At 41.3% G+C, this 121,896-nt stretch overlaps 1 long non-coding RNA gene across 1 annotated transcript; it reads left to right on the top strand.

Annotated features, from left to right (window-relative positions):
- Nucleotides 1-13,562: 13,562 nt before the first annotated feature.
- LOC134761998 (uncharacterized) lies at nt 13,563-82,438 on the top strand. The gene is made up of 5 exons (XR_010141432.1): nt 13,563-13,636; nt 14,548-14,705; nt 66,868-67,164; nt 81,828-81,937; nt 82,042-82,438. It is a non-coding gene; the product is annotated as an uncharacterized LOC134761998 (long non-coding RNA).
- The last annotated feature ends 39,458 nt before the right edge of the window (nt 82,439-121,896 follow it).

Here is a 121,896-nt window from a genome sequence, read left to right as displayed (position 1 = left end):
ATATGGGGTCTTGCTATGTTTCCCAGACTGGCCTCCAACTCCTGGGCTCAGGCGATCCTCCCACCTCAGCTTCCCAAAGTGCTGGGATTATAGATGTGAGCCACTGCACCTGGCCCCTCTGATTTTATATAATTTGTTTTCTTTCTGCTGTATTATTTTGTTTTTACAGAAAGCTGAAATCTGCATCCCTACAGCTTCTATATCTTATCCAGGTTCAGTTCCCTGGATTTGTTAGAACAACAGCTCTAATTGATGCTTCTTAGGAAACTGCTCTGTGGGAATGGTTTGTTTCTGTCCCACCCGGCCGCCTCAGCCTCTTGAATCGGGGGATTAGAATCATCTGAAGTTCTGCACACCCTGTGCCCGGGATCTGGCTACGAAGATCAAGGCACTGGGGTCTGGAACCCCTCGGGCCCCTCAGGCACAGCTACCTCTATGGGGTCTGTGTATCAGGGCAGCTTCTGGGTGGTCAGCATCCTCCACGGTGGCTCAGGGCTCCAGAGATACCTGTCCCAAGAGAGAACCAGGCAGAAAGCCAGCCACAGAAGTCACAGGGGGCCACTTCTGGTGCATCTTATCCCTCACAAGCAAGTAGCGAGATTGATCTCTATTCAGGGAGAGGGAAATTAGACTCTGCCTTCTGTGGAAAGAGTGCCAAAGGACTTACAGACAATTTAACAACCATCCCACCTCTTTTGTATCTTTTGCTTTTTATCGCCTCCCATGTCTGGGCATTAGTGTGCCCATGGATGTGGTCCTGTCGCTTCCAACCCACTGGCTGGCCCCCAGTTTCTGGCTTTTCTTCATTTCTGGTTTGACCTGTGCAGCTGTCACTGTCTTGTTTGCCTGTGCTGTGTCTCTTTCCGGGTGAGAAGGATAATTTTTGACTGCAGCATCAATCAGCAGAAGGAATACCATCTTGTGACATTTCCTCTCCTCCCAGCTCAACAGGTGAACGATTGAGTGGGGGTGAATATGAGGGGTAATCCCACAAAAGGCTCTGAAATTACCCAGAAACTCCTGACCCCACAGATTTGGGCCCTGGGCAGATGACCCAGGGGTACAGCTTGACCGAAACGTGTACAGGTGATCTCCTAGCGCCCCCAGCACCACAGGGACAGATACTCCCTCCAGACAGACCCCCTTCCTGTACTTAGAGGAGAGAGCATCTGTCTATAGAACTGACTCATCAGTCTCTGCTTGAGGTGGTGGGGGTATCAAAGATCCAATTTATTTCTTTTTTTATTATTATTATACTTTAAGTTCTAGGGTACATACGCACAACCTGCAGGTTTGTTACATATGCATACATGTGCCATGTTGGTGTGCTGTACCGATTAACTCATCGTTTACATTAGGTATATCTCCTAATGTTATCCCTCCCACCTCCCCCCACTCCACGACAGGCCTGGTGTGTGATGTTCCCCACCCTGTGTCCAAGTGTTCTCATTGTTCAATTCCCACCTGTGAATGAGAACCAACACAAGCACTTATCACTTGCACTGTTGCTGTAAGTGGGCTGAGAGCTAGTCACATAGAGCATATTTAGTGCAAAGAAAGTAATTCACCGAGTCCAGCTCTCCTGTGGTTAGTGGACTTCATACCTAGGCTTGCCTCCTGTAAGCAGAACATAAACAGCGCATTCAAATTAAGAGCTTGTTGAGAACCCACATGGCTGTAACCAAGGCAGCGGCAGCGGCTGTGGCCGCAGCCTCAGAAAGCAAGTGAAGATTCTATTATTTCCCTGGTATTCATAAAAGGGCCACTTTACAACTGATCTCACCATGTGGAGAGATTTCACTGAATTTTAAATTTTAGGGCCGACTTTTACAAACAGACATTAAAACTAATAGCTGTGTGCCTGGTGCTTTGAAAGCAAAAGGTGTATTGAGGCAGGATTTGTGCAAAGCTCGTGGGGAGTCACACCAGAGAAAGAAAATGAATATGCAAATGCAAAAACAAAAATCCTCTCCACGTGGAATGTTATTACAGATCCACATGGAGAAAGGAATCTTTAAAACGACCATTTCTCTTTGTTGCATGGCTCAAGATGGCTTGGAACTGGGAATCCAGGAGGCATTTTCAATGCATTTTCAATGGTCCCTTGTGAAGAGAAGGGGTGGGTGGAGATTGTGCCAAAGCTGTGCTGTACCAGTCTGCCCTGGGTCTAGGGCTGTTTTGGTTTCCTAAATGGACTGTGGGATGAAGAGTGGTTTATTCATTGTCAAACAAAGCCAAGTTTGTGAGCAGCAGACTGATTCCATTCAAAAGGCCAGAGGAGAAGTCAGAACCTACCAGAACTAAATTCACTAGAGACACATGCAAAGGGGTGTATTCAACCCCCAGCCCCACCTTCCCATACACACACTCAGATGTGTGCAACATTGGTATAGCTTGAGCACTGGCTGATTGAGTGTGAGTATAGAAAAGAAAAGACCTAAAGGTTGCAGTGACCCACGGTGTGAAAATCAGCCACAAAACCTCATTGTAGAGCAAGAGACATTAAAAACAAGTGCACTAAACCTGTTTTATTTTCAATAAAAAATTAGGGAATCTCCCCTGCACCACAAAAGCTAATTTCTCAATACTACGAATTGAGGGTTCTTTCCTTTCTTCACTCCTGCCATGTGAGATTGCGAAAGAATTTTAAGGGCATTTTTTCTAACCCATTCTGTTCAAAGCAGGGCAGTTTCCCAGATTTGGGCCCACAATCTAGTGGGGTCTGATATAGGACTGTGGGCCTTAGACCGGGGGGAATACTGAGAATCCATGTGCAGGTGGACCTGTGGCTTTGCTGCCTGATAGATTGGCATTGTGCATGCTACATTTGTCCAGTTCCAGGACTGAGCTTCTGCCTCATCCAGGTCCTCATGGTGGGATGGGAGTATCTCAGCCCATTTGGATGCAGCTCTGAAAACATTCCTGGTCCTTGTCAGTGCCCTCTCCTGAGGAAGGTGACCTTTTTCAGCAAGTGACTGAGGACTGATTCACACCAGTTTCCAAAACTTGCCTTGGTCTGCAGTCTCTCGATGTTATGTGTTACATGACAGGTTGGATTCCCAAGAGCACTGGGTTTAAGACTCCTGATCCTCCATCTCCTTTGCAGCCAAATCTGGTGCTGGGTTCCTCCAGCATCAACCACCTGTTCCTGCCGGTTTATTTTCTTCTCCAGGGAACAAACAAAGATAATCAATGAAAGTTGCAAAGGGGAGTTTTGGCTTATTTTTGCCCCTCTACCTGTCAGAGAATACCTTCTTCTCTGAGAGACATAATTCAAAGGGAAAGTTTGATTCCCATTGCCAGTGCTTGCAGTAAGAGGAGAGAAGGGGCAGCCTCAGCCCTGGCTGGGTTGTTTTGAAGCTCTATATTAAAATTCTTACTGCCACCCTAATAAGATTGATAGTAATCACCATAAAGGCCATCTATCATTAGTTGTCCCGAGGCTGCGATGTAACAGGAGTGAAATTAACTTCAGCTCTCATCTTCCTCCACACTTCCTCTGGGTCCCTGGTGTGAGGTCTGAGCCTCAGGAGTACTTGTAGCATGGTGGGGGTATTCTCATTCCCCACTTCCCAGGAAAACTGTAGGGAGGGCTTGTCTTCCTGTGCCTTCAGCCAAGGAGAAGTTAATCAGGCTAGAAATTGCATCTCTCAGATTTCTGGAAAAACTCATTCAAAGAATGTCTTTACTATGTAGTTAAAGGCTGGGTTGCACTGGTGTTTAGGGTGGGGGAAGAATGACTAGGAGAGGCATGGGAGAATTTTAGGCATTGAAAACACTCTTTGTGATACTACAACGGTGGATTTTTCATGCCATTGTACATTCGTTCGAACCCATACAACATTCACACTAAGAGTCAACTATGATATAAACTCTAGATTTGGGGTGATAATGATGGTTCATCAGTTGCAACAAAAGTACCCTCTGGTGGGGGATGTTAATACTGGGTGAGGCTGTGCACGTGTGGAGGTAAGGGATACAGGGAACTCTCTGTACCTCCTGCTTAATTTTGCTGTGAACCTAAATCTGCTGTTAAAAAAAAAAAAAAAAAGCCTAAAAAGAAGAAGCTGGGTTACCAGTTATTCTTCATGAGCTGGAAGTGGAGGATTCAACTGTTCCCTAGACCGTCTTCTAATCACCTATTTTTCTTGTCACATTACTCATTACCCACTCCGGCTAACACCAATTTTGAAGCCTTTCTGTAGTTCTGCCAGAAATTGTGGCTTTTATAACTGCTGCAGCCTTTTCCTTAAGTAATAGATGATGGACTCTGGCCCCCTTGCAATTTTTCTGTTCTCTTCATGGTTGTGGGTAAATCACTTGGTCCTTCTTTACTACAATTTCAGTAAAGTTTCAGGGAGGCACATGTGTGTTCTCTGTCTGCCATCTTGAACTGAAACATGGAAAGCATTTAGACAAATATTTCTGGGTCCCAACCCCATACCTACTGAATCTAAGTTACCTTGTGTGCTGGCCGGATAAAAAGAAAAAGGTGTGTGTGTGTGTGTGTGTGTGTGTGTGTGTGTGTGTTTTAAATCCCCTGACGACTCTGAAGCAAACCTTCCCTTGAGCAGTGATTGGCCCCTGGGCTGCTGGATCCAGCCCCAGGTCCCAGGCAGATGGGGAATCTGCCCTTTCTCTGCTACCCCAGCCATCCAAACAATTTATATTTTCACTTTGTCCACCATGATATTTCATACTTTTGTGAAACGCCTGGATTTCATACGTTGTCTTTTTCACTTGATCAGTTACATTCATCCTTCATTCTGTCTTTGAAGGAAAACCTTTTTAGCTGCTCTCCTGCCTATAGGCCCTTGCCTAGGATGGGCACTTGATAAAATAACATGAATTATACTAGAATTCAGCTGGGTTATGTGGATTAACATGGTGGAAGAAGGACAATGCTAGCAAATAACTAAAAAGTATAGTAGCTCAAAGAACAACTGTATTTTCTGGGCTAATAAATGATAAGAAATTAAATGTTTCTTAAATTGAAATAGAAAAAAAAGCATGCAATTAATTTCTGTATTTCCATTTTGACCTCAGAAGCCTCCATGTCATCTTTTATTTTCATCTATGTCTTTCAATTTTGTGCAACTCCTTAGGTCATGAAAGAGGTACCGTCCTACATCCTATGATAGCAACCCAGCTGTGTGTTAAGAGACAACCTAAAGAAAAGTTTATGTAGGGTGGGGGCAGGAATGTAAATGCTGTTCACTGGCTAACTGTGTTGAGCTGAATGTACCAGGCTTAGAAGTACAGTCCTATGGATTCCGAGTGTGATGACAAAGAGAAATAGATTCAGATGTCAGTGAAGACAAAGGCATGTTTATTTAGACATATGTTTCAATGTCGTCTCCTGGGGAAAGCTTACTTCATGCCACAGCCGTAGGAAAGGGCTTGGAGGGGTCTCAGGTGAATGAGCCTATATGCTAATTTACTAATTAGCTTCAGGGACTTAAATTTTACTCATCATGAACGCAAAATTTGATGCTTCCCATTGTGTCAGATGCTTTCGCAAATCAAACCCTGCAGACAGGAATAATTTTTCTCTTGGGGAGGAATTTTATAAGCTGTTATATTACCTTCTACATTGCAATGAACCTCTTCTGGATCCATACATTTTGTAACTTAGAATTTTTTTTTTTTTTTGTCATTGCGGTGAAAGACAGATAATCAATTCAATTCAGACATCTACTGAACACTTGCTCTGTTTCCACCTGGAATCTGAGCTCCTGATGCAGGAATTGTCTTACCCATTTTTGCAACTGCAGCACTAGCTACAGTGCCAGATAGATAGTAGGACACCAAGAAATATTTGTTACGTGATTGATGAATCATTGAAGAGCAGAAGGGGAAGCTGGTGAAATCATATACTGCCTTTGTCTCTGTCCATGAGGAACTCACAGTCTACAGCAGGGATCACACAGTGACGTGTCTATAGGGCCAGGAATGTAGAAATGAATGAGTGAAATGAATTGAGTAGAAGAAAAACAAGCTGCCAGAAATATAGTCAATCTTTCTCTATTTTTAAAGATGTGTTGTTATAAGGTCATAACAAAATATGTGTAATAGTAGAGAATATGTTATCAATTTGAAAGTAAAAGTTAAAATAAATGTACTTAGTATGTCTTATAATAAATATATTTTAATACATTTTAATATGCAATTCATTAAAATTTTTATTTACGCTTTATGATTTTTAATTTTGTCATTCATCATGCTTTTGACTAGGATATAGAAACATGACAGTTCCTTTTTATTTTTTTGTCCAGACATGACAATGTCAGGTTTTGTGTTCTATGTAAACCAGAATTCATCCTTAAACCTTTAACAGTCAGTGTGACATTTAGTTTTATGCGGTTTCATAATGAAAACCAGCTGTTCACAAATATAGGCATTTTAATGGGGATAGATTCTTGCACAGTGATTTTCATTGTTAAAGTAACTACTCTCAAGCTATTTGTAAAATTCTGCTTTTCTAACATCATTGTAAAATTTACTTTTCAGTGTAGTACAGTAACCTCCATTTGTAGTTTTTATTCAAATTACATTAAATCAGAGTGTGAATTGAACCCTGTAAGTGCATTCCATAAAGTTTGAAATCCGAGATTTTTTTTTCTTTTGCCATTCAGTCTTCAGATCTACAGTTTTGGAAGTGTTTCATTTGCATTTCAGAAAATTGGTTTGGAGGGAAACTGAGTGGTATGACTTCTTTTAAAATGACATGTGAACAACTTTGTAGGAAGTTAAAATTTCATGGGATGTGTTAATGTCAACCCAAAAGGCTAAACCTGTATTCACGCTTTGCTGGTGAAAGGTGGTGAGATGTTTTTCTTTGTACTGAAGTAACATGCCTATTTTAGCTAAAAATTGATACAAATCTCTTTGTCACCTGGCACAACCAGATCATCTGACCTCCATGTTGTAACACCACGCCACACTTTGAGTCCAATAGGTATAAACTGTCTCTGGTTTTACATCTAGGGGCAGAGAGTGTTCAAGATGTTGCACTTCTTAAAGTTTTATAATAAACTATTATTCCTGAGTGAATGATTTAACAGCTAAATACAATGCCTTTGCATACTATTAACATATTGCAGTTAAGTACAGTAGCAAGTCTAACTCTGACCTTGACCGTACCTTATCTGTAGTTCAATTTACTAATTGGGACCAGTTCACATTAAATTTTCCAAAACTTTTCTCAACACAACACAACATGTCATGTCCTGATACGTGTAGCTGTCACTGGCACCATGTCCAGAGGTTTGGTCATATCAAAACTCAATGGAAAAGATGAAGAAATACAGCTAACTGGCAGCTATCATCTGTGCTTGCCTCAACTGTAATAGAAAATATCATATAACTTATCTATTTTTAAGCAACTTGCCCTGAAAATTCTCAGCTTTATTGTCAGAATTCAGAACAAAAGCAACTGTGGTTAGATTTGTAAATGCTTCTTTCTCTCCCATACCCAGCCACTTCTGTAGATTCTCTCTATAAACTCACCAACTGAAAAGGTTTTAATGCCTGGGCGAAGTTTTCACTTAATATATAACTGTGTTCCCCAGCAGCATTGCTTATTTTACTCACACTATAAATAAACCTCTTGAAATTTTATTTTGTTTTTCATTTCATTAGATTTTTTTGTCATACTTGATTCAGGTGAAACTTACTGTGAATTGCTTTATATTGACTTTCTAAATTATATTCTTTTGACAAACTTTTTTCATACCAAACACTTTTTTTTTTTTTATACTAAACATACAGGACTATTCTTTCATCTAGCAAAGAAGCGAGTTCTTTCCCATTCTGATTAACAGCTTTGGCCTCTTGGTGGATCTTGTTTTATCGACTCTCGGAAACGTGAATGCAAGATAGCTATCATTTTCTTCCTTATTTTAAGAAAAACAATAGGGAAGCCATGGTGGCAAAAGGCAGAAACGCAAGACCTCAACCTTGAGAATGGCAGGGAGTGGTGGAGGCTGGAATACTGGGGTGATGGTGCCTATCTGGGGGCTGCAGCCACTGTTCAGCCCCAGCCAGCTGCGGCCACGGACATGTAGGCTTAGGTCCTGCACATGAACTGCTGTTCGCAATAGTTACAGAGGTCACCCAGGAACAATTTGCAATATAAACAGTTCATCTTACTCTTAAATTTGTTTATATGTGTTAATTATTCATGCTTTTCCCTCCATATATTATCCATGCTTTTGTTTTCTGTATCTTAATGCTTTGACATCTTGGGGTCTTGTTGACTTTGGAGGAACTCTTCCCTCCCCTATCCACGGTTAGTCAATTCCTAGAGAAGGCAAACAACTCACCTATGAGCATATCTTTTGTATGCAAACTAGCCAATTATTTCTTCTTTCTTTCTTTTTTTCTTTTTGAGATGGAGTCTCGCTCTGTTGCCCAGGATGGAGTGCAGTGGCGTGATCTCGGCTCATTGCAACCTCCAACTCCCAGGTTCAAGCGATTCTTCTGCCTCAGCCTCCTGGGTAGTTGGGACCACAGGAGCCCACCACCACACCCAGCTAATTTTGTTGTTGTTGTTGTATTTTTAGTAGAGACGGGTTTCAACATGTTGGTCAGGCTGTTCTTGAACTCCTGACCTTATGATCCACCCACCTTGGCCTCCCAAATTGCTAGTATTACAAGCATGAGCCACCATGCCTGGCCCCAGCCAATTATTTCTAAGACCTCCTGTGCCTGATTCTCACACTCTGAGCCACTATCCCCTGCTCTAATCACCCTGGTGCCAGGCGCCAAAACTGTGGACGGGGGACTCCTATGAGATGTCCCCAGAGCCTGCTGACATGTCAACTAGCCGATCCTAACCTGCTCACACCTTGCCTCCACCATTCCTTCCCATGAAGACCACGATACAGGTTCTTGTCCACATTTTCACCCACTCTCTCTACCTCCTTACTGACCCGGGTGTCCACGTTACCCCCATAGCGTGTCATACCCCTTCTTTTGGGATCTGTGAGTAACAAACTATCTTTTCAATGGCAGCTGTCTCCTGAACTGTCGCCCCCACCATACCTAAATAATACTAAAACTTCAGTTTTGAAATAATAAGAGACTAGCTGTAACATGAAAAGTGGTAAAAATTCTTACATTAGCAACCAGATATAGATCCAACACTCGAATTGTAAATTATTTTATATTCATAAAAATGTTTAATGAGATTTATTTAAACTTTCTAAAGTTTTAACTTTAGCATTTCTTAAGTAATTTTAAATAAATATTTTGATATTGATTAATCATTATTTGTATTTTAGAAGAAAAATAACCTTATGGAAAACATATGAAACAAATGATAGTTAAATTTTTTAACTTTAATTCATGTTTTTAATGAAGATATATTTAAATTTTGTGTGTCTTAAGTAAAACTATATTTTATTTTTAATCTTTTAGATCATTACTATTAACAAAACAAATTGTGTGAATATTGATGATGACAACATAATTAGTGATTTTATTGAAATCAAACCAGCAAAATAAATTTAGATAAATGAATAGAAAATAATTTATGAATTATTTACCTGTATTTCGTTACTACTTCACACATCATTGGTCTACCCAATGCCTACAGCACGCCCAGACATGTGCAACAATAAGAAATTCAGCTGTCATTGGTATTTTGATGATTTGCTGTCAGATACAGACCATAGCTTTATCCATATTTAAAAATTTTGTCATGATGCTGGCATATTTGTTAAAATAGGAAGATAGAACACATGCTCTTTATTAGTTTGATTGACTTATTACTTTTTTTTTTAAGAGGTGGGATCTCACTCTGTCACCCAGGCTGGAATGGAGATGTGAACAGAGCTCCCTGCAGTCTCCAACTCCTGGACTCAAGCAATGCTCCTGCCTCAGCCTCCCAAATAGCTGGGACCCCAAGCACATAACACCATGCTCGGCTAATATTTTTATTTCTGTAGAAATGGGGTCTCACTTTGTTGTCCAGGCTGGTCTCAAACTCCTGGCTTCAAGCAATCCTCCCACCTTGGCCTCCTGAAGCTCTGGAATTACAGGTGTGAGCCACCATGGCTGGCCTAATTTATGACTTTTAAAGGTTCAGGTATATGGTTTATTGGCCTGCCTTGATCTTCCAGCCCAAGCCCCACAGATTTAGGGGCAGGTGGCAGACACACTTCCTTCCTTCCTGTTTCTCAAACTGATAAACCTCCTCTTACCATCTCTTCTAGCATGATGCTTCTTCTCTGAGATCTTCTGATGACCTCTACCTTGGTCATTGAGTCTCAGCTTCAGCGCCACCTCTGTGGGAGGCTCGTCCCTGGTGATCCAGGCCCTATAGCACTACCTTGTTTTATTTTTCTTGTATCTTGTATCATTTCCAGCTATTTCCAAATCTATAACTCTGTATATATTCTGTCTTCTATCTCTAGGCTGTAGACCCTCAACCAATTACATCAGAATCCGATGTAGGGCCCGGCAGCAGTATTTTTCTTAAATCACTTAAAATACTCTGTGATGTGCAGCCGGGCTTGAGAACTCTCACCCTGGGGTTGCACTTCGTGATATGCTCAATAAAAGAAACAGAAACGTTTAGGGAAGGCTTGTTTGCAACAGAAAAAAAAAAAAGTTTAAAATAACTGAAATTTATAGCATCAGGAAAATGGAGATGTAAATTATGGTATATTCATAAAGTATAATATATACTATACATCGTTTAAAATAAATTACTTGGAACTACATAAATCAGCATGAATAAATCCTCCAAGTACATCGAGTAAGAAAAGCAAGTTATAGAAAGATATGTATGGTACAGCCCTATTTATAAAAAAGTGAAAAAGACGTAAAACTGCATGATGTATGAGTATGTACATCTGTAAGAAAATTTAATTTTTGAAAAAGTTTTGGAATGACAAACACCAATTTCAGGAAAGTGGTTATTTCTGGAAAGGGAGATGTACAAGGATTAGGGAAAAAAACCAACAAAAAACCAAACACAGCAACTTTACCTCTTTGCTTTATTTCTTTAAAAAGACGAGAAAGATCTAAAGTGAACGTGGGAACGTGTTGGGTTTAACAGAGCTTACTCTTTCCACTTTTCTGCATCCTTGAAATATTTTGTAACAGAGATGATAAATTTACACCACTTTTCTTGAGGTACTATCAATAGGGGTTAACGATCATTTTTGTCAATCATCTGGTCTTTCCCCGTATTTTTGCAGCAATTATTGTCTTAACTCACTTCTAAGTCTTCTTTAATATCTGAGAATGTAGAGAAAACCTGAGAGCCATCCGGGTTCTTGTCACACTTTAATAAGGAAATTTTGCTCCTGCCCTTTGGATGCTATTGAATCCTACTTAAATTTCCCATTCTCAGAAAAGTCTAAACCATGGTTCTTATCCCTATGCTTATGACTCATCCATTCATTCATTTGCTTACGAATTCAATTAGTATTTCTGAACACACTTTTTTTTTTTTTTTCAGTCTTGCTCTGTCACCCAGGCTGGAGTCCAGCAGTGTGATCACAGCTCACTGTATCACTGTAGCCTCGACCTCCTAGGTCCAGGTCATTCTCCCACCTCAGCCTCCCAAGTAGCTGACACTACAGGCGTGCACCACCACACCCGGCTAATTTTTGTATTTTTTGTAGAGCAGAGGGCTTACTATGTTGCCCAGGCTGATCCTGAACTCCTGAGCTCAAGTGATCTGTCCACCTTGGCCTCCCAAAGCACTGGGATTACAGGCACAAGCCACCATGCCTGGCCCAAACACACTTCTAAAGTGGAGGTGTGGGTAGAATTTTATTCTGAATATACCTTCTCTTACCCTGTTCCTCAGTCTGCCTTCAGATCTCAACTTAAAGTATCATTTTTGTTGTGTTTATGGCATATGTATTTCAGATAACTCGAAGAATTTCACAGCTAGTATATTTTTCATTTTTAGATTCTCACCCACTTCATAAAATGTGATTTAGGCTCGTGAAAGTTCCCCGAGTGTCACTAACCGAACAATCTGAATGGAAAACACAAGGCTTGTGTGAAGTTCCATAAGAATGGATGGTCTTGGAGCCAGCTGGTAGGGCCTTATAATTCCTCCTCTAAGGCCAAAGCTCTGGGGCTCTACTGAATATCCAGAGGGCCTTAGAAATGTGTCATTTATTTATTTTTTTTGAGACAGGATCTCACTCTGTCACCCAGGCTGGGGTGCAGTGGTGCAATCATAGCTCACTACGGCATGAATCTCCTGGGCTCAAGTGAGCCTCCTGCCTCAGCCTTCTGAGTAGCTGGGACTACAGGTGTGAGCCACCAGGCCCGGCTTGTATTTTAGTTTTTTGTGGAGATGGGGTCTTGCTATGTTGTCCAGGCTGGCCTCCAACTCCTGGCCTCAAGCAATCCTCCTGTCTTGCCCTCCCAAAGTAATGGACCCAGGGATGTGTCATGATGTATTACAGATCCTGTTTCTTGAGGCCCCAGATCACGTCTACCCCTCCTGTAGCCCTGGCATTTGTCCTTTCCATTAGTCATCTCTTCACTTAACAGCAACTTTCTGTTTCATGTTGTTGGGGACTTGGTGCCATCCCATTGACTTAAGATACTGGAATTACTGAGTGTTTCTCTTCTCCTATCTTATCAAAGTCTGCTAGGCTTTCAATTACCTGCTAATATCTACCTTTGATATATCCTTTCCTTCCTTCCTTCCTTCCTTCCTTCCTTCCTTCCTTCCTTCATTCCTTCCTTCCTTCATTCCTTCCTTCCTTTCTTTCTCTCTCTCTTTCCTTCTCTTTCTTCTCTCTCTGTCTCTCTCTCTCTCTTTCTCTCTCTTTCTCTGTTTCTTTTGAGACAGGGTCTCACTCTGTTGCCCAGGCTGGAGTGCAGTGGTACCATCTTGGCTCACTGCAGCCTCGATCTCCCGGGCTCGAGCAATCCTCCTGTCTCAGCCTCCCAAGTAGCTGGGATTACAGACACATGCCACCATTCCTAGCTAAGTTTTTCTATTTTTTGTAGAGATGGGGTTTCACCATGTTGCCCAGGCTGGATATTCTTTGCTTTTAAAAATGTAGAGAAAAGCAAAAAAAAAAAAAAAAAAAAAAAGAAGGAAAAGAGGAACATATATATTTTTTAAAAAATCAGTCAGATCCCAGTTTATTTCCCAAATTCTTAATTAAATTCCCCAAGTGAATTTACAAAGGAAACTCCACACAGCACACCACAGAAGCCCTGATAAAGTGTGTTGTCTCCAAAGCTTAGAAAGACATGAGTACAAATCCGATAGAACCTGGGAAACTGCAGTTTTATGCAGGGGGGAGGTGAGGGATGATTCAAGTCAGAGCCTTACTTTTCATTCAAGTGTGAAAGAAACACAACTTTTCAGGATGAAATTGGCTGGAGGGAAATGTCACGCCGGCATGTGCAGTCTGACGGGGGACAGCTGGCTGGAAAGGCGTAAATCAGAAACCAGCCTCACCTCCTTGCTGTGGAAATTGCCACCAGAATGCTTATAAATAGCACTCTCTGTTCCCAGTTCTGTCAGGGGGAGCAGTGGGTATTTTGGTGAAAGCCACCCCTGTCTGCAGCTCAGAAGCAGACTCAATGGTTTCCTTGTGAGAGGTCCAGCTCCCTGGCCTAGAAATGGAGGCCCCACGGGCAGGAGGTACCTGGGACTCCGTCGGGGCTGTGATATTAGGTTCGCCTGGGGAGCGGGGGCCCTTTGGGACCAGAGGGCGAGGCCTTGGGCTGTCATGGCTCAGCGGGCAAATCCTACAGATTTTAGTTGCCCAGCAGAGGTCAGGAAAGTTGACCCAGAGCTCAGGGAAGCCACACTCTCAGCCCAGCCTGTGCATTAGCCCAAGGCTTCTTTAGATCCCTGAACTATTGGTTTCCTGAGTTTGGAGAGTTGGGATGGACAGTCCCAACTAGGTGCTCCTAGCGTCTTCCAAACTACGTTTCGCCTGTGACTATCGAGTTCAACCAAATCCCATAAACATTCTGTTAAGCCCTAGGGAGTCTTTATCTTTATGGGGGCGATACAGAGTTCCCAGATATTTCTGACCCATCGGACCTTGCCATCTCTGATCACAGAGGCTGTGGTTCTGTCCTTCATTTCCCTGTAATGCTAGCGAAATGCACTCCACATAGGTGCCAGTTTCCCGCCTATTAAACGGAGGAGTAATGACTTCACTGGTTTGCATGGGGCCCAGTGAAATGCCTCTGAACCTCTGTTCCAGAAGAGTGCAGCGGAAATTCCAGGGCAGGCTGTGAAAGGAGCTTCCTTCTGTCTTCAGGGGCATTAAGAGACTCCACTTATAGCCACGTTGACTTCAAGCAGAGAGAAGAATTCGCTTCAGGAAAGAGGCGTTCTTCATGGAAACCAAAGAATGTCCTCTGTGCATTGCTCTGGGCAACTCATTGATTAAAATACAACTCAAGCAAATCAAACACAAATAATATTGACTCTAGGACTGATCAAAGTCAGAGATAATCCCAGACAATGCTTGAAGTTGTACAGAAGCGTGTGTGTGTGTTTTCTTTTCTTTTTTTTTTTTTTCATATGACTGCCAAAAGAGGTGGAGAAAGAGAATGCCTGGATCCTTCTAGGGGCTGGTTAGAGGAACTGGAAACACAGGTTCCAGGCCTGGCTCCTTGTGTGAGGCTGCAGCACAGCAGCCCCTTGCCCAAAGGCACTCTGTTCCAAGACCGCCAGTGGATGTCTGGAACTGCAGGTAGTACCGGACCCTTCATATACTGTGTTTTCTCCATATGATAACCAAGGTGGCTACTAAGTGACCAGTGGGTGCATAGTGTAGACAGCTGGATGAAGGAAGAGTTCACATCCCAGGCAGATCAGAGTGGGACAGTGCAGGAATTCATTACTCAGCACAGGGTGCCATTAAAAACTTATGAATTGGCTGGCTGGGCATGGTGGCTCATGCCTGTAATCCCAGCATTTTGGGAGGCTGAGGTGGGCGGATCACGAGGTCAGGAGATCGAGATCATCCTGGCTAACATGGTGAAACCCCGTCTCTACTAAAAATACAAAAAATTAGCTGGGCGTGGTGGTGGGCGCCTGTAGTCCCAGCTACTTGGGAGGCTGAGGCAGGAGAATAGCATGAACCCAGGAGGTGGAGATTGCAGTGAACCAAGATCGCGCCATTGCACTCCAGCCTCTCCAGCCTGGGTGACAGAGAGAGACTCCATCTCAAAAACAAAAACAAAAAAAAAACAAAACATAAAACATATGAATTGACTATTTCTGGAAATTTCCATTTAATACTTTCAGACATGGGGGACTACTGTCATTCCATGTCGAGGAGTCAGTCTCTCATCTGCTATGCGACAGGAGGGAGGGCTTGAATGAGGCAAGGGCACAGGCTTCTCCCAGCATCCGTGGTCTCTGGTTCAAATCCGTCCTTCCCTGGTTTCTTGCTAAAGCCTGCAGAAAGGTGACCCAGGGCCTGGCGTGTCCCCCCCGGAGCACCTCCTCCTGCTTGCGCTTTTTTCCCTCGCACATCCATTTAATCTTAGTTTCGGCAACTGTTGAGCAAAAGCAGCTGTTTCCTTTGCTGACTCTACCTTCTTTGGGCTGTCAACATATGTACTGCTTGCGATGGCTTTGGGGCAAAACGCTTATGTTTGATTAACTCAGATTTAAAACACACCAACCACGGAGGCACTAATTCTGCTGGATTTATCTGTCACGTCAGTAGCTTTCGAAAAATAGCATGGCTCCTAGTTAGAAAGCACGAAGGCTGCATCTGCGGCCGGGCAACCAAGGAAAAGGCAATTTTAGATGGGATTTTCATTTGATAAAACCCAAACTCCAGGTTGTCTCTTTAAGGACCAAGGATCACCCACAAAAGTGCTTTTAAGTTATGTTATTCAAGGAGAAGAACCCATCTATATTCTGGTTCTGACCAATTATGCTTTCACTCAGTTTATCTTCTTAGGTTTTAAATACTTTTCTATAAAAAAAAATCCTTCAAAATGTAGTTTTATGATGAGTCAAGGACTGCTGCTGTGCCTTAAGCTAGAATAAAACCCACAGAATACATTTAAATGAATTACAAAGTGTATTATACTCTGAAAATCAGCATTCAAATGCACATTAATTTTCGCAGCTCTTAAATACTTCGGTTGCTGAGGAACTGCCTCCATTCTATAATTGAAATAGCTCTTCAGATGCAATTTAGTTGCTGATTGGTTTTTAAGTATTTTTAAAAGCTAACAGCTCAGACAGAAAAAGGTGGTATACCCTTGAGTTTTAAATAGGAACAACAGATGTCACCAGGCCACTGGAAGCCACATTTATTTCATCCAGAGAAAGGGTGCTCTGCCCAAAGCTTGGCACACCGTGAACTGTTCAGGAGACCATAAAGCTGGCTGGACATCAAATATAAGATCTTAGTTATGAGGAAGCTGTTATCATTTGAGTGAATGGGCCATGTCTCTTTTTAACTCCTCCACTCACACCTTTTATTCTCTTGCCTTTTGCTAGCCCTGGCTTTTTGTCAGTTTCAAGAAATGCCAAGTAGGAAAGGATGGCAAAACAGAAAAGCAAGTCCACGTTGATAGTCATAAGCAGGTGAAAACCTGCAGGCGTGACTGGGAGAAGTTTAATCCATTCCCCATTTTCCCCAAGAGATGAGTGCTGGCAGCCAGCTATGCGTTTTGTTTTCTAAATGGGAAATGGGCAAACAAAAGAACTAAATCAGATATTGAAATGCTCTGTGGATTAAATTTTTTAAAATATCCTAAGCAGCAAAGAATGTAGCAAGGCAGCTGTCTCCCTGCAAAAACAGGGAGTAACTTCAAGATAAGAAAAATCACTTAGTGAAGAACCAGAAATACCATTTGACCCAGCAATCCCGTTACTGGGTATATACCCAAAGGAATATAAATCATTCTAGTATAAAGATACATGCATGTGTACATTTGTTGCAGCACTATTCACAATAGCAAAGACGTGGAATGAGCCCAAATGCCCATCAACAGTAGAGTGGATAAAGAAAATGTGGTACATATACACCATGGAATACTATGCAGCCATCAAAAGGAATGAGGTCATGTCCTTTGCAGGGACATGGGTGGAGCTGGAGGCCATTATCCTCAGCAAACTAACACAGGAACAGAAAACCAAACACTGCATATTTTCACTCGTAAGTGGGAGCTGAACAATGAGAAGACATGGACACAGGGAAGGGAACAACACACACTGGGGCCTGTTGGGGGGCTGGGGAAGGGAGAGTATCAGGATAAATAGCTAATACATACAGGGCTTAATACCACAGTGATGGGTTGATAGGTGCAGCAAACCACCATGACACACGTTTACCTATGTAACAAACCTGCAAGTCCTGCACCTGTATCCCAGAACTTAAAATGAAATAAAATTAAATATTAAGAAAGAAGGGAGGAAAGAAGGAAGGAAGGAGAAAGAAAGAGAAAAAGGAAAGAAAGAAAGAGAAAATCTAGTGATTCTTTCTCAGCTATGTGCCTCCTTCTTAATATTTTTAAAATTTGTTTTTGGTTTTGCTCATGTGTTTTGAGGCAGGGTCTCACTCTGTCACCCAGGCTGGAGTGCAGTGGTGTGATCACTGCAGCCTTCACCTCCTGGGCTCAAGTGATGCTCCCGCCTCAGTCTCTCAAGTAGCTGGGTCTACAGGCACTCTCCAACACACCCAGCTAATTTTTTCTGCTTTTTGTAGAGATGTTGGCCAGGCTGATCTTAAACTCTGGGCTCAAGGGTTTAAATGAATTACCAAGTGTATTATACTCTGAAAATCAGCATTCAAATGCACATTAATTTGTGCTCCCTCCTCGGCCTTCCAAAATGTTGAGATTACAGGCCTGAGCCACCACCCCAGCTCCTCCTTAATATTAACAGAGCTATTTTGAACTCAGTAATGATGGGAGTAATAGCCTATGTCGACAAAAACATGGCAGATAAAGTTAGCACCATCCCTAAATTTCTCACTAACTGAGGGTCAATGGTCAAGTTACCTAAACTCTCTGTTTCTTAATTTTCTTCCATGACAGTAATATTTCTGATACATTGTTGGCTGAACTGTTGTAGACTTCCCATATACTGTAATAACGCTTGAAAATCACAAATTGCTATGAGAATGTAAAGCAGAATCACTACTAAGGAATTATGAAGAATAAGATTTGGGAGAGGACTCTATTGATCTTACTAGGGGGAAAACCTCCAAAACCTTCGGAATTCTTTGGTGTGTTGTAGCAAATCAGATAATTTGTACACAAGCAAAGATTCATATTCAAAGACAGGTTAATTGTGCCTTGTAAATTCTGCCTCTCTGTTTAGGAGACCATGTAAAGCTTGAGAAGGTAAATTTCAAGTGATAGAAAAAGTCTACTCTTTGAACTTTCATATTAGCTATATATAACATGTCCAGAGAAAAATGGATGGAGACAGAGAAACTGTTGGCTAACAAAAAGAAACGTAATAATAATATCTACCTACCATTTATTGTGCATGTAACCATGTGCCCAGCAATTAGCCACATCCTTTTCATTTATTTTAATGTTTACAAAAACCCTATGGGATAAATATTATAAATATCTCCTTTTTTTAAGTGAGAAAACCGAGCCCTAAGGAAGGCAAGCAATGTACTCAATCTCATACAATGAGTGGCAGCAACGTATATCCTAAAAGACTTTTTTAACCTAAAGAACATTATGCAGAGCTCTACAGATTGCTAACAATTCATTACAAAATACCTCTCACAAAGTTTCACTCACATGAACTATGGTCTCCAGGGGAAGCCATGAGTTGTTAGGAAAATTCCTACAATTGTGGAGAAGGGTAAGGAGAAGAGATTTCAATTAGTTGATGGTTCTTTGTTTGTTTGTTTGTGGTAGGTACTACAATGTCAGGTTTATTTGTCATATGAAAAATAAGTTACACAAAAAAAGTGTCCTAAAAGAAAACTCACTGTGATCTCCTGGAAAGACTCAGAAATGGGTCACCTTCGATGGATGTAGTTATTTAACCTTCTTGGCTGTATCTCTTGGCTATTAAACTGTCCAAATCTGAGTTAAATACCCAAAGAAGTCAGGAGCATCTCTTCCATAACAATCCCAATAGGAGTTTAACTCATTTCCCATTTGCCCTGAGAATGCTTTTGGAACATCATGATGTTCCATTAGGATTAGAGACAAGTTCTGTTTAGAAACAACTCCAAGAACAGTTTTTATATTTTATTTTCACATTGAAAATCATTTAGGTTTGCTTCGGCCTCAAAGAGCGTGTTTATGTAAAATTAAATAAACCCTGGCAGTGAGCTGCACTTATTTTTTTTCCTAAATGGGAAAAGGGTTGAAGAACAGGGCACACTGTAGTCTTAATACCTGGATAGCACTTGGAAAATGAATTTGAAATAATTCTCCCAATATCGAGGCTTGAGCTCCCATTGCAAAATGCCTCCCAATAGGATTGCTTCCTCTTGCCTATTTAAGCAGGGTTTTTGAGCTTAAAAAACAAATAAACAAAAGCAGAGACAAAATGGCAGTGTAAGAGGTATGACGAGGAGGCTGTGGAATCTTTAATAAGCAGTTCTTTTTCCTACTCCCTGCTTCTCTTCCCAGCCTCTGGAAACTACCATCCTCTCTACCTCTATGAAATTCACTTTTTTTTTTTTTTTTTTTTTTGTGACAGAGTCTTGCTCTGTCGCCCAAGCTGGAGTACAGCGGCACAATCTCGACTCACTGCAAACTCCGCCTCCTGGGTTCAAGTGATTCTCATGCCTCAGCCTCCCAAGTAGCTGGGATTACAGGCGCCCGCCACCACACCCAGCTAATTTTTGTATTTTTAGTAGAGATAGGGTTTCGCCATGTTGGCTAGGCTGGTCTCAAACTCCTGTCCTCAAGTGATCTGCCCGTCTCAGCCTCCAAAAGTGCTGGGATTACAGGTGTGAGCCACTGTGCCCAGCGAAATCCGCTTTGTAAGCTCCCACATATGAATAGAACATGAAATATTTTAGTTGGTTAAGGAGCACAAAAATATAGTTAGATAGAAGAAGGTCGAGTAGTCAATAGCATAGTGGAGAAATTACAGCTAACAGTAATCCACTGGATATTGAAAAATAACTAAAAGAGAATCTGTAACTTTGCCAACACAAAGAAAAGATAAATGTTTGAAGTGATAAATATCCAAGTTACCCTGATTTGTTCATGACGCATTGTATACAGGTATCAAAATATCACGTGTACCTCCAAAGTATGTATTACATATCTATTTCTATTTGATAGAAACTATTACATATCAATTTCTAAAAAGGAGTTTTTTCATTTTGTGATTGGAACTCCCAATGATATGTGGTACACACATGTCAGTATTTAAGCAACATGAGCTAAGGTACCCCAGGAAGTCACTGAAAAAAAACTGCAGAAGGGTTTTCTCGGACACCGGACCCAGGCACCCTCTGTTTTGATCTGTCTGTGTTGTCTGCAGCTAACAAGAGAGAAGACTAAAGCAGATGCTGGAATCCAGCGCAACCTCTGGAGCTTCTGCTCATTCATTTCCCGAGCACCACGGATTCAGACAAGGTGGGACCACCTCACAGAGGACACAGGGGAGGCAGAGGCAGGACCGGCCAGCCCCACAGACACAAAGGACAGTGAGGATGCTGAAAACACTGCAGCTAGCACCTGAGTTCAGAGAATCCTGGAAAGTCTATTCTCCATGCATGATAGGGCACGCACGCTTTTGAATAACACAGTTTAAAAGACTTAAAAGCCCAGTGAAGAGCTTTGCTAAAAATAGATCTGTGCAGCAAGGTCGCCAAGCCAGCATGAAGCAGAGACAGGGGAAAAAAAGAGGAAAGAAAAAGGAGGGGCGAAGAGGTGCTGGCACCATGTACTGCCCACGTGAAAGAAGCCTGGAGCCACCTGCTGCTTCATTCAGATGTTCCCAAGGAAGGTGAACTCTCTTCGTTGCACATAGAAAGCACTAGGAGTTTGCTTTCTAGAAATCCAGAAGATTCCTTATATATTCCCCATATTGGTCAGGGGTTCTCAGCCTAGGCTGTACACTAGAACCTCCTAGAGAGTTTTCCAAAATTACCTAGTTCCTGGGCCCCACTCCTAGAGATTCAATTTGGGGCCAACATTGGTTGTTGGTTTGTTAGTTTAATTTCTCAGTTGCATCTAATGCACAGCCAGTGTTGACAAATGCTGCTTGCGTTGACTTGCAGATACCTTTTAAAATTCTGCATTGTCCAGGTGCGGTGGCTCAGTCCTGTAACCTCAGGGATTTGGGAGGCTGAAGTGAGAGGATCACTTGAGCCCAGGAATTTGAGGCTGCAGTGAGGTATGGTGACACCACTGCACTCTAGCCTGGGTTACAGAGTGAAACCCTGTCTCTGAAAAAAAATAAAAAATGCCTTGATTACCTTTTCTTTGTGAGGTATTTTAGGCACTTTTGAAATGTTAACAAAAACATCAAAATCTACCATAATAAGCTAGAACAAAAGGATTCCCCAGAGAAACTCTGACACAGGCTTAAACTGCTTCTGTTTCCTCATTTTTATGGTGTGCATTTTTTTTCACATTTTAACATATTAGAAGTCAGGATGCATCTTATAGTAATATCATTGTTTCATCACCGTGGGCCAGGTAGCCGTCCTAGTAAGGGCTACCCTGACCTGCACATACGCAAACTTGTTTGTCGCCCTCTGTATCTGGTCCTGTGCAAATGCGTTCTGTGCATTGCTGCAACCATATGTGTGGAGTTTAACAGACGCTTAAAATGTCTTTGGGAAGATTGCACAATGATTTGGCTTTAACACGGAAAGTTATTGTGTACAAAGAAAGACACGGAAGCAGAGAAGTGGGGCGCACATTTGGTGTTAGGGAAACAATGACTTGTCATTAAAGGAATGACAGCAATTCCTTATGTTCTTGCAAAGCAGCAATCAAGTGTTTCATGGACTCTAAAAGGACACTTCCACAGGGAGAGGTGGATGCCTGCCTCTGCCTTCTGAGACAATGCAAAAAGATCACCTATCACACCTTTCACACCAGCCAAGCAGGTAAGCACCAACTGCAAAACTCACAGAGAGGCGAACAGTGGCTTGGAAGGGAAGCTGAGACAATAGGGAGAGACTTTTTTGTTTAAAGGAAAGCTGTCTCATGAGTGCTTTTGATGGTACAAATGACAGAACGGTGAAAAAGGCTGTCCATCAATAATGGGGCCAAAAAGTAATATAAGCGTCATTCCCTGAATGCGAAGCAGTTGTAGAAATGCTACAACCAATTTATTTTGCTGATATTTTCTTTTTAAGGTATGAACAAGACTGAGAAATTAAAAATGCATAAATTAAAAGAGCTCTTTTGATAGGTATGACAGAGAACTTCTAAGTAGTAGGAACATGTTGTGCTTGCAGTATTTTTTTCTTAGCAGTGTTATGTACCTTACAATTAATTGGGATGTAAGATTTCTTGAAACCCTAGTATATAAATGCTCTACCAGCCATTTCTTTTCACATTTTAACATATTGGAAGTGGAAGGAGGGTTGTTTTCTGTAAGCTCTAATGTTCTGGTTATTGGAGACAACCAGGAGGATACAGGAGGACTTCATGCTTTCACAGAAGACCAATCTATAACAAATTCACAATGTTGTAAAATACCATAAAAATGAACTAGCATGTTTCCGTGAATAAGTAACTTTACCTCTTCAGACATCACATTCCTTGTATCTAAAATTATAGGGTGAGAAAAATGGTTTCTAAGGACCTATCTGAGTCATAGTTTGAGACAAGGAAAAGATGAAATGGAATCAATGAAGCCAAAATTAAGGATAGACAGACACAACTTTAAAAATGTTTTATTTGAAAGAAACAATCACATTCCACTCCTCCTTTTGCCATCTGCCTGTACTGCCTACTTTCACATCCAGAAACTCATTCATTCATTAATTCGTTCATTCATTCTTGTATTCATTTGTTCATTCATTCATTTGACATGTGCCCAGCATGTGCCAGTCAATGAGGATGAGAGAAGTCAGGTGCATGGGATGGTGCCATCCCTGCCCTCTCAGAAACGAGAGGGGGCAGCAGTAGATTTTATTAAGATTATTTTTGTGGGGACCTGCTGCAGAGCACAGAGCTCTTTCAGATCTGAATCTTGCTTTTAACAGAAATTAGGCTCCTCTTCAAGCAAAGAAATCCCATGGCTCACACTGATGTCTCCTCCTGCTCTCCTGCTCCCAGAATCACAAAGAACTTAGGACAGAGCCAAGGAATCTGGGGAATGCTGCCATGCTGTTTGGTCTTCTTAACGCACACGAGCAGGGTCCAAGAAGGTTTTCCTAGAAAAAGATGATCTGAGATCGGAGCCATTGAGTAGATGTGAAGTTAGAATCGCGAAGAAGAGCTGGAATTCTGGAGTTTCATACCAGCAGTGTAATCGCTCTGACAAATGCACTTTGCTCCCGCTAGCAAGAATGTGTGGTCACCATATTAAATGGGATTATGCTAACAAATTTGTCCTGTCTAGCTCTGTGTTTGAGCAAACAGTCAAACAATGATTTGGTCTTGATTCAGGGAGAGGCTGCAGCTAGGCTTGGTGGCACATTTCGGTGTTAATTGAAACCATTAGCAACAAGGAGGGCAATTTTTATTTAATGGCCTTTAAAAGGGATTCTTTCCCTTCAGCATGGTATTATTTCATTTTTGATGACACCCAAGTCTTTCCCTCTTGTCTGAAGAGACAGAAAGAAGCAATCGTTTTTGTTAGATGGTCTTCCAGTCCATGGGGACACTTCAGCCGGGTATAGCTCTGCTTAGAAAGAAGCCACTGGAGTGAGAGTTTCTCGGCAAGGCTGGCACCCTGTGGGGTTTGACAGTCTCTCAGTTCAGGTGTCTTTTGATTTTTTTTGGTGGGGGACACCGGGGTCCAGAAAAAGGTCCCCAGCTGAATGTGTAGCTATCATTAATATGACTCAATAAGTGAGTTGAAACCAAACAAACCATCTAGACTTTTTTCTGGATAATGACAGATTTACTGAGTTATAGTTTAAGCCCTTCTGCTTTGTCCTCTTATCTATCCTTGCTCTGAAATATTTGCCCTTGATTCAGCAATTATCATTTTTATCTTCCTGGATATTTTATTATATAACATTATCATTACTATTGGAAATGTAATCAACTGTAGAGAGATAGCACACTAATATTTGCTCCTAAAAACATCTTCTAGAACTCCTGGGAAGAAGAGACCAGTAATAGCAGCACAACCTGTATTTGGATATATACAAGTCTCCCTTTAATTTTTTTGTGTTCTCTCATCTCTTGGAAAAAGCAACTAAAGGAGCCAATACAATAGCTGTACAACTTTTGTTAAAAATGATGTCTGTGTGTGTGTGTACTTTCTCCAGTGCATAAATTCATGTGCATACATTCTAAACAGTTTGAAAAGACAGGTCTCAAAGAGGGACCTCTACGTGTTTGAATTTTCTACATTAACCACCTATTTATGAATAATTAAAAATGAACATAAACAAGAGAGGGTAGAGTGCCCAAGCTAATTTTTAGAAAAAGCTTGCCCTTGTTAGTTAGAAAAGAAATAATCACCAGGACAAAGCTTTCTGGGAGACCCGGTCCCATGCAGGGAGGGTCTGAGTCATGAGGACAAGAAACTGCTGACACCCTGTATTAGTCTGTTCTTGAATTGCTATAAAGGAATGCCAGAGACTGGGTCATTTATAAAGAAGAGAGGCTTAATTGGCTCATTGTTCCACAGGCTGTAACAGGAAGCATGATGCTGGCATCTGCTCAGGTTCTGGGGAGGCCTCAGGAAGCTTGCAGTCATAGTGGAAGGAGAGTCTCACATGGCAGGAGCAGGAGCAAGAGAGGCAGGGCAGAGGTGCTGCACTCTTAAACAACCAGATCTCATCATGAGAACTCTCACTATTGTGAGGACAGCATCAAGGGGATGGTGCTAAATCATTCATGAGAAACAGCCCTCATGATCCAATCACCTCTCGCCAGGCCCCACCTCCAACACTGGGGATTACACTTGAACATGAGATTTGGGTGGGGACATGGATCCAAACCATATCACACCCTGAGCCATCGCTCTGGGGTGCTCCATGTAATCATCTTGTCTTACTTAATCTCACCACCAACCCTCTGAGCTAGTACACTCTTCTGTCCATTGTCTAGATGAGGAAGTCAAGATTCAGAGATCCCAACCCAGTTACCCTATGAGTGGGTGCTAGAGTTGGGATGCCTGCATCCTGCCTGGCCACAGAGCCTGAGGCCTGATCATTGGGCAGGGCTGCTTCCCCTGCTGGGCAGTAGTTATGCCAGGGAGAGGAGTGGAATGAACGTTCTTCCTTAGTCCGGACGGATTCCTTTGCACTTTGGAACTCACAGGTTTGTGTGTGTGTGCGTGTGTGTGTGTGTTTGGGGGAGTTGTGAGAAAAAGCCTCATTTGATTGTCTATCCTGAATTGCAAAGTCTGAGAAGTCAGAGAGACCCTGTCTACTTTATGCCCTTTGTCTTAGCTTATGACTTAATTTTGCTCTTTAAGCTAGAGCATGGCGCTGACACAGCCCTGGGGGCAGGTTTGAACCTGTGTGAGATCGTTACATTGGCCCAGTCCTTTTTCTGCTGGCCTGTGTCCCATACACATGTGTTGATCGAAGGAAGTAAGAGTGTGAGGGCTTCCATGTCCCCAGGACAATGTGTTATTACAGGTGAAAAGTCAAAGACTCTTGTAATTGTAGGACAGGCCGGGAATACTGATGAACGATGGGAGAATCATAGTAGAACTCTGAACTTTTGCACTCCAGTTTCAGAAAAGAACTCAAGTCTAAACAGCTCTTTGTAGAAAAAGGCCATTTGCAGCTGACACCTGAGCTTGCTTCTCTGCTACCTGTCTTCTAAAGGAGGTTTAAAAGACTCTCTTCACAGCTTGGTGTTTCAGTCTTCCACTGGACAAGATGGCAGATGTTGTCACTGTGGTGTTTGGCATCTTTGAAGAGAGCTTCTGAAATACAAATTATTTTGTTTATTACCAACCTTAGTTGTGGAAGATGGTGGTCCCCGAAATGCTTGCAATCATAGAATCCTAGGACAGCAGAGCTGAAACAAGCCTTAGAGATTGTCTAGGCAGACCTGCTGCCTTCCTGGACAGCAGGCTCCTTGAGGACATGGCTGTGACTTCTTTGCTGTCTCTCGGGGTTTAGCATAGTGACCGAAGGGGAAACTGAAGCTTAGAGAGGCACAGAACTTGTCCATTAATCAGAGGATGATTCACTGGCAAACAGACCATGGGTAGGTGAATCCAGGGGCCAAAATAAGGAATTACTTTGGAAAACATAAGCTGCAATCAGCTATATGACTGTGTTTCTGCAAAATAGTTTAGAAGGGAAGAGCTGGAAGAAGCCTCAGGGAATTCTCTTTCTCATTATACAGGTGGGGAAACTGAGGCTAAGTGAGGTTAAAAAGGCTCCTGTGCAAGATCACACAACTGACCTGTAATAAAGAGATCTAGTGCTGAAATCCGAATCTTCTTTTAACTAATTTTTATGGTATATTCTATGAAAAAGGCTACCTCTTACACAAGAATAATTTTTTCTTCTCCTGCAGGTTTTATCAGTGAATAAGTTGCCATGAAGGAGTTAGATCGATGGGTTCCTCTACAGTGGAAAAGGGCAGAGAGAGAGAAAGGGAATCCCATACACGACTGCACTGCCATAGGTGTCACTGACTGCCACTTCCTGCTAGAATTCAGTTATTTCTAAGGCTGGTTTTCTCCTGGCCTCTGTCTCTATGTCTTTCTCTCTCACTGTCTCAAGAATTCTACCTCAGTCACTAGTAAAAACAAAAACCCCCACTGTCCATTGGAAAGTTAGCCAGGCTAATGAAGGAGAAATTGACAAAGACCGTGTTTCCACTCAAAAGCACATTGCTTTTCCCCTTTTTGCCCAAGTAGATGTGGCCTGCCAGGGCTCCCTTCCTTCAGCTGGGTGGCTTCTTGGAATCTTGAAAACAACCCAAGAGGTTCTTTAGTGGATGGGCAGAGTGGATGTTGTTGACATTTCTGCAGAACAGAAACATGGTAGCTGCTGTCAAGATCTGACTTGCTGCTGAGGTCGAGTCCTCAGGGAGCGACAGGAATTTGTTCTGAACAAACTGTGGAGCCTATACAACCGAGAAAAGCCTGCATCCTCACTGTGCTGTCTGCAGGCCTGTAGGAAGTGGTGAGCAGAAGTACATTGTTAGTGTTCCTGTCCCGAGGCTCTCCACCCCGGGTGCAGTCAGGTTCTTCACGCCTTCAGCTGTAGCTGTGGCTGAGGTTCAACGGCTTATGTTGTGGCGGGGAAAGATTGAAATCTTGTGAGCAAGATTTAGATCATGCCTCAGCAAAATGACAAGCTAATATGTATCATGAACTTTGGGGTTTATTGTAAATAATCAAAATTCCAAATGCAAACTGCAGTATTTCCAGGGCAGTGAATATGTTCTATAGTTTTGTAATGAACACGTTTGGGTATATGAAGTAAATGTGTATTGTGTGTAAATACTTTATACCATAATAGCTGAGAACAAATTCACTGGGGCTGGACATCCTGGGTTTGAATTCTGTTCAAACCACTTGCTAGCTGTTTTACCTTGGTTAGTTACCCAATTTTCCTAAACCTGTTTATCTGTTAAACATATATAAATAACAATACTTATTGCAATGTTTGTAAGGATTTAATGAGACGATGCTTTTAAAGTAAAGAGTACTTCCTGAGCACTCAATATATTTAAATGTGGCAATAATCTGTAAGAAATTAGGGTCAGTTTTTATATTCTGCAAGTGCTATGTTAAGAAACCAAGCAAAGGTTTAGTTTCTGCTGTTACTAAACTTCTTCTTACTATGTAAGTTAATGCAGTTGACAGGATAAGGCCCAATTCATCGGTTTCAGTGCTTGAGGCTTAAGCTTAACTTTGAGGCTTAAGAATAAGAGATGAGAATAATGTGGTTTGGTGAGGGGCAGGCAGGTTTTGTTGAGATCCAATAAAACCAGTTTCCTCCTTTTGAATAGTAGCAGCCAAGAAGAGCCACCAAGACCACCTATGCTGCCAGACACATCACTCAGAGAGGATGTCCAGATGGCAGGAGAATCCAGCCCCAGGATCGGGATGGAGATTGCAGGGAGGGAGTGGTAGTGATGGACGCCATTATTTCCTCCTATGTCCACTTCATCCAAATAGGCTGCTGTCTTTTGATTCAGAGCCTCCTGTTCAGCCTGCTAACTGTTTTGACCCAAAAGGATGGGTCTGGGCTATTTGCAGATACGGTACCAAAAAAATGGTCAAGGACTCCTGGAATCTTCTATTGACATTTTGTGCCTCAGGGCAGAGGCCTTCAGGTATCTGAATGTAAGCATAGCAGACGTTTCTGTTAAGAAAAAGAAAGCGAGCGTGTGTCAAAAATTCTGATTTTTTCAAATGCAGTTCATCTCTTTGGTCTTATCTGGTTTGCCACGAAGTCGCTTTAAACCTCTTCTCAAATATCTTTCTCTAAATTACATTGTAAAGTGATTTGCTGTGTAAAAGGATAGAGAAAGACCTTTGTAGGAAACAGATTGACTATACATTTATATCAGAGACAAATTTGAGCTGAGATTGCTGCCAGGGGATCATTAGGGCAACTTGCGATAAGAACTGGAAAATTATTTACAAATAAGATATTGATCAGAAGGGTGAATGGACACTTGAATATTTTTGACCCAGGAAAAATGAAAGAAAGCAAACAAACAAAAATAACCAGAAAAGCACAGTAATGCCTGGGGAATGTGTCTTACCGATGGGAGTCCAGACACGAGGCTTTGAATCCTCAGTGGGCACTGACTTGTGACAGCTTCTGTTCTCTTCCTGCTTCTATGCAGTGAAAAGAAGGACGAGGATATGGGAAGAGAATGGAAGGCTGGGTTGACTCCTCCCGGTCTAACCTAAGTGTCATTGCTAAAAGCATCCACAGGGAATTGACCGCTATGGCATTTGCTGACTTAGGGAACATGCAGCAGCTAGTGATCTCTGAAAAACAAAGGAAAATGAGGACATTTAAGAATATCTGTTTAGGGCACTGTCAAGGGTTAAAAGAAATAAAGAACACGGAACAGAAACAGCTATGTCATGTGGAGGACCCGGCACAAAATGAAAATGGGGGCCACATTGTTCAAAAAGCAGAAAAAAAGGTTATTCGTGGGACTAAAATGTAAAGCTTTTTCTTTTCTTTCACAGCCTCTCCCTCTCTCAACTATTCATGGCATTTTAAAATTTTCCATGTTGACTGAAGTAAAGAAAAATTAAAAATTAAAATGATTAGCATGGATTTCAGTGTTTGTCTTTATACTGTGCAATGCCAATTTTAAATACAAATATCATTTAACTTGAATGCAGAATCACCAAAATCACACAATTTCATAACTTACACACCTTGATATTTTTTTTTCCGTAACAGAACAGTGTGAAAAAGAAAACAAATGCAACCTTGATGCCTGGGAACTGGATTTGATGTTCAGAGCTTGGTCTCTACGTTATTGCAAACTGATCTGGCACAGCTAATCCTCATTTTCTCCTGTTAGACATAAACAGTCTCTCAGGACATGGACGCAGACCAGGTCACTGTGCAACCAACAAAACCCCAGACATCCCCTTCTCTTGTTCACTGAGTAACTACTACATGATTATCAGTTCCAGCCTTTTCTTCACTCTAGTCTGGCCTTCCTCTAGATGAGACTGATTGAGTTACCCACTCAGAGAATTGCCCTATTTTCTGATGATACCTACTCTAGGGCAAACCTCTGCCTCCTTAGACTCTCCCCCAAATCACCCAATCAAAGCCCTCATCCTATAATAGGTTCTAACATCCCCTTATGGAGATGTCCCATGGTTCCCATGGTGTGAGTGCTCCCTCACTGCAATGAGTAGTCAACCCAACTTGTTAAACCACAGGTGTGTTCCTGGAGGGTAGCCAGTGGCTACTGTAATGGGCAGTGTTGTTCTGTGTTCAGTGTCTTGTCTAAAGGATCCAAGGAAGATCAGAGCCGTCGCTGTGGCTCCTAGGCGGGAAGAAATGGGGACTGGGATTCTAGAGCAATATTCTGGGAGCTCAACATTGCTACAGTTAGACCTGGAGCTTTATAGGAGAGAAAGTTAAGATTCTAAGGTAAAATTTGATTGAGGAGGACAATGTGGTTTAAGAGCGGAGTGTTGCCCAGTGGTGAATGCTTCAGTTACAACTTAGGGGTGAAGTGAAGAAACCCAGGATGCGTGTGAACACAAAAGGAGAAATGGTAAACCCAGAGAGGGAGACCATTTCTGCCTCATTGACTTCAGACCTGAATGAATCATATTTTCTTTTGGGGGAGATCGTGCCCTGACCTTGCTAGGGTATTAGTCTGGGTTATCTGTGAGCTGGGGACCAAGGTCATTTGATGCCTCCATACCTCTGCACCCCTCTTCCGGCTCCAACTCACAATATTCCTGCAGGAGGAAATTCATCATGAGAAGCAAACCTGGCCCCCTGATGGGTGTTCGTGTTGCATAGGAGCTGAGGGTTTGCAGCCTGCTAAGTCCTGTGCTTCAAGCAGAGGAATTAAGCCCCATCATGCAAGTGCATCCAATTTCCATTGGAAAATTGCTTTGCAGAAAAATGGCATGGAGCCTGCTCTCCTTTTGGCCAGCTGATTCCCTCAGCTTTCAGGCCCTGACTTAGGATGACTGCAGAGAGCACTCAGAAGGTAGAAGGAGAGAGGCTTCGAGTGAAACCTCATTCTGTTTTACAATTCAGAGCTGAAATTGAAGCTGAGAGAGAAGAGCAGGGGACAGACTGGGGAAATGGATTGGATTATTGCATTAACCCACAGAACACTTCAAATGAAAACTTACATAGGGTAATCAATAATTCAGTCTTATCAGTTTGTTATTCTGGGCAGATGACATTTAATAGGCACTCCTTGGGGAGAGGGCATGAAATTTTACCTCTGCTGTGCTTCTTTTTTTGAAGCACACAAATGCCTTTGGCTGTTTATCCATTGTTGTCTGGTGCTTCCCAAGTTCCTTTATCCCTTCTATGTCATGTAAATTTCAGATACCTAAGTGGAGAGTGATATATTCTCTTCTCTGTTCCCATTCAGTCTCTATCCTGCCTCTAAAACCCAGCTTTAAATCTCCTTTGTCTAAGACATTTTAGCTAATTTAACTATACCTGACCAGTCACTCCTTTTTGTCCCTAGATATTGCTTTCATAATTTGTATTGTATTTGTTTTATGTTTTTCAATGTGTTTTCTTTCTCTGAAGCTACTCTTTTTTAAAAAATCATTTTTTTTCTGGCATTTCTTGCTAGATTTTAAAGTATCTGAGGTTAAAGATGGTGTCTTTCATTTGTCGTTGCAACGTTCTTCCAACTGCTGCAACCATGTCTCCCACTCCTCATTCTTGCAGACTGACATAGACTAACCACAGCCTGAGGGCCAAATATGGCCCTCCACCTGTTTTTATAAATAAAGTTTTACTGGAACACAGTCATGCTCATTACTTTCTGTGTTGTTTCAGGCTGTTTTTTTGCTGCAATGGCCGAGTAACAGCTATGATCACCTGACCCACAAAGCCTGAAATTTACTCTCTGGCTGTTTATAGGAAAAAAAAGTTGTGAGCTCTAGTGCAGATTTATGCCCCCAGTCTTCTATACTTACCGCAGAATTAGAATGAAGAGAGAACATTAGGGTGTCAGAGGGGAAGGAGTATCCATGTTAAGCAGGCATGGTTTTCTGGGGGTTTTTTATTGAGCAATTTATTTATTTATTTATTTATGTATCTCAATAGTTTTGGGGGAACAGGTGGTATTTGGTTACATGAATAAGTTCTTTAGTGGTTATTTCTGAGATTTTGGTGTGCCCATCACTTGAGCAGTGTACATTGTACCCACTATGTAGTCTTTTATCCCTCACCCCCTCCCACCCTATCCCCTGAGGCCCCAAAGTCCATTGTATCATTCTTATGCCTTTGCATCCTCATAGCTTAGCCCCCACTTATGAATGAGAACATACCTTCCATTCCTGAGTTATTTCCCTTAGAATAATGGTCTCCAATTCCATCCAGGTTGCTACGAGTGCCGTTATTTTGTTCTGTTTTATGGGTGAGTAGTATTCCATGGTGTGTGTGTGTGTGTGTGTGTGTGTGTGTGTGTGTGTATCATGTTCTCTTTATCCACTCATTGATTGATGGGCATTTGGTCTGGTTTCAAATTTTTGCAATTGTGAATTGTGCTGCTATAAACATGTGTGGGCAAGTATCTTTTTTGTATAATGACTTCTTTTTCTCTGGGTAGATACCCAGTAGTGGGATTGCTGGATTGAATGGTAGTTCTACTTTTCATTTTTTAAGAAATCTCCACACTGTTTTCCACAGGGTTGTACTAGTTTGCATTTGCACCAGCAGTGTAAAAGTGTTCCCTTTTCACCACATCCACACCAACATCTATTATTTGTTTTATTGTGGACATTCTTGCAGGAGTAAGGTGGTAACGCATTGTGGTTTTGATTTGCATTTCTCTAATAATCAGTGATGTTGAGCATTTTTTTCATATATTTGTTGGCCATTTGTATACTTTTGAGAATTGTCTATTCATGTCCTTAGCCCACTTTTTGATGGGATTGTTTGTTTTTTTCTTGCTGATTTATTTGAGTTCTTTGTAGCTTCTGGATGTTAATCTTTTGTTGGATGCATAGTTTGCAAAGATTTTCTCCACCTCTGTAGGTTGTCTGTTTACTCTGCTGACTTCTTTTGCTGTGCAGAAGCTTTTTAGTTAATTAAGTCCAATGTATTTATCTTAGTATTTGTTTCATTTGCTTTTGGGCTCTTGGTCATGAAGTCTTCGCCTAAGCCAGTGTCTAGAAGGTTATTTCTGATGTTATCTTCTAGAATCTTTATGGTTTTAGGTCTCAGATTTAGGTCTTTGAACAATCTTGAGTTGAATTTTATGTGAGATAAGAGATGAGGATCCAGTTTTATTCTTCCATGTGTGGCTTGCCAATTATCCCAGCACCATTTGTTGAATAGGGTGTCCTTTCCCCACTTTATGTTTTTGTTTGCTTTGTTATGGACCAGTTGGCTGTAAGTATTTGGCTTTATTTCTGGGTTCTCTATTCTGTTCCATTGGCTTATGTGCCTATTTTTATACCAGTACCATGCTGTTTTGGTGACTGTGGCCTTATACTATAGTTTGAAATCAGGTAATGTGATGCCTCCAGATTTGTTCTTTTTGCTTAGTCTTGCTTTGGCTATTCGGGCCCTTTTTTGGTTCTATATGAATTTTAGGATTGTTTTTTCTACTTCTGTGAAGAATGATGGGGCATTTTGTTGGGAATTGCATTGAATAATAGATTGCTTTTAGCAGTATGTTCATTTTTACAATATTGATTCTATCCATACATGTTCATGGGATGTGTTTCCATTTGTTTGTGTCATGTATGACTTCTTTCACCAGTGTTTTGTAGTTTTCTTTGTAGAGGTCTTTCACCTCCTTGGTTAGGTGCATTCCTAAGGGTTTTTTTCCCCCCGCCCCCCCGCAGTTATTGTGAAAGGGGTTGCAATAGCTGTGCTACTGATTTGTGTACATTAATTTTGTATCCTGAAACTTTGCTGAATTCATTTACCAGTTTTAGGAGCTTTTGGATGAGCTTTTAGAATTTTCTTGGTATACGATCATATCATCAGTGAACAGCAACAGTTTGACTTCCTGTTTGCTGATTTGGAAGCTTAATTCTTTTTCTTGGAGCAGACGTGGGTTTGAATCCTGTCTGACTTTGTCACTCCCTGGAGAATTTTCTGAATCCCTTGGAATCTTAAATTTCCTCATGTTTAAAATGGGAACAATAATATCAACTTAGCAGAGCTGTTAAGATCATTACCTGAAATAAGCTGTTAACAGTTTACAGCATAGTGTTGGATGGATTAAGTCATCACAATAAAATAAATGCCATAATAATAATGACAAGGACCATCATCATTACCAAATTTTAGCCACTGTGTCAAAGAAAACGTCACATAGAATGTGTTTCATTATTACTCTGCAGCCCCAAAGAAAGGGGAAAATGTTGGTATTGGGGAACTCTCCATGAAAATCATTCCCGGAGCCTCCTGACCCTCCTTCCTTCACTTCTCTTCAGAATCCTCATCTTCACCAATGCCAGGGGGCATTGTCTACCATTCTTAGGCACTAAGATCCAGTATTTATATGCAGTAAAGGTCACTGGCAGCTGTCTAATCTCACATTATTCAATTTGGTTCTGTGGCCTTAATGAACGCCATCTGGGGTTTCTTTGTTGCACGCATCTTTTCCTGCAGAATGGTAGTTGGAGAAGTGCCTGCTTTCACTCCCATTTCTGACCCAGGAAAGTAAAAGTAGGCATGTGTGTTTTCCACATCCACTGGATTTTGTTTGTTTGTTTTGTATTTTTTTAAATCCTTTTCTGAATATCCACTGTCAAATGAAGGCAGATATTGGAATTAGGCTCACCAAGTCAGTGAGTGTTAGTTTTTTTGAGTTTAGCAATTGGTCTGCCATCTTTTTCTTGAATTCTGTGGAGAATCCAACGGTAATAAAGCATGGGATCAAAGTGGCACAGCATGGGTTTTTAGGTTGTTAAACTGTTCAAGGGGGCAGCATAGAACAGTGCAAGGAACAGATGTTGACTCCTGTGCCTACCTGGTTCTGCTGGTGGTGAGTGGCTTCTTGCAGAGCTCGGGGAAATATCCTGAGGGTACTTCTGAGGATCTTAGTTGCAATAAGTCAGGGGTCAAATAGTGATGTCCTCCATGGTTGCCAAAGCAGAAAGGGGGTGAATCTTTTTCCAAATTGAGGAGCTCTTGAGCTCTTGTTTCCTTCTAACTCTAAGACCTCAATGTTTTCCAACATAGGTGCTATGTCCTAGTCCTTATTACATACTCAAAGTGTCTAAAGCAACCTTATCAAAATAGGTATTCAGCAAAATATTTAATAATCAAATTCATGATAGTGAGATCCCTGTATTTATCTATAGCTATCTGAAATTAAAATGTAAAAAGCCTAGCAAACATATTTATTTTCTACCTTAGTGTGATTATGAGAGGATAATAAATATTTGAGAAGAGTTTTGAGGATTTCAGAGGAAAAAAAATGCATCATATACTTTGAGCTGTTATCCCTTTGACTCCAGAGAGTGTGTACTTTGCAGTAGCCTCAGATCCCTGTGGTTTGGTGTCTTGTTTGTATACTTGGTTTCTTGTTTGTACACTTTTTTTAGTATCTTGCTGTATTTCTTCCTCTTTCTCTGCCACATTCTATAACTTCACCTTCACATCCACGTCACAAGTCACTTTTGACTAGAGATTGAGGATGACAGTGATATGTTTAATTTTATAATGCACCTCTGTGTTCCGAGAGGTGCAGGAAAACAAGTCTCCAGCCACTTTTACAGTTTAGACATTACACTGTGTTTTTTCTCCCTCAGGGGAAGCACTTGAATCTGCCAAATTATAATTATTATAAATATTACTTCATGCCTATAAGATTAGATTGTAAACTTATGGATGTCAGGGGCCATGCGTTTGTATTCTCTCGATTAGTAAGCACAGTATAGAGTATTTAATCCACTATCAATAAATATCAGTTGAATGATGTTAAGGACTGAATTGTGTCCCCCGTGTGTCCCCCTGTCAAACACATGTTGAAGCACCACTCCCCTATGTGCCTATATTCAGAGAAATGGACTAAGGTTAAAGGAAGTCACAACAATGTGTAATCTGATAGGATTAGTGTCCCAATAAGAACAGACACAATATCTCTCTCTCTCCACACACACAGAGCAGGCCATATAAAGATACAATGAGAAGGTGGCCTTCTGCAAACCGAAGAAAGAGACCTCATCAGAAACCAACCCTTCTGCCAACTTGGTCTTAGACTTTCCAGCCTCCAGAACTGTGAGAAAGTAAATGCCTGTTGCTTAAGCCACCCAGTGTGTGGTATTTGTTACAGCAGCTTAAGGAGACGAAAGCAATTGGTTTACTAATTAACTGATAAGTAAATATTTTAGGTTTATTTTATTGTGGATAAAGTTATTCTAAATGCAATGGTAGGTTAAGTTAGTATTTTCTAAGAAAGCCATGAAGCCTCAAGGGTTATAAAATTTGACAGATTTGGCCAAATTTCATATACAGCAAAAGATAAATAATATTATTTCAAAACTTGGAACTTTTTTGGAAGTTTGGAAATTCTGGGAAAAAAAAGATAATCTAATAGAAAGCTGGACATAGAACATAAACAAGGAATTAACAAAATTAAAATACAAATGACTTATAAGCATGTGAAAAGATGTTACATTTCATGAATAGACACAACTAATATAAGATAATATATGTATTTTTAACAGATTTTTAGTAACAGTTTTAATTTATAGGACAATTGAGAAGATAGCGCAGTTCTCACACTTCCCATGCCCAGTCTGCTCTGTGATTAACATATTACATCAGATTAGTGGACCGATACTGATGCTCCATTGCCTTAGTCTGCTCAGGCTGCTATAATAAAATACTATGCCCTGAGTGGCCTATAAACAGCAACTATTTATTTTTCACAGCTCTGGAGGCTAGGGTCCAGGGGAATGGCCCTGACAATTCAATGTCTGCTGAGGGTTCACTTCCTTGGTCACAGATGGAGCCTTCTTGCTGCATCCTCACATGATGAAAGGAGCGAGGGAGCTCACTGGAGTCACTTTTGTAAGGGCACTAATTCCATTTATGAGTGTACTAGTCTGTTTTCATGCTGCTGATAAAGACATGCCCAAGACTGGGTAATTTATAAGGAAAAAGAAGTTTAATGGACTCACAGTTCCACGCGGCTGGGGAGGCCTCACAATCATGGTGGAAGGTGAAAGGTACCTCTTACATGGAGGCAGACAAGAGAGAACTTGTGCAAGGAAACTCCTCCTTATAAAACCATCAGATCTCGTGAAACTTATTCACTGTCATGAGAACAGCATTGAGAAAGACCCACTCTCCTGATTCAATTACTTCCCTCAGGTTCCATCCCATGACATGTGGGAACTGTGGGAGCTATATACAATTCAAGATGAGATTTGAGTGGGACACAGCCAGACCATATCAATGAGGGCTCTGCTCCCACGACCTAACCACATCCCAGAGGCCCCACCTCCTAACACCATCCCCTTAGGGGTGAGAATATCAACATATTAATTTGGGGGTGGGACACAGACATTCAGACTCTAGCAATAATTTATTAATTTAAGTCTTGTTTATTTAGAATATGTATTTCTATGATTCATGAACTTCAAAAAAAAATGACAATCTCCAATGACAGCAGAATAGGAACTGTTATATATAGTTGGTTATATGGTTATTCATTGATATAACTTCCTTGGAGAGCAATTTGACAGAACTATGAAAGCATAAGCATGTGTGTCTTTAACACAGGAATTCCACTTGTAGGAATTTTTCTTACAACCATACCCACCCAAGTGCACAAAGACATTCTTATAGGAGAGGTCTCTTTGGCAAAATTTACAACAACAGCAACAAAAACAATGAGCCACCTAAATGTCCTTCATACCATATGCACACAGAGGAAGGTGTATTTCTTAAAATCTGTATAGATCTTATTTATATGGAGACCTATATATGATACATAAATGTATTTTTAGATTTCTATGTAGTAACATAATGTGACATTCACAACCTGTTAAGTGAGGAAAGCAAGTGAAGCAAGTTGCTAAACAAGTACATTTCTTTTCTTTTCTTTTCTTTCTTTTTTTTTTTTTTTTTGTGACAGAGTCTTGCTCTGTGGCCCAGGCTGGAGTGCAGTGGTGCAATCACGGCTCACTGCAATCTCTGCCTCCCAGGTTCAAGTGATTCTCGTGCTTTGGCCTCTCAAGTAGCTGGGATTAAAGGTGTGCACCACCATGCCCAGCTAATTTTTGTATTTTTTTCAGTAGAGCCAGGATTTTATCATGTTGACCAGGCTGGTCTTGAACTCTTGGCCTCAAGTGATCCACCTGCCTCGACCTCCTAAAATGCTGGGTTTACAGGCATGAGCCACCACACCTTGCCTGACAAAGGTCCTTCATGTGGGTTGGACAAAGTTACCTATGTGGGTGTAGATGTAGTGTTGCTGTAAGGTGACCTATTTTTTCCTTATTATGTGACAGCACCCAAGCCATGGGGCTCGTGAGGATAATGAGGTTGGGGCAAACAGTCTAACCTTGCATCAGGGACACATTAAAAACAAAGACAGGAACATAGTACAAAGGGAAGTACAGTTTTACATATAGAACATGGGTAAGAGACACACAAATACTGCAATACCTAGGCACTCTCTCTTGGAAAAGCCCTGAAGTTTGCCTGTGGAAGGATCGCAGCTCCTGCCTTACTATGAGACCATGAAGGGGGTTATGTGAGATGGAGGGAAGGATGGACACATGGTGTGGACAGGTGTGGCCCAGACATGGTGCACTGAGGTAGCCAGCTGTCCTTTGAGGTGGTTGTGGGTGCATTTTGTGGATTCCTAGGCTGTTCTGTGCAGCTGCGTTTGGCTAGTGTTTTTCAGATGAAATCACACATAAGAAAACAGAAAATTCCTGTTACATTTAGATTGTTCCCCTAATATCTCAATCCCATTAGAACAAATTTGCATTTTCAAAAACAAGTATAGCAGAACGGACTATGTTTCAATATGGTTCTATATACCTGGGGCAGGGGCAAGTCTAACTCCAAAATCTGTGAATGTTGACTCCATTCATCCACTTCTCTCCATCTCCTGATACTTGGGGTGTGCTGTGACTGGAATCTGAAGCTGGAAGGTTTGTAGGTCTCCCTCTGGCAGCCAGGTCCTTTCAGCAAGGATTCACCACAGTACAGGGCCAGGTGCCCAAGGAATGCACCTCTAGCAATCACTGTGGTTGGGCAAGGTAGGAGGGATAGGGCAAGGGCAGGGCAGGAGTGCTTCTGCTGGGGGTGCTTTGCACCAGGGAGTGTCTAAAAACCCTGGGTCAATTCCCACCTGGCTGGAGGGGAAGCTGTCGGGATCCTTTCTTGGACCTGCTCTTGTAGATCTACTTGGAGCACTGCCCTGATAAGCATCACAGGGGCTTCTGAGTGTTAACCGAAGCCCTATTACTTAGTGACAAATGCATGCCCCAGGGCTGCAGAAAAGCAAGTGATTGGTTATAACAGTGGTTGCAGATTTTTATAGCCTAGGCAAGGTAAATGCTTCAACCCAAAGGTTATCACCTCATCCAAGAAGAAACATATACTGCAAATGTTGCAGAAGATTCTCCAGCCTCCAAATCAAAGGATCCCTTTTAACAATTTGTTTAAAAGCCCAAGCCAGTAATCCGCCCCTCAATACCAGTGTTAGAGTCTCCCATCAGGGGCCACTTGCCCCTTCCCTCAGGATGCCATCCCTTTCTGCCTGGACCAGGGCAACTTATTAAGTGGGCTACTTAAGTCCATTTTGTCTCCCTAAAGTTCATTTTCAGCAGGGGCAGCCAATGTGAGCTCCTAAAAACAGGAGTCTAACTGTGGTCTTCCCTTTAGCAGTTTCCTGTTGTTCTGGAATTACACCCCAAGTGACTCCTGAATGGGGTCTCCCAGGCACCAAACAGTCTGGACACTACCTCCTTCCATTGTTATCTCTTGCTACCTTGTTCCCTTCCCCACTGAGCTTCCAGGCACACGGATGGCTCTTCTGACACTTAAGCACCACACACTTTCCCCGTCTTTGCCTAAGCCCTCTCCCGGGTGCCCTTCCTGAGTCCTTTGCTGGCTGAGCTGCCATCCATAATAACTTAAATCACACCTCCTCCGAGAGGCCCTCTGGGACCACCACCCTCTATTAAGAATGGCATTCTTCCTTATCGTCTGTCACCACCCTCCTTCCAAATGGAAGTTCTACCATGATTGTGAAGCCTCCCCAGTCATGTGGAACTGCGAGTCTATTAAACTTCTTTTTCCTTGTAATTACCCAGTCTTGGGCATGTCTTTATCAGCAGCATGAAAGCAGAGACCTCATTGCTTTGCGGACTGCTGCATCCCCAGCATGAAGCCCAGAGCCCAGCACATGGCAGGTGCTTAGCAAATGGCCATGAAGTCAATGAATAAACAAGAACAACGGGGAGGAGGCACTCTAAATGTTCACAATGGTTAACTTGGAAAGGGAGCATCTTTGGCTTTTTACTTGAGATACCCCTATATTGCTTAATTTGCAACAAGAATATGCAGCTTCTGTAATTCAGAGAAAAAGCATGCGTTAATTGTTAAACGTGATGAAATTGTATGCAGGAGGGTAGTATATGGTGCATCCATGCAAGTCCTGACTAGTTGGTGCCCTTCACCTTGAGTTTCCCATCTCTGACTCCCCAGGAGTATTGGGGTATCCACTGGGAAACAGAAAATTATGATGGCAAGTCTTGCTGAAATGTGAATGGCACTTGCCATACAATTTGTGGCGGGCGGGGGGGTTGTTTCTTTGGACATACAGTCTTGATATTTTTGGGTACAAGATGTTAACCCTAAGTTGGTGTAAGATGCCCGTCCTGGGAAGGAGACAGCAGGAGCAGGACACTGTACCACAACCAAAGAGGCAATCCCCAGTAGGAGTGACTCCAGGCAACCAGTGGAGAGAAAAGGGGCAAAGCAGGAAAGAAATTATTGGCCCCATATTCCCTACCCTACTCGTTCATGAGCCCTTGAGGGTGGCTGGTCCTGAGTCTTGCCAGATTGGGTCAGTGCTGCCGCCCTCTCTGGGGACTGGCTTGGTCCCAGGAACAGAGGCAGATCCAAGAACATCCAGCATGCTGGCAGATGAAACAAGAGATAGAAGAGACAGAGGGTCGTGGGCACAGGGCCTTCTCATTCAAAGCAGATGCTGACGTTTTCTTAGAGTAGCCAAAACATTACACAGATATCTTTTCCTCTTTGAATGCAAAATCATGCTGAATTTGGGAGATGCTGGCCCACAGAACCTAAATATAGCTTCTTGACACACTGAAATTGATTTGCGATGGTAACTTGCTGTGATAAATAATTGAAAACAATGTATCTCAACCTGCTTTGATGGAAGTCATCATCTTAGGGAAGCCTGAATATTTGTACAGCTGTTAATATTCATTTTTTCTTGGATCGGGGAAATTTTATTTGTATGTTATGTTTATCTTAGTTCAGTAAACATGAATTGATAAATTATTTTTTTCAGATGTGCTGCTTTTTCTATTAAATAATAGTAATAGCAAACATAATTAACATTTATTGAGGACTTTCTTCAGACTCTGTGCTGAGTGCTGCATGAATTATCTCTCTAACCCTCACAATTACTCAATGAGGTAAAAAGTACTCTTTTTTTCTCATGTTTCAGTGGGGAAACTGAGACCAAGAAAGAGAAAGTAACTTACTCAGCTTGTTTCGAAGCTTGTTAATAGCATGGGAGGTTTCAGTCCTAGAAAATCAGATTCTGACTCCTGAATGCTTAATCCCTGGGCTCCACTTCCCTGTAAACCTGAACTTTTCAAACTTAATTGAAGGGAGGAGTGCTACATATGCTTATTTCAATCCCAATTCAAGGCGACTCTGACTTTTTATCTGGATTTCTGGATTTTTTTCCATGAAATACAAACTGCTTTGAAATGTGCTAATCATATACAAAAGGTCCTTATTGACTTATAACTCAGCTGATTTGTGGCTTTTCTCTTGGTCTAACTCATGTGTTGTTTAATTAATAATTATTATAAAGTAATGGGAATCTTGATAAAAATGTCTAACAGATATAAAAGTGAAATATTACCTTCACTCTCATCCCTGTTTTAGGAAATTTAGCAATTTCTTACCTGACCTTCCAGAAATACATGATTTCTTTATACACTTATACATTAATGAACATATAAACACACTTTGAAAATACAACACAGACTTCTATGACAGATCGTGTTCTACAACTTGCCTTTCTTATTAAAAACATACACATAACCTTTGATTCATCAACTAAACATATGCAGATATATATGCAAAAAATCAATTGTTCAATTCATTGACTCAAATAGCAAAAGACTTGAAACCACTCAAATGTTCAACTGCAGATCAGTCTAATTAATTATGATATACATAAAATGGGTTATCAAGCAGCAAAGTGTATGCACTAAAATGGAAAGATCCCTTTTGTTGTTTCTTATCGTTTATTTAAATTTTCGAAGTCAGGTAGTGGAAAATATACATGTCTTCTACTATTACCTCTTGCCAAAAAAGACTTGCCTAACACCTATAGCTTTGAGGGTTACTGCTAGAAATTTTGTCTCTCAAGCAACAACTCGGAACATTTCCTTTGCAAACCACAAAACAAAAGCCTCTCCAGGTGCCCATAATATGCAAAGTGCTTATTTTTCTATGCTCTTCTATGGAGAGGAAAGAAAGGGGGCAACAATAGGAAGGTATTTTCTTGTTCTGTCTCTAGTTCCTTTTCCAGGGCCTTTCCTGCTATCCCAGAACATAAACTAAAAATACAATAAAACAGAATACAACAATAAAGACGCCCAAACAAAATCAGCTCTAAAAAGCTTCCTAAATTATTCAGCAAGTGAGTATCTACTCAAAGTTTTGAGGGGGGCTATCTGATTTCATTTCTATAAACTTGGTACTTTAGGGAGATTTTAAGAGTGTGATACTATTCTTGCAGTCTCCTTAGCAGAACAGGCTAACTCTTAGCCTTGGTGGCCCCTTTGTCACCTCCCCATCCCAGGACTGTGGCTGCTTCCTCTGCCTGTTCTCTGATGTAGTATCTTACACCTTTGTCCTGAAGTGCCACCTCTGGCCACAGCTTGACAACTGTTGATTCAGTTATTACAGATGAAAGGGAGAAGCATTTGATCACACTTGTGGTTTATTATTTAAATTGATCTCCTTAAAGTGTTATTCTTGTTCATGTATTAATAACACTGGAGTCAGGATTATATTTAAAATACTTCAAAGCTGTTTCAAGGCAGGGCACCATTGGCTCATCAGCAGGGTCCTGGAAGCTCCCAGCTGCAGTGGGTGTTAACCCTTTAGTTGCTGGATGGTGGAAAGTTCTGAAAGGTCCAGAGGATGATAGGTGGGATCATCCTATCAGGTGACCAGGATATCTGGGAGAGGGACCATGGGATTGGGAAGTGTTTTAATATTGTAACTGCCATCGCAGCTGTACTGATAGGTAGTCTTGATGATGCAATGGGTAAAAAGAACATGTCCAGAAACGAACAATGCCAATAATTGGAGAATTCAAAATATTAAATTCAGTAAACCTTTGTTGCATGGCAGACCCTGTGCTGAACATAGAATTATTGCAATGACTAAGACCCACACCATCCCAACCGTCTTGAAACTTGTGAGCTAGATAGGAAGACAATGTTATCTTGAAAAGGAGGATTTTATTTCACTAGGAATACTTAACCTGAAAGCATGAAAGTTCAAAGAAGATTTTTTATTTATTATTTAGGGATGGGGTCTGGGCTCAAGCGATCCCCTCCAGCCTCCTGAGTTGCTGGGACTGGAGGTGCACTGCTACACCTGGATAAGTTTTAAAACAATTTTTTTTTGTTGAGATGGGGGTCTCACTGTATGACCCAGGCTGGTCTTGAACTCCTGGCCTCACGAGATCCCCGCACCCTGGCTTCCTAAAGTGCTGAGATTACAGGTATGAGCCACCACACTTGCCCCGAAGAGGAAGTTTTTAATTGCAAGATGTGCTATGAAAAGACCAGCTGTTACTCGTGGCAATTAAAGAAATAAACCTCCTTAAGAGAAATGGCTATTAATCACAAGGAAACATTGTTTTTTATGCTGTGAATATGATTAGGGCCTGGCACAGACCTTAGGGGAAGTCTCTAAAAATGAGGCGGTTACCCCCATATCTAGGGCAGATGGACATGTTCAACTCCAGGCAGCGGGGAGTCCCCATCACCAGCCTGTCTGCAAGACGCCCACAGGTTCCTGTGATTCTGTTCACTCTGTCCTGTAGGAGGAACTCAACTGGTCATTTTTGTGTAATGCAAGCATGGTATTGGAGGAATTTTTATAAAAACCATGAACAAAACTGAATACTTCTTTTCTAAAAACAGATTCTGTGACTGAAGATGAGTTCAATCACAGGATTCTCTCAACCGGGCTCTGAAGGGCCTTGCTCTGAATTCTGGGCTCTTAAGCACCAGTCAGTGATGACTCTGGCAGCTTTTCTAGGCCCGAGTGTGGAACTTTCTTGATCTTGTGTGGAATGGTTATTGACTATAGATAGCATCTATCTATTGAAGAAACAGGCCATGTTGCAGAGAAAATATCAGGCCATCTTCCTCCTTGTATCTGTTCCCCGTGTGCCATTTTGTGAAAACTGCTTGTATTGTGGAAACAAACCCATTTTGGCTCCTTTTGGCTCTCTGCAGACAGTCCGTGGAAAAGCCAAGTTGAATCCCACTCTACCTTATGAATCATTCTCCCATCTGCCAGCTGAATCCTGGCTGAGGCCACTTTGTTTTAGGAGAAGGAGGTGCAGAGTGAAAAGGAAACATGTTGATTCTCCCAGCTCAGGACATTTGTAGTATAATTAGAAACATAATGTTTTGACTTGAAAGCTGATCACATCTGATATGGGTGTCAGCAAAACAGAATAAATATTTTTTTATCTTTTTGGTGTAATTTAATAGAATAAGAGCTTTGATGGGGATGACACCACTCCAAGTGCTGTTAATATGAAATTGCTTCCCTGCTCCCTGGATCCTTTAAGAAATGTGGATGTGAAATCAGTGTAGACATGTCTACAGCTGAATAGTAAAGAAGAATTAAAAAACATGCTTCATATCTGGGTCACTTTAAAGTAAATATAAGACACTGATGGTTATTCCTGTGTCTCACAGATAAGAAGAGGATACAGAATGTAGCTTGAGTAGGATCCTGGGAATGATATACATTTGGGGACTTTATTATTTCAGAAACATATACCCTTCTTCCCACAAAAAACACTGATTTTAATCAAAACATGATGTGTGTGATCATATAAAACTTTATGGTGTCTTCTTTTAGCGTTGCAGTACTTGGATTTTATGAGAACAACAGTAAATATGATAATTCAGGGCTCTGATAGACGGGCAGAAGATAGAGACCTTAAACTCAGCGCAGTCTGCGTGGTAGAACTGATGGTGCCACGTGATCTTGACCTTGTAATGGCCATCCTTGCGGTCCTCGCGTGACAGGGATCTGCACATAGCCTGTTTTCAAAAAATATGTGTTGAGTGAGTGAATGTGTGAGCAAACAAGGAGAAAATGAATAATCCTTGGCACTTTGGAGAAAGAGGATCTGGGCTTTGTGGGTTTGTTTGGTGTCATTTTCTTACGATCTCAAGATTCAAAGATCCAAGTGTTTCAGATGAGAAACCCTGAAGGGAAGTGTTAGTTTTCTCTTCTGCACAATAGGCAATAATCATTGTAGCCGCGTCCAGCAACGTGATGTATGAGCATGCGGTTCTCCAGGGTGGTCTTCAGCAGGGCTCAGCGGGGCTCCTGCTTCAGGCCTCCAGTTGGATCAAGATGGCAACCAGGCAGGGCTCTCCTCTGGAGGCGTGGGGTCCTCTTCCAAGCTTACGTGGTTGCAGCAGGATTCAGTTACCTGTGGCTGTGGGACTGAGGTCCCTGTCTCCCCGCTGGCTGTCAGCCTGGGGCTGCTGTGTGCCCCCATCCGCTGCCCACATCCCTTCCCACAGAGCTTCTCCATCTTTTAACTAACAGTGATGCTTGGAGTCCTTTTCACCATAAAAGGTTCATGTGATCATATCGGGTCCATCTGATCATGTTTAAGTCAACTGACTTGGGACTTTAATTTCATCTGCAAAACCCTTTCACAGCAGTAGTAGAGCAGCCTTTGATTAAATAACCAGGGCAAGAGGAGGTTCACTTTTAGAATTCTGCCTGTCAGTAGAGACCATTAATCAGCCATGCAGGATGCGAATGCAGTAGTTGTAGGGGCTGCAGTGACCTGTCAGAAGCCTGCTGAAGGGCCTTCAAATTAAAAAGCATATTGACCACCATGCCAGCTGCAGAACTTGGGTCTATGGGCTGGTTCTGCTGCAGGCTTTAGGCTTGGCACTCCTGGTCTCGGTTAGCCCTTCCATTGCTAGTGGAGTTAATCTGCTGCTTTGAGATGATTTATCAATGCCACACTGCTGAGGTGGTCTCATCTTGCCAGAATCCAGGCCTTCTGGCTTGTGGTTCTGGGGTATTTTCACAGTGCTTGAGTTGATTAGAAATTGTTTCATTATGTGACCTTCTTCATTGCTTTGTGTTCTCATCCCATATTTATATTAATACTGGGCATGGTGACTGCAATGCCCCAGGCTAGCTCCTCCTTTGAGTACAAATGAGATTCCACCTATGTTAAGATTAAAATCCTGCTGCTCTGAGTTTCTACGGCTCTGCTGAGGAAATTCAGCAGAGCTTCATGTTCCTCTCCCTAGATCTGATAATTCTCAGTGTCCGTGCCTGACTCAGTCCTGGACATTTTCATCACTTGCTAGAGGAGAAGGAGCTCAGGTGTGAACTCCAAGGCCAAATTCACCCCCAGTGGCCTGTCTGCTTCCTGTCCCTGCATGGATACTCATGATGCCATGGAAGGGATGGCTCAGCAGCTGCTTTGAGGACAGGGAGCAGGAAACAGCACTGAGAAGCCACGGTCTTTGTCCCAAGTCTGTTCATAGATCAGATACCAAGAAGGGCAGTGTGTGGCCCTTTCATTTTCTTGCTCTACTCTTCCTTGGAGATTTTACCTACTGCCTTGGTTTCAACTACAAACAAAGACTACACATCTTTGCTACCTGAGTTTCCAGGAAAAAAAAATCTTTTTTAGAACTGAAGCTTTATATCTCCAGGTTTTTACTGGAAATTGCCACGGATTTATTTTCACTGCTGAACTCAACATGTCAAGACTGACTTCATCATCTCTCTCCAAACTGGCTCAGTCTCTTGGCGTTCCCATTTTTTCAAGAAGCTTCACATTTCCCCCAGTAATTCTAGTGTATAACCTGGGATATAATTCTGACTCCTTTTTTTTTTTTTTTTTTTAAAACCAACCAGTTGCTGTGTTAGTTTGCTTGGACGACTGGAGCAAAATACCACAGACGAGGTGACTTATGAATGAAAACCTCACAGTTCTGAAGACCAGAAGTCCTAGATCTGGTGTTGGCAGGGTTGGCTCCTTTGGAGGCTGTGGCGGAGAATATGTCCTATCAATCTTTGGTATACTTCGGCTTGTGGAAGCATCACTCCAACCTCTGCCTTCACCATGGCTGTTGTTGGAAGGTTCCCGATGCATACTTACAGTAAATTATTCCTCTGGACTGAGGTCTAGCTTGGCTGCTTTGTGGCTGGTGTTGGCAGTTATGATTATTAGAACTGCTTTGGCACGGATCCCAAAGGCTCCAGGGATAGGATTGTTTGGAAGACACAGTGATGACATCTCTGTTTGGGTAAAATGATCCCAGAGCCACACATCCACTATCCCAGCATTCCTAAAACCAAAAGCACTTGGATAGCATCATAATAGTGACGTCCACGCCCCCAGGCCTCAGCTGCCCCCAAACACTGGTGCTTACAGAGGTCGAAGTGACTGTTGGTCCTGATTATGTCTGGCACAATCCCACTGGACTTTATTCTGGTCAGGGTTCAGCAAACCACGCTAGAAAAATCCCAGAATGCTTGGCCTTAACTGTGAAGTTGATGGGATGCAGATCTATTTTCCTTTCCCCGCTGTTCTTAGCAATTGTCGAATCTCAGCAGGTGGTCTGATTCCAGTCAAGGGTCACAAGAGAAAAAAGATGTTTGTGATCTCATAGGCATACTTCAGTGGCACCAAGTTACTTCCAATTAAAAAAAAACACAAAAAAACGTGTTAACAGTCTAGTTAACTAGAAGTCAAATTTCCCCAAGTTTTAACTCTCTAAAACGTGGTCCCAAACCTAAATTCAAGAAATAAAGCTCCTACAGTGAAGTCGTTACACTTTGTCCATTGTCCATTAGTCTCTCACAGAGGACTGTCAACTCTAATTTACAACAAATTCTTAACAAACTAGGTCTTCTACCCATAAGAGATTACCAGCGGAACCTAGAAAGGAATAGAGCATTCTCTCTGAGCATTCTCTCTCCTCTAGAAAGAGGAAACAAACTGTGCAGACACAAACTGTGGGAAATACAAATACATATTTGTAATAATGACATACCATGTAACGTATATGTATGTAATTAAGAAAGCTGTTTTTTAAGACGCTTTCTTTTTTCTTTTCCTTTTTTTTTTTTTTTTTTTTTTTGAGACAGGGCCTCACTCTGTTGCCATGGCTGGAGTGCAGTGGTACGATCTCGGCTCACCACAGCCTTGACCTCCTGGGCTCAGGTGCTCCTCACACCTCAGCCTCCTGAGTAGCTGGAACCACAGGGTTCTGCCACCATGCCCGGCTAATTTTGGTAGTTTTGTTTTTGTAGAGATGGGGTTTTGCCGTATTTCCTGGACTAGAAGATGCTTTCTTTTCAAGAGTTCATTGTGTTTCATATTAAGTTCATTGTGTTTATCCTTCTATAAAAACATATATATATTTTCTTATGCTTATTATTTGCCCTTCTGTGGTAATAATTTTTATTCATGGGGATTAAAAAATACTACTTCTACTTGCCTAGAAATAGAAATACCATGTCCACAGGTAGGAACGAAATGCAATAATATGGTAATTAAAGTAGTATCCAATAAAATTTTCAGTGTATTGGTACATTACATGAATTATTTAAGTTTGTTAACGATTTACTAAGTAGGTATTGCCTGTTTTAATATTAAACACCCTTATCATTATAGGGTGTAAGACATACTGAATATGATTTCAAATGTACTTCTAATTTTTTAGAGGTTATCTCCCTCAGCATAGATGACTTTGTAGTTTTCCTCAAGCACACAACTTCTATACAATTTTTAAGGTTGTAAGTTTGAATCAATGACCTGCTCTTATATGGAAAATTTCATTATGTATAACATTTTATTTTCCAAAAAACCAAATGAAGTGTCACCAGGTATATTCTTATTATTTATTTTTCCTTTAAACTACTTCATATTTACGCACTGGTTCTAAGACTTTGCACTATCCGTGATTTTTCTCCATTCCATTTTTTTCTTGGTTAGGAACAAAACCATCAATAACTGTAGATGAAAACTGTTTGCAGTAGCATGCTGAGATAATCTGGTTGGAAGGCTTTGATTGATTTGTGTCTAAAGACAAATGCAAACGGCATCAATTGCATCTCTGCTTTCTCCAGAGCCAGTTCCCAGTGCTCATTAGAGAGTCTGGCTTTCCTTCTGGCACCTGTTGTTTCACAGGACTTTATAAGCTGTCTGCTTCTAATAAATGAAGTTATACTTCTGCAGGACGGTTCCCATAAGCAATCAAGGAAACACCATCTCAAAGTCTCTAAGTCTGGGCACCATGAGAGCCACTGTCCTGGCCCCAACATGAAATGATGGAGGTTGACTCGTTTTTTACTGGTCTAAAGGTCCAGAGAATCTCCCTAAAAGGCAAATGCAGAACATTAGAACTCTGGAAATAGCAGCTTGTAATTGAAAACTGTTATTGCTGATAGTGTGACTTTACTAAAATGTAGCTTTCTGATGATGCCTTGACTTCCAGAATCTTAGGGTGAGGATAAAAGGAGGATTTGCTTGGATTCCATAAGTCAAGTTTTTCCCATGCTATGGTCACTTTTTGTTACAAGATTTGCCTGTCCTCATGGAAACACATTAACCCTACAAAGCTTAAAATTCTCACTTAATCTTTGTTTCATTATGTTCATGAATAACGTGCTGTGATGCTGTGAAAATCCAGAGAACTCAGCAAGCAACCCTCTAACAACGGACTTGGCTGTCTATCTGTGTGTGAGCCAGTGCATGTGTATGCACTGGCGTGTGCAAGCATGTGTGTGCGTGCGTGTGTGTTTAAAGGCACCAAACAGTAATCAAATGTCATGGAAAAGGAGTTGAAATTCTGAACGCATCTAGATTACTCTTCAGGACTCATTTTAAGCTTCAAGATGGAAAGAAACTCTTCAATGCTTAGTAAAATAAACTTCAAGGGTCTTGATTCAGAGATCATTTTATTGTTGGAAGGTACATCTACAGTGAGTTACTTTTGGGCCAACCCTGGCATAAAGTGTAAATTTAGCCATGAGTGTGTGGCCTTCCAGCACACTTCTCTTTCCCGGCTCCCTCCCTGCCCATAGGGCTGCTCTCCTCCCTCCTCGCCTCTCAGGCACCAGTGTTCTCTTCACTTTTTCCTCCTGTTGAACCCTGTCAACACCTCCCAGAAGAAGTAAGGAGAGAGTGCCTGATTTTTTTTTTCTCATTAAAAAAAAAAGCTTTATTTCAATAGTTTTTGGGGTACGGGTGGGTTTTGATTACATGGATAAGTTCTTTCATAGTGGCTTCTTAGATTTGGTACACCTATCACCTGAGCAGTGTACACTTTTATCCCTCACCTCCATCCATCTCTTCCCCAACTGAGTCCACAGAGTCCATTATGTTATTCTTGTGCCTTTGTGTCCTGATATGGTTTGGCTGTGACCCCACCCAAATCTCATCTTGAATTGTAGCTCCCATAATTGCCACATGTCATGGGAGGGACCCGGTGGGAGGTAATTGAATCATGGGGGCAGGTCTTTCCCATGCTGATCTGATAATGAGTAAGTCTCATGAGATATGATTTTATAAAAGGCAGTTCCTCTGCACAAGCTCTCTCTTGCCTGCCATCATGTAAGATATGACTTTGCTCCTCCTTTTCCTTCCACCATGATTGTGAGACCTTCTCAGCCATGTGAAAGTGTGAGTCAATGAAGCCTCTTTCCTGTATAAATTACCCAGTCTCAGGTATGTCTTTACTGGCAGCATGAGAACAGACTAATACATGTCCTCATAACTTAGCTCCTACTTGTAACTGAGATGATACGACATTTATTTTTCCATTCCTGAGTTTCTTTACTTACAATAATCGCCTCCAGCTCCAACCAAGTTGCTATAAGAGACATGATTTCATTGCTTTATATGAATGAGTAGTATTCCATGGTGTATATGTACCACATTTTCTTTGCCCACTTGTTGGTTGATGGGGCCTGGTTATGAAGAAATGTCAATTACTAATGAGCATTTAAAGCATCACTCCCCTCATTTCTATAGCTCTAATTTCTTGGGGCCCAAAACTTCAACCTAAGAAATAAAGGATTCTTTCTGGAAATTTGGATAATAACCAAGGATTATCTGATTGATTTCTTTTAATAATCCAGGTAGATTTTTGTTGAGACCACTAGTCATGTTTACTAATGTAATGTGGGTCCCTGGAACTATGGTGAGGTTGACTTTGGAAGTAAAGAACAATCTTGGCTTTAGATATTGGGGTGCTTCAACATATTTTCTTTTCAAGATTTGCAGACTTTTACTGCCTCTGTAACCGAAATCGCAAACTTAGCCAATATTATGGACTGAATGTTTGTGTTCCCCCAAAATTCTTATGTGGACTCCCTAACCTGCAATGTGATGTATTTAGAGATAGGGCCTTTGGGAGGTGATTAAGTTTAAATGAGGTCATGAGGATGGGGCTCCCAAGATGGGATAAATGTCCTTAGAAAATAAAGAACAAGGAAGAGGAAAAGAAGCAGCTGGAAGAGGAGAAGGAAGAGGAGAAGAAGGCAGGGAGGGGACACCAGAACTCTCTCTCTTAACTGTGTGAGGACACAGCAAGAAGGTGGCCATCTGCAAACCAGGAAGAGAGCCCTCATCAGGAACTGAGCCAGCTAACAGCTTGACCTTGGACTTCCAGCTTCCCAACTGTGAGAAATAAATGTCTGTTGTTTAAGCCACCCAGTCTATGGCATTCTGTTACAGCAGCCTGAGCTGACTAACACGGCCAACATATCTGTTACCTTGGTTCTAAACAGACTACCCGAAGGGTACAAGAGATGATACTCTCGGCGAATTTGAGGAACATTGGCAAAATGTTTGGTCATGATTGATAATTAAGATGTAATTATGTATAACAGAAATGGTAATGTACCTTACAAATAAGAATAACTGAAAAGAGCATTTTCAAAAATTGTAGTAAAATATTTGGAACATACAATTTACCATTGCCATCATTTTTAGCTGTACAATTCAGTAGTATTAAATATATTCACAATGTTATGCAACCATCCATCTTCATTACTATTTTCATCTTGTTAAACAGAAACTCTATGCCTATTAAACAATTAATTCCCATTTCCTCTCCCATCAGCCCCTGGCAGCCACCATTCTACTTTCTGTCTGTGAATTTGGGGACCTCATGTGACTGGAACCACACAGTACATCTTTTTGTAATGAGCTTATCTCACTCAGCATCCTGTCTTCAGAGTTTATCCATGTTGCATTAATAGCGAGTATCAGAATTTCCTTCCTTTCTCAGGCTGAATAATATTCCATTGTATAGATAGGCCACATTTTGTTTATCCACTCATCTATCAATGGACACTGGGTTTCTTCTACCTTTTGGCTATTGTGAATAATGGTGCTATGGACATGGGTTCATAAATATCTTTTTGAGACTCTACTTTCAATTCTTTTGAGTATAAACCCAGAAATAAAATTGTTGGATCATATGGCAATTCTAGTTTTAATTTTTGAGGAGCAATCAGTGTTGTATTTATTTTTATTTTTCCATAAGTTGTTGGGGTACAGGTGGTATTTGGTTACATGAGTAAGTTCTTTAGTGGTGATTTGTGAGATTTTGGTGCACCCATCACTCGAGCAGTACACACTGCACCACATTGGTAGTCTTTTATCCCTCACCCCCTCACTCTTCCCCCCAAGTCCCCAAAGTCCATCGTCTCATTCTTATGCCTTTTCATCTGCATAGCTTAACTCCCACATATCAGTGAGAACATATGATGTTTGGTTTTCCATTCCTGAGTTGCATCACTTACAACATTAGTCTCCAGTCTTATCCAGGTCACTGCAAATGCTGTTAATTCATTCCTTTTTATGGCTGTGTAGTATGGCTGTTATATATATATATATATATATATATATATATATATATCTCACAGTTTCTTTATCCACTGATTGGTTGATGGGCATTTGGGTTGGTTCCATGATCTTGCAGTTGTGAATTGCAGTTGGGCATTTGGGATGTTGACACGATCTTGCAATTGTGAATCATGCTGCTATAAACATGCATGTGCAAGTATCTTTTTCGAATAATGACTTCTTTTCCTCTGGGTAAATACCCAGTAGCGGGGTTCCTGGATCAAATGGTAGTTCTACTTTTAGTTCTTTAAGGAATCTCCACAATGTTTTCCATAGTGGCTGTGCTAGTTTACATTCCCACCAGCAATGTAGAAGTGTTCTCTGTTCACTGCAACCACACCAACATCTACTGTTTTTTGATTTTTTGATTATGGCCATCCTTGCAGGAGTAAGGTGGTATCTCATTGTGGTTTTCGTTTGCATTTCCCTGATCATTAGTGATGTTGAGCATTTTTTCATGTTTTTGGCCATTCGTATATCTTCTTTTGAGAATTGTCTATTCATGTCCTTTGTCCATTTTTTGATGGAATTGTTTGTTTTTTTCTTAAGTTGTTTGAGTTTGTTGTAGATTCTGGATATAAGTCCTTTGTCAGATGTATAGATTGTGAAGATTTTCTCCCACTCTGTGGGTTGTCTGTTTACTCTGCTGACTGTTCCTTTTGCCGTGCAAAAGCTCTTTAGTTTAATTAGGTCCCAGCTATTTATCTTTGTTTTTATTGCATTTGCTTTTGGGTTCTTGGTCATGAAATTCTTGCCTAAGCCAATGTCTAGAAGGGTTTTTCCAGCGTTATCTTCTAGAATTTTTATAGTTTCAGGTCTTAGGTTTAAGTCCTTAATCCATCTTGAGTTGATTTTTGTATGGGAGATGAGGATCCAGTTTCATTCTCCTACATGGGGCTAGCAAATTACCCCAGCACCATTTGTTGAAAAGGGTGTCCTTTCCCCACTTTATGTTTTTGTTTGCTTTGTTGAAGATCAGTTGGCTGTATTTGGGTTTATTCCTGGGTTCTCTATTCTGTTCCACTGGTCTCTGTTCCTATTTTGAAAGCAGTACCACGCTGTTTTGGTGACTATGGCCTTACAGTATAGTTTGAAGTCAGGCAGTATGATGATACCTCCAGATTTGTTCTTTTTGCTTAGTGTTGCTTTGGCTATATAGGCTCTTTTTTGGTTCCATATGAATTTTAGAATTGTTTTTTTCTAATTCTGTGAAGAATGATCATGGTATTCTAATGGGCTTTGTATTGAATTTGTTGATTGTTTTTGGCAGTATAGTCATTTTCACAATATTGATTCTACTCATCCATGAGCATGGGTTGTGTTTCCATTTGTTTGTGTCATTTATTATTTCTTTCAGCAGTGTTTTGTAGCTTTCCGTGTAGAGGTATTTTGACTCCTTTGTTAGGTATATTCCTAAGTGATTGATTTATTTATTTTTGCAGCGATTGTAAAAGGGGTTGAGTTCTTCATTTGATTCTCTGCTTGGTCACGGTTGCTGTATAGAAGAGTTACTAATTTGTGTACATTAATCTTATATCCAAAAACTTTGCTGAATTCTTTCATCAGTTCTAGGAACTTTCTAGAGGAGTGTTTAGGGTTTTCAATGTAAATGATCATATCGTTAGCAAACAGTGACAGTTTGACTTTCTCTTTACCGGTAAACCAGTATTTTAAATACTCTGTTAAACCAAAGACTGCAGCATTGCAGATACATTTGTCTGTGGGGCACCTGTGTGGCACATCCTGATTGCTGGGAACAATCGTTATACTTGTCTGCATTCCAATGGCAGGAGCCGAAAGAGAGATCAGAAACATTGGCTGTAATAAAAAGCACCAAGTACCATAGAATCATCAAGGAATAAAGTTGGGATGGAATGTCAAGAATTTTTTCAGCCTTCATCCTTATGTGGTTTACATAACATTGTTATCCGTTTTATAGGTTGACAACTGTCCTGAAGTCACACAACTAGAAAATAATGGGCGAGGATTTAAACCTGGATGTCTTGGTTTTTGACCATAGCCTTTTTTTAATGACACATTGATCTCAGAGTTTTAGAGGTGGAGGATACTGATTTCATGATCAGTTAAGCTAGTAGTTTTCAAACTTCTTTGTGATGGGGATATCTTTTGTTCAAATAAAAATGTAAACAGAAATACCACAAATAAATCACTCAAAATGAAACACGGCATTTGTACTCTTCCTGTCCACTTCTCCGTCACGGCCTCTGAAGGGAGATCTGCAAATCCCTAGGGAGCAGTTGGAAACCCATGGCTCAATATCTTCAATGGGCAATGAGGGAGCTGAGGTTCTTGGTAGACAAGACGGATGGGCTTGGGGATGGGTGTCATTTTTCCAAGGCTGCCAAAATATCTTGGGCAAACTTGATCTAGAACACACATTTCCAAAGATTCTCCCTAACCCAATAACTTAAGCAGCCTTCTCCCACATATAATGTTTCTAAGACAAAGTCATCTTTGCTTTTATTGAAACCCTAAAGAAAGGAAAATGCTACCCACTAGGCTACTAATTGATATTTATAAAGTAAAAACTCTACCCATATAATCTGTTTTCACACAACTGCAAATTTTTGTAATAAACAGAGAAGGCATTACATTTTCTTAGAGGTTTTTTTTTTAAGTTTAGAAGAAAATATTTTGGACTTAATAATTTTTATTGTTCACATTTAAGAGAGAGGAGAAGGAGGGTGGGAGAGTGGGAACCAGGAAGGAAAAGCAGAAAAAGAAACAGAAGCCATGGAAAATACATTTCCTTTGTATTATTATTATTATTATACTTTAAGTTTTAGGGTACATGTGCACAATGTGCAGGTTAGTTACATATGTATACATGTGCCATGCTGGTGTGCTGCACCGATTAACTCATCATTTAGCATTAGGTATATCTCCTAATGCTATCCCTCCCCCCTCCCCCCTCCCCCCCCACCCCACAACAGTCCCCAAAGTGTGATGTTCCCCTTCCTGTGTCCATGTGTTCTCATTGTTCAATTCCCATCTATGAGTGAGAACATGTGGTGTTTCGTTTTTTGTCCTTGTGATAGTTTACTGAGAATGATGATTTCCAATTTCATCCATGTCCCTATAAAGGACATGAACTCATCATTTTTTATGGCCGCATAGTATTCCATGGTGTATATGTGCCACATTTTCTTAATCCAGTCTATCATTGTTGGACATTTGGGTTGGTTCCAAGTCTTTGCTATTGTGAATAGTGCCGCAATAAACATACGTGTGCATGTGTCTTTATAGCAGCATGATTTATAGTCTTTTGGGTATATACCCAGTAATGGGACGGCTGGGTCAAATGGTATTTCTAGTTCTAGATCCCTGAAGAGTAGACACACTGACTTCCACAATGGTTGAACTAGTTTACAGTCCCACCAACAGTGTAAAAGTGTTCCTATTTCTCCACATCCTCTCCAGCACCTGTTGATTGACAAATGGGATCTAATTAAACTAAAGAGCTTCTGCACAGTGAAAGAAACTACCAGCAGAGTGAACAGGCAACCTACAAAATGGGAGGAAATTTTCACAACCTACTCATCTGACAAAGGGCTAATATCCAGAATCTACAATGAACTCAAACAAATTTACAAGAAAAAAACAAACAACCCCATCAAAAAGTGGGTGAAGGATATGAACAGACACTTCTCAAAAGAAGACATCTATGCAGCCAAAAGACACATGAAAAAATGCTCATCATCACTGGCCATCAGAGAAATGCAAATCAAAACCACAATGAGATACCATCTCACACCAGTTAGAATGGCAATCATTAAAATACATTTCCATAACTCCTAGTGTCGTGGCTGCAAATGGGCAGACTCAAGCTCTCTGATGCTGCAGTGTGAAATCTGAGAGAGGACATGGGGTCTGAATTTCTCAACATGCAACTTATCAGCCTCTCAGATCTTATTGTTACAGGAAAGGGGTCCCAATCCAGACCCCAAGAGAAGGTTCTTGGATCTCATTCAAGGAAGAATTCAGGGTGAGCCCACAGTACAAAGCAAAAGCAAGTTTATTAAGAAAGCAAAGAGGTGAAGGGACAGCTACTCCATAGACAGAGTAGGACGTTCCTGAAAGTAAGAGGAGCACATCCACCCTAGGTACAATGCTGGTATATATGGGGAGATGTGTTCTGCTGCAAGGGTTTGTGATAAAGGATTGATTTTCTTAATTAATATATTTTGTAAGAATCGATATTATTATATTTAAAGCAAAATTAGGAATGCTTTTGTTTTCCAGATATTGGGATATCGGGACACTCCCAAGTCTGGGTCTGTTTAGTAAACATTATTAATTTGTTCCCTTGACTTCAAACATCTGTAGAGGCTAGGAAGGCTGTACTTTCTGATAATGCAGCCCAGGAAGCAAGTCCCAGCCTCATTTTCCAGCCCCACTCAAAAGGGAGTCACTCTGGTTCAAATGCCTCTGACATTATGTCTTTGGCTGGAGATCCAAGATTTGATGACTTCATTTGACGGCTCCCCTTCAAGGTTCTTCCTTCCATGGGAATCAGGGGTTTGTTAACCCTTTTGGAAAGAGTTCATTTTCCCATTAGTTTTGTCCGTGTTGATTTGCTCAGTCATGGTCATTCTTCAAGACAAAATGATTTCTGGCAACTCTCAGAAATCTACTGGGATCATGAATTTCTTCTGAAACTCCAGTACATTTATGTACATCAAAACTCATAAGTCTCTGTAACTTTCCCTTTAGGAGAAACTCAAGCATTCTCTTCAATTAAAAATAAAAATTTAAATACTGCCCCTGAAAATGTAAGATTAGGGTGCGGGCAGTATTCTTTCTGTGTGATGCTTAGTTACCAGGGGGAGGTAATAAGCCCTTTCTACTGTCACCTTTTGCTCCTTGCTCCTCCTCCAGGGTGAACAACATGAACAATAAAAAGGTTCTCATTGCTAATAATCTCATCCATCAGCTTGCACCTGTATATGCAGGTTAGAGCTTAAGGTGGGATGTTAGGTTGAAGAAGTGATCTTTCTCTTTCTCTGAGGGCTTTTATTGCCTTTCACTTTTTAAGTGGGTGAAAGGTTTTCAGTCCTGTAGGAATCTTTTTGAGCTTGCTTCTTTGTTTGTTCCTCTCCATTCTCCTGAGGTGGGCCAGGGAAGAGGTGATTGAGAGCAGGATCTTAATGAAGAAGAGAATCATTCTAATTCTTCAAACTCTTTAGTCTCAGCCTAAGAAACAAGACATTGCTGCGTTCTTTGAAGATGTTTAAAGCCTTTCCTATAGTGATTGCAGGTCTTTGTGGGCAGAAGCAATGGTGTTTACAAGTAACATCTGGGCTGCAAAATACTGCATGTGACAGAACAGGGAGGTTCTTAGTCTTTCTTTATTGGCTCTCACACTGGGACTTTTTTTTTTTTTTTTGAGACAGAGTCTTTCTCTGTTGCTCAGGGTGGAGTGCAGTGGCACAATCTTGGCTCACTGCAACCTCCGCCTCCCGGGTTCAAGCAATTCTCCTGCATCAGTCTCCCAAGTAGCTGGAATTACAGGCATCTGCCACCACACCCGGCTAATTTTTGTATTTTTAGTAGAGATGGGGTTTCACCATGTTGCCCACACTGGTCTCAAACTCCTGACCTCAAGTGATCCGCCCATGTCAGCATCCCAAAGTGTTGGGATTACAGGCGTGAGCCACTGTGCCTGACCCCTGTGACTTTTTTTTTTTTTTGACAGTCTCGCTCTGTCGCCCAGGTTGGGGTGCAGTGGTGCAGTCGCAGCTCGCAGCAACCTCTGCCACCCAGGTTCAAGCAATTCTCCTACCTCAGCCTCCCAAGTAGATGGAATTACAGGCATGTGCCACCACACCCAGCTGATTTTTGTATTTTTAGTAGAGAAGGGGTTTCATCATGTTGGCCAGGCTGGTCTTGAACTCCTGACCGCAAGTGATCTGCCCATGTCAGCTCCCGAAAGTGCTGGGATTACAGGAGTGAGCCATGGTGCCCAGCCCCTGTGATTTTTAACTCAGCTTTTACTGAATGGCATAGGAAAAAACAAACCATTTAACAAACAGCAAGTGCCTGGTCTGAGCTAGGTGGGCTTGTGTTGGCTGCTGGGGGAACAGTGGCAAACAACACAAACTTAGAATTTGACTTTGCATAGCTTATGTCTATTAGGGAAATAGATGTTAAAAGTAATTTCATGGGATGTTAGGGACAATTTAGGATAAGAGGAAGATTTTGGAAGTGAGTGATCTTCGACCTCTGTGAACCATACATGGTATTCAGAAATACTTTTAAAAATCTAAAGTACAAAAACATCAAATGGTTGATGCAACAATGCAGATGAGAAGGAATCCAGGTGGGAGCTGGGGCTGATCACCGGTTCTAATCTTCCTAAATTAAACACGATGTAAGAACACATGTTGGGATCAGGGAAAAATCACCATGGCAATGTGTGATGCCAAAGGATGTGCTTGAAAGAAACCATGCTGCTCTCCTGAAAGAGAAGTGGTTAATACTACAGGTGCTTTGAGAGTTCTCCTTGAAAACATGCCTACTTAGAAATTAAATGTGTTTAGGAGTTCCCATACTTCAAATAGGTAAGGTAGTTCAGTGCTGTTATTCTATCACAACCCAGCTAACGGTGAGGTGAAATGATTTTGTTCTTTTTTAAAGAAAGAAATCGACCAGGCACGGTGGCTCACGCCTGTAATCCCAGCACTTTGGGAGGCCGAGGCAGGTGGATCATGAGGTCAGGAGATCGAGACCATCCTGGCTAACACGGTGAAACCCTGTCTCTACTAAAAATACAAAAACATTAGCCAGACATGGTGGCGGGCACCTGTAGTCCCAGCTACTTGGGAGGCTGAGGCAGGAGAATGGCGTGAACCCGGGAGGTGGAGCTTGCAGTGAGCCAAGATCGTGCCACTGCACTCCAGCCTGGGCGACAGAGCAAGACTCTGTCTCAAAAAGAAAAAAAAAAGAAAGAAAGAAATCATGCCTTATAGAACTTTACAATGAGAAAACATCTCAGAGATGATCTGTTTCCATTTCTCTCTGAGTGTATCCAACTCTGCTATGCTGTTTCCCTCCACAACCTGTGCTTGATAATAAGATTTCTAATACAAATAATAACAGTACCTAACATGTAAATAGTGCTCTATGTGCCAGGCACTGGGCTGAGCACCTTACATGTCTTATCTTAGCAAATATGCACAAGAAGTCTCTTTTTTATCTTTGTGTTATGGATAAAGTATCAGTTGCAAAGAGTTTCACACCCGCAGGGAAGTGATAGGTGGGCATTTGCCTGATTCCAGAGTCTGATCCACATGACTACCTGATATGTTCTCTCATCTAACTAATTTAATTTTAGTTTTTTTGTTAAACAGTTTCAACAAACGTGATGGGAATTTAACAGAGAGGGGCAACATAGGAATGAAGCTCAATAGGATTATAATACAACTGAGCCCAAAAGGTTGGTTCCAAATTCACCAATAAAGAAGATGGGGCTGGGCGCAGTGGCTCATGCCTGCAATCGCCGCACTTTGGGAGGCTGAGGTGAGCAGATCACTTGAGGTCAGGAGTTTGAGACCAGCCTGGCCAATATGGCAAAACCTCGTCTCTACTAAAAACACAAAAATTAGCCAGGCGTGGTGGTGTGTGCCTGTAATCCCAGCTACTTGGGAGCCTGAGACATGAGAATCGCGTGAACCCAGGAGGCGGAGGTTGCAGTGAGCCGAGATAGCACCACTACACTCCAGCCTGGGCAATAGAGTGAGATTCCGTCTCAAAAAAAAAAAAAAAAAAAAAAAAAAAACCATGGATGAAACATGACAGTCTGACCAGGCACCTCCTGCACTGGCTCCCAGAATGGAGTCTTTACATTTAGCCATAGCTGTAAATGTGTCATTTTACCCCTGGCTGATGAAAGCTTGAGAAAGGGAAAGGAGACTCTCAGAACAGGTGCCTGGAAGAGGAAATAAAAGGGGTCAGAATCACCAATGTCTGCAAGAGGCTTGAGAGTTGGGTGAGAGAGACTTTTAGATGGATCTTGTGTTACATTTAGAGAGGAGGAATCAGGAAGGAACATAATATAACAGTAACAACATGACTAGCTTGGTTTCATCAAGGAGTTTTAAAGATAAGAAATTGTCCTTGTCTTTCGATTTCATTTTAATCTCTGAAAGAGATAATCATGCTGGTACGGCTCATCTCAGTGTGTAATTGGAAAGAAGTCCTGCTGGAGGTCAGTGAAAGAGCTGTTATGGAATGAAATGTGTCACCTGACTCCTCTATGGTCATACGTTGAAGCCCTAACCTCCAGTACCCTAAGATGTGACTATTTGGAAATAGTGTATTTACAGAGGTAATTAGGTTAAAATGAGATTGTTAGGGTGGACTCTAATCCAAAATGACTGGTGTCCTTATGAGAACAGGACATATGGGCACAGACACCTCGAGAGGGAAGACAGCATGAAGATACAGGGAGAAGACAGCCATCCACAAGCCAATGAGAGATGCTTCAGAAGGAACCGACCTTGTTAACACCTTCATCTTGGACTTCCATCCTCCACAATTGTGAGACTATAAACGTCAGCTGTTTAAGCCACCCTGTCTGTAGCACTTTGTTAGGGCAGCCCTGGCCAACTAATACTAATACAACTAATTCTCAGCTTTTTTCCCTTGAATCCTTATTCATGTTTGTTAATCTGCAGCTGAGCTGTCCAATGCGGTAGCCATCAATTACACTATGTAAATTTAAGTTGATTAGTGTTAAGTAAAATTAGAAATTCAGTTGCACTAGTTATATTGGATAGACTCAGTAGCCCCATGTGGCTAATGGCTACTCCACCAGACAGCACAGATTTAGAACATTCCCATCTTCACAGAAAGTAGTACTATCGGATAATGTCACTTAAGGCTAGATTTGATTTACTCTTACAGTGTAACTCAAAGAGGAAGAAGATGCAGAGGCTAGAACCAAATTGAATATGGAGTAAAATTTTAAGAAATGGACTGGGAGGATTATGTGCTAGGTATAGTTTAGCTTACTCCAACAAAAGGAATTGCAAGAAGAGGAGAAAGAGAGAATATGTGCGTGTGTGTGTGTGTGTGTGCACGTGTGTAAGGGGGCTATTCCTTTATGAAGTTGCATGTTACCTTGAAATAAACTTTTTTAAATTGTTTTTTTAGAAACAGGGTCTTGCTCTGTCACTCAGGCCAAAGTTCAGTGGCGCAGTCAGAGCTCCCTGAAGCCTTGAACTCTCGGGCTCAAGTGATCCTTCCACCTCAGCTGCCCAAGTCACAGGGACCACAGGCATGTGCCACCGTGCCCAATTTGAACTGACTTTCTAAGCCTCCATGTCTCTCAGCTCCTGTTCCTGATTATCCATCCTCAAGGTCCTAATTAAATTCTTAGTGTGATTCATTATTTCAGGCGAGTCAATTCCTGCGAATATATTGCAAGGATTTCAACTACATCCCTTAAATATGCAACTAAATCCTAAATTCTAATAACAGGGGAACAGCTGAACCTCCATTTTAAATGAAGAGTGAAAAAATGGATTTGAAAGGGTCAGTGAATTCCCACACAGTGGTTTCCTGGGATAATGCATGTGTGTTCACGCTCTTACGTGAATTCTGGGTCAGGAGGGCAGAAATATTAACCAAATTAGAACAAAATTTGAAGAGTGAATAGAGGGGAAGGAGAGAGTTTCAGGTGGGAATTGTACTGGTGGATTAATTATCTTAGAAAACTCATAACATTTAAGTGAATTTCCTGAAGACTGAAAAAAAGGGAACTTCTCTGTGAGTTCCCAGAAAGGGATTTGAATGAACCTGAGGCTAATATGTGAAGAGGACCCATCTATTACTAAAAATATGCAATAAATTTAACAATTCAAAAAGAACAAGAGAGGCACATGAAAAATGAACACAAGGAATTAACATAAAGAAGTAAGCATGGCTTCTCCCTGATTTGTTAAGCGACCAGGTTGTCTTCTTCCTTAAGAAGAATTTTACCTAGTGACAGGTTAGTGCAATACATAGGTTGGATATGGCCTGTGTGGAAGTGGGAATGTATGGAGGGATTTCAGAAAGGAAGGAGTTCTCCTCACTCACACAATGGGCTCAGCCTACTCTGCATAGGTTTGCAATAGAAGGAGTTCTCAGCGTGTTCAGACTTTGTCCCTCCTAAGATCTTTCTAGCCTTTCCTAACCAGCACCTAATGGCATAGGCCACTGGTTCTAAAATACCAGTGTGTTGATAAATGTTTAATAAGCAGTTCTAGGGGGCAGAAGGACAAGAAGCCTTGATTTGTAGCATTTGCCAATTTCCATTGTGTACATATTCTCACCCTGGCTGACTTCAACTGCCAACATGAGTTCACTGAACACAGCGCTGGGAAGCATATTCCAAAGCCAATTCTCTAGTACTGACTGAGTGTCTTGAAATTTGATTCAGTTCTGACACTGACTTCCTGGAGTTCATGCAAACCCCACAAGTTAAGGGCAGAGTTCTTCACAAGGCTGTCCCCACTTCAGAAGGCAGACGTACATTTCAGATATCCCCAAACCACCTGCACTTCTGCTCAGCTGACTACAAATGTGGAACTTTTCATTCCTTCCCAGGTTTGATAATTTATGAGAATGACTTGCAGAACTGAGGAAAATGCTATACTGATGACTGCTATTTTACTATAGAGAGCAAAAATCAACAGCCAGGTAAACAGGTACAGAGCCCAAAGTCAAGGAAGATCCCAAGCACAGAAGCTTCTGCTCTCATGCAGTTGAAGTGTGCTGCTCTCTCTCTATATATAATGTTCACCAGTCAGAAAGCTCCCCTGGTCTTTGGTATCCAGAGTTTTTATATGGGATGTCATTATATAGGCATGATTGATTACATCATTGGCCATTTGATTAAATACAATTTCCAGTTCCTCTCCCCTCACCAGAAGTCATAGGTCTGGCTGAAAGTTCCAACCCTCCAATCACATTTGAGGTCTTTCTGTTTTGCCCCCCACAACTCTCCTACCCCCATATGCTGCCTTGCCCCCCAACCATGTAAGAGCCCACCAGGAGTCACCTTATTAGCATAAACTCAGGTACGGTCTAAAGGTGCTTATTATGAATAACAAAAGACATGCCTGTCACTCAGGAAATTCCAAGGGTTTTTGAAGCTGTGTGTCAGGAACCACGTTAAAGGCCAGATGTATCCTTATTCTATCCCTGTAACAGTGTACACTGTTTGCCCTTGGGAGCTGGTGTGAGTCGGCTCCAGCATGTGCACTTGACTTTGGATTCTCCTGGAAAGGTTTCAAAAACACTGATTTCTGGGTCTCACCCTCAGAGGGTCTGCCTTAATTAGTATGGGGTGCAACCTGGGCCTCACAGTTTTAAAGGCTTGCAGAATATTCCAATGTGCAGCAGATGTGCAGATCTGTACTGCCCTTCCCTTCCCTAGAGCCAAGAAGATGGGCCTCTCTCCACAGTCCCTAGGGTATAAACCCAAAAGATGAAGAAGCGGAATTAACCTTTTTGGTCTTCTGGGAGATAAGGCAGAGTTTAGCGGGATACCCCCAGCACTATTTGGGAACAGCCATCCTGTTCTCCCTATTGCTGTTTCAAGGAGACCAGGCTTGGCCTGTTTACATAATTGTTTTAGTTGGGTATCTCCATGATTCCTTCTTCCAGGTTCTTCAAATATCTACCTATGTGTCACTTATCAATACAACTTCCCTGGTCACCCTTATTTATCTCCATCACATTTGTCACCATGTGACATATTTCTCACACACACACACACACACACACACACACTCTGTCTCTCTCTCTCTCTCTCTCTCTCTCTCTGTTTAAATAGAAAGTGCCTGGAATATGAATAGCAGTGTTCATCAGTGCCTGAGAGAGCAGTGTTATTGCTGTCATTATCATTATCATTTGTATTCTGAAGAATAAGAACCTAGGCTTCCTGGGAGTCAGTTAAGATCTGATTGACATGAGACTTCTGAGTTTGTCATTCTAAGTCAATGGAGCCAATTAAGTCAATAAAGTCAGTTCTCAGGAGGCTTAAAGCATTTGCAAAAGTATGTTACATTCTACAAGACTTTAGCTGGCTTAGTGGGAAGGATACGGTTTTGGAAATGTGATACTAGAAGAGAATTCCTCAGGCACCATTTATGTGTTCCCCTATAATCCTTCTCTGGGAGGAGAGAGAAGAGTATGTAGAACTGTTTAATTAATTGAGCTAGAAGTTCAAAATTCTTCATCCTAATTAAGAACTCTGAAAACTAGAAGAGTTTAAAGATTGATAATGCTTGCATCTCTCTGAGAAGATAATCAGTTATTGTATTAGTCCATTACTGTTGCTATAGCAGAATATCACAGACTGGGTAATTTATAAAGAAAATAAATTTATTTCTTTCAGTTCTGAAGGCTGGGAAGTCCAAGGTCAGGCAGCACATTCTGGTGAGGGCTTCAGGCTGCATCATAACATGGCAGAAGGCATCACGGGGCAATAGGTCGTGCAGGAGAGGGAGTCAAACTGTCTTTTATAACAGACTCACTCTGGTGACAACTAACCCAGTCCTGTGATAACCCATTAATCCATGAATAGATTAATCTATTACCCACTTCTTAAAGGCCCTACCACTTCATATTGTTACATTGGGCATTAAGTTTCAACATGACTTTGAGAGGGGACAAACATTCAAACCGTAGCCGTTACGCTTCCCAAATAACGATCCAGGGATGATTCTGAAAATTCTACTGCAGATGTGTTGTTACCATTCATTCATCCATCCATTCATTCATGAATGCCTGCGTCTGTTCAACCAAGGCCTAAAGATGACCTACAAAGACTTTGCCCTCTACTAAGCACTGGTGAGTGAGACCGTGCATTCATGGAGCTTACCATCTAGAAGAGAGCTAGGCATTAGACAAGTAAAGACTTGAAGTATTTAATTAAAAATGTAATTATGCACAAGGAAGAAAGATGGGGTTTTGTAGGATTGCAATTAAGTGACATAACCTAACCTTGGGTTAGGGAAGTTTTGCTGAAAAAGTGACATGGTAAGCTGAAATTTGAAAGATGAGTGGAAGTTGGCATTGATTATGGTCTTCCAAAAATTATTAAGCTCGATTATCTAGCTGATGGATAAAAATGTATGTTGTGCATAATAGCACAAAATTTAAGCATGTCCACTACAGAAGGGACAAAGAACACATTTTATTATATTTGTCATTCTGTGAAGCTAGAAGAAAAGAATTGAGTTGAATAATATTTACCCACTGAACAGATACAGTCATCCCTCAGTATCAGTGGAGAATTGGTTCCAGGACTCCTGTGGACACTAAAATCTGTGGTTGCTCAAATCCCTGAAATAAAATGGTGTGTAGAAAATGCATGTAACTTATGCACATCCTCCTGCACATTTTAAATTATCTCTAGATTACTTACAGTACCTGATACAATGTAAATGCTATAGATATGTTGTTATACTGTATTTTATTTGGGTTATTGTTTTATTGTTGTTTTTATTGTTTTTGTGTTTTTGAATATTTTCCACCTACAGTTGGTTGAATCCATGAATGTGGAACCCATGGACACTGAGGGTCAACTGAACACACAGATGATCCCTGACTAATAATGGTTCAACTAAGATTTTTTGACTTTATGATAGTGTGAAAAAGATATGTATTTAGTAGAAAGCATACTTAAAATTTTGAATTTTGATCTTTTTTCAGGGTAGTGGTATGTAGCTGTAGTGGTATGTGCTCTCTCTCAATGCTGAGCTGCAGCTCCCAGTCAGCCACTGGATCATGAGGGTAAAATACAGATACTTGACATCTTCTTAAAGAACATCATGCCTGCTAAGCCATCCAGTTTGGATGCCCCAGTGCCTTCCACCAGCCATTCGCAAAGCCTCCTTAGAAGAGAGAGATTGACGACCCTGTAGCTGCAGTATCCCATCATCCTGCATTTTAGTTCAATGCTTCAAACGTTCTTCAGGCCCAGTGTGCTTTCAGCTGTGTATGTTAATGGTGAGTACCCAGGTGATCATATTTTTTCAGTTTCACTACAGCGTTTAATAAATAACATGAAATATTCAATACTTTATTATAAAAATAGGCATTATGTTGGATGATTTTGCTGAAGTGTAGGCTAATGCAAATGTTCCAAGTACATTTAAGGTAAGTTAGGTTAAGCTATGATATTTGATAGGTTAGGCGTATTAAGTGCATTTTCAAGTGATGATATTTTCAACTTCAAATGGGTTTATTCGGACATAGCCTGTCTTTGTCCATTTGTATTGCTATAAACTAATATCTGACGCTGGGCAATTTATAAAGAATAGAGGTTTATTTTGGCTCATGGCTCTGCAGTATGTACAGGAAGCATGGCACCAGCATCTGCTCCTGGTGAAGCCTCAGGAAGCTTCCAATTATAGCAGAAGGTAAACAGGGAGCCAGCATATCACATGGCTAGAGAGGGAGCCAGAGAGGGAAGAGGAGGTGCCAGGCTCTTTTTAACAGTCAGCTCTCACATTAACTAACACAGTGAGAACTTACTCATTAGCATGAGGATGCCACTGAGAGGTGAAGCTGTCTAGGATTCTGGGTTGGATGGGGACTTGGAGAACTTTTGTGTCTAGCTAAAGGATTGTAAATGCACCAATCAGCGCTCTGTGTCTAGCTAAAGGATTGTAAACATACCAATCAGCACTCTATAAAATGGACCAATCGGCACTCTGTAAAATGGACCAATCAGCAGGATGTGGGCAGGGCCAAATAAGAGAATAAAGGCTGGCCACCTGAGCCAGCAGGGACAACACACTGGGGTCCCATTCCATGCTGTGGAAGCTTTGTTCTTTTGCTCTTCACAATAAATCTTGCTGCTGCTCACTCTTTGGGTCCGCACCACCTTTAAGAGCTGTAACACTCACTGTGAAGGTCTGCGGCTTCAATCCTGAAGTCAGCAAGACCACGAACCCACCGGGAGGAGTAAACCACTCCAGACGCCACCTTTAAGAGCTGTAACACTGGCTGTGAAGGTCTGCGGCTTCACTCCTGAAGTCAGCCAGAGCGAGACCACGAACCCACCGGAAGGAAGAAACTCCGGACACATCTGAACATCTGAAGGAACAAACTCCGGACACACCATCTTTAAGAACTGTAATACTCACCGCGAGGGTCTGCAGCTTCATTCTTGAAGTTAGCGAGACCAAGAACCCACCGGAAGGAAACAATCCCGGACACAGCACCATGAGGGATCCACCTATGACAGAAACATCTCTTACCAGGTCCCACCTCCAACATTGGGAATCACATTTCAACATGAGATTTGGAGAGGACAAACTATCCAAACCATCTCGAAGTCCCATGGTGAGTGGAGGAACATCTGAACTGAGACTTGCTATGGAATTCAAATAGGTTTCCACATTTTTACCTGAAAGAGGTATTAAAATAGAAATGTTACTGGCAATTTTGATTTTTTAAAAATTACATGGATGTCTTTATTATCTTTAATTGATAGTTCAGCGGTAGTTTCTTTGTTGATACAAATTTAGGATATAGTGTGTCTCTCAAATTTTGGAAAAATACACAAGAAAAAGCAGCATAGACATGAGACAGGAAAAGACAATTTTCTCTCAGTAACCTCAGACACAGGCGAGGTATGGCAAAGGATACTATAATGGGCTTGAAAGTTTCACGATTCAATAGAGTTTCACCTAATAAAGCATGATTTGATCTGAACACTACAGGGGCTGGGGTAGAGAAGAGCACCAGGCAGACCCAGCATAAGAGGGAAGAGAAAGACTCTTCAGCGTGAAGAGCCTGAGGGTGCAAAGTATGCTTTTGTAGCAATGGTCAGTGCATGGCTCTGTCTATTACAAATCTATTTTAATGTTCATAGATTCTGCATTTTTAAAAAAGAAAAATACGCTGGTTGCTCAGACACAAGTGAACAAAGATGCAGATCAGCTATTTAATCTAAGTAGGTTGACACACGGCAGGTGAGATTTAATTTTGACAATTTCTACTTTGCAAACTATTGTTGCAAGGGAGTGAAGAAGAGGAAAAATGGAGAAAGCACTTCACGGATGAAAGGGGATGCAGTCAGAGTCTATAAAAGGGGTCCCAGAGCCATGGAGCTACCTTCTGTAAAAATGCTTCACGACTGGGTGCGGTGGCTCATTCCTGCAATCCCAGCACTTTGGGAGGCTGAGGCGGGTGGATCACGAGGTCAAGAGATCGAGACCATCCTGGCCAACATGGTGAAACCCGATCTCTACTAAAAATACAAAAATTAGCCAGGTGTGGTGGTGGGCACCTATAGTCCCAGCTACTCAGGAGTCTGAGGCAGGAGAATCACTTGAACCTGGGAGGTGGAGGTTGCAGTGAGCCGAGACTGCACCACTGCACTGAAGCCTGGTGACACAGCAAGACTCTGTCTCAAAAAAAAAAAAAAAAAAAAACCTTCACAATGGAGGAAGCACTGGGATAGCTGAGGAATGCATGAGAGACAACTATTGTTTCTCAACAGTAGCAAAGAGAAAAATATTGAGTTTAGAGTGTAAGCATCTGTAGAAGATCAAGCAAGGGAATAAATGCAATGGCATCATTCAACTTTAGGAACTCTGAGGATATTTGACCAATTTCTGATTTTTTTTTTTTTTTGAGACAGAGTCTCACTCTGTTGCCCAGGCTGGGGTGCAATGGTGCAATCTTGCCTCACTGCAACCTCTGCTTCCCGGGTTCAAGCAATTCACCTGCCTCAGCCTCCAGAGTAGCTGGGATTACAGGCATGCACCACCACACTCAGCTAATTTTTGTTGTTGTTGTATTTTCAGTAGAGATGGGGTTTCACCATATTGGCCAGGCTGGTATTGAACTCCTCACCTCAGGTGATCCACCCACCTCAGCCTCCCAAAGGGCTAACATTACAGGTGTGAGCCACCAAGCCCAGCCCCATTTGATTTTATAAGCAAAATTATATCTAGTTCTAAATTATTCCAGACTAATGGGTATTTACCATATCCTTGCATGCCAGCATATAAAATGTGCTTAGCGAGACAGAAAGTGGTTAATAATTCTTCCAACCTTGATGCAAAGATGGTGAGGACAGGGTTAAGAATAACTAACATTTATATGGGACTTACCATGTGCCAGGCATGGTTTTGAGTGTTTTATGTGAATTTACTTACACCATATTCTTTTCTTTTTTTTTTTTTTTTTGACAGTGTCTCACTCTGTTGCCCAGGCTGGAGTGCAATGGCTTGATCATGGCTCACTGCAGCCTTCACCTTTGGGGCTCAAACAATCCTCCTCGCTCAGCCTCCCACATAGCTGGGACCACAGGCATGCACCACCACACTTGGTTAATTTTTAATTTGTTTTGTAGAGACAAGGTCTCACTTTGTTGCCCAGGCTGGTCTTGAACGTCTGAGCTCAAGCCATTCTCCCATCTCAGCCTCCTGAAGTGCTCGGATTACAGGTGTGAGCCACTGCACAGCCACCACTTTCTAATATTAAAAGGGATGGTTTGCGATTTTCCCTATTTTATGTTTGCCCAAATTGATAAATTAAAAGGCTATCTTTTCCTCAAGGTCAGAGAGCCTAGTGGCAGAGCTAGGATAAGCCTGAGCAATCTGGCTCGAGTTTAATTCTTTTTTTTTTTTTTGAGATAGAGTCTTGCTCTTGTTTCCCAGGCTGGGGTGCAGTGGCGTGATCCTGGCTCACTGCAACCTCCACCTCCCGGGTTCAAGCAATTCTCGTGGCTCAGCTTCCCAAGTAGCTGGGACTATAGGTGCCCGTCACCATGCCTGGCTAACTTTTTGTATTTTTAGTAGAGATGGGTTTTCACCATGTTGGCCAGGCTGGTCTCGAACTCCTGGCATCAGATAATCTGCCTGCCACGGCCTCCTAAGGTACTGGGATTACAGGCATGAGCCACCACGGCTGGCCCAGAGTCCAATTCTTAACCATCATGCCATGTTGTCTCCTTCTGATACAGCAGAGCCCATTCTTCCATATTGGTAACATTTTCCTTAGAATATCAATGGACAGGTCTATCTGAACAGTGACTCAAGTGCAAAAACTGGAGCTTCTTCCACACTTTAACACATTACAATGCCAGTGAAAATAGGCATCTATTCCTGTACCCTTAAGTATCTCACATGTCTTTATAGAATTGGGTTGACAACTTGGAACCATTCTAAATTCTGAACATTCTAGAACATTCCAATTCTGCATTATGTGTCATCCAGCAGATGAGGAAAGAAAATCAAAAGCTTTAGGATGATAAATTCCTTTATTATCTTGTCCCTTCACTTCTATCTTCTGACCTAACTTCTAGGAACAACTCTCCTCTTGTACTGTACGCAATAGTTCTACTTAAAGACTGTTCCGTGAAGGGAACAAGCTCTCATGACTCTCCATGCCTTCACCAATGTGCTAATTGCTGAACAAATTCACTAGTTTTTTTGGAGAATATAAATTACTGTGGTCAGTAATCAAAAGCCAATGGACAGTGTTTATCTTAAGTGGCTGTATTACCAATCATGCTTTATTTTTATTCTCCTTCCTTCCTTCCATAGGGGAGGAAAGACTTTTTCTCTCTCCTATTAAGTTCTGTGGCTGGTCCTGAGAATTAAATAGACAAAAGACAGGTTAATAGGAGGAAAAGCATACAGATGTTATTTGATACTAATGTGTTTATGTGTATATGGGGCCTTTCATATGTAAGAAATTAGAATTCAAAGAGGTGAAAAGGCCCAAGAACCTATATATCATTCGACAGATAATAATAAATTGTGGAAACATGGACAGTCAAGGGGAAAGGGGTTTGGGGAGGCAAACCATGGGACAGTGACTAAGAAATACATAGGGAAAATTAATGGAAGGCAAATACAATTTTAGTAGGCTTGTTTGTATGGATTCATCTCAGCTTCGACTCCCCATCTCTGACAACAAAAATTCTCTCCTCTTTTTGGCACCTGGAGGGTACTTTTCTTACAGAAAATTTATGCCCCACTTTTATATACATAGAAAGTGGGGAGACAGCTCTTCCTGGATCTGCTATTTCTCAATCATCTTCAGCTCAAAATAATCTTCCTGGATCTGCTGTTTCTTGATCATCTACAGCTCAAAATAATCAATATCACAAAATAATATATTTTGGGGTGGCATACTATGATCCCTTTCACGTGTTTTCTTCTCATCTTTTTCTGCCTTTCTTTCATCTTTTTCTCTTTTTTCTATTTTTTGTAGCCTCTGGTTGTTTTTACATCACATTTTAACTAAATAAAACTGCTTCTTCTTATTGTTTTTGCAGCAAGTATTCATCACATTTATAACTAAATAAGACAATAAAATGATTTCCATTTTGAAGAAGAAAGTGCTTCAGAATACACACAATGATACCTTAAAACTGAACCACAATTTCTACCTGTTTCTCTTCCAATTGTTTGTTGAGGTTTCTGATGAGAATTGCTGGGTTGGCTTGGCAGAGAGACAGATCCTCAAGCATCTATTTCTGTTTTCTGCTTCTGTTTTGGCTCGAATTCTGGGTCTACCAGTAGTCTAAATGACCTCCACTTCCTCACTTTGACTCTACATATGTCTGACTGGCTGTGTTTGAGCCTGCCATACAAACAGAGGTGTGCAGTTCTCTTTAAACACCGTTGTTCCATATATTTTCTTTCATATGATATTGAGTTAGACTCAGCAACCACCCCAATTATTCTGCCAGTTTTTCTTTATTATGCTTGACAACTACTTGGTGAGAGAATGGATTTTTCTTTGTGAAGTCAGCACACAGCCGCTGGTTGATTCTCTGAGAGAACAAGATATTTCATGAGTAACTGGATAAATGGGCCAACCTGACGGGACAGCAGGCCCTTGCCACCAACAATGCAAGAGAGCCCCTGTCAAGAGACCATGGCATTCCTCCCGTTTGGGAACTGATGACAGGATGGCTACAGTAAGCTGCAGCCAGATATTCTGCTAAGGAAACAAACAAGCAGAGAGAAGAATATTTTGTATGCTTCCCATGTGTTCAGCTCTATCAGGCAGTCTCTCACACTTTATCTAATACCTCTTCTCTGCTCTTCTTTTTAAGATTTGAAGACATAAAATTATTTAAGACATAAAATTATCTTAAATTTTTACATGCAGAAAATTTATATATAAGGAACTAAAAAAAATTAATCTGTTTAAAAGTTATACAGTGAGCAAGTGAGAAGCCAGATTTCAAAGAGAAACCAAACCTCTTGGAAACTTTGAAGGCCGACAGCATGGAGGTGGTTTGAGTGGACCCCAAACAGATGTGAACTGCCTCCTGACACTGGCACAGTAAATGACTGGTTGTGGTGTACTGAGATAAACACTTTTAATTATTTTAAATATGAAGTAAAATCTAGAAAAAAATGTCCAGCAGAAAAAAAAAAAAAAAAAAAAAAAAAACAGCTCTTCTGGTTGTCATGGAGATAAGCCACTTAGCACTGCAAAGCCTTCCATGGGGAAGCAACGGCAATGGAGATTTCCAACTCCCAAGAACCGCATTCAAGGAGAGTTTTGACTTCCACTTGTCTTCCGAGGTCTGTTGTCTCTGAAAAAAAAATTTCTTGGGGAGGTAGATATTTACATTCATTTCCTGGGATAGAAAATCTGAGTAGCACATGCATATCCACAGAGCTTTGTTTCAGGACCCATAATGGAAACAAGTTTCCATCTCCTGTGAGATGTGTACATAGTGTGTGTGTGTGTGTGTTTGTGTGTGTGTATGTGTGTGTGTTAGAGAGAGAGAGCACCAATGAGCTCTCTAGAAACCATCGGAAGTGCCAGCTTGTAGAAATAAACATAAAACCCAGGCAAAGGACGAAAGAGAAAAAATTAGTTTGTCTCTAAAAGGAAACAGCCTTTAGATAGGAATGCATTTCAATCAGAAGAAACATGAAACTCTCATTTGTGGCTATACCATCTGCCCCACTTGTGAGGCACTGGCTAATTGTTGAGACACTGCTATTGAAAATTGTGCAGGTTCACAGACTCTTAGGCAGCTGCTGTTTAGGGAAGTGTGGGGGCTGAGGCCTGCCCTGGACTTCCGTTCTGGGAACTGGGGCTTCTCAGGAGAGTGGGCTTAGGGTAGCTGCAGCATGGAGGGTCCACAAATTTCAGAAAATAGTGCCAGAGTGAAGTTACACTGGAGAAGGAGAGGTGGTCATACTACGGCATTCATTGCAAGGATGGAGACAAGGAGGTGAAGGCAGGCAGAGGCCCAGGTGCCAACTAATAGAGACAAGAGTACAGAGAAAACATGAGGGAGGTTGGATAGAAGACAGAGTGGCTGAGGTTCCCTGCTGTGCTGAAGTTTTCAACGCAGTGCCTAAGCCTTAGCCCTTGGGTGGTGGGGAACAAGTCAAGCACACCAGGGGAATTAGAGAACACCCACGCCTCCTTCTCTAGATGTAGAGGCAGGGAGTCAGGGAGGGCAGATGGTTCATGTGGTTGCACACAGGAAATGAGAGAATGGAAACCACAAGTCGAGGGGCTTGCTGTCTTCTTGTCTGTTTGGATAAAAATATCTACTGACTCAGTAGACAGTTTTCAACCTACCTTCAAGGCTCCCTGCTATTGTTTTTTATTTCATTTTTTAATTTAAATTAGTTGATGATAGAAAAAGGCGGGTGATTTAAGCAGATCATATACTTCCTTTAAGTCAAGGAACCATCATTGACACACCTAGCATTGTTGCATGCGTGTTCGTTGAAAATTCATCCATGAACTAACCATCATGATTAGGTAGTGGTGATGGACAACTAAAATGATGGTAACTAAGTTAATGTACACTCCATATGTTATGCATTTCCAATGTTTTTGATAAAGTAAGGAAATGGATAAGAGGGATACATTTTCAAGTTTGATAATGAAATAGATGTGCAGAAATGACAGTGGGACATATGTGGTTTTCAGAAGGAAAACGTTCTTGAAAAAAGAGCTTCTACATGATGGTCAAATGACAGGAAAGAAGCTACATGCAGATGAGAAGAACTAGCACAAAAGGGAGTGTGAGAAGATGGGATGGTGGAAGCAGAGGTTGCATCAAACACTTGGAAGAGATCTTCTTATGAATATGACTATATCCATCAGTGCTTTCTCCTTCTTCTCCTGAAGAAGCAAGCAGACAAACAAAAAACTAGAAGAATAGCTAAGTCCTGCAAATTCAACTGTCCATGAAATTTAGAAATCAGATGATATGCTGACTTCAAAACACCTGTAGGGATTTTCAAAAGCTCCAAATAAGGCAGAAGCAGATGGGAGGAAGAGCAGTAGGGAAGAGTAGGAAAAATCAGAAGCTCGGAGAGTAATGAGTGGAATCATAAGAAGGAAAATTCAGGAAGATCCATAAAAATGCAAGTATTGATTGTCAGGTAGTGCAAGAGCTATATTTCTTATTTGCAACAGTGGATATCTTGTGCCAGGACAAGGAAAGCTGGTGGCAGAAGTCACAATGGCCCCAGAAATGGAAATCCAGTCTCACACAGAAGAGCAATGTTCACAGTGAGCAGTCTGTTAATGTGGCAGTGAAGGAATAAGCCCTTTGCTGTGACGCCAGGACTGCCCTGCTTTGTCTCTGCCTGTAGGACTAGTCTGCCAACAGCTGGGTCATAAAAAAACCAAGTTTTCAATGACAAACAGTAAGAAAATTTATTATGAATAAATATGTGGAAAAGATCTGCAAAGCTTTCCAACTGATACGGATTATTCTCCTAAAAACAGTGCCACTGAGCAAAGATGAACTGCGACCAAACATTTTGCCATGATTTTAAGGAGCATAATGAAGCAATTGCTTCTAAGAAGGAATGCCACAAAGTGGAAATATAATAATTCCAGGAGAATGCTGAGAGACAACTGCAGGTTATAAGACAGCAGTGAGGAGAACTCAGAAAATAAATAGAAGAAAAAGCAAAACCATCATAGAAACGAAAAGGAAATCCAGTGGTCACGAGAGAATCGACGGTGTGATAAAAAGACAAACGGTCCTGAAGGATAGAAATGAGAAAAATAAAATAAAGTAATATAGTGACACATAGTGAAAAAGCCCAAGAAAGAAAATGATAGATGTAAAATAAATGCCACTGGAATTTTCTTTTCTTCTCTTTCTTTCTTTCTTTCTTTCTTTCTTTCTTTCTTTCTTTCTTTCTTTCTTTCTTTCTTTCTTTTCTTTCTTTCTTTCTTTCTTTCTTTCTCTCTTTCTCTCTCTCTCTTTCTTTCTCTCTTTTTCTCTTTCTCTCTTTCTTCTTTCCTTCCTTCCTTTCTTTCTTTCTTTTTTTTGAGACACAGTCTGTCTCTGTCACCCAGGCTGGAGTGCAGTGGCGCCATCTCAGCTCACTACAACCTCTGCCCCTTGGGTTCAAGTGATTCTCCTGACTCTGCCTCCTAAGTAACTTGGATTACAGGTACATGCCACCACACCTGGCTAATTTTTGTATTTTTAGTAGAGATGGGGTTTCGCCATGTTGACTAGGCTGGTCTCAAACTCCTGACTTCAAGTGATCCACCCTCCTTAGCCTCCCAAAGTGCTGGATTACAGGTGTGAGTCACTGCCCCCAGCCAGAATTTTCAAAGATGAATGAAATAGAACAAATAGGCAAGGCATAAATTAAATAAAATGAAACAAATCTGCATGTTGAACAGACATACTATGGAGCCAGAAAATACTCACCGCAAATTGTCAGCATCAAAATATAATTTTGTGAAATTGTTGAACTAGAAAAATGAAAGGAGACATCTTTGGGAAGCCAGGTAAAAATACTGTCACTAAAACAAGGGAACAAATAGGGCTGGCTTTAGATGTTTCCAGAGCAACATGTAGACCGAGAAACAATGCTTATAAGACATAGATGAAAATAAATTGTGGACCAAGGATTTTCATGAGGCCAAGCTCTCCTTATAGTATAACCAATGCCAAAAAAGAGTTTTGATCTGCAAACCTCAGATTATATTTTTCCTATAAGCCCATGTTGGGGTAACTGCTGAAGAATGAGGTTTCTTCAACTAAGAGATGACTGAGAAACTGAGAAAAGTATAGCAAAAGACTAATAGTACTGCATGAATATGTTCAACTGTACAAATAAGACAGAAATGGTGGGGGATCAGTGAGGCAGGATAAAATACAAATAGTATATGCCCAAACAAGGTATAAACGCTATGAGTGATAAACGTAGGAGAGGAAGAGGGAAAGAGTATGAGTAGATAGGTTTGCTAATTGCTTCATCTATAAAGCTAGATATAAAAGGTATCATTTAAAATTCACAAACCAGGAAACAGAAGCAGTAGCATATTTCATACTACATAGTTAAGTACCAAGAAAGGTAATATTATTAAATGAAATTGGGTCATGGAGAGTAGGGAGGAGGAGATAATAGCTATGAACTAAAGAGAGTGCTGGTGATAATGCATAAATTTGCAATTATAAGGGTAACCAACCATTAAACAAAAATATTTTTTAACTCTGTGATGAAAGTACTATTAATGGAGTGCATAGTAAAAGACCTTTAAGATATCATGAACACATAAACGTAAAAGGTAGAACTAAAGCTTGACATATCTATCACATTAACAAGTTAAATGAGTTTAACTTATCTATTAATACAAACGGATTTCAGGTTGGATCAAAACCAAACACAACTCGATGCTAAATGAAAGCAGCATTCCTAAAACAGAGCTTCAAAAATCATGGAAATAAAAGTATATAAATATAAAATAACACATAGAGATACGCTAGTCAAATGCAATTGAAAAGAGAATGATCACAAACTTTCATATCAGACAGCATGGAGTTCAGGCCAGAACAAGACGGACAAGGGCACTTTGTAATGCCAACTTGTGTGAGTCATAATGAAAACACATTAGCCCTGCACTAAATATAAAATAACAGCCACAGTCATGAAGCAGGGATTAAAGGAGACACAAGAAATTGAAGCGAACTGGTAGAAGGAAATCTTAATTTATCTGTGTCAGTCATGACAGATCAAGTACAAAAGAAAATATGGATACAGTAGTTCTAAATAACATTACATGATTGATCAATGTGTATCTAACATTCTGTCCTGAAGACACTGAATAAACCCTTTCAAAGTGTCCCCAGTGCTCTCAGTACACATTGTATATCCACATACAGTATACATTGGGTCACAAAGATATCCTAAATAATGCCCCCAAACTACAAAGAGTACAGGCAGTTTTCTCTGATCACAATGCAGTAAGACTAGTAGTTAATGAAATTGGATAACTAAAAGTTCTTTCAACCTTTAAAATATATATATATTTAAAATATTTATATTTATATTTAAAATATTTATATTTATATTTAAAATATATATATTTTTTAATATTTTAAAACTCTATCTCCTAATCAGTGACATGCTAAAAAAAAAAGCCCCATATTTTGAGTAATTATTGGATAAAAGGAGAAATACAAATGAAAACTGGAAAATGTCTAGCTACACACCCCCCAATGTGGTTGCCATGAGCCATGTGTGGCTTTTTTTTTTTTTTTTTTTGACGGAGTCTCACTCTGTCGCCAGGCTGGAGTGCAGTGGCGCAATCTCAGCTCACTGCAACCTCCGCCTCCCAGGTTCAAGCAATTCTCCTGCCTCAGCCTCCCGAGTAGCTGGGACTACAGGTGCGCACCACCATGCCCAGCTAATTTCCATATTTTTAGTAGAGGCGGGGTTTCACCATGTTGGCCAGGATGGTCTCGATCTCTTGATTTTGTGATCTGCCTGCCTTGGCCTCCCAAAGTGCTGCGATTCCAGGCATGAGCCACCATGCTTGGCCCGTGTGTGGCTATTTAAAATTAAATTTAAAAGTTAAATTAAAAATTAAGTTCCTCAACTCACAAATACCAGCCGCATTTCAAGTTCTCAATACCCACAGATGGCCAATGACATTTCCCTTATCCCAGAAAGTTCTACTGCATAGCACTGATCTAGAACATGACTAGAATAAAAACACGACAGGGGAGGATGTATCCAGCACAGCTAAAGCCGTGCACAATAACCTCCTCATAACAGTAACAAGAACATATGTCAAAAAATGAGGGAAAACAAACACATTTCTATCTTATCCAAAATGTTAGAAAAAGAACTACGACACAAGCCTTGAATGAAGATAAAAGCAGAATTTAATGAGTTAGAAGACAAAGAAACAGTAGCCCTAATAAATAAATCTATAAACGTTTATGAGAAAAACATATAAGCTGAAAAACCTACTTTTTGCAAAGGGTAAACATACAATATAAAATAAAAAAAAGAAATGGAAAAGGGAATATAACCAAAATAACAGAGATGATTAAATGAATGAGACTACTTCCCTGAAATCTCTGGAAATGATTTGAAAACCTGGAGGAAATAAATAATATTGCAGGAAAAATTTTAAAGTAATTATATTAATACCTAAATGTTATGAAATTTAAGAAAACCAACCTATCAACAAATCTCACTTATGAATAGTGATTCCAAAATCCTAAATAAATGTTAACAAACAGAATTTAGCAACACATTAAAAGAACTATAATCAAGTAGAGCTAAGGCTAGAATTTCAAAGCTGATTCAGTATTAGGAAATCTATATAATTTGTCATCTTAATAGAAAAATCACATCATTATCTACATAGTCTCTCAAAGGCATTTAAAAAATTTCAATAATGTTCTTGATGAAAATAATAAAGTAGAAATACATGAACACTTCAATATAATACTTTATATAATAAATATAAAACTTCTTTAATATAATAAAATATTGGTATCTCAATTCAAAAGCCAGTACTAGAGACATTTCTATTAAATGTCAGGATGAAATCAGGAATGCCCACTAATGCCATTATTATTTAATATTTCACTGTAGAATTATATATAAAATTTGATGAAAAAATTGAGATTTAAAAGTGAAACAGAAAATGTAAAACCATTACTATCTGCAGATGACAATAAAACTAAATATTTGGAAAACTGAAGTCAACTCATTGATCAATTTTAAAAACTATAAGAGAATATACTAAAGGAATAAGGTATAAAATTATTACGCAGAAATCAATAGCTTTCATATATATTAACAGTAGCCCGTTAGAAGATATAATGGAAGCAAAGACCCCATTTACAACAGCAACCCAGAGATAAAATACATGGGAATAAACTCAACACAACATGTGCAAGATTCAGATGAAAAGCATTAAAATGACAAACATCTGCTCTCAGACCCAACAGTTACACTTCTGGCCATTTATCACATAGATGTCCAGGCACATATTGAAAAGATATATTTTGAGATTATTAGTTACAGCACTGTCTGTAATTGCAGACAGGAAATAATCTATTAATAAAGAACTAGTTCATAAAATATGGTATATGATTTACCCAAGTAATGGGCTATCACACAGCTGTAAACCAGAATAAGAGAACTTTCTTTAGGTTAATACGGGAAGCTCTCCAACCTATAGTGTTATTTAAAAAAGCAAGAGGTGGAATAGTGTGAACAGAGTTTCCCTTTTTTGTGTTAAAAAGGAAAAAAATACGGATATTTATTTACTTTTATTTGTGTGCCTTCCTACTCTGAAAGGATACATAAAAAATTCATGACAATGGTAACGTGTAGATGAGTAGCAGGCATCTGAAAGAGCCTTTTCACTGTATTCCTTTAAATACATTTTTAATTTTTTAAACTATGTGAATTACCTATTCAAAAATAAATATAAAATATTTAGGAGAAATACACAAAGAGTTTAGAGAATGGTGCATGGCAGCCTAACCTAGGTTGTTTTTTAAAAAAACAAACAAACAAAAAAACATTATTTTTTAACTCAGAATTGGGAGGCAGACCATGCATATTACAGGGTGGAGGCATTTAGAAGTCTGTTGATCTTTGACCCAAGATCCCGTGCAAAGCTTTTTTCGTTTCGTTTTGTTTTGTTTTCTGAGACAGAGTCTCCCTCTGTTGCTCAGGCTGGAGTGCAGTGGCGCAATCTCGGCTCACTGCAACTTCCGCCTCCCGGGTTCAAGCAATTCTCCTGCCTTAGCCTCCTGAGTAGGTAGGACTACAGTCGCGTGCCACCACACCCGGCTAATTTTCTGTATTTTTAGTAGAGACTGGGTTTCACCGTGTTAGCCAGAATGGTCTCAATCTACTGACCTCGTGATCCGCCTGCTTCAGCCTCCCAAAGTGCTGGGATTACAGGCCTGAGCCACTGTGCCCGGCCTCTTTGTTTTTTTGTTTGTTTTTTTTCTGGAACCTGGCTTTAGGTGAAAAACACTTGCTCTAATTTTCTGGCTTGCTGCAGTCAGCAGAATGCTTCAACAAATGTCCTGGACAGTTGCTGGGTATCCCCATAGAACAGGCTGAGTTTTCCAAGACGTCCCATTAGTTCTTGCTGCCCGCAGAGGCATTCAGAGACAGCAACACTGAATATGGAAAGACAAACCCAATAGCACTGGTATCAGCTATTTTTCTTGTAAAATACCGTATTTTGATGTGACGTTATTGAACCTTCATGTTTAATGACTTCTGCAACACACCTCTATCCGGCTAAGCCATCTGTATTTGGGCAAATATGCCCACTTTTCTGTTTACTCTGCATACATTATCTTTACTTAAGGTTTAGGGAGAGATATATCTATTTGGACATCTGTTCTTAACTGATTATAGGCAGAGTGAGCAAGTTTCGTCCTTGTGCCTGCATCTGCTGGGAAATGATAAGAGCCCAACATACGTTAGAAACAACAATCGCAGACAAAGAGTACAACTTGTTTTTGAAGGTATGTAAACCTGAAGTTTAAGAGGCTGGGAGTTGCTGCCTTTGTTCCCTCCCATCTTGAGTATTAGTTCTATTTAAAATAACAAATATTCTAACGTGTGCCAGGACAGAGTCGCTTTTTTGCTTTGGAAAGGAAAGTGCACAGCTTGTGTGAACATTCACCGGCTACCCTGGCCCTGCACCCTGCCCCGGCTCCTAAGGCGGATGCCCACGTTACCTCTGCTGTTGCTTTAGAAGGCTGCTGCCACCTATGGGCGTCTGTCAGCATCTGCACAGGTGCGATGTCTCCGAGTCGGGACACATAGGGAGAATACAGGGCACAGAAGGGGAGCGTATGGAAGTCAGGGGACAAACAGCACGAGAGCCATCCTCTAAGCCTGCGACCCAGCTCTTTCCGATGAACCTTTGGGTAAAATAAGATGATCCACTTCAACAGACCCACGGTGGGAAAAGGAGAAACCCCCCAAAAAAATCACAACCCTGCATATCCGTTAGACTCCTGGGGCTCTAACCGTACTGACTTTTCAAATGAGAACATTTAAACACCACCTTGTACTTGCCAGCACAGGTCCTGTCTGTCTGTAAGTATATTCCATGATAATATTACAACAAAGAATATATGATTTTTAAATTAGTTCTTTTTTTTCTTTTTTTTTTTTTTTTTTTTTTAATTCAGACAGAGACTCACTCTGTCACCCAGGCTGGAGTGCAGTAGTATGATCTCGGCTTACTGCAACCTCTGCCTCCTGGGTTCAAGCGATTCTCGTGCCTCAGTCTCCCGAGTAGCTGGGATTACAGGCGCACGTCTGTGTCCAGATAATTTTTGTGTTTTTAGTAGTGACAGGGTTTCACCATGTTGGCCAGGCTGGTCTCAAACTCCTGGCCTCAAGTGATCTGCCCACCTTGGCCTCCCAAAGTGCTGGGATTACAGGCGTAAGCCACGGTGCCCAGCCTGAATTAGTTCTTAAAAAGTATTTATTTCACTTGCTTATATCCTGTAAATCCTAGAATCACAAACTCTATTAAGTGTTGGGGACTTTATAAAGCAAACAAGCCCACACTTTAACCCCAAGAACCTATTTTAAGATATCCTGGACAAGGAGCCCTCCAGCCTGTGTGTAATGGCTAACTGATGTGTCAACTTAACTGGCCCATGGGTTGCCCAGATAGCTGGTCAAACATTATTCTAGGTGTGTCTGTTTTGGGATTTAAATCAATAGACAGAGTAAAGCCAATTGCCTTCCTAATATGGGTGGGCCTCATCTAGTCCACTGAAGGCCTGAATAGAACAAAAAGGTTTACCTTTCCCCTATTAAAGGAGTTCCTCCTGCTTGATAGCCTTCTGACTGGGATATGGGTTTTTTTCTTCCCTTCAGACTCAAACTGAAACACTGGCCCTTCCTGAGTCTCAAGCCTGCTGGCCTTTGGGCTGGAACTAAACCCTCAGCTCTCATGTGTCTCCAACCTGCCCACTCTCCCTAGTGATCTTGGGACTTCCCAGACTTTATAATCATGTGAGCCGATTCCTTATAATTAAATCTCTTTGTGTATTTACACACATCCTATAGGCTCTGTTCTCTGGAGAACCGAGCTAATATGCTGTGTTAAAGCATTTTCAGAGATAAGGAACTCATGTGCTAAGTGAGTCCAAGGCCAAGCAGTTAGCCCATCAGAGAACCAAGAGCTGGACTCGGAAATTTTGTCTTCTCATGGCCTTCCCTGTATTCATCCCTCCATCCTTCTACTCCTCCCTTTATTCAGCAAGCATTTGTTACCTAGAGCTAACAATTGAGCTACTTTACAATTTGCTTAAAATAAATATTTTGCAATGACTTTCTTGCCTGCAATCCCAATCATGCTCAGCATTTCAGTAGCACACAATACAGTTGTGCCCTCCTTCCCAAACAGCACCCCCTGCTGGTTTTCCTCCTGCTTAATCAAGGGTCCTCTCAGTTCTCTTTGCTGGGTCTTCCTCAGGTACGTGACATAAATGTCACGGGGTAACAGGCTCCAGCCTGGCCACCTTCTCTTCTCTACCTGCACCTTCCCATTAGGTGCACTCATCCTGTCTCGTGGCTTTAAATGCCTTCCATATGTTGAGTCCCAGACTTACATTTCTGACCCTAAACTTACCTCAGTGCTCCAGATTTGCATATTCAACTGTCTACTGTGTAGATATTGACTGAGTGACTTAAATTTAACACAATCCAAACAGAGCTCTTGATTTTCTCTGTTTATCCCCAAGCTGTGCTTGACCACCTTGGGGACGTGTCATCAGGCCCTCCTGAGGCTGTGTCATGGGCGTGCCCTTAACCTCAGCAAAATAAACTCTCTAAATTGGTTGAGACCTGTTTTGGTTGAGACCTGTCCCAATTGTTCTAATTGTTCTAACTGTTCCCAATTGTTCTAATTGTTCTAACTGTTCTAATTGGTTGAGACCTGTCCCAGATATTTCAGGTTTACATCCCCTGCACTTCATCCACATTGGCTTAGCTCATTCCTGCCCGTCTATTCCCTCTACTTAAAATGGTCTTGTACTACCTCCTTTCATGTCTGACGTCTAGTCATTCAGGCCTCAGTTTTGCTATTATTCCACAGAGAATCCCTCCCTGACCTTGTCCCTGTCACTGTCATTGATGTTTATTTCCTTCCTAGCCCTTTGCACATTCTGAAATGGTTTCCACTTTTATCTGTTTGTATCTCTGCCACCTGACACACACACTAGAATGTAAGTTCATCCTGTTCTCAATTATTTTATAAAACCAATAGATGCTCAATAATGTTCACTGAATGGGAAACAAATGAATCCATCTCAGAAGGTATTGGGAAACACTAAAACACTACTTTTCAGTGTCCCCAGAGGCAGATAGCAAAAGAAGCAGGGTCTAGTGCCATGTCCCCAATGAACTCTGCCTCTCACCAAGCCCTCCTTCAGTCTTCCATTTTTTTTTAGGAACCTCCTGCTTTGGCCCTGGCATTGCCACTGTATTGGCCTTAATGTTTGTCCCATGATTAAAGAAAGAAATTTGCCTTTAAACAGCACAGATTCTCCTTTGCAGTTAAGTTAGGGTTGAACACTGTCAACATAGCAGCATTTCACTCCAAGGGACGATATGTACCAAATTGGATCACATGGCTGGTGTGGTTTGTTGGTGACCCAAGCCACGTTCATGTTTTAAATGAACTTGTGAAAGCATCCGAGCCTCTAAATGAAATCAGCACACACTTGCAGCTTCCATTGCCTTCAGCTTTGTTCCTCTAAAACCATAACGTCACACTTGTTTTTTTTTTTTTTCGGATCCAGAAATCTTGCTGCTTCTCCTTGTTTTGATGTGTGTCGTTAATGTGCACTGTGAAGTGACTATTGTCTTCTGCTCCATTTGTGGAAATTGTAGATCTTTTAGATATCATATGAGCACTGGAAAGAGAGACTTAAAATGCACCTTTGTCATTTCTGAACATGTTGTCTTATGTACGCAAACTTTGGTTTCCTCTCCGGTGACGAAGTGTGGATTATAACATCTTCCCCCTACATTTTAAAGGATCAAGTGAAATCACACATGGAAATGCATTTTGGAATCTGTGAAGTCAGATGTCAATTGTTTATTGTTGTAATTTTACTTATAGTAAGACATTTAAAAAATGACATCGTGGTATGGTTGCGAGGTCACTGGACCAGGAAACAGAAACCTTATGCCTGGCGTTGGTCTTCAAACCGCACTGAGACACAGGGTCTTGACCTTGAAAATGAGGAACTAGATGAAATCATCCTGCGTGTCTAGAAAACTCTAATATGTAAAAGCTTTGCCGTTATAAGTAGGGTTTCAGGTATTAAAATGAGGAAACAGTGTCTTCTTTCTTTTTCAAATCTCTATACACTTTATCTATAGGAAAAATGACATTCCATTAAATTGCATAGAAATAAATTGCTCAGTAATTTCATACTTACTATTGCATATTTTTTAGCACCCACCATCTGCCAGGCACACTCATAATAATTCAAGCTTTTATTCTATATGACTTTGAAAGCAGATTTACTTTACATTATCTCGTGTGATTTTCTGAAATGCCTTCAATGGAGGGTAGGACTGAGATTACTAGGCCCACTTTACAGAAAGAGAAGTGGAAGGTAAGAGAAATTAAAGGAGCTGCCCAGTTTCACAGATCTAGTAAGTGGGCATCCAGGTTTGGTCCCAGTGATCTTGGACTTAGCAAAAGTGGTATTTTTTCAACTTTGATGGATAGATTCCTGACATGGTCTCTGTCCTTAAGATGGGAATCTTCGAAGACAGCTCTTAAAATTTGGCAGATACACCTCCTGTAAAGGAACAAGGTTACAAAGTCACAACCTTTAGATGTACCAAGAAAATGTAGTTTCTTTCTCTTATGAAGCTGCTCTATGAGTTTCTGCCTACTAGAGAGGAGAAAAAATGAATATACAACACGATTTTTCTCATTTGGCATGATTCACGGATTTAAACAAAGTCTACAGGTGTAACTCAGCCATTTGGGGCTACTTTCTCATTCTTTCCATTCTATCCCTCCTATTTGGCCTGAGATATTGTCTGGGACCTGGAAGAAGGTGGAGTGGGGAAGAAAGCCCTTGCCCTCGTGTGGCCTTTGGGTGTGTGCTGGGTTTTGTCTTCCGAATTGGCCCATGTTCCATTCTGGGGTATCCTGATGGGTCTACTGTTGATGTCTGCAGTTGGTAAAGTGGTGAGCTATCATTTTTCCATTCAGGCAGAGCTGGGGGCCCTTCCCTGCTGAGGGTACCTCTTTCAACTCTCACTGGCCCTCCAGACTCCTTTCAACTTGCCTCTGTTCTCTTCATCTTGCATTCAGGGCCTGCCATACATATCCAATCTCATCTAAATCCATCACATGCCTCAACTTCTTGAAGCCCTGCATGCCACGAGATTCATCGTCCCTGGCTACAGCCCATTAGAGGGCACTTAACCCACCCATGTAGCCTGTGACCAGATATTCTCTCTCTCTCTCTCTCTCTCTCTCTCTCTCTCTCTATCTCTCTCCTCTCTCTTCTCTCTGTCTCACTCCCCTCAAGAAATTGAGCAAAGGACACAGAAACAGGTCAGGAGATTGAGCTGAAAGATCCTTTATCAGGACTGGTACCTTGGCAAGTTGAAGCCATATGCACACTTAAGTTACATGGAAGCAGAGAAATCCTGAGTAGTAATAACAATGATGGCCACTGTTTATTGAGTATTCATCATGGCAGGTGCTATGTGAAGTGTTTAACATGTGTTAATTTTTATAACCGCCATCAAGATATATGTCTGTCTGTCCATCTATCTATCATCTAAATAAAGAAAGAAAATTACTGTGACCACCCAACAGATGAGGAACTAAGAGTTTAAAAAGTTTTAAAACTTGTCCAAGGTCATGCAGCTAAGATACTAGAATAAAAACCCAGGAAGTATAATCTCACAGCTATTTACTCTGTGGCTGGATTGTAGAGAGGATAATGGAGCAAAATCTACACAGGGATGGAGGCTATATGGTCTTAGACAGACAGATGGTGGACAAACTGACTGATAGACACATCTAGATTGACTAAGAGGTTAGCTGCTTAGCCCCAAGAGATTTTCAGTATTCCATATCTTTGCATGTCCTTTTTCCCTCAGTGTCTGAATACATTCAATACTCCTTCTATGCTCTGCCTCCCTTTCCCATCTCCACACTTGCTTAAATAGCTCAAGAGAGTTTCTCTTTCTTGCAACCAGTAGCACTTTGGAGAAAAGATCCTCCAACTAGACACCCTGTCCCTAGTATTCTGGTTCTTCTCCTACTTTTCCTGTATACCAACCTTCACTTTCAGCCAAAATGGTCTATTTGCTGTGCCCTAATTACCTCTAGAAATTTTCCCATCTGAGGCTTGGTAGCCTCTTTTCTATCATTCCCAACTCTATAGATCTACCTGCTATTCCCACTCCACTTTCTCCATGAAGCAGGCATGCTCCTCAATCCCTCAACTCCACAGCACCATATTTTCAGCCCCCTGGAGCACCGGTTCTACATCTATCATATTACATGTTCTCCTTTCATATTTGTCTTATTCCCCATGGGCTCCATAGTCTTTGCCTGCACCCATGTGGTATTGTGTCCACTGGAGGAGCTCGGTCAGTATTTGTGGAATCTCCGGGAAGGAGTGGCGCTTTAAAGTTTAAAGCTGGAGAAACGTACATGCTCAATTCAGCAAACCCCCATCAAGTGCCTGGTATGAGCCAGCAGGGACCACGTTACTATAGCCATGAAAAGAATGCCGTCTTTAATTACAGAGGAGACAAATAGAGACTCTGTGAGCTATGAAGAAGAGGGCTGGGAGGGCCATAGGTAGAGGATCAGGTGACTGCAGGTGACGGGGATTAAATCTGCCCACGAGGTGGCATCCAGGAAGGTTTTCCAGAGGAGATCACATTTGGGCTTGCCTTAAAAAAATGGGACAGGTGTTCTCTAGGCTGAGATGTGGAGGAATAGGGATGGACAAGACAGACACAGAACAAAAATGAAGGTGCAAAAGCACATGATGTGTTTGTAAAACTGTCAGAAAACCAGTGTGTCTGTACATGTGGGTATGTATGCATGATGTGTGTGTCTGTGTGTGTCTGTATGTGTGTAGTGTGTGCATGTGTTTGTGTATTGGAAGGTTTGGGTGAAGAACAATATAGTGGGGAAAATGGGAAATTGGATCTGAAATGAGAAGGCGTCAAGTTGTGGACAACATCACATTTAATATTAAATACTTTAAACAATTTGGTAGGCAGAGGGAGCTAAGTAAAGGCTTTGAAGCAGCCAAGCAATGCGATCAGGCTTGTGTTTTAGAAGATAACTATGGATGCATGGTAGAGCATTCAAGAAGGTGAGCACTCTACCCACTGATAACCATCTGCCAAGCATTTACACCTGCGTCTATCCCTACACCTTCATCCATATTCATATCTATATCCATATCTATCTATGAATCTATCAACCTAATATCCTCCAATGGTTTTCAACTGGGGGCAATTTTATCCCCCAGAGACATTTTATAATTATCTATCTGGAGACATTTTTAGTTGTCACAACTTGGGATGCTACTAAATGTCCAACAACACACAGGACAGCCCCTGACAACAAGGAATTACTTGGCCCCAAATGCCAATGGTGCCAAGACTGAGAAACCCTGACCTGCCTGCCTGTAGAAACCTGCTCAGGTGTCAACTCTAACTTGATCTAAATCGACTAAGCAAATCCTTCAAAGAGAAACCAGTTCCCTTTCTATTCGTCTCTCTCTTTCAAGATCCTCAAAACTTAACTAGGTCAAAAGCAGTATGAATGTAGTTCAGTTTTGTTTTTATGCTGCTGAGTTTAAGCCAAGAGTGGCCTGGTATTCGTCTTCTTGTTTGACATAAACATTCTTTCTAAGAGCATTAAGTCTGTAGAGCTGGTTTCATAAATGGATGGGTTTCTAGATGTGATAATAATTGCTAACATTTAGCGACTACTCACTATTTCCATGCACTTTCTTCTTATTATCTCCATTTTCCAGTGGAGGAAGCTGATGCAGAGAGTGATTTACTTAGAGACTCACGGTCAACTAGCACATTTAATAATTGATGGAGCTGTACCTGAAATGTAGGTCAGTTCGGCCACTGAGTCTGGCTCCTAACCATCGTGCTGTGTTGGTCTTTAATGCACTGTACTAGTTTCATTATAATTTCCTTCTATGGTGTTGGTCTGATGAGCCTAATCCTTTTTTGACTTGAAAATGCAAGGGTGGCTGAAAGGGGGAGAGGGGTGCACAGCTGTGCTGCGTCAGGCAGAACCTTTTGCAAGTAAAATGAAAACAGTTTTGCAACAACTGCAGGAAAAAGAGATTATAAACTGACAAAAGTGTCTGGATCACTCAAGTACACTGATTTATGACTAGTACTATGTCCCTTTGAGAAAGAATACTATATGATGATTCATATTTGGCATAAAAGATGTTGCCTCTAGCTGAGGAAGCTGGCAGGTTCTCTCCTGCCTTCTTATATAAATATTTAAGAGCCATGCATCATCATTTATTAGATTTTCTGAAAACTGCAGGTGTGAGCCTCTTTCCAGAATACTGGCTTTCTAAGTAGGCCTTATCAGATCATCTATAACTTACATCTTTAAAAAAGAATTGGGTTTTTTAGGCCACTTGAAGATTTCAGAGCCACTTCTGGGAAGCACTGCTCTCTGTGGGATTGCAACGCACTTGCTGCTGGGCATGGTTTGCTCCATGTAGCTGCTGATACTGAAGGTCTCTCCCAGTGTCTGATGTGGGATGTGCCTCACCTCTTGCTGCAGGGACAAAATCAAGCTGAACTTTACTAGTTCAACTAGTTCCGCACTCTGGAGCATAACCCCAGAACTGGGCATGCCATAAAGAAAGAGATGAGCTGGGTGCTCTTTGAGACTGTCTCAAAAAAACAAACAAACAAACAAACAAAACTTGAATTAAATAAATGTGTCTGCTTTCCCTTGTTAATCTGTCTTTTGTTATAGGAGTCTCAGCCATCATCCTTGCAATGGGTGAGGAAATCATTCTTTTTTCCCCTACCCTGATAGTCTCCATGGCTACATTTCCTTCCTTCCTTCCTTCCTTCCTTCCTTCCTTCCTCTCTTTCTCTCTCTCTCTCTCTCGAGACGGAGTTTTGCTCTTGTCACCAGGCTAGAATGTGGTGGTGTGATCTTGGCTCACTGCAACCTCTGCCTACCAAGTTCAAACAATTCTCCTGCTCCAGCCTCCCGAGTAGCTGAGATTGCAGGTGCATGCTACCATGCCTGGCTAATTTTTGTATTTTTAGTACAGACGGGGTTTCACCATGTTAGCTAGGCTGGTCTCGAACTCCTGACCTCAGGTGATCCATGTGCCTCGGCCTCCTGAAGTGCTGGGATTACAGGCGTGAGCCACCATTAATTCAAGTTTTATGTGACACTTTATATGGAGCTTTCAAGAATGAGGACACAGAGAAACACAACTGTGTAAATGTTATGCTAAGTCTGATGAAGAAGTGGATCCTTATGGAGAAACATGATTGGACCAAGAGGATGGGATCTAATGGGAATAAACTGGAGGGACCTTAGCAAGGCCCATTTGTTCAGATTCTATCCTATGTCCCTGTGTCCCATAGGGCACCTCTGGAATAAGGACTCATTCCAGGCCTATTTCAGGGAAGGTCAGCTAGGTTATTAGGCCTGCTTCAGGAGACATGGCATGAGGGAAATTCTCTCCAATTTTTATGGTCAGCTTTTGCAATTTTCCCAAGGTGCATAATTTGGGGTAGCATGTCCTGAACCCCACTGTCAGCCAGAAGAGAGGGACTCCTGGGTGGAAAGTGTTAAAATCAGCCTGGATTTGTCTTCTTGGGGACCATCGGAAATAGTCACATTTTGACTTTGAAGGAGAGAGAATGACCCCAGAAAGTGATCCCCCAGGAACTCAGGCCGTCTTTGTAAATGTTATTGACTGGACCGCTAGGCAGAAATGGAACTGTGATAAGGATTGAAACAAAGCTGTCAGTTTGCATATGGGGGAGTCTGGAGGAGCTGGAGAGGTTGATACAATCTGGAGAAAAGATCAAAATAAGGAACTGAAAATAAATATTTAAGATTCCATATCACTATGTATTCAACTTTTTGAAGACTACAGAAGTGAGATTCATCAATTTCTCTTTCCCTTAAAAAAAAAAAAGGGGCAAAACCTAACCTCCCAATCCTGGCAAGGGGAAAGAGACACCCCTGTAGTCCAAGGAAAACCGGTTCACCTTATTGCTATTTCCTGGAAGCAGCCTGATCCACCAGGGAGGGACCAAAGAGAGGCTTTTATTTAAAATTAATGGTTGAGGTCACCTCTTAAAAGCCTGTCATTTACATGAACAAAGGAGCAATTGCTTCCTGACAGCAGTGATGGGAAAATGGAAACATTGGCATTGATGTTTTACCCACAAACCTCCACTCATCTACTTACTCCATTTTATCCCTTGACCTGTCTTTTTAATCATTTCAACTCCTTTCTGCCAAGAATTACTGCTTTCTCTAACACAGGCAGTGACCTTACTGCCTGGCGATTTCAAGGACCCCTTTGACAAGAGGAGGTCACTTACGATTGTCCGTTCATCCTTTCAGGAATAAATCATGTGGGTTCTTCCCCATTGCATGTGGACTCATAGGAGAACGGAGACGTAAGGCAAAAGGTTGGGTTGCTCACTGTCCAGAGGAGGGAAACCTGCAGTTCCCACTGCACCACTTGAAGGACATTGTCCAGGAACCCAGTGGTCCAGCTATCACCATACTTAGGTGCAAGTGTAATTGTCATGTCATGCTAAAGACTGTGTTGTCCTGAATACGCTAAGGACCATCTTGGCTATAGACACGCCATCACTACAGAGTATTCCTTTGCTTTGTTTTATTTGAGGGGAGAGGGGATGTTCTTGTTGCCCCATTTGTTCCAAAGTGAGTCTGTAGCTTCTCTCTGACTCTCTTGGAACTTCCTTAACCCACAGAAGAAGTCTGTGTCTCTCCCTAGAATTAGAAAACTACAACACAAATTGAGGCCTTCCTGGACTGAAATCTCCAAAAAGAAATCCTCTCTTTGGCCCTTCCCCATGGATTTTGTTTACCCTAATTTTCTTCCAAGATGTATATGGTGATGCTTCAGAAGCAATATAGTGCAATGGCTAAGAGTGTGAAGACTGTGGCCAGACTGAAGGGTCTGTGTCATATCCCACACTTGCCAGTGTTGGGGAGAAAAGACTTTTCACCCATCACAAGATTCGTGGCTGACACCCTGATATCATTTGGAGGTTTGTCCCATCCAAATATCATATTGAAATATGATCCCCAACGTTGGAGGTGGGACCTGGTGGGAGGTGTTTGGGTCACAGGAGCGGATCTTTCATGAATGGCTTGGTGCCCTCCCCATGGTAATAAGTGAGTTCTTATTCTATTAGTTTACATAGAGCTGGTTGTTTAAAAGGGTCTGGCACTTTATCCTCTCTCTCTTGCACCCAATCTTGCCATGTGACATGCTGGCTCCCCCTTGGCCTTCTGCCATGATTGGAAACTAACTGAGGCCTTACCAGAAGCAGATGCTGGCACCATGCTTCCTGTATATCTTGCAGAACTGTGAGCCGAATAAACCTCTTTTCTATAGAAATGATTCAGTCACAGGTATTCTTTTATAGCAACACAAAATGGACTAATACAGACCCCTATAACAAAAGACAGATTAATGAGGGAAAAGCATACAAATGTATGTAATATAAGTTTCATGTAACATAAGATCCTTCAGAAATGAAGATGCAAAGAAGCAGGAGAGACATGTATATTTTCTGCTAAGTCTGATGAAGAAGTGAATAGTTATGGGGAAACATTATTGAACAAGGGGGGTGTGATCTAATGGTAACAAACTGTGGGGACTTAGGCCAGTTTGTTCAGATTCTCCTATGTGTCTCTGTGTGACATTCCTTCCTTCTGGGTATAGGGGAAAACATCTGTCACATAAGGAACATTAGGAGAGAAGGGAGGAAGAAGGTCAGAGACTGATCTTCCTCAGATACATGACCTGCTGTAGGAAAGGAGGGCAAGAGAAAGGTCAGAGAGACCTTCCTACTTCTGCTTTCTCAAATGCCAAGGTGTCATATTTTGGGGTAACATGTCCTCAACCCCATCAATAGTGAGTCTTTGAGAAAATGTAAGCCTTGGTTTTCTTATCTGTAAACTGGGAATAATACTTTTAACATACTAGTGTTTAAAGACTGTAGTAGCCAATGGACTCAGCACAGGACCTGGGATATAATAAATACTCAATGAATACTAGCTTTATCAGTATTATTGCTTCTTACTATTGCTATTAATAGCATGTGCTCTATGGAATTCAAGTCAGACCAGTTACCAATGCCATTCTACCTGGCAAAATGCCTAACCACCAGTGCCTTTCCAAGGAAAATATTTAATGAAGAACCTTAACATGGAAGAAAGGGTGAGAACGAAAGAAGGAGAGGACAGGAAGAACTTGGTGAACACTCCTGGCAAGGCAGGAACTTGCAAATCAAAGAATCTGTCAACCATTGTGACTCCTCGCTACCCTTTGAGGGCCTATCTGGGAGCATTCCTGGAGGCCTAGTTAAAGCCTAATAATAGGAGAGAGTCTGGGATGCTTAAAGGATGGAGGAACGAGTAGGCTGAAGTGGGTAGAGTCAGGGGTGGGCTGTAAACCTGGAGAGACAGGCAGGGCAGAACCAGGCTGAAGTCTTAGTCATGTTACTTACTTTTTATTCTAAGAGCAAGAAAGCCAACAGAGAGTTTTAAGCAAGCAAATTTTAAGACCAAATTTGTATTTTGAAGACTATTTTTCTCTTTTTCTTTTCTTTTTTGAGACAGACTTTTGATCTGTCATCCAGGCTGGAGTACAGTGGTGCAATCAATCCCAGCTCACTACAACCTCTACCTCCCAGGCTCAAGCCGTCTTCCCACCTCAGCCTCCCAAGTAGCTGGGACCACAGGTGTTTGCCACCATGCCTGGCAAATTTTTGTATTTTTTGTAGAGACAGGGTTTTGCTGTGTTGCCCAGGCTGGTCTCCTAACGCCTGTCTTCAAGTGATCCACCCACCTTGGCCTCCCAAAGTGCTGGGATTACAGGTGTGAGCCACCACATCTGGCCTGAAAAGACTCCTCTTAGTCTTAAGCATAGATTGGATGGAACCAGAGTAAAGGAAGGTGATAGATGAATTGGAAGATTATTGTAGCAGTCTAGGCAAGAAATGTACTAGCTGCGAGTATGGTTGGAATGGAGAAAATGGAAAGAGCTGGATATACTTGAGAAGTAATTTGGGGAAAAAATCAGGAGGATATATTTATGAATTAGTAGAGGAAGGGGTTGAAGAAGAGAGTGGTATCAACTGTGACTCCTAGTTGTGACCAGAGAGATTGGGTGGTTGGTGGGGACATTTGAGCTACTTTTGAGATATAAAAAGTAGTTAACTAGACCACTGGGTATGCAAATCTGGAGCTCAAGGGAAAGATTGGGCTGAATTTGGAAGTGATGAGATGGTAATAAAAATGTTCTCAAAGTTGGAGAAAAGTGCAGAGGTAGCTGAAAAGGATGAGACATTAAAAATGTTTATTTTAAGATCAAAAATTCTTGAGTACATACAAAAGTTAATGAAAATTAAAAAAGAACAATGGAATATGCAGGAGGAAGAAGGAATAATAATTATGAAAATATTCTATCAATTTGTTTTTAATCAATTTTTTATTTTTCATATTTCCAAAAATTATTCAAAATAACATAATATTTCTATATGAAACACAAAAGCAGTAGTAATTAATTTTTGAAATATTTAATATTAGTAACAGAAGATTATAATACATTAAGGTATCTGAAACTAGTGGATCTGTCAGGTTGATTGAAATTAACAAATCCCTTGAACAGGGCCAAATCTAGCCTAGCACCTGATTTTGTAAATAAGACTACTGGAAAACAGATATGCCCATTTATTTACATATTGTCTATGACTGCTTTCCACTACAATGGCAGAGTTGAACAGAGATTGTATGGTCTGCAAAACCTAAAATATTTACTATCTTCCTCCACTTTGGCATAAAGATTATTTTAAGTTGCAGACAATGAGAACAAGCAGACACCAAAAAAAAGCCCTCTGCCTTGTCCATTTACCTGAAAGCAGGACATAAATTTCCCTTTGAGATGGTATCCCCACTCCTCTTTCCCATATCAGGAAGAGGAGAATGAATCTTACTACTGGAGAGAGCACTGAGATAAGTATACACAAACAAAATCTTAATAAACAATTATTATCTTCCATTAGTTTCCCCCATATATTTACCTTCCCACAAATTATCCTGGAAGCTCAAAACTCCTGTTCCTTTGTAACTGTCATGTCTGCACAAATTACAGCCCTTTGTTAGAGTGGTATATAAGCCTCCAGGTCTCACTGCCTCTTTGGGGTTTCGCTTGATTTCTGTGAGGCCTTCCATATGCACATAAAATAACTCTTTTCCTCCTGTTAATCTGTCTTTTGCAAGTTTACTTTTTAGGACCCCAGTTACTAAACCTAAGAGGGTAGAGAAAAAGTTTTCCACCCCCTGCAATAATAAGCATGTAACATACAAGTAAACTGCAAAAAATAGATGTGAGATCAGAAGGGAAAAATTCAGAGTTGGAATCAGAGGCAGGGAGGGGAACTGACATCAGCCTGTCTGTCTTTGTCCAAATCATATCCTTACCATGTCCTTATTCATTTCTTCATTGAGAAGATCCTTCTTTTCCAGATTTTTCTGGTATTGCTTTGAAAACACAAAAATCACTTCTGGGAAGCTTGGGTTTTTATATTTATAAATATTCACTTAATTTCCACAAATACGACGTTTTTCACTGGGGAGGGGGGCATGCCTGTTGGAAAAGATTGTAATGCAGGGCCTTGCACATTTTGTCCTGTCCATTTTTCTTATTAGCTTGAAATAACTTTATTTTTTTTCTTTGGAATATCCTTTCCTTTCTGCTTTCCTCATTGTAATACATAAGACAAACAGAAGTTCTTACCCAATAGAGTCCTATAGAAGCATTTGTGAGAAAAGGAGAGATTTCAGTAATGTGTGGCCTGTGCAAGATTCTCACTGAATTGGACTTTGCTAAATAGGAAGCTTATATGAGAGATTTCCTTGTTAGGTTTTCTCCTTACTATCACTACCCAGAGCATACTTTTTAGATATATTTGCAATATTAATTGAGTACCTACTGTAAACCTTGCATTTTACATAATTTGTGTAAATTAATCCTCACTATAACCTAGCAAATATACCTTATTGACCCATTTTATAGATGAGCAATGAGGTTTACGGAGTGAATTTCCCACATTCATAGAACTGAAATTTGAACTTTGTTCTAGTTGAATTACAAAGTTTGCCCTCTTTCCAATATATCCTCCTGTCATGTTCTTGGGTAAGATGTGTTTTCCTGCTAGTTAATTCTGTATCAACATTTGAACATATAGCCAAGGGCACAAAGAGAGTTTTTAGGATTTCCAGTGGAGTTCTTTGTAAAAACACTGTTCTTTTTTTTTTTTTTTTTTTTTTTTTTTGACAGAGTCTTGCTCTGTCGCCCAGGCTGGAGTGTGAAGGCATGATCTTGGCTCACTGCAACGTCCACCTCCTGGGTTTAAGCATTTCTCGAGCCTCAGCCTCCTGAGTAGCTTGGATTATAGGCACTCGCCATCACACCTGGGTAATTTTTTGTTTTGTTTTCTTTTGTTTTTGAGACGGAGTCTCGCTCTGTCGCCCAGGCTGGAGTGCAGTGGTGCAATCTCGGCTCACTGCAAGCTCTGCCTCCCGGGTTCACACCATTCTCCCGCCTCAGCCTCCTGAGTAGCTGGGACTACAGGCGCCTGCCACCACGCCCGGCTGTTTTTTGTATTTTTAGTAGAGACGGGGTTTCACCACGTTAGCCAGGATGGTCTCCATCTCCTGACTTTGTGATTCGCCTGCCTCAGCCTCCCAAAGTGCTGGGATTACAGGCGTGAGCCAGCATGACTGGCCAATTTTTGTATTTTTAGTAGAGACAAGGTTTCACCATGTTGGCCAGGCTGGTCTTAAATTCCTGACCTCAAGTGAGCCACCCCCCTCGGCCTCCCAAAGTGCTGGGATTACAGGCATGAGCCATTGCATCTGGCCAAAAACACTGTTCTTTTACATTTATTTTTTACATCTATTGAGATTTTTACAAGTTGATTTTACAAATGTGCAACCAATCTCTTTGCTGCTTTCTCTGTTCTGATTTTCTTGTAGCTGAGCCCTATATCCTAGAGTCTTCTCTTTTCAACACTAAAACAAAAATATTAAGAGTTTGCCCAATATAATCCATAATTAGCTGAGATAGCTACTGTTGAAACTGCTTACTGCCCACCTTTACCCAGAACCAAATTGGGAAAAGCATTTCCTTTTCAAGGAGATCCATAAATTATGAAGAAATATATTGCTAAGTTTCTTATTTAGCAGTTTTGTAAATTATAATTAATAATATTGTCTAACAATAATATTTTGGTAACAATGGTTTACACAACACTAGATATCTTTGCAAAATCTATGGAGATGTTCTTTAAGACTTTATTATGAGAATCGGTAAGTGTGATGAATTCATTACTGCCTCATCTTTTTGCCCGTCCTGTATTTAAAACACTGCAGCTTATGATGTAGAATATTAAAATCTATTATGAATACATGATTAATATGTAAAGAAAAACTGTAACAGCTGTGTGCTGTTTTATTGTTATGATTGTCTTTCCAATGTGACATTAATAAAATTGATGCCATAATACAGCCCCGCAAATTGGTTGTTACTGGTAATGAGGGAATAATTTGAAATAGTTTCTGGCAAAACTAAAGATGGCTATTTATTTGAGACTTGATTAATTAATAATTGTTCATTAACTATTGCTAAATGCCTCATGTGTTGTCTTTGCCTCTTGGCCAAAAGATACTGGTGTTTTCTTTTGGTGCCCATGCTAATTGTTAATTATTGCTCTGGGAGCTGGAATTTGACTGAGAAACAAAAGTTTGCTAGCAACTTGCTTTCCTGAAGTCCATGGAGGAAGGAAAAAAAAAAAAAAAAAAAACCTCCAGACCCTTGAGTCTCACTTCTAAGCCTGAGCTTTATGCCTAAAATTTGCAGCCCTGAGGGTAAGGTTTGGAAAGCTACAGGAAAACCCCACAAGACAATCATTCATAGCTGAAACTTTGGGGACCATTTTTGCAAACTGAGTCCTAAATCAACTGAGGTCATTTAAACTGAATGCACTACCAGCCTGTTTCAATGTGGAATTTCAGCAAGGTGTGGTTAATATCCCCTTAACTGGCTTTGTTGTGATTTAACATTTTGACTACTGGGACCTAATTGGACCTTAGGTCTTAGCAGTTCTGAACAAAGAGTGACGTTTTCAAATAATTTGGGAAAATACGTTAACTTCCTTAACTTTTTTATTGTTTGTGAGTAGGACCAAGGAAGACTACATCTCTATGAAAAAGCACACACATCCTTCCAATTTATTGCTTGACAGTTCACATAAGTTTAGACATTTGCATGGTTGATGGTAGATGATAGAATGCCTTGAAAGTTTTTTCCACGGTGCAAAGTTTGTATAATTCGTTTTACATTTCATTGCAATAGCCAGTGTTTCCATTGGCTGCAATTTTTTAAGGCTAGACACGCACAACTTCTGATAGCAACAGGAGGCAGCCAAATGCCCAGGCAGACGGGTGGGTCCCCAGCGAAACCCCACCTTCAAGCCAAAAAACAGCCTGAAGGCTGGAAGACCAGACTGCTGGTCCTGGATGAAACCCACGACCCAGTGTGAGAACTTCTGTTCCTGTTTGCCCCTACTTTCCTGGTTGATTCTTTCTGAATAATGCCTTTTAACCAATCAAATGTTACCTTTTCCAATACTATCTGCAGCCTGCCCCCTCCCCTATTCTGAGGCCATAAAACCCCAGACTCACCACACTGGGGGGACTTTCCTGCCTTCAGGTAGGGGGATCATCCCCATGTCTCCTCTCCATGGAAGGCTGTTTCATCACTCAATAAAACTCCCTGCCTTGCTCACTCTTCACTTGTCATGTATCCTCATTCTTCTTGGATGCTGGACAAGAGCTCGGGAGCTACCAAGTGCAGGTACCCAGAAAGGCTGTCACACTTGCCTTTTGCCCTCACTGGCAGAGAGCAACCACCCCACACAGTGGGGCCAGGAGCCAGCTGAGCTGCTCACATGCTGCTGTCCATCAGGCTGTGGATAGAGGAACTAAAAGAGCTAATTAGCACACACACACCCCCTCTCGGGCTTCAGGGTCACAGGCACCATCTCAAGGTGACATGCCTGGTCTGGTCACAGGCCCTGTATGGAGCTTGCTCCTGTGTTGGTGCTTGGAGTGGCCGGCCAGATCCCAAACTTGCTTGCTCACATGCTCCCTCCTGCAAGGGGCTGAGTGCAGCAGGCCAAGTAGATGGGATGGCCCTGCTGCGAGTCCAGCAAAGGGGCTGAGAAAAAACCTGTGTCACTTGTATAAAGCTCTTTAAATTTAATGAATATCATTCTTACACATGTCATTAAAAAATTAACACTAAGCACTTTGTGGCCACTTCAGTGAGTTCTCTGGCATTCTTTTGATGGAGTGACTTTCTAGTTAAGATAGAATTACACCTCCCTAATATGGGAAGGAAACACAAGGAGCATTTGTTTAATTCTTTGATTCAGGGCTAGATTCAGGTTAATTGAACAGTGAGTTGTCTATGCTATTCTGAAAAGTTTCCAGGAATGAATACTTCATCTCTTGGTAGCCTGTTCCAGTGTTGAATCAGAAAGTTCTTTACCAATGTCTTATTTGACTTCTTGCTGCACCAAAAGCTTTGCTCTCTGTGGATATTGAGAATGGTTCGGAAACAATCTATTTATAATAATATTTCAGATTCTTAATGATAGCTATTAAATTTCTCTTCAACTTTCTTCCCACCAAGCTAATTAACCCAATTCTTTTAAGACCTCACGTGGCTGTTAGCCTCACGTGGTTTCTTTCTAAGACCTCACGTGGCTGTTAGCAGCCATGCGTCATTTACATAACAATTCTCAGTTCTAGTGCTCAAATTATTTCAAGGATACTTGCTGGGTATTTGGCCATGAGGCATTTGAAAAGGTCTCAAGGAATTCCAACAGGAGTATTCTATTGTAGTGAATTTATAAATCCTATTATCCACCAGGTGCTGAGCTCTGCCAAGGACCACCTTATACCAGCTGAAGTTGTCAGGCTCTTATATTTTATGGTAGATAGTTCTTCCCTTCATGGAGTTTAAAGTATTGTGGAGGAGTGTACATCCCCAGGAAATGAAATCATTTCAGCCAAATTCACTAGACTGTCATCATTAATGTTGGTTGCTGTCCCTACAGCAGCTTTCTTTCAAAGTTGATTTATCAAGAAGAGTCCATAGGTTGAGAAAAGGGACAAAATAATTCATATCAGGAGGGCCTGAAGGAGTAGGAAGTCAAACGGCAATGAAGAAACCCAAAAAGGGCTCCCCACCTGGGTCTAGTGTCTGTCCACGACAGAGACTAAAGTCCAAGCCTCTGTCTCCTGGAGTTCAAGACCAGCCTGGGCAACATGGTGAAACTCCTGACCTCAAGTGATCCATCCGCCTCAGCCTTAAACACCACAATTAAAATTGGTTTTCAGACCAGGTAAAATAGATCCAACATATGCTATCTATAATAAATGTACTTTAAAATATAAAGACATCTATAGGTTAAAAGTATGGAAAAGATATATCAAGCAAATAGTAATCTTAAGAAAGAGGGAATTGTTATGTTAATATCAAACATCATAGACTTAAAGACAAGGAATATTACCAAGACCATATAAATTATATTTTATAATGATAAAATAATTAATAAATCAAGGAGTTATAATAATCTCAATTTTGCATGCACTAAATAGCAAAGCTTTCAAATATATAAACACTGATGTAGATGAAAGTAAAAATAGATGAATATATTTTACCTTTTCTCTCTTTAGATATCCACCAAACCTGATTTATAAGAGCTTTTAACCTATAACTTTGTAAGAAAGTTATGAACTATTTGTCTGTTATAAATATTTCTAATTTGTTACTTGTCATTTCATTTTGTATAGGCGTTATATAGTCATTACGAACTTTTTCCTTTATGGTTCTTGGCTTAGTATTATGCTTAGAACATATTATTTTTAGCTGGATATTAGATGCAAAATTTCCATTGCATTTTTGTTTCCTTACAACAGTTTTTAAATTTCATTTAATTTTTCCTCTTAAATATTTATATTTTGGGAATGTAAGTACTACTAAATCCCATGTAATTTTTAATTTTCAATTTTTAAGCATTTTGAAATATTTTCTTTCAGAATAAAGTGTAGAATAGTAATCTGCTTTTTCCTAATCATTAATTTCTGCAACATTGTTGGAAATTGGTCTTTTTCCAGTTTTCTTTGCAAGTTTAGACTCAATAACTCTTTCCTCTCTCCCTCCTGCCTTCCCTATGGAACACTTACTGAACAGCTATTCCAAATCATGTAGTATGCTTGAAACTGCTATTCCATACCATGTAATATGCTTGAAACTGGGGATTAAAACAACAACAACAACAACAAAAACAAGGTGTGTGAAAACCAAATACATTGTTTTTGAGCCCATGGTCTTTTGAAAAGTAGAGGAACAAATAGTAGATGTCTGAACATCTAAAGCACTGTGTTATCAAAGATGAGGGAGTGACAGCCTCTGCCTGGGAGCGGTTGTAGGTAACATTTGATCTGCTCATAAAGAACAAGGAATGGGGAAGCTCACAGCAGTCCCAGGAACAGTTCAGCACCGAGGGAGCCACTGTGCAGATGAGGGGCCAAGTGGGGCTGAAATCCAGCGCCAGTGCTTCCTACCAAGCCAGGTGGCCTGGCACTGGCTGTATCCTGCTGGGGAAAGGGGCCTTTGATTTACGCAAAAGCTCTACATACACCACTGACAGCCCTAGAAGAGTCTAAGTCCAAGGATTTGGCATTCAGCGTGACAGCGGAGGCAGATGGAGAGTTCCAGTGAAGCTTAAGCATGGACCCTGTAGACAGCCGTGCCTGGAGAGGTGCTTTCACAGTCTCTTAAAACATCTTAGAGATTTCAGACTCTATCCTGTGGAATCAATTTTTCATGTTGGAACAGTAGGCCTACCCTGCATGATCAGTACCGCATTTTAGAAAACATGCCCTTGGCAGCAGCGTGGAGGGTAGTCAGCAAGAGAATGGAAGAAGAGACTGAGATTAGAGGTGCTGGGGTTAGTGAGAGGTTGTGAGTAGTCAAGGCTAGAGATGCTGAAGATTCAAATTTGTATGGATGGTGGGGAAGGCCACGCGTTGAGAGATATTTCTCAGGCTGAATAAGCAGAACTTAAATCCCCACAAAGATAAGGCCTAGAGAGAAATCAAATATTTTCCCTCGTGCACCCAATCTCTAAGCCTTCAGAAAGGACCTCATTTTAATTTGAGGTTTCTGTTTAGAGAAGGCTGGGTGTGGTGGCCCATGCCTGTTCTCTCAGCACTTTGGGAGGCTGAGGTGGGAGGATTGCTTAAGGCCAGGGGATCAAAACTAGCCTGGGCAACATAGCAAGACCCCATCTATTAAAAAAAAAAAGATAAGCTTAGACTCTCTGGGCAACATAGCGAGACCCCATCTATACCAAAAAAAAAAAAAAAAAAAAAATCTCAGACTCTGCATCTATACAAAAAAAAAAAAAAAAGATAAGCTCAGACACCCAAGTGTCCCAAGGCACTACATTTCCTGCTTACCTGTGAAATATATAATGAGTTCCAAAGTCTGTCGAGCTTAGAAACATAACCAGATCCACACCTGACCTTTTAGGACTTTACAATCTCATGAAAGATTTAAAAAAAAAAAAAAAAAAAAGCTTACATTTTTCTAGTAATATTTTGTAGCCCAGAAAATCATTCCATTCTGCAGTAATGATCTCTCCTAGGTGCTTAGTCCTCATGGACTGGAGAGCTAATTTCAGTGTGGTCTGAAAACATTCCTCTCTTACACTTCAGCCTTCCTTCCCTGTACCTAGCATACTGACCTCATAATCTAAGGCTTTCATTTATTCACCACACAATGTCTTTGCCCTCTTGCCATCTGTAATTTATGCCTAACACGCTCTGCTGCCTGGCATTATTTAATTCTGCTTTAAAAAATGACAAGAATTTTGTGAACCAGTTGGTAGGAATCACCCCATTAAAAATATTGTTATGCATAATGGCGTTTAAAAAAAATTCCCAGCAGTGAATTTCAGTTTTGTAAGATAATGCTTGTTTTAGCACTACCCTGCTGGTGGTTACAGTTATCATTAATATTATGAAGTAAAGATAACAGGAGCCCTAGGGAAAGAATGACCTCCCAAGAGAATGTTAGAGATTCTAATCCAGATTTGAATTACCCATCTGGGCAAACAAAAGGAAGCAGCAACTTAAATGTGTCAGGGTAGAACCTGATCAGAATCTCTGAAATGCCCAGTCTACCCTGGGCTACAATTGACCTCTCTTTCCTTTAATATCATTTTCTTTGGCAGGTGGCAAATTGGTAATTAAAATATTGAGAATATCCTAAAAAGTGCACAGAAATGGTATCTTTTTTTTTTCCCCCTCTTGAAGATCTTGCAACCAATACTCTTAATTTTCATTTCCTGACTACAGTGTGTTTCTTAGAGATTTCTTCTTGTTTTGGATCCATTACTGATGAACTAAGTGCGATGCTTTGGGGGGTGTTAAAAACCTTGTTTTGCCATTTTACCAGAATTGTTTTTCTCGTTCCTTCTCTTTTGGGTAGGCTATGCCATAGGGAAAGTCTAGGGCTCGAGGCTGCTGTTCAGATTCTTTTGTCCCATGGAGTGTTCCCTTGTAGTACTCTCCCCCTTTTCCTAGGGATGTGGGTTCCTGAGAGCTGAGCTGTAGTGATTGTTATCTCTCTTCTGGACCCAGCCACCCAGCAGTTCTTCCAGGCTCCCGGCTTGTACTGGGGGTTGTCTGCACAGAGTCCTGTGATGTGAACCGTCTGCAGGTCTCTCAACTGTGGATACCAGCACAGTATTTGGGGTGTGTCTCGGGTCCTACAGGAGCAATCTGCTTCCTTCAAGAGGGCCTGTGGATTCTCTCTACTTTCCTGGCTTTTTCCTACAGTAGTTCTGGAGCAACAGTTCACGATGCGAGTCTCTGCACACTGCTCTGTCTGTCTGCATGGCAGCTGGAATCCAATCCTGCCTCCTGTCTGCCATGAGCCTAAAAAATATAAGTCTCAAGCTTTAAAACCAAAAGGGGTAATTTCTATGTTTATCCAAAAAAACTGTCTATTGGGCTATTGGGTCAGTTTCAAGGTGAAGTTAGGCCCAGAGACACAGATATAGGGAGAAGGCCAGGTGAGGACGTGGGGAGAAGACAGCCATCTGCAGAACAAGGGCAGAGGCCTGGGGTGGACTCTACCCCACAGCCTTGGAAGGAACCAGCCCTGCCAATACCTCCATCTTAAACTTTCAGCTTCCAGAACTGGGAGACAATAACCGTCTCTTGTTTAAGTCACCCAGTGTGTGATGCTTTGTGACGGACAGCCCTGGCACTTGAATAAGCTGCCAGGGAACAGGAACTCCCATTGTGGAATTCACAGAAGTGAGAAATAAATATTTGTGTGATCCATTATACGTTTTCGGTTTGTTTGTCACAGAAACCAGTTTTATCTCACCTAACAGGTGGGAAGAGAACACTAAATATCACCATCAACGTCATACACTTGTTTATGTCCCAGTCTTCCCCAAGAAGCCAAAGTCCTTTGGCCTGTCCTGTCGGGATTTCCCTGAAGGTTGGTGTGAAAGGAAGGCGTGGTGTGGAGTCTGGCGTGAGGGCAGGCAGGAGGGGTCAGGGAGGGACAGGGACATGAGGGAGCCCCGAGGTCAACAGCACAGAGCACGGCTGGCGCCCCTTTCAGAATACCAGCCTGGGCTCCACAAGCTTCATTGCTGGGAAGAAATGCTTTGGCCAGGACCTTAAACTCTTCAGCATTTACAAAGTGTTCATTTACACCCATTGTTTCATCAAAAGTTTAGAGCTACCCTGAGAGACAGGCAAAGTCAGGAAGTTGTCAAATTCAGTCCAGAGGCCTTTGGTGGGGGCCGAGCAAGGAGCCTATGCAGGGGCGGGAAAGGTGCGTGGCCGGAGCAGAGCCCTGGAGCCTGTGTGGGGCCTGAAGGGGTCCAGATGGTGGGGTCCATGTGGGATATCGGCACTGGGCAGAGGAAGAAGGGGTCTGCAAGTGTCAGAGCCGGAGGGAAGAGGGGATTTGTGTAGAAGGAAGCCCAGGGCAGGGTGCGTGTGCTCCAGAGGGTGAAGGTCACCCAGGCTAGGGAGGTGCCCACAGCTCTTGCAGCTCAGGAAACCTGCTACAGATGGGGGCAGTGACCAAATGGGTAAACATGTTAAGGATGATGGAAGCCAGGTTTTTTTCTTACCAAAGAAGGGAATGACAAATTTGGGGAAGGAAGGAAGGAAGGGAGGGAGGGAAGAAGAAGGGAGGGAGGAAGGAAAGGAAAGAAAAAGAAAAGAAAGAGAAAAAGAGAGAAAGAGAGAGAGAGAGAGGGAGGGAGGGAGGGAGGGAGAAGACGAGAAAGATGGACCCTGTGGTGCAGGTTGGATTTGGAGGCTTTGGCGTGAACATACGGTTTTCAATGTACTGTATGGAGACAGCTGTAGAAATAAATATGGGTGCCAATGTGAGTATGTGTGTGCAACAGGCCTACCCAGTGCCCTGATACTGTTTCTAAATTTCGTCATCTACTAACAGGGCCCAAGTTTCTTTGACAAATTGCTGATTCCTGCTCTGGGACTAAAAAAGCACAAAATGAGTCTGGAATATCTTCCTTCTTGTGCAAAAAGTAATAAGAATTCACAGAATGATTGGGACAAGTCAAAAGGACATGGTGGCTATCTCCACAGGGCTTCCACATGACCAAATCTCAGACAATGAGAATATTAAAATAAATATTTTATTGAGTAAAATGAGAAACTATGAGTTTATAGTGATATAGGTAAATGAATAACTTAGAAGGCTGATAAGGTGCAAGCTATTTACCTAGTCTCAAAATATCTTCCCACTAAATACCTATTAATTATAAAGGAAAAATGTCATTAGATTGAAGGATCAGGGAGAAATCACCTTGACCATGTGACGGAAATTAACTTCTGTAATAAGTCCATCCAAACTGCACACCACCTGTATGTAACGTTGCTGCCTATCTACTCACGAGGCAATACCAGCAAAAACAGCCTGAGAGCTATTCTATAAAATAACAGGCCTTTGATCCGCAAAGATTTTGAGATCAGGAAAGTCGAGAGAAGACCTAGAAACTGTCCCAGATTGCAGGGAATGCATGACATGACCATTACAATGACATGACAACTGAGGGCAGTCTGTGATCCGGAATAAGCTCCTTTTGCTGAAAAGGACGCTAATGAAAGAGCTGGTGAAACACGAATGCACAAACACTAACTTCCTGACTTTGGTGACTGTGTTGTTGATTTTGTCCTTGTTTGTAGGAAATGCACACTGAAGTTTTCAGGGGATGAAGCACTAGATCTGCATCATGTTGGAAACTCTCTCAGCGGTTCAAGAAAAGCTCTTTGTACCGGAGTTGCAACTTTAAGTTTGAGATTGTTTCAGTATGAAACAAATTTTGAGTTATCAGACCCATTTTACAGGGTCCCAGGGTGCTTAATTAACCAGCCAGTATGTGAGACAGCCAGGCCAAGTTTCTTGTTTAATTGACTTTTTAAAATTTAATTAATTAATTAGAGACAGGGTCTCACTCTGTTGCACAGGCTGGAGTGCTGCGGTGCAATCACAGCTCACTGCAGCCTCGAACTCCTGGGCTCATGTGATCCACCCTCAGCCTCCCAAAATGCTGGGATTCCAACCATGAGCCACTGTGCCTGATCGCATTAACTTTAATAACACAACATTGTCACAATATTAGAGTGGTGCAAAGAAAGTAATTTTATCAGGAGACAGACAAACCTATGTCTAAAACTCCACTCTGTTTAGTAGCTTTATGCCCTGACCACACGCTTCATCTTTCTCACCTGTAGTTATCTAAGGACACATTCAGTGCTAACGTTCTATGACTCTATACTGGGAAAAATCAGTGATAACCAACCAATAATTTTGGCATAGAAGTTTGGGGAAACATTTTTGCTTTCATTACATTTCCTCCCAGGTCCATAAAACAGAGAAGCTGTTATATTACAGAGCACTGTATCTCCTTTTATCGAAAGCTAAGAGTGGTCTGAGGGTGGAGTTGGGAATGACGGCTTAAATTATTCATCATGACAGAAATAATTATCTTCATACATGAGGCAGAAACCCAAATGCCTTTTAGGAAGCCAACTTGAGGAATGTTCCCCAGTGATAGAGAAAGTAATAAGATGGGGCCCAGGCCCTATTCACAAGCTTTGATTTTTCAACACTTGCAAAGTGCCCTGTGCTGACAAATGTCTGATTAACAAAATTAAGAAGAGATTTGGCTGCAGTCTTAATCCCTCTCCTGGGCCTTTCTGTTTCTGGATTTCTAGGTTGATTATCTTTTCAGGTCAGACTGTTCTCCCTCTGTCTCATTCTTTATCATTTGTGGTCGAGTCAATATGAAGGTTTTCTGCCACGAGAGGCCTAGGGCAGAATAACTATCTCCTTCGCAAGAGGTTCTGCTTCACCAACAATTACACCCCATTATGTCTCAGAAAGGCTGTTGAATCTTGTCACCTTTCCCTTCAAAAGTTCATATGTTTCTTCAAAACAGAGATATAAGCTATTGTATGAAAAAAGTGGCAAGAATGTTTTCATTCAAACCTGGATATGACTTATGTAGACCCTAGGGGTCTTTTTGTTGCTGTTTGAGTTCACTGGTGTATATTTTGGAGGTTGGGGTGATGAGGGTGGATAGGGAGTATCTTGGGGAACAATGGGTCTGTATGTACACAAAGCCATGGTTATGATATTGAAACTCTAGAGATAGTTATGATTATTAGTGTTATTATTGTTGTTATTTCATATTTGAGGACGATGAAACTCAGATTCTGATGTCTTCCACTAAAAGTCAGACAGCTAGTAGAATTAAAACTTAAACGTGGATTTTTCAACTCAAAAATGCCAACCACTGATTTGAGCATTTACTAAGAATTGAATTGGTTTATTAAGTATAAACATTGGACTGTAAATGACTTGGCTAGTAACTCTGACAAGCAATGAATCATACAAACCATCATTATCAAGGTTAGTTAAAGACTTAATAATATTTTAAAGTTAAATAATTTATTATTAAAATATATATTATTATATAAGATTACTATATATCATTAAATACTATATATTATATATGTGTTTTAATTATCTTCTTTCCAGTTAATCCAGTTGAACAAAAATACATTTACCTTTCTGATCAGCAGGGAAAACATCTGGCATAGCCCCAAATGATATTTTGGCTTTGACAGGTTCTAAAGAAAGGAGAAAAGAGTAAAACAGTGAACAATTACATACATTATAAAAATTTCCTTTAAAAAAAGCTTTATAACAAATAAAGATGAAAATGTAAAAAAAAATAAACTATTAGAGATTTGGGGACATTAAATAGAACCAAAGACAAAGCAAAGCAAAAATGGGTGATGTCCTTGTTTTTAGCTTAACATTTAAAAAGATATGTATATTAATACTCAGGCCAAAAAGAAGGGAAAAATCAGGCAGGACCTGAATGTGTGGGTTGATGGGGAGTGGGAGGTCTCTCTTGAGGGAACCTGTTCACAATGTTGCATTCATTTTTTTGGCTCTGCATTGTGGCCCCGGGGAACTTCTCACCATCCTGGGCTTTGATTTTTCCACTGCAAAGTGAGGAGTTGAACTAAAGTCTCGCAAAGGTCCCTAGAGCTTAATGTTCTACAGCAAGGGTGTCCCTACTTTTGGCTTTCCTGGGCCACACTGGAAGAAGAATTGTCTTGGGTCACACATAAAATACACTGACACTAACGATAGTTGGTGAGCTAAAAAGCAAAACCACCAGAAAATCTCAGCATGTTTTAAGAAAGTTTAGGAATTTGAATTGGGCTGCATTCAAAGCTGTCCTGCACAGCATGTGTCCTGCATGCTGCGGGTTGGACAAGCTTGTTCTAGAGCTCTGTGGTTTTATAATTGAATAAAGTAAATTTCATGAAAAACTAGAAAGTGAAAATTCATGACAGAAAAGATCGATTGTTTCCACATCTCCAATAGACAAAAATAATGAAAACAACGGCCACAAATCACTGCACGCCAGGCCTAGCTCTGAGTGGTTTATATCTTTTAAGACAGCAGTCCCCAACCTTTCTGGCACCAGGGACCAGTTTCATGAAAGGTAATATTTCCACGGATCAGGATAGGGGGATGGTTTTGGGATGAAACTGTTTCACCTCAGATCATCAGGCAATAGATTCTCATAAGGAGCATGCAACTGAAATCCCTGGCACGCACGGTTCACAATAGGGTTTGCGCTCCTATGACAATCTAATGCCAGCGCTAATCTGACAGGAGGTGCAGCTCAGGAGGTAATGCTCGCTCACCAGCCTCTCACCTCCTACTGTGTGGCCCTGTTCCTAACAGGCCACGGACCAGTACCAGTCCATGGCATGGGGATCGGGGACCCCTGTTTTACTGCATTCCTTCTGTATAAGCATCTTTACGAGGCTGGCACTAAGAAGTCATTTCCAGCTTTCAGAGGAGAAGGTTTGACACAGGTCACAGAGCATGCCTAAGATCCTGTCACTGGTGAGGGCCTGGGTGGACTCAATTCTAAGGCCAAGCAAATTTCCTTCAAAGGTAAAAGGCAAACTGGAAGGTGTTAGAGGAGACTTGAAGAATTGGATACCGAAAACAGTTTAAGAGAAAGTGGTAGGTTTAGGCATCAGGAGACCTATTATAATTATGGCAAATTAATTAATTTGCCTTGTACTGAATCCACATCTCTCATAAGATCTCTCACCTCAGTGCCTTGGTTTAGTAGTAATAATGAGAACAACAACAAACGCCAACAGTAATAGCAGCTGACATACATTGAGCACTAACTGTATGCAACAATATGCAAAGAACTGTTAAACATTCACCTCAGCTGAGCGCAGTGGCTCGTTCCTATAATCCCAGCACTTTGGCAGGCAGAAGTGGGTGGATCATCTGAGGTCAGGAGTTCAAGACCAGCCTGGCCAACACGGTGAAACCCTGTCGCTATGAAAAATACAAAAATTAGCCAGGCATGGTGCCATGCACCTGTAATCTTAGCTACTTGGGAGGCTGAGGCAGGAGAATCACTTGAACCTGGGATGTGGAGGTTGCAGTGAGCCGAGATGATGCCACTGCACTCCAGCCTGGGCAGCAGAGCAAGACCCTTTCTCAACAACAACAACAAACTAAGAAAACATTTATCTCATGGAGACCTTGCAAAACACCAGCAGATATACTTTGCTTCCTGTTTTGTGGATAAATAAGTTGCAGTTTGAAGAGTTAAAATCATTTCCTCCAGGTGACATACAGTAAGTGGTAGAGATGCAAATTGATGAGGATTCTGTTGGATTCTGAAGGCATGTGTTCCTTTCTCTCTCCCCACTGCCTCAGATGCCATTTTAATGCCTTCACACTGCACTGGCACCATCAGTGGCAGCCAGCTACTGTCTAGAGTGTTCAATGAACAGAAACATCCTATTGCCAAACCATGTTAGAAAAAATGAGAGCTAGAAAAAAGATGCAAATGAAAACATCAACTATCATAAATTGACCTTGTAGCATGGATCTCAACCAAACCTGGAATATAAGAATCCCCATGGAACTTGATTAAAACAGAAGCAAAACTGAAAGTGCACATGGCTGAGACTCTCCCCAGAATGCAGACATTATCTATTTATCTTCAAGGAGAATATCCCAGCACTATTTGTTAAAAATCGATTCTTGTACCTTCATCAAAAATCAACTGACCATAAATATAAGAGATTACTTCTGGACTTTCAATATTATTTCATTGTCTACATGTCTGTCCTTATGCCAGAACAATACTGATTACTGTAGTTTGTTGTTAAGTTTTGATATTGTGAAGTGTGTGTGTCTTCTTGGGCATGTATAATTTGGAAAAGCTTTGCTAGAATTCTTGTACATAGCCAAGGGGTGAGAACCACTGGTCCCAGAAGGCTTTGTTCGGGTGACATCACTAAGGAGATAGGAGATAAGTTTCAGAATAAGCATTGTTTATTTCTGGAAGTGACTCTGGACTCACGAAGAACCTGAGCTTTCCAATATGTCTCCAGTGCTGCTGCTTCAGTGACCAGGATAATAACAGCGTTTAACTTCAAAGAAGTGGCTTTCTTTGGGCAACAGTCCTCTATTTATTGCTGTTAATGTCAAAGTTTCCATTAAAACATAAAGCTTTTCAAAGTCTAGGTCATAAGGTCTTGGAGTAAGAGGCTTATTGCAAACAATAATATTTGCATGTATGTGCAAATTCTGGGAGAGGATCTAAAATTTTTATAAGACTCTCAAAGGGGTTCATGATGCAAAGCAAGAAGCCAAATCCTCTGGATAAATCTGCTCTTTGCAAACCCTATCAGAAGAATCCGAATCCTAACCCAGATGATGGTGGACACTTCCAAGTGACTTGCCGACGACTGTTTCTTTGGCTTCTTCAGAAGGGGGGAGTTAGTTGTTCCTCTTGGGGAGAAGTGAACACTGACTGCCAATGATACTGAACACCAGGGGTTCCATCTAGGGCCTGTTGCTCACGGCACAGAAAGGCAATCACTGACATGAATATTTCCAGGAAAGAAAGGCTTTGTTCGGGTGACATCACTAAGGAGATAGGAGATAAGTTTCAAATCCATCTTCCCAACCAGTCAAAACTGGGGTTTGTCTAGCAAGGAAGGAATGTAGCTATGCGTGGGAATACAGAGATTAGGGAGGATAAGGAGGAGGAGTCGGCCAGCAGGAAGCAGTTGGTCGATTAGGCAGTCATGGTGGATGAGGGATCTGGCAACTCATTGTCTGGATGTGATTATTTGGTAAGTTTCAGTTCCTTGATGCTATCTGGGAGGCCTGAAAGAACTCAGATAAGGGCCAGGCTTGGTGGCTCACGCCTGTAATCCCAGCACTTCGGGAGGCTGAGACAGGTGGATATCCTGAGGTCAGGAGTTTGAGACCAGCCTGGCCAACATGATGAAACCCCATCTCTACTAAAAATGCAAAAACTAGCAGAGTGTGGTGGCACATGCCTGTAATCCTAGCTACTTGGGAGGCTGAGGCATGAGAATCACTTGAACCCTGGAGGTGGAAGTTGTAGTGAACAGAGATTGCACCACTGCACTTCAGCCTGAGTGACAGAGTGAGACTCCATTAAAAAAAAAAAAAAAAAGAACCCAGAGAAGACAAATGTAAGTTTCAACCTTTAATTTTAAGGGGGTGAATTTCTGTGTTTATTCAAAAAATCTGCAAACATCAGTTCTATAGGGAAATTGGGCTGGTATCACCAACAACCCTGAGAAACTGCACACTGTGTATGTACCTATATTCTGATCATCTGGGAGAGGACAGAGCTCTGGAAGTTTCTTCCCATTCCCAAGTTCTGTGTCCAGCAGCGACCCTGGAGATTTTCAGAAAAGGAAATAGTATATGTAATAGGCTTATTTTCCAGTGAAAACCTTATATCTGCCATCCTTGCCACCCAAGGCGATCCATCCACTCTCCCAGATGCTTCCAGATTTCCTAATTTATGAAATTCTTCTAACACTGCATTTATGTGATGCTGGGTAGTCAATTTTAACTGCATACAATCCAGTCGAAAGCTCCTATCATATGATGGTAATCATCTAGATGTTTGATCTAGTGGGCTCTATCTTTCTTCCCAGCTTTTCTCATGTCCCTTCTTCAGGAGGCAAAGATTCTTCTCTTGACAACTCCTGTGTTCTCATGAATATTACAGAAACGTTCTTGGTCCTGTCATTTGACAAAGAAACATAAATATTTAGATATTGTGCAGAAGTGCTTGACTGGAAGTATAGACAAATTATCAGGTTTGGGATGTCATAGTTTATTCATCCAGGAAAAAAATAGAGACAAAATGACTCCATGGTAGACAGTGTGAAGTGGAAAAGGGTATTTAGGTGGGATTCTTCAGCAGATTGCGTGCTGCCAACCTTGCCTTTTTGGATTGTTGAGAAAACAGTCGTATAGAGAAACCATAGATTTCAATGGTGAAGAGGAAGAGAATACAAAAATTGTTATACTTATATGTCCAGCACATTGTATAAGATATGGATTTCTTCTTTGTTTCCTGGGGCCAGGACCCAACTGTCTCTTCCAAACTCGTGAACTTTTTTTTTTTTTTTTGAGATGGAGTCTTGCTCTGTTGCCCAGGCTGGAGTGCAGTGGCACAATCTCGGTTCACTGCTAGCTCCACCTCCCGGGTTCATGCCATTCTCCTGCCTCAGCCTCCTGAGTAGCTGGGACTACAGGAGCCCGCCACCACGCCTGGCTAATTTTTTTTTGAGGGGGGCTGTATTTTTTAGCCAGGATGGTCTCGATCTCCTGACCTCGTGATCTGCCTGCCTCAGACTCCCAAAGTGCTGGGATTACAGGCGTGAGCCACGGCACCCGGCCAAAACTCATGAACTCTAAAAGCAACCATGTATTAATGAGGCCAGTATGAGATGGGAGTAGGCACTTCATCTTCATCTCATCAAATAAGCAACACATCATTGACTCCATAAGATCTGCAGCTTGATTGAAGCTTCCATGGCAGTGACCCAGATATTCTGGTTCATAAAAATACCAAATCCTTTAATGAAACACACAGAATTAAGTTAATATGATTTATGTCACCCGTCACTCAGGGGGCTGATGCTTCATAGTGATCTTGATTAAAGGAAGATTATGAAATAGATGCAACCTCCCTCATTTGCATTTAGTTCAAAGAAAGTGGCCCAAATGGAACTAAATAGGCATTTAAGCACAAGGAAAAGATTTTTTTTTTTTAAATTAGGCATGAAAATGAAACAACGTGCCAATAATTTGCACAACATTATTTTTGGACTAGAAAGTGAATTAGGCATGAAAAAAGTTCCAAACTGATTATGTTAATTATGTTTCATCTGAACAAGGAAATTTAATAATCTCCATCCCCCAATATACATCAATCTCAAATTTGGTACTTTAAGCTATTTCCATCTTAGAGTGTTGAGTGGTGCATATTTTAAACACATGTGGTTTCTTTTTTGATTCAAAGGAAGAAAAAAGTTAGAAACTAGTATGTAATATTCTATGACATTTGTTTCATTATCTTCATATTACAGGTAAAAATATTGAAGCTCAGTGGGTCCAATCTTAATAGTAGGAAGAAGTAAAGCAGAAATTTAAATTCACACCTATCTGTTTCTATAGCTCATTATTTTCTACCGCATCATGTTGCCTTCTCTTCTTTCCTTTATATCTGGAGCAGACTATTTCGCATGACTAATATACCCTTCAAATCCAGAAATGGTACCTGTAACAGAAAACACTCATCTAGCTAATACTGTATACATCACTTCCTTAGACATGATTATAGGTTTACTAATATCTCTTTCTATAAAACAGTGGTATCTGCTTCCCTTGGACTGAACTAGGCATTGTTTTCACGTGATTTCATAATTTCATATGATCAGTGAGAGCCAGCATTGGTGAGTATGTAAAAATTACAGTGGGCTGGATGCAGTGGCTCATTCCTGTAATCCCAGCACTTTGGAATGTTGGGAGGATCACTTGAGCCCAGGAGTTTGAGACCAACCTGGGAAACATAATGAGATCTTGTCTCTACAAAACACAAAAATTTAGCCAGTGTGTGGCAGGCAGGCGCCTGTGGTCCCAGCTACTCAGGAGGCTGAGGCAGGAGGATGGCTTAAGCCCAGGAGGTCAAGGCTGTAGTGAGCCATGATCACGCCACTGCATTCCAGCAACAAAGCGAGACCCTGTCTCAAAAAACAAAAAAGTACAGTACATTAGGTGACAATTGCTGACATGAACAGGTGCCTGGCTGGTGGCAAAAAACTGACAGGTCTCTGCGCATTTATTTACCTAACCGCTTTTAAGATGTATGCAAAACAGCTGATGTAAGAACAAAGAAATGTTAAGAGAAAATGCTAAGAAAATAGTAGAGCAAAGCTCAAACAGATAACTAGATCAAAATGAGATGCTATGGTGAGGAAGAGGAACCAACACTGTAGAAGAAAGAAAAGAACGATTGGTTGTAAGAACAAATCATAAAAAGGTTGCAGGTGCCACTAGTCAACAAACTGTAATCACAATGGAACAGCAAATCATAAGAAATAAAATTGACTTGCTATGAAATTAGGTATTATTCTTATACTATGCCTACCTCTTATTCCAGCCGCTACAAATATGTTTTTTCCTGTTCAAAAAAAAAAACCCCGTTTCCTCAAAATAAATGTAATGCTTTTCAATGATTATCATGTTTCAGGGACAGACATTTGTCACAATCATCTTGTATCTTCCAAACCTCTATTTATTTACAAACATTTATATATGTCCTTTTGGCAGCTTAGTAATTGGACTTGTTAAAGTATTTTATCTAGGAAAGATAATATTGCTAATGGTGTGTGTAATGAATAAATATACAAATGCTAATATCAGGTTAATGATAATTAAGCTCTGCTGTAATGATGCATGTGGTGATGAACTCTGCTAGTAATGTAATGAATTCATTCTCAAAGCACAGTGTTCCTGAGAGCAATTCACAACTGAGATCTGGATGGTTCAGTGCGGTATCCCTGGAGTCGAGATTGGTGTTTGGCACAAAGAAGGTGCTCAGTGATTGTTTGTTGAATGAATGAAGAAATAAGAAAAAAAGAGAAGTGATAAAGTCTAACATTGTAACCTATAATTTTAGAAGAAAAGAAAGCAGGAACACAAACCAGCTTCAGTATCAATATGCATTTTTACTACTTGGACAATCAAACAACTGCTAACTTCAAGAGCAGGATAAGCACTGAGAACGTTAGAGAAGCCCACTCGGGGAGACCACTGTGTACACGCTAATTTCAATGTTAGAAGAAGAGCCTCGGTAACCGGTGGAGCACCTATCCTAGATGCAAAGGATTGCATCTCAACAGTTTGCTCGTAATTCTTCCAAGGTTTGTCAAAACTGCAAATAGCTTTACATGGAATGATATTTTGGTAATAATCACTGGAAAAATGATTATGAGATATAAATCAATAATATGTACAACTTACAAATGTACCCAAATTAAAGATCTTTTATAGCAATGAAATCTAGGTCCAATAATGTAATAGCAGACACTTCAAATGAAGAGGTTTTACCAAGAAAAGAGGAGTTGCTTTAAATGATTTAATAGCAATCTCAAAAGGCTTCTGAAATTTCAATATGAAATTAATGTTAACCGATATTTTACTACACACCTACAAACAGATACTAATGGATAAATATTGTGTTTCATCTATTTTATTTTATTTATTTAGTTTTCCAAGACAGAGTCACTCTGTCGCCCAGGCTGGAATGCAATGGCGTGACCTTGGCTCACTGCAACCTCTGCCTACCAGGTTCAAGCAATTCTCCTGCCTCAGCTTCCCAAGTAGCTGGGATTACAGGGATACACCACCAGGTCCGGCTAATTTTTGTATTTTTAGTAGAGACGGGGTTTCACCATGTTGGCCAGGATGATCTCAAACTCCTGGTCTCGTGATCCACCTGCCCCAGCTTCCCAAAGTGCTGGGATTACAGGCTTGAGCCACCACGCCCAGCCTATTCAGTAAATTCTTTCAAGCTTTATAGACCTATCTGGGCTGGGTTTGTCAACATCTTGTTCTTTTAGTCAGCAGTATATTCATGAGAAGAAGAACTCAGCATCTTTTTTACTCCACTGGTGGCTATTTTAAAGTGAGAGTCTTTCAATCTACTCTAAGGGAAGAAGGATTCCACAAAGGTGTCTTTAAAACATACTATGCCCCTTATCAAAAGAGACAGGAAAAGTCCTGCCTCTCCTCTCTAAAGTTGTTCTGGGCTGCCTCAACACGTAAACCCGGTCTCTACAGCAGCACCCTGTGCGTGATGGAAACTTTGATTGGCAGAAAGGAGCTGTAAGTGCTGAAGATTAATCAAAATAAGACTTTTCTGCAGGGAATACGGGTTTGTAATAAAACATTCGGTGTTGCCTAGCATTTCGACGATTAGCTGCGCAACATGAAAGGGTTTTTTTTCTTTTTTAATGAGTAAACCCTACAAAGCACACAATGTCTAAAAATCTCCATGTGGTAAAAGACACAAGCTCAAACCAGTGAGGGACTCAGAAACTGTGGGTCCTCTTTTGGACAGAGCCCTGACTTCGGGTGAATTGATTTTTCTCTGCAGTGGTATAATGGTGGGCAAGAGGTTAATACTTTACCTCTCAAAGCCTCATTTTTTTTTTAAAGTAATCAAATGAAAATATTTGAGTTGCTGCTCTCTAAATATCTCTCCCACCTCTAAGTTGCTCCTCCCATCTGTGTGGACTGAAGCACACAGCCAAGCCAAACCATTGAGTTTGGTGCCTCTGCAAGCATTGGTAATCTGCACATTTCAGATTATTCCACTGATGAGGGAAGAGCAGGGTGAGGTCAACTTTCCATGTGAATTCCTTATTCCTTCTGTTGGTAAGTACCTCGGATGAGTCCTACACAAGCCAGCTCTGGCAAAGCAGTTATTTAAGTGACATCAGCTAATGCGCAAGCAGCCCATGAGAATGAATACTCAGAAACCTACGACAGGGCACGCAGGGGCCCCAAGAGCTCGGGGGCCTGTCGTAGGTCATGCCTCCTGTGTTGCCACGGTCCCCTCCTGCCACCCGGAGGAAGAAAGAGGAGGGAAGAGGCCCAGAGAGCAAACACAAGCTGGGGCTTGTGTTTCTACAGAGCGTTCTTTTTGGCAAGCGGTCCTGCTGGGATTGATTCAGACTCTCGGAGGAAATTGATGAATGGTTCCGTGGAGAGAATGGAATCTAAAGAAACAGTTTTTCTTGCCTTCCCTTGTACCTTGGGAGTGAGGGTTGAATTACCTTTCTGACTTGATTTACTGCCGCTGAGAAACTGGTTAAAGGGCCCTCTGTCTAAATGGTTTATTTGATGTCCTTATAGCTGGAGAAGGACCATGAGGAGGCAGGCAGAGCTACAGATGCATTTTTGTCTCACTAAAGTGCACGTATTTCATTAAGGATGATGTGGTATGGTGTCCATTTGCTGGTAAAGACACCCTGTCTTGTCTGTCAAAGCCTACAGCGTTCTCTGTGGCTGGCCCATCGATATTTTATACGTGACACATAGACCCCCCCCCCCTTTCTAATTACGTTCTTCAAGAAAAAACTCACACACCCAACCCATAACATTACGGGAATATTCCCTGCCTGCTCTGAAAGGCAGAGGGCTCACAGCCCTATTTTTTTTAGCGGATCATAGCTTAGGCCGGCACCACCTGTCACGGTGTGGGAGACAAACTGCCTGCATTCTGGTCGCGGTCTCTGGCTGCCGTGCACAGCAGGTGTCAGAGGCAGCACCCAAGGCTCACATCCACCAGAATCGTCACAGGCGGAAAGCTGGATCTGGAGTGGAAAGATCCGGTTTCCACCGTGAACTCTGCTGTCAGGAAACCACGTCCTCTTCTCTCTTCGTTTCCATATCCAGGGATGACGATATTATTATGGAGGTAACAGATTTTCTAGGAAGATTAAAAGAGAAATTATATCTGAAAACCATGTATAAACTGAAAACATGCAGTTAAGAGCTATTTTTATTATTTTATTTCTGTGATCCTCATTTAGCACTCTGATGGTTAATGAGGTACTGTACTCATCATGTTATTTATTAACGTCTTTTGTATTTTATGATGCTTTGACATCTTGGGGCCTTGTGAACCTGGGAAGGAATGGCCCCCTGAGGTTAGCGAATTTCTAGGGATACTAAGGCTTGCAGATGAGTGCGCCCATGACATGCAAACCAACCAATCCTGTCCATGCCCCACCCTCCTCCTTTTATCCGGTTCCTGCAGTCTGCGATACTGTTCTCCTGCCCTACATCACCCCAGGACCAGGCATTTGACAAGGGGGAACCACCCCAGCACCCTCGAGCCTGCAGAAATCGCTTGAACTACCCAGACAGCCCCAGGTCTGCGCAGCTCCCTCACCTTACCTCCTGTGACACCCAGTAAAGGCTTCCCCCCGGCTCTTCCCTCCTTCTGCCCAGCTCCCAGCTGGCCCTGCTGCTTCCCCACATGGCCCTGCATGGCGTGCCCTCCCCGTTTCCAGGGGTGGTGTGAGAGTTTAAACGCTTCCTGTCTTAACAGTCATTTCTGTGTCTGTGCAGGTCTTATCATACCTGATTAAAACAAATCCCAGGTGTGTGTGTGTGTGTGTGAGAGAGAGAGATTTTTTAGTGACAGAATCTTGCTCTGTTGCCCAGGCTGGAGTGCAGTGATGTCATCATGGCAAATTGCAGCCTCCATCTCCTGGGCTCAAGTAATCCTCCCACCTCAGCCTTCCAAGTAGTTGGGACCATAGGCACTCACGCCCACGCCTGGCTAATTTTTTATTTCTTGTAGAGACGGAGTCTCCCTGTGTTGCCCAGGCTGGTCTTGAACTCCTGGACTCAAACGGTCCTCCCACCTTAGCCTCCCAAAGTGCTGGGATTACAGGTGTGAGCAACCATGCCTTGCCCCAGGTAAAATTTTAAGGCAGGTACCCATATGAATACAGCATTTCTGAAATGAACAAATCCATGGAACAGAAAAGGCAATGACCTGTGTGTTTGGTGAGGCTGCTTCATCTCTGGGTGGCAGGGTTGGAGTGGGTGCAGCTGGGGCTTACTGGATAAGCTGCCCCTTGGAATCGCGAGCAGGTGCCAGGTGCCTGAGCTCCTCCTCAGGGCAGGCAGGGCAGCTCTTGTTGGTGTGGGATTTCTTTAATTGCCACCACCCGCTCCTGCTGTGCCACAAGGGTTTAATGCTCGGCCAGACTGAGAACTATTGGTATGAATCACCTGTAAAGTTTGCTCCAGCTTTAAAATATTATTTTACTAAGTAAACCCTGGGGGATCATTTTGTGGGCCAAAGATATTTGAGGTAGATGAATTAGATATAGAAAGATCCAAAATATTAGATCGCATAGGCTACTCCCTCTTGATCTAAAAAAAAAAAAAAAATACATTTCCCATCTTTTAAAATGAAGTAGAAGTGGGGGCAAGGTTTTCCCCCACATTTGAGCTGATTAGAAAACTGTTGTGCCCATTCAGTAAGGATGATGACACGTGATCATGTGGCCTTCTGGGTTTTCCTTTTGGCCTTGAGCTGTTTGATAGAAGGAACAGCTTTGTGATATATAATTCAGTGTCTTGTATCTGGCCCCGGAGGCTGCTGAGCTAGTTTATATAATGATCATACTCATGAGGGAAAAATTAATTGCGTCTTCCTCAGCAGTTGCTGAGTGCTACAGTATCATTGGAAAAACCAGAATTCCCCTTAGGAAACCCAATTTCAAGTGAATATACAGTAACGCTGTGCACAACTTTATTAATCTAGAGCCAGGGCAGATGATGAGGCAGCAACTGGCCCACTGCAGGCTGGAGACGTTGCTCTTGCCTGGCCAGTCCACGGGCCAGCTGTGTGACTGGGGTCACTCCCTTAACCTCTCTGTTCTTTAAGTTCCTTCCCTAAATGTGGAGCTGAAATAATCACATATATCTCTTGGGCACACATAATAAAAACAAATGAGATAATGTCTTTGGAGGGATTTGAGTTCCTTGAAGATAATTGCCATAACATACACAAACACTCTGTGTGTGTGTGTGTGTGTGTGTGTGTGTGTGTGTGTGTGTGTCTATGCATGTTATCAGTATAACAAAGGCAGAAACTGTAACCCCCCAAAAATGTAATTCTACTCCACCCATTTTCCTTAACATAAAAGCCATTTCTCCTCCACAGAGCTGCTGTGAAAGTTACTGCTAAGTTACTACGAATGCTCCCAACAGATTGCATTTGGAAAAGGATGTTTCGTGTTCTGCAGCTAGAATTCCGTGTGTCCTATGGGACTGACCCAGGCTGGGCTCAGGAAAGACCTCAGACATGTTTTCCAATGGCCTTCATCAAATCCCTGTTGTGTATTCTTTTCCCTGCTAATCGCTGTAGTGTTTAATTGTTAAAGCCATATGTGTTTCAAGGGAAATTGAATCCATATGTTTCTGATTCATTCGCACTGAGCTCATCAAATTGTTGTTTTGTAAGAGCCGTTTGCTGTCCAGGA

This window comes from Pongo abelii, chromosome 8, assembly GCF_028885655.2.
Source record: "Pongo abelii isolate AG06213 chromosome 8, NHGRI_mPonAbe1-v2.0_pri, whole genome shotgun sequence".
NCBI classification, from domain to species: domain Eukaryota; kingdom Metazoa; phylum Chordata; class Mammalia; order Primates; family Hominidae; genus Pongo; species Pongo abelii.
This window is presented reverse-complemented; position numbering and strand designations above follow the sequence as displayed.